This window comes from Pseudogymnoascus verrucosus (genome assembly GCF_001662655.1).
Source record: "Pseudogymnoascus verrucosus strain UAMH 10579 unplaced genomic scaffold scaffold_1, whole genome shotgun sequence".
Classification (NCBI taxonomy): domain Eukaryota; kingdom Fungi; phylum Ascomycota; class Leotiomycetes; order Thelebolales; family Thelebolaceae; genus Pseudogymnoascus; species Pseudogymnoascus verrucosus.
In genome coordinates this window covers 978,256-1,106,363 of record NW_017263652.1, presented here as the reverse complement: position 1 = coordinate 1,106,363, position 128,108 = coordinate 978,256, and the positions used below count along the sequence as shown (strand labels likewise).

At 50.6% G+C, this 128,108-nt stretch overlaps 36 protein-coding genes across 36 annotated transcripts in view; 18 read left to right on the top strand and 18 right to left on the bottom strand.

Annotated features, from left to right (window-relative positions):
• VE01_00379 (uncharacterized protein) overlaps nucleotides 1-1,043 on the bottom strand; it is a 3,461-nt gene extending 2,418 nt beyond the window's left edge. The window contains exon 1 of the mRNA XM_018269911.2: nucleotides 1-1,043. This exon is cut by the window's left edge and continues 1,383 nt beyond it. Coding sequence (XP_018135569.1) covers nucleotides 1-808 — 808 coding nt within the window. The 5' untranslated portion in view covers nucleotides 809-1,043.
• A 155-nt stretch (nucleotides 1,044-1,198) lies between these two features.
• Nucleotides 1,199-2,918, top strand: VE01_00378 (uncharacterized protein). The gene is made up of 4 exons (XM_018269910.2): nucleotides 1,199-1,555; nucleotides 1,610-2,018; nucleotides 2,071-2,474; nucleotides 2,531-2,918. Exons 1-4 carry the CDS (start codon nucleotides 1,395-1,397, stop codon nucleotides 2,814-2,816), a joined length of 1,260 nt encoding a protein of 419 aa, XP_018135570.2. The 5' UTR covers nucleotides 1,199-1,394; the 3' UTR covers nucleotides 2,817-2,918.
• A 729-nt stretch (nucleotides 2,919-3,647) lies between these two features.
• Nucleotides 3,648-5,575, top strand: VE01_00377 (uncharacterized protein). Its single transcript, XM_018269909.2, has 4 exons — nucleotides 3,648-3,991; nucleotides 4,050-4,767; nucleotides 4,824-5,035; nucleotides 5,104-5,575. The coding sequence occupies exons 1-4, from the start codon at nucleotides 3,805-3,807 to the stop codon at nucleotides 5,433-5,435; spliced, it is 1,449 nt and encodes a 482-aa protein (XP_018135575.1). The 5' UTR covers nucleotides 3,648-3,804; the 3' UTR covers nucleotides 5,436-5,575.
• Nucleotides 5,576-7,310: 1,735 nt separating this feature from the next.
• On the bottom strand, nucleotides 7,311-14,488 carry VE01_00376 (Type I Iterative Polyketide synthase (PKS)). The gene is made up of 6 exons (XM_059463266.1): nucleotides 14,033-14,488; nucleotides 12,457-13,836; nucleotides 11,805-12,311; nucleotides 8,869-11,663; nucleotides 8,002-8,810; nucleotides 7,311-7,953 (listed from the first exon to the last, which is right to left on the bottom strand). The coding sequence occupies exons 1-5, from the start codon at nucleotides 14,127-14,129 to the stop codon at nucleotides 8,805-8,807; spliced, it is 4,785 nt and encodes a 1,594-aa protein (XP_059320157.1). The 5' UTR covers nucleotides 14,130-14,488; the 3' UTR covers nucleotides 7,311-7,953; nucleotides 8,002-8,804.
• A 3,020-nt stretch (nucleotides 14,489-17,508) lies between these two features.
• On the top strand, nucleotides 17,509-18,466 carry VE01_00375 (uncharacterized protein; the record flags this gene model as incomplete). Its single annotated transcript, XM_018269907.1, has 2 exons — nucleotides 17,509-18,360; nucleotides 18,461-18,466. 2 exons carry the CDS (start codon nucleotides 17,509-17,511, stop codon nucleotides 18,464-18,466), a joined length of 858 nt encoding a protein of 285 aa, XP_018135577.1.
• A 149-nt stretch (nucleotides 18,467-18,615) lies between these two features.
• VE01_00374 (uncharacterized protein) lies at nucleotides 18,616-20,219 on the bottom strand. The gene has a single exon (XM_018269906.2). The coding sequence runs from the start codon at nucleotides 20,096-20,098 to the stop codon at nucleotides 18,704-18,706; it is 1,395 nt and encodes a 464-aa protein (XP_018135578.1). The 5' UTR covers nucleotides 20,099-20,219; the 3' UTR covers nucleotides 18,616-18,703.
• Nucleotides 20,220-20,228: 9 nt separating this feature from the next.
• On the top strand, nucleotides 20,229-22,165 carry VE01_00373 (uncharacterized protein). The gene is made up of 3 exons (XM_018269905.2): nucleotides 20,229-21,009; nucleotides 21,066-21,549; nucleotides 21,667-22,165. Exons 1-3 carry the CDS (start codon nucleotides 20,496-20,498, stop codon nucleotides 22,001-22,003), a joined length of 1,335 nt encoding a protein of 444 aa, XP_018135571.1. The 5' UTR covers nucleotides 20,229-20,495; the 3' UTR covers nucleotides 22,004-22,165.
• Nucleotides 22,166-22,960: 795 nt separating this feature from the next.
• On the top strand, nucleotides 22,961-23,748 carry VE01_00372 (uncharacterized protein). Its single transcript, XM_018269904.2, has 2 exons — nucleotides 22,961-23,221; nucleotides 23,278-23,748. The coding sequence occupies exon 2, from the start codon at nucleotides 23,330-23,332 to the stop codon at nucleotides 23,711-23,713; it is 384 nt and encodes a 127-aa protein (XP_018135572.1). The 5' UTR covers nucleotides 22,961-23,221; nucleotides 23,278-23,329; the 3' UTR covers nucleotides 23,714-23,748.
• A 540-nt stretch (nucleotides 23,749-24,288) lies between these two features.
• On the bottom strand, nucleotides 24,289-26,237 carry VE01_00371 (uncharacterized protein; the record flags this gene model as incomplete). The annotated part of the gene is made up of 7 exons (XM_018269903.1): nucleotides 24,289-24,384; nucleotides 24,438-24,527; nucleotides 24,597-24,721; nucleotides 24,844-25,169; nucleotides 25,219-25,445; nucleotides 25,509-25,871; nucleotides 25,926-26,237. 7 exons carry the CDS (start codon nucleotides 26,235-26,237, stop codon nucleotides 24,289-24,291), a joined length of 1,539 nt encoding a protein of 512 aa, XP_018135573.1.
• Nucleotides 26,238-26,858: 621 nt separating this feature from the next.
• On the top strand, nucleotides 26,859-28,496 carry VE01_00370 (uncharacterized protein). The gene has a single exon (XM_018269902.2). The coding sequence runs from the start codon at nucleotides 27,066-27,068 to the stop codon at nucleotides 28,443-28,445; it is 1,380 nt and encodes a 459-aa protein (XP_018135574.1). The 5' UTR covers nucleotides 26,859-27,065; the 3' UTR covers nucleotides 28,446-28,496.
• A 333-nt stretch (nucleotides 28,497-28,829) lies between these two features.
• Nucleotides 28,830-30,120, top strand: VE01_00369 (uncharacterized protein). Its single transcript, XM_018269901.2, has one exon. The coding sequence runs from the start codon at nucleotides 29,197-29,199 to the stop codon at nucleotides 29,950-29,952; it is 756 nt and encodes a 251-aa protein (XP_018135263.1). The 5' UTR covers nucleotides 28,830-29,196; the 3' UTR covers nucleotides 29,953-30,120.
• Nucleotides 30,121-31,040: 920 nt separating this feature from the next.
• VE01_00368 (Type I Iterative Polyketide synthase (PKS)) lies at nucleotides 31,041-39,970 on the top strand (the record flags this gene model as incomplete). Its single annotated transcript, XM_018269900.2, has 12 exons — nucleotides 31,041-31,220; nucleotides 31,281-31,367; nucleotides 31,427-31,484; nucleotides 31,540-31,873; nucleotides 31,923-32,448; nucleotides 32,584-32,654; nucleotides 32,729-33,366; nucleotides 33,434-34,657; nucleotides 34,762-36,582; nucleotides 36,641-38,406; nucleotides 38,495-38,812; nucleotides 38,862-39,970. The coding sequence occupies 12 exons, from the start codon at nucleotides 31,041-31,043 to the stop codon at nucleotides 39,681-39,683; spliced, it is 7,845 nt and encodes a 2,614-aa protein (XP_018135262.1). The 3' UTR covers nucleotides 39,684-39,970.
• Nucleotides 39,971-40,544: 574 nt separating this feature from the next.
• On the bottom strand, nucleotides 40,545-42,716 carry VE01_00367 (uncharacterized protein). The gene is made up of 5 exons (XM_018269899.2): nucleotides 42,362-42,716; nucleotides 42,060-42,294; nucleotides 41,479-42,004; nucleotides 40,934-41,425; nucleotides 40,545-40,822 (listed from the first exon to the last, which is right to left on the bottom strand). The coding sequence occupies exons 1-5, from the start codon at nucleotides 42,549-42,551 to the stop codon at nucleotides 40,592-40,594; spliced, it is 1,674 nt and encodes a 557-aa protein (XP_018135257.2). The 5' UTR covers nucleotides 42,552-42,716; the 3' UTR covers nucleotides 40,545-40,591.
• A 1,116-nt stretch (nucleotides 42,717-43,832) lies between these two features.
• Nucleotides 43,833-45,543, bottom strand: VE01_00366 (uncharacterized protein). Its single transcript, XM_059463265.1, has 6 exons — nucleotides 45,339-45,543; nucleotides 45,256-45,279; nucleotides 45,125-45,196; nucleotides 44,568-45,068; nucleotides 44,358-44,518; nucleotides 43,833-44,299 (listed from the first exon to the last, which is right to left on the bottom strand). The coding sequence occupies exons 1-6, from the start codon at nucleotides 45,439-45,441 to the stop codon at nucleotides 43,883-43,885; spliced, it is 1,278 nt and encodes a 425-aa protein (XP_059320131.1). The 5' UTR covers nucleotides 45,442-45,543; the 3' UTR covers nucleotides 43,833-43,882.
• An 836-nt stretch (nucleotides 45,544-46,379) lies between these two features.
• VE01_00365 (uncharacterized protein) lies at nucleotides 46,380-48,784 on the bottom strand. Its single transcript, XM_018269897.2, has 4 exons — nucleotides 48,461-48,784; nucleotides 47,454-48,386; nucleotides 47,124-47,407; nucleotides 46,380-47,073 (listed from the first exon to the last, which is right to left on the bottom strand). The coding sequence occupies exons 1-4, from the start codon at nucleotides 48,574-48,576 to the stop codon at nucleotides 46,517-46,519; spliced, it is 1,890 nt and encodes a 629-aa protein (XP_018135255.2). The 5' UTR covers nucleotides 48,577-48,784; the 3' UTR covers nucleotides 46,380-46,516.
• A 4,457-nt stretch (nucleotides 48,785-53,241) lies between these two features.
• Nucleotides 53,242-56,847, bottom strand: VE01_00364 (uncharacterized protein; the record flags this gene model as incomplete). The annotated part of the gene is made up of 2 exons (XM_018269896.2): nucleotides 56,243-56,847; nucleotides 53,242-56,181 (listed from the first exon to the last, which is right to left on the bottom strand). The coding sequence occupies exons 1-2, from the start codon at nucleotides 56,327-56,329 to the stop codon at nucleotides 53,242-53,244; spliced, it is 3,027 nt and encodes a 1,008-aa protein (XP_018135254.1). The 5' UTR covers nucleotides 56,330-56,847.
• A 2,061-nt stretch (nucleotides 56,848-58,908) lies between these two features.
• VE01_00363 (uncharacterized protein) lies at nucleotides 58,909-60,104 on the bottom strand (the record flags this gene model as incomplete). Its single annotated transcript, XM_018269895.1, has 2 exons — nucleotides 58,909-59,747; nucleotides 60,059-60,104. The coding sequence occupies 2 exons, from the start codon at nucleotides 60,102-60,104 to the stop codon at nucleotides 58,909-58,911; spliced, it is 885 nt and encodes a 294-aa protein (XP_018135261.1).
• Nucleotides 59,664-62,403, bottom strand: VE01_00362 (uncharacterized protein). The gene is made up of 2 exons (XM_059463264.1): nucleotides 60,059-62,403; nucleotides 59,664-59,747 (listed from the first exon to the last, which is right to left on the bottom strand). Exon 1 carries the CDS (start codon nucleotides 62,094-62,096, stop codon nucleotides 60,702-60,704), a length of 1,395 nt encoding a protein of 464 aa, XP_059320132.1. The 5' UTR covers nucleotides 62,097-62,403; the 3' UTR covers nucleotides 59,664-59,747; nucleotides 60,059-60,701.
• A 491-nt stretch (nucleotides 62,404-62,894) lies between these two features.
• VE01_00361 (uncharacterized protein) lies at nucleotides 62,895-66,988 on the top strand. Its single transcript, XM_018269893.2, has 3 exons — nucleotides 62,895-63,547; nucleotides 63,643-64,099; nucleotides 64,153-66,988. Exons 1-3 carry the CDS (start codon nucleotides 63,235-63,237, stop codon nucleotides 66,194-66,196), a joined length of 2,814 nt encoding a protein of 937 aa, XP_018135259.1. The 5' UTR covers nucleotides 62,895-63,234; the 3' UTR covers nucleotides 66,197-66,988.
• Nucleotides 66,989-68,284: 1,296 nt separating this feature from the next.
• VE01_00360 (uncharacterized protein) lies at nucleotides 68,285-69,639 on the top strand. The gene is made up of 3 exons (XM_018269892.2): nucleotides 68,285-68,519; nucleotides 68,619-69,000; nucleotides 69,093-69,639. The coding sequence occupies exons 1-3, from the start codon at nucleotides 68,366-68,368 to the stop codon at nucleotides 69,313-69,315; spliced, it is 759 nt and encodes a 252-aa protein (XP_018135258.1). The 5' UTR covers nucleotides 68,285-68,365; the 3' UTR covers nucleotides 69,316-69,639.
• Nucleotides 69,640-69,794: 155 nt separating this feature from the next.
• On the bottom strand, nucleotides 69,795-72,219 carry VE01_00359 (uncharacterized protein). The gene is made up of 2 exons (XM_018269891.2): nucleotides 72,087-72,219; nucleotides 69,795-71,910 (listed from the first exon to the last, which is right to left on the bottom strand). Exon 2 carries the CDS (start codon nucleotides 71,754-71,756, stop codon nucleotides 69,801-69,803), a length of 1,956 nt encoding a protein of 651 aa, XP_018135557.1. The 5' UTR covers nucleotides 71,757-71,910; nucleotides 72,087-72,219; the 3' UTR covers nucleotides 69,795-69,800.
• Nucleotides 72,220-72,393: 174 nt separating this feature from the next.
• On the top strand, nucleotides 72,394-73,709 carry VE01_00358 (uncharacterized protein). Its single transcript, XM_018269890.2, has 3 exons — nucleotides 72,394-72,665; nucleotides 72,736-72,965; nucleotides 73,028-73,709. The coding sequence occupies exons 1-3, from the start codon at nucleotides 72,479-72,481 to the stop codon at nucleotides 73,436-73,438; spliced, it is 828 nt and encodes a 275-aa protein (XP_018135362.1). The 5' UTR covers nucleotides 72,394-72,478; the 3' UTR covers nucleotides 73,439-73,709.
• A 1,799-nt stretch (nucleotides 73,710-75,508) lies between these two features.
• FBA1 (Fructose-bisphosphate aldolase 1) lies at nucleotides 75,509-77,159 on the top strand. The gene is made up of 5 exons (XM_018269889.2): nucleotides 75,509-75,772; nucleotides 75,828-75,938; nucleotides 75,996-76,298; nucleotides 76,351-76,828; nucleotides 76,887-77,159. The coding sequence occupies exons 1-5, from the start codon at nucleotides 75,665-75,667 to the stop codon at nucleotides 76,967-76,969; spliced, it is 1,083 nt and encodes a 360-aa protein (XP_018135556.1). The 5' UTR covers nucleotides 75,509-75,664; the 3' UTR covers nucleotides 76,970-77,159.
• Nucleotides 77,160-77,634: 475 nt separating this feature from the next.
• On the top strand, nucleotides 77,635-79,424 carry KES1 (Oxysterol binding protein). The gene is made up of 3 exons (XM_018269888.2): nucleotides 77,635-77,953; nucleotides 78,041-78,360; nucleotides 78,416-79,424. Exons 1-3 carry the CDS (start codon nucleotides 77,888-77,890, stop codon nucleotides 79,194-79,196), a joined length of 1,167 nt encoding a protein of 388 aa, XP_018135361.1. The 5' UTR covers nucleotides 77,635-77,887; the 3' UTR covers nucleotides 79,197-79,424.
• Nucleotides 79,425-79,641: 217 nt separating this feature from the next.
• On the top strand, nucleotides 79,642-82,774 carry VE01_00355 (uncharacterized protein; the record flags this gene model as incomplete). The annotated part of the gene is made up of 1 exon (XM_018269887.2): nucleotides 79,642-82,774. Exon 1 carries the CDS (start codon nucleotides 79,976-79,978, stop codon nucleotides 82,772-82,774), a length of 2,799 nt encoding a protein of 932 aa, XP_018135359.1. The 5' UTR covers nucleotides 79,642-79,975.
• Nucleotides 82,775-83,327: 553 nt separating this feature from the next.
• On the bottom strand, nucleotides 83,328-93,187 carry VE01_00354 (uncharacterized protein). Its single transcript, XM_018269886.2, has 13 exons — nucleotides 92,824-93,187; nucleotides 92,431-92,767; nucleotides 92,224-92,356; nucleotides 92,000-92,147; nucleotides 91,862-91,946; nucleotides 91,336-91,811; nucleotides 90,822-91,288; nucleotides 87,507-88,505; nucleotides 87,207-87,341; nucleotides 85,117-85,236; nucleotides 84,567-85,052; nucleotides 83,859-84,504; nucleotides 83,328-83,808 (listed from the first exon to the last, which is right to left on the bottom strand). The coding sequence occupies exons 2-13, from the start codon at nucleotides 92,538-92,540 to the stop codon at nucleotides 83,540-83,542; spliced, it is 4,074 nt and encodes a 1,357-aa protein (XP_018135360.1). The 5' UTR covers nucleotides 92,541-92,767; nucleotides 92,824-93,187; the 3' UTR covers nucleotides 83,328-83,539.
• A 972-nt stretch (nucleotides 93,188-94,159) lies between these two features.
• Nucleotides 94,160-97,159, bottom strand: YME2 (mitochondrial escape protein 2). Its single transcript, XM_018269885.2, has 2 exons — nucleotides 96,723-97,159; nucleotides 94,160-96,670 (listed from the first exon to the last, which is right to left on the bottom strand). Exons 1-2 carry the CDS (start codon nucleotides 96,946-96,948, stop codon nucleotides 94,332-94,334), a joined length of 2,565 nt encoding a protein of 854 aa, XP_018135129.1. The 5' UTR covers nucleotides 96,949-97,159; the 3' UTR covers nucleotides 94,160-94,331.
• Nucleotides 97,160-97,192: 33 nt separating this feature from the next.
• On the top strand, nucleotides 97,193-98,144 carry VE01_00352 (uncharacterized protein). Its single transcript, XM_018269884.2, has one exon. The coding sequence runs from the start codon at nucleotides 97,259-97,261 to the stop codon at nucleotides 97,928-97,930; it is 672 nt and encodes a 223-aa protein (XP_018135358.1). The 5' UTR covers nucleotides 97,193-97,258; the 3' UTR covers nucleotides 97,931-98,144.
• VE01_00351 (uncharacterized protein) lies at nucleotides 98,066-100,411 on the bottom strand. The gene is made up of 2 exons (XM_018269883.2): nucleotides 100,200-100,411; nucleotides 98,066-100,130 (listed from the first exon to the last, which is right to left on the bottom strand). The coding sequence occupies exons 1-2, from the start codon at nucleotides 100,258-100,260 to the stop codon at nucleotides 98,197-98,199; spliced, it is 1,995 nt and encodes a 664-aa protein (XP_018135357.1). The 5' UTR covers nucleotides 100,261-100,411; the 3' UTR covers nucleotides 98,066-98,196.
• A 1,207-nt stretch (nucleotides 100,412-101,618) lies between these two features.
• Nucleotides 101,619-104,012, bottom strand: HSP70_1 (Hsp70 chaperone). The gene is made up of 2 exons (XM_018269882.2): nucleotides 103,827-104,012; nucleotides 101,619-103,766 (listed from the first exon to the last, which is right to left on the bottom strand). Exons 1-2 carry the CDS (start codon nucleotides 103,832-103,834, stop codon nucleotides 101,825-101,827), a joined length of 1,950 nt encoding a protein of 649 aa, XP_018135128.1. The 5' UTR covers nucleotides 103,835-104,012; the 3' UTR covers nucleotides 101,619-101,824.
• A 1,082-nt stretch (nucleotides 104,013-105,094) lies between these two features.
• Nucleotides 105,095-106,099, top strand: VE01_00349 (uncharacterized protein; the record flags this gene model as incomplete). Its single annotated transcript, XM_018269881.2, has 3 exons — nucleotides 105,095-105,213; nucleotides 105,275-105,317; nucleotides 105,388-106,099. Exons 1-3 carry the CDS (start codon nucleotides 105,150-105,152, stop codon nucleotides 106,097-106,099), a joined length of 819 nt encoding a protein of 272 aa, XP_018135253.1. The 5' UTR covers nucleotides 105,095-105,149.
• Nucleotides 106,100-108,332: 2,233 nt separating this feature from the next.
• VE01_00348 (uncharacterized protein) lies at nucleotides 108,333-111,879 on the bottom strand. Its single transcript, XM_018269880.2, has one exon. It carries the CDS (start codon nucleotides 111,226-111,228, stop codon nucleotides 108,544-108,546), a length of 2,685 nt encoding a protein of 894 aa, XP_018135300.1. The 5' UTR covers nucleotides 111,229-111,879; the 3' UTR covers nucleotides 108,333-108,543.
• A 799-nt stretch (nucleotides 111,880-112,678) lies between these two features.
• Nucleotides 112,679-113,869, top strand: VE01_00347 (uncharacterized protein). Its single transcript, XM_018269879.2, has 2 exons — nucleotides 112,679-112,973; nucleotides 113,049-113,869. The coding sequence occupies exons 1-2, from the start codon at nucleotides 112,710-112,712 to the stop codon at nucleotides 113,862-113,864; spliced, it is 1,080 nt and encodes a 359-aa protein (XP_018135439.1). The 5' UTR covers nucleotides 112,679-112,709; the 3' UTR covers nucleotides 113,865-113,869.
• On the bottom strand, nucleotides 113,782-115,005 carry VE01_00346 (uncharacterized protein). The gene is made up of 3 exons (XM_018269878.2): nucleotides 114,611-115,005; nucleotides 114,392-114,519; nucleotides 113,782-114,274 (listed from the first exon to the last, which is right to left on the bottom strand). Exons 1-3 carry the CDS (start codon nucleotides 114,833-114,835, stop codon nucleotides 114,124-114,126), a joined length of 504 nt encoding a protein of 167 aa, XP_018135438.1. The 5' UTR covers nucleotides 114,836-115,005; the 3' UTR covers nucleotides 113,782-114,123.
• Nucleotides 115,006-116,254: 1,249 nt separating this feature from the next.
• VE01_00345 (uncharacterized protein) lies at nucleotides 116,255-117,304 on the top strand (the record flags this gene model as incomplete). Its single annotated transcript, XM_018269877.2, has 1 exon — nucleotides 116,255-117,304. The coding sequence occupies exon 1, from the start codon at nucleotides 116,924-116,926 to the stop codon at nucleotides 117,302-117,304; it is 381 nt and encodes a 126-aa protein (XP_018135299.1). The 5' UTR covers nucleotides 116,255-116,923.
• Nucleotides 117,305-126,474: 9,170 nt separating this feature from the next.
• The window catches only part of VE01_00344 (uncharacterized protein), a gene marked incomplete at its 5' end in the record, with an annotated part of 3,617 nt that continues 1,983 nt past the window's right edge, over nucleotides 126,475-128,108 (bottom strand). The window contains 2 exons of the mRNA XM_018269876.2: nucleotides 126,475-127,002; nucleotides 127,238-128,108. The exon at nucleotides 127,238-128,108 is cut by the window's right edge and continues 1,096 nt beyond it. Of these exons, the coding sequence (XP_018135298.1) occupies nucleotides 126,832-127,002; nucleotides 127,238-128,108 (1,042 nt within the window). The 3' untranslated portion in view covers nucleotides 126,475-126,831. The remainder of the gene's footprint in view (nucleotides 127,003-127,237) is intronic.

Here is a 128,108-nt window from a genome sequence, read left to right as displayed (position 1 = left end):
CTGAGGAGAAGGTCCGAATAGGGAGCCTGGCAGCGGCCGCAGCATCAATCAGTGTCCCATCGTTTTGTGTCAGATATAGAGGGCAGTCTAGTTGGAGCCTCCGCATAGCCGCTTTGAAGCTTGCAATCGTTCTTCGTGCAAATTTCAATATGGATGCGTTGAGGATAGACGCATTTTCTCGCTCCAAGAACCCCATGTTCGCGACTTCAGACGAGCAAACCACATCCGCACCGGGCAGTTGCTCAAGCACTATATTCCGAACTTGGTGTTCCTGACGAAAGTGTGTGTCGATTGGGGAAAACACCCCGCAGATGACGATCGTGTTAAGTCCCTTTTCTTTAATGATATTGCACTGCTGGATCACCTGGTCTTTGAGTACTGGACTTTCTTGAGAGCCATCGATATGAAGGCCACCATTCACATATCCATAGTAACCGTTCATAAGCTTGGCTAGGGCAGGCGGGAAGTCAGAGAAAGGTGGTATATCGCGCGTGTAGCTTTTCGAAAGGCGAATGACGGCGACCTTGGATAGCTGTTTCGCATCATGCTCAACGACAGCATTGATGAAATGCGTTGTTCCAATGCAGATAGAAGATATTTGTCCTAAACTAATCCCTGATTGCTCAATCACAGCTCTTACGGCGGACTCAATGCCGTTTGTGACATTGGGGCTGGTTGTCGAGGTCTTGTGGAATGCAACAACTCCTCGGTTTTCCCAAAGCGCACCATTGGGGTCGAGAATGACAGCGTCTGTGTTTGTTCCGCCAACATCAACGCCTATCCGGTACAAAGGAAGAATACTTCCCATTTCGATATTGCACAGCTATGTAAGGCTCTTCGTGGGAAAAGTGCGAGGTTTGTTGATCTGGCGCAAGAAAAACCAGAATGGTGCTTGACCTTTGTAGAAAAAAGTTGAGCAGCTCGACATTAGAAGCCATAATCACTACTGCTTTAGAAGACTTAAAGATGACTGCTTAGTTGACGGCCCAGATCCTTACCTAGGTACGTCGCACATGACGCTGTTTACTGAGGCCATCATCAACTTCGGCAGCTGATAACTTTGGTGGGTTTGGATTTCCCGCTTCCAGCGATAAGCATCTCCGATGTCCGTACTTCACAAGTCCGAGGGACATCCGAGCGACCGCGGTACGGATTTTGAAGGAGATTCATTCATCTCCCTAGTACCATGCAATCCTGACTCACTCCGCCTCCAGAGGATTGTGACGTCAATTGCCGCGAGATCGTGTTGAAAATATTTGAGCAATTGGATTGTGTCGTGTCTACTTATTGTCAAGAATCGCTTTCAACCGTCTATACATAATTATCCTACCCATTCAATTAACATCACTTCTGTGGAAGACCATGCCCTCAAAGATTCAATTGTAGAACAGTACATGAACGTTGATATGGAGCCAAAAGTCCTGATTATTGGCTGTGGAGTTGCTGGGCCGGTTATTGCTTTGTTGCTGAAAAAGAAAGGCTACACCCCAGTCGTATTGGAGAAAGTGAGAGAGTTGGGAGATGCTGGAGCATCGCTGATGATGATGCCCAATGGGTATGTTACCTCACCTGTCTTCAATTCACCCAACAGTGACTTACCATAACTCAGATTGAAAATTTTGGCGCTCGTGGGCCTCGCAGACGTGGTCACCCAGCAAGTGCCTCATCTTGGTGAACTTCGCGATCAAACTTATACCGGAAAGACCATTGGAGTATCATATATTCCTGCTAAGTGGCAGAGCAAATACAGCCAGCCGGCTTGCGGAATTAAGCGGACGACACTCAACTTGACTTTGAAGAACGCTTTAATCGACGCAGACATCGAAGTTCACGAAGGATGGAAACTAAAAACCATCTTGGAGAAGGAAGATAGCGTTGTAGCGATCTCAGAGGACGGCAAACGTATGGAAGGATCAATACTTATTGGGTGTGATGGTATCAAGGCTATGTCTAGAGCCTTACTACTGAAAGAGCACCAAATACAACCGGAGGAGGCTACTTACACAGGTCTGATGCAGGTAGGACCACCGTTACTGCGGTTTTTGTTGAGAGGGGCTAATATTAAGACAGACTGCCGGAATGTCCCCTACACCACTATCGTTGCAGAAGCGCCCTGGTCTTCTCAACCTGTACGGCCCTAGGGCACATCTCATCTGCTATCCAGTTACTGCTACCACAACATCGTGGGCTATTACAAAAAGAGACTTGACCGAAGCACAGGAAACATGGAAAATATGCTCCCCAGCTGAAATGATTCTGGAGCGAGATTCATTATTAGAGGACTTCAAGGATTGGAGCAGTCCAGCATTGGAACTGATTCGTGGAGCTGAAAGAATCATCAAATACGGGTTGTACGATCGACCTCATCTTGAACCAAAGCTGTGGTATAGCCCCAAACCAGGACGTTGTGTTCTGATTGGCGATGCTGCGCACCCAACTAGCCCACATCTCGGACAAGGTGCCAACCAAGCATTGTGAGTACCGTTTATAATCATCACTGAACTCGCTTACTGAAGATCCGTTCCTACAGGGAGGACTGCTACCACTTGAGCCAAATGCTCCCCACCTTCGATCATGAAAGCGATGCCGACATCTCTGTTGAGGATCTGCAGCGGGTCTTCAACCAATTCTCAACCTTGAGACAACCCCGGACTGCAGCACTGGTGAAAGGAGCAAGAGCTCAAGGCAGTATGCGAGTGATATCTGGCGGCATAGCCGCATGTGAGGAGAGGGATAAGGTCCTCAGCAAAGGTTGGGAGGATGAGGCTGCAGTGGAAGTGAAGTACGACTCGCTGTTTAAGGAGACATTTCAGTGAACGGAGTCCGTGGGTCAAGGAGTTGTGTATGTAGATTTAACATTCAGTGAGCATCTTCAAGAAGTAGTAAGTCGTAATAATTAGATCAAGTTTGGTTTGGATGCCCATTTCGCACAGATATTCTTTGTTAATGATTGCCTACAATGGTGACACGCCTCCAGAATACTATGCAGTAATAATCACGACCTTTATTTTAGTAGATCCACGATGAAATTTTACAAAGGTTCTCCATGATCAGCTTTTGCTCGCGATCTCACGCACCAGGGACTGTCGTCCTACCTGTCTATGTTGCTGGATTGACAGTCTCTGGGTAAAGTCCTTAGGTTGTGAACGCTCAAACAGACTGCGAGGTTGATACCTGGAACACTGTGAGCTGGCATTGTAACCGCAGAAGGTCACCTATTATTGCTGTGCCAACGAGCAATGTTAGTTTTCAAGAAACCTCGTCTCCGCTGCCTCATTCTATAAGGTTGCATGGAGATCCTGGTTGGCGTCTCGGAGTTGTGGCACAGATGCGGACTTTCGGAGATGCGGCTCGGACTTGCTGGGATGGCAATGGCGGGCGGGGCGTACTTTCCCCAGAATCGTGGATCATCTGTCAGTCGAACCAGTCAAAGCTCGCACAACACGACGAATCAAAAGATAAGATACTGACCTCTTCCAGTAAGAGTGTCTGCATGGCCTGCCCGTATACCCCTCAATCGGCTAGAATCAGGAGATATCGTTTCGGACACGTGCAGTTCATTTCCCGTATGAGAAATCCGGGGTAGTGGGTCTCGGGAAAGTCTTCAACTCCACAGATAAGCAACTCCCGCGTTCCGACTGAACAGGCCGATATCAAAATATTACCTTTGGCCCCATTCGCGTGGGATCTACTCACATAAAGTGTCCCTCTGCCCTGTGTCGTACTTCATAATCCCAGGTAAAGATTTAGAATAAAGTCTATTCCTTCAAGACATGCTTACAAATTGTATTCCTAAACACCAACATGGAGAAAGCTTCCTCTCGTACCGAGATATCTTCACAGGTTTCTAATATCAAGAATTCGGATGTCGATATTACCATCTTTGTGGATCCTGTCATCGAGAAGCGGGCCTTGGCCAAGTTTGACAAGTTCCTGCTCCCCCAGATTGCCATCCTTGTTATGATCGCATACCTTGATCGTTCCAACATTGGTAAGTGACTCCTTATACATGGTACAAGGTGCAGAGTGTAAGGCTCATTCATTCACAGGAAATGCAAAGGTCTTTGGATTCGAAGCTGGTGCTGGCCTGTCTGGAAACCAGTTCAACATCGTATCCACTGTATTCTACCCTACGTATATCGTCTTTGACGTATTCTGGGTTGTTGCCACCAAGCGGTTCGGCGCAGACAAAACCCTTGCTGTTGCTCTCACCGGATGGGGTGTCACTACCCTTGGTACCGGATTCATCCAAAGATACGCACAAGCAGTCGCAGTTCGGCTCCTCCTCGGAATCTTTGAAGCTGGTCTCCTCCCATCCTTGATTTTTGTCATCTCGACCATCTGGTCCCAAGAACATCAAGCAAAGCGAGTTGCCATTCTTTACATTGCAACCACCGTCTCCGGAGCATTTGGAGGCCTGATTGCTCATGGAATCCAGTCAATGGGCGCCCGCCTTGGTCTGTCTGCTTGGCGATGGCTCTTTATTATTGAGGGTATCGTTTCCATTGTGATCTGCACAGCCAGCTGGGCGAGCATGCCTAAAAACGCTGAGGAGGCATGGTTTCTCACAGCTGAAGAGAAGGAGGTCATGCGCGCAAGGAAACAGCGCGACTTCATGTATAAGGGCAGCGACACCTTTTCATGGAGCTATGTTACAATGGCTGTGACTGACCCATTAGTCTATTTGGCCGGTATTACCCTCTTCGCCAACTCAATCTGTCTACTCGGCTTTGGCACATTCTTGCCCACCATTATTAAGGGCCTCGGGTGATTACATTCTCGTTTACAGTGGTTGAGATATCCGCTAACATGGCGGCCCTCAGGTACACCTCTATTCAGGCCAACTACCTTACCATTCCGGTATATGCTGTGGCGACCATTGCCGTCGGTGTCTTGTCATTCCTCTCAGATCGTCTGAACACACGGGTGACCTTGTTGGCAGTCGTTCCAATTCCAGTCATAATAGGGTACGCTATAGTAATTGGAACTGCTAATATTGCTGCCGGCTACTTTGCCATGTTCCTTGTTGCTTCTGGTACGTTTGTCGATACTCTTGGACGCGATTTTCCATTATAATAGCTACTGACATAAACCATGTATAAGGTATCTACGTCTTCAATTGCCTTGTTTTGACTTGGATCTCTATCAATTTGGCCCCGGACTATAAGCGATCCGTCAGTATCCCAATCTTCGTGTCTGTTGCCAATGTCTCCGGTGTCCTATCATCAAACATTTATCCTGCTACGGATGCACCTAGATACATTATCGGAAACTCTATATCGCTGGCCTGTGAGTGTATTGCTCTGCTTGGAGTAGGAGCCATCTATTTAGTGCTGCGAAGCCGCAATATGAAGAAGGAGAAACTTATTGCAGATGGAGCGACGGAAAATGGCAAAGAAGGGGACAGAGGATTACATTTCAAGTATCTTCTCTGAAAGGGAGGCTGGATTCACACTATGCTAGCTAGAGCACAGCTTTAGACCTTAAATTTGGCCTTAGTCATGTATCCTTCCATGTGATATGTCCTGGCAAAGTTGAAGTTCTCAGAACAACACTTACGACTTTCATTTAGCGCCTTAGCCGCTCCGTCACTTGGTTAGGGCTTGGTGACCTGCTGCGAACGCCTTCCGCCTCACGACCCGCTGGACAAAAAGAAATATTCGAGGATCTCATATTGTCTCTGACGTGTCGGACTTATTTTCCCCGACGACTGTTTGGAACTCTCGAATCAGGGCCTGCTTTGTATTGCAGCAGAGTCGCAGAGGCAAAAGAAAAAGCGGGCTACACTTTCCGAACTAGCCCAGAGTCTTAGAGATAGTATGATGCATCTCCATAACTAAAGGCTGTTGAGTTTAGGAGTTTTGTTCTTGTGCCTTGCAGTATAATTTTTTATTTAGCTTTCTGTAGTCTTAATCTCTAGCGCTAGTATACCCGCTATCTTGAGATAACGAGGATAGCAGCGATCTGCTAGCTACCACCTGATGGTACTGGTGATAACGATGGTCCCACCTCAATTTTCTGCTACAAAGTGCCACCACGCGTGGGGAAGCCACCTACGGCTATGCAAATATAAAATGGCACTAACTTATGCTAGCAGGTGAAACGAGCAACTAGGAAAGGGCTAAGTGGCGAACTGAGTGGAGGGAGAAGTTGGCCAATCACATCCGTGGGTGTACTTGGAATATATTAAGCTCGTAACGTTATCTTGTTTAACAGACTCCTAACTTAGGCTTGCTATTCTCCTAACTAATGTCAAGCTCATAACAAAACCAGAGGACCTGTATTAATAGAGTATCTTAACAGCTAGAAAGGCGGCACTGTTTAATCAACAACCAAGCAAGCACTTAACTAAGGCCTATATCGACCTATGTAGTAGAGTAGGAGTATATTTTAAGGCTGTGCTAGTAGAAGGCGCCGTAAATTACAAATAGGAAATGCCACTTGTTATAACAAGCATAGCTTTTAACGCACTAGAGAAGAGTAGAGAACGTCCTTCTAGTAATATAATTGCCTTTTAACTTAGCTCTAAAGAGTAGTATAGGAGATTTAACGTAGAAGTGGCTATAAGAGAGGCTTAAGAGATTAAGATGATAGGAATTAAAGGAGAGAATATAGAACTGCTAACTAAGATAAAAGCCCTTTATGAAGAAGAAGTAAAGCGGATCTAGGAACTTAAAGAAGTATAGGAGATTCTACTAATGTTATTATACATACTTTAAGAACAAGTATTAAAGGCATCTAAGGACTTATAGAAGATTACACACGCTACAACTTCCCTAACGCTAGGAAGTAAGCTATGTATGTAGTCTTGTCTAAAATAGATTCCTTAATGCATTCTAATTAAGTAGCTTAAGTAGTAGGACCTAAATGATACTACTAGGGAAGTAAGATGTCTTTACTAGCTCTAAGGCCTATAGTTTGTTAGTAATGAAGTACTCTAAGACAGTTAGGTGCATCTATGTTTTCTATAACTAACTTCTAATCTATTTTAGTAGTAGGATCTGTCTATAATAGTAGGTTAACTTAGGGAGAGTGCTATTTATCTAAGAATTTTATAAATTATACTAAGGCCTAGCTATAGCTAAAGTGATCTATATAGAGATTAATAAAGTTAGTTCTTTACACTATATCTAATGTCTATTTATCTATAGAAAAGGACAACTTATAGGTAGTAAGGCTGTTATCTTTAAACTATAAGATTACTAGATAGGAAATTAGGTATATATATATAATGTAAGTTTAGGGAATTAACCTTATATATCTTACCTAAAGAAGTGAATATTAGGCTAATATGCAACTATATATCTTATCTTTATATTAACCTCTATTCCTATTATAGGCTTAGATTATAGAAATTTTATAAGGGCCTAGTAAGATAGAGGGTAGCTGACACCCGCACAGGCGGCTCAACTTCAGGGTGAAAAGGGGCTTCTTGATATTCTATCAGATTGAGAAGCGTCATGTTATTTCACATGTAATTGAAATTGGCTTTCCGTAAGATGACGTTCTTCTATTCAAACCTGATATCCCATTTCAATCATGCAAGAACCCTATCTCCTTCCAAGCCTGCACATACTTTGCTACTAGCTCTCTCCCTACTAGCGCTGAATTCCTAAGCGTCTCCGAATGCTGCCTGCTATGAGCTGTATCAAGAATCAAGTGACCACAAGACATGCGCACAAAATGTGCTTCGAGGAACTCAACCAATCTGGCAGCTGGATTTTCAGTATCTGCGGAGCTTGGAGGGAATTGCCGAACCCGGTCGAGCCATGCTTCGAATGTGATAATGTTGGCGCGTGGGATATTCAGAAGTTCAACTAGCACCTCAATCATCTCACTCCACGACTGGCGCTCTGGATTCTCAATGTGGTAGATTGGATAGGGTGTCACATCCCCGAGGAGAAGTTCTCCTAAGGTGGCTGCAACGTCGTTCACAGGATACCATGATAGATCCTATAGCCCTATTAGGATAGACCTCAAAAGCCCAGAAGAAATACAAACCCCACTCAAGTCAGGAATAGCTTTTAGAGTCTTACACGATTTAATGACGAAAGCAAGATGCTCTACTGGATTCCAGTGGCCGCTTGTCTTTGATCCAGCAATCTGCGCAATTCGTACAACCATAGGCCGAAATCTTGAAGGGCATTTGTGCAAAGTTTCATCCAGCAACCTCTCACAGATCAGTTTGGCGTCCCCATATCCTGTTGGCATCGCTGATTCCACTGTCATTCTCTCCTCTGGTACGAGTGTCTCCCCGCTGACGAAAGGATGGCAACCAACTGTCGCAATCGATGAGATGAACTGGAACCCAAACCTGTGTCCCTTAGGAAGATGCTTATCAGAGCATTCTTGGGCAAGATTGAGTAGGTTCCGCATGGCTTTGAACTGGGATTCAAATGCTTTGACCGGGCGCGTGATACTCATCGGCCATGCATTATGGACAATATTCGTCACTGAGTTCACCAGGTCCGTGTATTCGTCGTTGGCAAGGCCCAGTCTTGATTTGGATGTATCGCATTCAAGTACTTTGAGCTTTAATAATTCACTCGAGTTGAGGAAGAGGCCTCTTGACTCTAGAGCCAGCTGCTGCCGGGGTACACGCCCAATTCCCTTCGGCCGGTTCAGACAGATTACTGTTTTGATATTGGGCTGGCTGGCAAAATATGCAACAAGGTGGGAACCCAAACTTCCTGTCGCTCCAGTAACAAGTACACATGTATCAACCCTGTCGTTCCTGCCCTCGATTGTATTCAAAGCGCCTTGCGAGATGAACTCTTGGCTATACTTCTCGACGAATGAATCGACTACAACTTGACGGGCATCACAGTCAGTTGTATTGCTTGGAAGGAGTTTGGGGGGCGTAAGTACCCGTTCATATCTTGGCCCAGACGCAAGGGCAATGATGATACGCTGAATTGCGGTCTCAGGGAGATGCCCATCAGTCCAATCGACATAACCATACCCAACCGATTGCAAAGTCTCTTCCCAGATCTCTGGAGGCGCAAGAGCATGCTTACGGCCATCATCAAATAGCCACCATCCCTCGAGCAAGCCAAACACCAAGTCAATCCATGGCAGCGTCTTGGTCATCTCAAGCATCATGAGTAGACCATCCGGACGCAAAAGAGTATGGATGTTCTTTGTAGATGTCGCTAAGCTATGCGTGGCGTGAACACAGTTTGTAGCAATCACAAGATGCTGACTGTGTACAAAGTCTCCCGTTGGTTGCTGCTCAATGTCGAGTACCTTGAATTTCACGAATGGGTATTGCTTAAAGCGCTTTCGAGCAGCAGCAACAAGAGATGCAGATAAGTCGGTTATTGTATACTCGAAGGGCACGCCTAAACTGGCAAGGAGTGGAACGAGTCTTGCCGTGGTGCCTCCAGTGCCTGCCCCCATCTCTAATATCTTGATCGGGCCTTCTTGCTTCGGAACACGGAGCAGGAATCGAGTTAGGAAATCTTCCATTAGTTTGATCCATGTCACGTTGATAGGAGATTTGCCATACATTCCGGAGACCACCTCTTTTGTGTCTGGATCACCGAAAATGAGCTGCACCCCATCGACTTTCCCGGTCAAGGTTTCTGCAAGCTTTCTGCCAGCTATAGCGGTGAGCTTGTGGTCATAACCGTGAATGGGTGAGTCGCGGAGAAGCTCTTCCAACAATGTTTGTGCGGATTTCTTTGGGGTTGCAATAGCTGTTCGGACTATGTTGGGGCCATCCAAGTCAACGAGTCGTGCGGTTTCCAAAATATCGTAGAACGTATCGACGCATTGCTCATGAAACGGGAGATGCTGAATCCGGTCAACGATCTGGCCTGGCTGGGCAGTACGCAGAGAGCACCCTAATATTTCGAAGGCATCTAGAATGTAAACAACGCACATTTCAGTCGACTTGGGCAGTACGTGATGTACATAGCTAGAAAATCCATTTTCTTCAATGAAATCGTCCGTCGCTTGTTTCGTTTCTGAGAATATGTCCAGGACCACTGTTGCAGGAATTCGTGATTCCGAAGAAGGCGTGTCCCCGTTTGTGTAGGAATGAGCCCCATTAGCTGCTGGCCCCATTTTCGCACCGTTGACTTTTGGTGTTACTAAAGTGGCTTCGGATTTTGTCTCGGCCATCAGTATTTCCTCACAATTATCTGACACCCCGCCGACTGGCATGCCAAGGGTGGATTTGATGCAGTCAATCAGACTTTGAAAGTCGGTTAGGTCCAGGAGATCGGATATTTCCAAAGTGATTTTAAACATGCCCTCGACTTCTCGAGCCAGTTCCATGCCCATCAGAGAATCAATTCCAAGGTCCACGAGGTCTGAGTCGATCTTGACTGCCTCTGGCTCAAGGCCTGAAAGATTGCATAGCATGTTTCGTGTAGGACCCTCTATATCCTGGACTGGCGGGGTTGTTTGGGATAACTTGTACTCCGTTGGGGCGGGCTGAAAGGCAAGATCTGGCTGTTTCTGATGAAATCCATTTACTATGCCGTTTACTTTTGGAATCTCTACCTGCGCCGGTAAATATGGTGTATGGTTATCTTTCGATTCAAGAGATAATCTTGACAAGAGCTTTCCCATTCCGGCCTTGGAGACACGCACATAGTGAATTCCAAGAATCACTTCTACCAATTGACCATTGCTTGGATCGAAGGCAAAAACATCACTGATGTACTCTTTCTCCGAGGGGCGTTGATGACAGGCAAAAACTTCCCACATTTTTGGCTGTGAAAGAGTGGTCACTAGTGGAGATCGCGTCCAGTGATCGATCCTGTCCGAGATGTACATTTCGTTGTCTGAATGATCAGTCATGCTGTTCAAGAATATGCCAGCAACTTGACAAAACGAGTCGGCTAGGCCTAAGTCCAGCCATGTTTCTCCTAGGTGTTGCTTCCTAATACGGCCCGCCGACTCTGACTCTGTCCCAGAAATCTTCTCAAGCCCTTTGTAAACTTCATGATTGTATTGCACAATGTCTGAAAATGCCTTGTAGATGTTTCGGGGCCCTTGAATCACCCCATTTGCTTGATGGCCGTCCAAGAGGTCGAGACACCGCCTTCTGCCAATGAGGCGTTCATACCGGGCAAAATCGGCCTTAAAATCAGCATCGGCCACATTCCGGAAGGCGATTCTTCCAGAGACGTGAAGAGTTTCATCTGATGAGCCCACAGCTGAGTCGGAAGTGGCAATTTTCCAGTCCCAGATGAGAGGATCACTATGATGCCTTTCTGCATCAAGCCAGACGAATTTGCTGTCGTTTATGACCATAGGCGTATGGCTATCCATTCCGTGGAGTTCTGGCGACAATTTGGAAGTCTTCGCATCGTCTACCACCAAGCTCATCAGTGCATCTATGGCAATGACAAGCTGAAATGTGCTGGGGCATATCGGGGCAGTCTGTGCAATCACATGGGCGGAGACGTAGCGCTGATATTTGTCGTTGGTCGTGTTTATTCGAAACCGGACCCTATTTTGCGTTGAACCCTGATATCCCATGTATGTCCAGAGGGCAGGTGGCGCTTTGTTGGCTTCAGCAAGTCCTGGCAGCAATTCACTCATCACTTTCCTTGGTTTCTTCAATTCCATCCAGTGCCTCGACTTCTCAAATTGATAGGGTGGAAGGAAAATAGGTGGGTAATCTGGCATTTGGATAGAGTGATGTGCCCCTATCGGAGAAAAAAAATTGAAGTTAGTTCACTGATTTGAAGCATTCAAGGACTACATGTGGAATTTGACGTGCACGTCGGAGCAAGCAATCCAGGAGGACGCTAAAAGAGCAAGTATTCTTCCTAGAACATGAAACTTACAGAATGATATATCCAGCCCTTCTTTCCATAGTGCCAGGGTGGCATCTGATAGCAACTGAACCGCGCCGTCGGTGGTGATGTTGACGGGCTGAAAGTGGAATCCTTTCAAAGATGACAAAGCTCGATTTGCCATATTCGTGATGGTCGAGTTGGAACCAGCTTCAAGAAAAATCGCTGAAGGATACTTAGTCGATAGTCTTTGAATGGCATGATTGAAGTAGACGGGATCGCGCAGGTGCGATGCTACGAATGTAGAGCTCAAATTAGGAGGTGCATCATCTTTCGTCGCCCGCTCAAGTGGAATCTTGGGTTCATGAAAAACGATATGCTCCGCTAACTTCTGCAAATCTGATAGCAAAGGATCGACGAGTCGACAATGGAAGGCGTTAGTGACATTGAGCCGTTTCATCTTAATAACCGAGAATTTTTTCCCCTTCCCGATGTCTAGGACATTGCCAATCGACTTGGATGAACCTGCAAGTGTGAAGCTTCGAGGACTGTTGAAACCTGTTGATCAGACATTTAGAGTCAGTTTACTACTTTTCTGAGCATCTGAGCGATACCAAAGAGTACAGCTTTCCGAGGCAAATTGTCTTAGGCTCAGGGAAGAAAATAAAATTCCGAATGACTTTCCAGAAAAATCTGCACTTACATGCAATGGTTGCAACAGACTCTTCTGGGTATGCCTCTTTTGTATCAGATAGAAGCTTTTCCACTTCTTCAAGATTGGCCTCGACTGCCATCATTGCTCCTTTATCAGTGCCCCATTGGTCTTGGATGAGGCGTGCTCGACCAGCAATCATCTTCACCGTGTCTTTTAGGGTCAAAACACCTGAAACACACATGGCAGTAAGCTCGCCAAAGCTGTGTCCGACGACGGCTGCAACCTGCACTCCGCTGTCGATCCAAGCATTTGCGCAAGAATACTGAAGAGCGAATAGCATGGTTTGCAGTTTGACGATGTCCGTGATTGGAGCTTTCTGAAAAATATCTGGATAGATACTTTCCTGTCCTAATGAGATGCAGATTTCATTACAGTGATCGAGATGCTTTTGAAGGATCTTAACGTGACCATAAACCTCTTGGTCGAGGCCAACTGATCTGGATATTTGGCCCCCAAAGCAAAGGATGACAGGACTAGTTGATAATGGGCGCGACATTGTGGATACGCCTCTGTCTCCTGTCCCAATCTCCCTCAATTTGTCCTTTAAGTCCTGTATGGAGCGGCTGCTGAACAGCAAGGCTTGACCAAGGGATCGATTGGACTGTCGATACACCTGGAAAGACAGATTGGCAAGGCTGAGTTCATTGCCGCATATTGTTTTTGACTCGAGAAGCTCCAGAAATCTCGTAGCATATCGCCGTAGGCTTTGATCATCGAACCCGCAGAGCCAGAATGGATATTCGGCAGCGGAGGACTGTACAGCCACCCTAGAGAATTCCATAGAGGAAGGCGCCTGAGTTACTACCAGTGAGGCATTGGAACCCGATGCGCCATAGTTGTTGATTAGGGCTGCTCGAAACGGTGGTTCCCATGGTTTCAGCTCTGTTGCAATGTCAATTTTGTCTGTTAGGAGCGGGTTTACTGCGGGATTGATGTTGTGGAAACTGGCTTGCGGTGGGATGGCTCCTTTGGCGATGACCAAGAGCGTCTTGATCAATGCCACTACTCCAGAGGCGGACTCCGAGTGGCCCAAAAGACCCTTGACTGAGCCCAGTGAAAGGGTGTCGGTGCGACCTGTAGCTGCACCACCAAATACCTGGCGAACACTGTCATACTCGGCTGGGTCTCCCACTTGGGTTCCGGTGCCGTGGCATTCCACAAGGGAGATCTGCTGCGGCTGAAGCCCTGCCCGGCCCGTCACATTGCGAAACAGCTGTGAGAGAGAGATGGCGTTGGGTACTGTAATGGCCGTACAGTTTTGGTTCTGATAAACGCCCGTGGCGCCAATGACGCCCAGCACCTGGTTGCCGTCCGCGATAGCATCTGACAATTTCTTCAAGAAGACGGCACCAACAGCCTCACCGCGGCCTATGAAGCACAAGGTTAGCGATGTATCTCGTTCGACAGCTGGCTGCATTGTATCGATGGGTATTATGGCCATAATGTACTGTAGTCGTATAACATGATCGAAGGATTCCTGCGCCAGCACGCCGTACGAAATCACACTAGGATAGGAAAAACACACAGGAACATTAGACCTCCTCAAATCAGAATAGCAACTTACAATACCCATCAGCCTCGGCGTCGAACGGCTTGCATTGGCCCGTCGGGCTGAGAAATGAGGCTCCCGCGAGGTTCTGAAACCATTCCGGGCTTGTCATCACGTTGACCCCGCCAGCCAGGGCCGCAGAGCACTCGCCCGTCAAAATGGCTCTGCATGCTTGATGAATAGCCACGGCTGACGACGAGCATGCGGTGTCGATAGCTACGATGCGATGCGATTAGCAAGTTGATCGATAGTGAAGAGACAGGAGAAGAGACAGAGACAACGAGTCAAGACATGCGTTTGGGAGAATTGATAGACGACAGATGAGAGAAGAGGTAGAGAGGGGCAGGAGAAGAGGTAGAGAGGGGCAGGAGAAGAGGTAGAGAGGAGCAGGAGAAGAGGTAGGGCGTTAGAGACAATAACAGAGACAACGACGTGGGAGCTGGACTAGAGTGAGGCGAGAAAGAAGAGAAGAGAAGATGAGATGAGATGAGATGAGATGAGATGTGAGAAACAGGGAGGGGTCACGATGATTACCTAAGCAAGCGATCACATACCACGGCTTGCCAAGGGAACTCCTCTCCTCTCCTCTCCTCCTCCCTCCTAGAAATTTCCTACCACGGAGCATGGAATCGATGAGAATGAAATGAGTCGTAATGCAACGAAACGCAACGCAACAACGTCAAGAAAAGAGAAGATCTGCTTACTCAACCCTGGCCCCGTCCATCCGAAATAATGGCTGATCTTGCCCGCTGCAAAACTCTTCAGATTGCCTGTCGCCGCATACGCCGTTGGCGGATAACACGCAATGTTGTTCTCGTAGTCCACCAGGCCGACCCCGATATAGCACCCAACGTGCCTGTCTTGGTCCTTGGACCTCATATTGAAGTACCCGGACTGCTCGACCGCCTGATATGCCGCCTGGAGCATCAGCCGATGCTGGGGATCCGTGGACGACATTTCTCTCGGGCTCCTCTTGAAGAACTTGTGATCGAATGCATCGTGGTCGTCGATGAAGTTGCCGTACCACTTTCTCTTGGTGTCCAGATCTCGCCAGGTAGTCTGGAAATCAAATCGATCTGCTGGGACTTCCGTGTGTTGCGACTTTGCCGCACAAAGGGCAGCCCAGAATTCTTCCAGGTCTGCAGCCCCAGGCAACTGGCAAGACATCCCAACTACAGCAACTGCCTCGTCTGATCCCAGACTGTCCTTATCACTCAAAATCTTTCTCCAGTCGAATGAGGATGCAGACAGCTGGGCTGATTCATGATGCAAATCAAGGTCAGCGATGTGAATCAGACGAGGGCCAAGTTTTCGTGCTAGACCTGCCGGGACACAACGCTCACTTCCAAAACATACTACAAGGTTCTTATGCGTTAAAGTGTGAGACTGGAGCGATGCGAATGCTTGCTGCCAGTCGGATTGCTCCACGAGCATGGATCGGGTCAAAACTTGGTGCAGCTTTCCAGTGTTGATGTGACCTCCACCCGTGTTTGAAAAAGAAGGTAATACCATCTCCAGAGCGGCGGGAAGTGTAAATGCGGGACTCGAATCGAACATTCGACCAAGTGCTTCGGCATCTTCGCGATTTCCTTCGAAGTGAAAGCCGCCAGAGAGAGAAATTTCAGCTACAGCCAGGCCGGCATCTTTCAGATGCTCGAGGAGTGGAGCGACAGTGGTGCTTGGGGTTGATATGGTCGCTCTTTTGTCTTCCACAACTACTGAGATATATGCCTGGATCACATCAGTTGAGCCAGAACGCGGCCGAGCCAATTTAGTTTGTGTGCCGCCGTACCTCTGGAAAGTATTCTTTCAATATTCTCGACATCTGCTCGCCTGCCTCCATTGAGGCCCATCTAACGGAGAATGATTTCCATCTCCCTTTGGGACCTTCCTCGGCATCTTTCATATCCACAAATGCCCCGATTGCCATCGCCATCCGTATTGCCACCGCTCCATGCTTCTGGAGCTGCGCTTGATTTACAGAGCTTGAAACAGCTGCTGCACTCAGAAGGCCAGTGCATAATCCCAGAGTCTCAAATTTGTGATTCAGCAGCGCTGCCCAGTTTCCTCCATCTTCGCTTTGAGACAGAAGAGTCTCGATAAATGCCGAATACTGCGCAAGGTGGGTTATAACAACAAGAGGGGTGAGCAGAATATTGGGTAGAGGGAAGGATTCTCCGGGAAATCTCCCTTCCTTGAGCCAGTGGCCGAATCCCTCCAAGTACTTCAGGCCTGGGAATCCTTCTAGACCCGGAACCGCTTTTGCGATCGTTTTCCAATGCTCCGGTAACTCAAGAATGGTCTCCAGACACCAATGAAGTTTGGGAGTTTCTAAGATGCGAGATCTGAGCTGAATAGCCGACTCTCCATCGAAGTCGAGAATTTGAGATCCAAAAATCAGGATAGTGCCGGCTTCCCCAGGGAGTGACGAGTATGAGACCATTTTGCTCTATATTTTTGCGTATGTTGGAGTCGCCAAAAAGGATGGGAGCCTCGTCTGAAGACCTGTGTCAGTGACAAGGTATCTGTTACGTTGCGATTGGACAATATTCCGCAGTAGCGATGATCATTTATTTTGCACACAATAATTCCAGGGAGAGAAATAAAACTGAAGGCACTCGATGACCTGTAGAGAAGCGACAGATATCACCGGTTGACTGTACAGTATTCACAGCCGTATTCTCTCCCACGGAGTTTTAATTCATAGAGTCTTGCGTGCGTTTTGTTTCCAGCAAGCCCGTGTCTCTTTAGGAAATTTGCGGACAAATTGAAGTGCCCATCTGATTCATCCCTCTCCTACGATACTAGTCTGGCTGGAAGTAGCTTCCTCCAGAGCACCAGGATTCTCCCAAGCATGCATACCCCAGTAATGCTTACAACACCAATGGAGAATCCAGAGAAGAAAACGGCATGTAGATGTCTGCAGCTTCCTCAAATTCACTACTTTACATGCGAGATTCGGCGAAAAATGAAAAAAGTCCGGCCCCAAAACCCCCAAGAAACTCCTTTCGTACCAACGTGTCGCTAATACTCTACTCTCTTGTGTTGATTACTATGTCACCAATCGGACTTTTGATGTGGCTCGGATCGGTAGATGCTGACGGCTGTCTGTGTAATACTGTCCCGGACTATTTATAACTCCCATTCCTGTCAAATACCCCGAGATTAAGTTATTTTAACTCCAGCCTCTACAAGTGACGTCTCGCTCGATCGATTCTGCAGTATCTAGCTGAATATTCAGAGATCAATATTCTTACTAGACCGGCATGGGCGTGTACAGCACTGCGTTTACCGGCACCTGAGAACTCAGGCTTTGGGTCGCCGTGGTCGATTATTTTACTCTGTATGGACGATGAAGTGGGCTTAACAGCAAATTCAACTTGACTTCCTACTATGATCTGTTTATCGTTATTTCGTACAGACAATGTCAATTCCCACCGACGAAAAGATTCCTCTTTTTAACACTCCCGGAACATCGACTGTCATACAACATGCCACTTGCTTTCACCCAAGAAGCACAAGATAACCCGAGTCTTCACCTGCCTCGAATTCTATGTCTTCATGGCGGAGGTTCTAATGCCAAGATATTTCAAGCGCAATGTCGGAAACTCAATGCCCAGCTTAAGGCTCACTTCCGCCTCGTTTTCGCCGATGCCCCTTATTCTTCCCAGGCAGGGCCCGATGTTATGTCAGTCTACGCCGACTGGGCTCCATTCCGCCGCTGGCTCAGATGGACGCTGGATCACCCTGAGATCACCGCAGATGAGGCTGTGATGGATATTGAGGACTCGCTTCAGCGAGCTATCAATGAGGACGACCGGAAAGGGGGGACAGGGGAGTGGGTTGCATTGTTGGGTTTCAGTCAAGGGGCGAAGATGTGTGCCTCGCTGCTCTTCCACCAGCAAATTCTGGCGGATAAATTAGGGGCTCGACTCCCTTGGGGTGGCTACAAAAGAAAGTTGAACTTCCGCTTTGCTGTAATAATGGCGGGAAGAGGGCCGTTGGTGTCCATGGATCCAGAATTGGTCATGACGTCCGCCTTTCACGACGCAGCTACGCCATCTCTCAGCAGTTATGACGCTGGATCTTTGAACCGAAAATGTTTTGTTCACTACGTTCTTCGTATTCCTACCATTCATGTCCATGGGAAGTTTGATCCAGGACTGAAAATGCATCAGCGGTTCATGGAGGAGTTCTTCGAGAAGGAAAGCGTACGGCTAGTATCCTGGGATGGTGATCATCGCGTGCCGTTGAGGAGTGGCGATGTTTCTGCCGTTGTTGATCAGATTTTGGACCTCAGTGAACAGACGGGTGTCTTTGAGGACCTCAATGCGTTTAGCTGGGTATGCTAGTTTTTAGTTTTAGAGTGATACTGGAACATCAGGTTTTACTATGTCTCGAGAAAGATGTTATTTATTTAACTGGGGTTCAGCCTTGCGTGAGATGTAAACGCAGACCAGAGATGTTAGAGGTGATCAGAAAGTCGATCCCCAACGTAATAAAACTGCATTGAGACCGTATCCAGTCAGTCTTTACGATTACACAGAGCTTACTTGTAGTAAGAGAGTGAAGAAGGTACGTCAAAGTGTTAACTTTATTGCAGCTCTCTACATAAGGTAGGAAATAAAATGTGCTCGACATCCAAAAAAAAATACCTCAATCTCATACTACGAATCACTTTGCCATCTAGTCTTTATCAATGAGTTCAGTATGAGAGCTCCACACAGGATCAGCTTTTAATTGGTCCAGGTCATCCTCTGACAAGCACACCATCACATCTAAAGAACCATCCGGTGCCTTGGGGAAGATCATGGAAGTCGTGGTACGAGGGATGAAGTTTGGTCTTCTGAGTAAAGCAGGCTTTCCTAAGGCACCAAAGCTAACATTGTACAGGTCTGACTGAGCAAGAGATGTGAAGGCGACATCGGTGTCTGGTTGCATCTCGCCACCGTACATTATTGTGGTTTTGTCTGGGGTGCGATCGAGAAGTGTGACAAAGCTTCGCACGGCATACTCGTTCACATCCTCCTGGAGATTCTTCCGCATCAACGACACCAGCGTTGGGAAGGGCAGCTCGTCAACCTCGCGCATGGTGAGCGTCGTGAAAGTGTTGTAGACCATGTGGCCCATGTATTCATTCGGCACGCCCATTGTTGGTCGGACATCAACCGCCCTGACAAACTTGGAGGAGGCATTTGGGTCTACCATGCGACGAAGGCGGATGGCCGCAATGCGTTTCCAGATGAAGCTGGTGAGAGTGTCGTTGCTCGAGACAAAGGTGATACCTTCAACGAACTTTGATGTGTCACTGGCCATTTTCTTCAGGGCGTTGATACTGGCGGCTGAGAACCTGAACATGCACCATTTTCCATGAGGCGCGGGCACAGCGGGGATGGAAGCCTCGAGAAGTGATGGCCGACGGTAACGACCGAGATCAATGATAGGTTCGTCCGGCCCCAGCAGCTTCACCATGTTTCGGCGGTCTCGATTTCCCTGCTCAATCTCAAAGGTAGTGATCTCGCCTCCATTCATCACCTTCGATAGAAGTGACAAAAATTGGAGGATTCCTCCGCCGGGCATGATATTATGCTGTGCGGCAATGTCCAGCAGTAGACCTCCCTCAACAATGTTTGCCTGCAGCGCAAAAACACAAGCTGGATCATCATCTGTCTCTTGATAGCTCTGGGGAAATGCAACGGTGGGAGCAAGATCCTTTGGATTAAAGAATTTGATGGGCCCCTTTTCTCTCATAATCTCAGCGAAAGACGGGCAGATATGCGAACAATCTTTCACCCGCAGAATTGAGTTTGGAGGCTCCCATTGTGGACAGTGGGCTACTTTGAAGAGGCCTGAGCTCCCCTTCCCGCTGCCCTCGTTGATAACTTTGCCCGTGAGCCATGGGAATGTTGAAGTGACCTTGAGGGTTGCCGATCTGAGCCCTTCAACAATCGTGTCGTGCGATGTGCCTTCTGGAATGGGAAAACAGAGGAGGAAATGGGTGTAGCTCTTCAAGAGACGAAGCTGGCCAAAGATATCTTGGTATCGAGCAAAATTGTTGTAGTCTTCTGCAATGGATCCCATTTTCGCCGGTGTGTATTGAACAATTCCCGAAGAAGAAGAAAAAACAGAATCTGAAGTATTGCGTGGAATGAAGTTTTGGCTGTATTTGATTTCACTCCATGATTAGTTCATCTGCGGAGAGAGTAAGTATATAGATTGTTTGAGTCTCGGGTTTCTGTGACTGGAGTATACATACTCCGAGTATGTCTAACAACCCTGATACCTGAAGACTATTGCCATATTTAGTAACAATATGCATAGTATATTCTAGGTAAGGATCATCACTGAAAACTTTCCGAAATTTCTTATTGTTGACGTTAACTTTCAGATTTTAAGATGTCGCTGTAGAGGCAACCAGTTTGTTTAAGAAGGTATTCACCAAACAATTACAGAGCTACCTGGGCGGCTATCAGACAAGATGACAACGGCGGAGGAGAATGGATGCCATGATGACGATCATTTCGGAGTTGCAGTCGTTGGCGGAGGAATTGTGGGGTTAGCTCTCGTCACTGGACTACTTCATCGTGGGATAAGAGTGAAGCTCTACGAAAAAACATCTGCTTTCCGCCCTATTGGGGCAGGGATCGGTTTCACTCCAAACACTCAACAGGCCCTGCAGTTGCTGAACCCAGGTGCTTTTGCTGCCCAGCAGAAAGTAACGACCGCAAACGGTGACCCAAAAAATCCAAATGACTGGCTATTATATCTGGATGGGTACAGTAGTGATGTTGAGGAGCTCATATTTAAGTTACATGCTGGCTATCGAGGTTTTGAAGGCTGTGTGCGGGCGGACTTTCTCGATGAAATGCTCAAACTCATACCCCCGGAGATTATCCAGTTCAATAAGTCAATCGTAGACATTGTGGATCCAGGCGACGGTGCAAAGGTTCAGATGCACTTCAAAGATGGCAGCACGGCTCAAGCGGATGTTGGTAAGTTTGTGCCTGCTCTCGACTTGATCCGTACTCTAATTACTTCATGGTTTCAGTTATTGGCTGTGATGGTATCAAGAGCCGGGTACGAAAGTTGATTTTGGGTGAGAGCCATCCAGCAGCAGAGCCTTCCTACAATCACCAGTACGCCTTGCGTGATGTGGTTCCCATGGACCAAGCTATAGAGATTCTGGGAGACTTCAAAGCTCGCAATCGGCACATGCATCTCGGACCAGGTGGCCATGTTGTCACTGTCCCAATCGCTCACGGCAAGATGATCAATGTGGTCGCTTTGATCGAGGATCCAAGTGATTGGCCTGACCCAACACAGCTAACTAGGAAGGGAGGTGGGCAGAAAGCTATCGAGGCCTACAAAGATTTTGGCGCCCCCGTCCGGAACCTCATAAAGGCCATGATTGAGAGGAATCCTACACCCGATCTATGGGGAATTTTTGACAGCGTCGACAACCCCACACCAACCTTTGCAAAGGGCCGGGTGTGCATTGCTGGAGATGCAGCACATGCCACTTCTCCTCATCAGTACGTCGAATTGTTGCCTGCATTTCCCAAAGTCAGAAAAGCGTGCAGCTTCCAAGCCGTTGGGCAGCTGTTCACCAGTTCATTTATTATTTGATTCCCATACTAATTTGCGTATAGTGGAGCCGGCGCTGGTATGGGAATTGAGGACGGTTTAGTCTTGTCGACACTGCTGGCTAATGTTGCTTTGTTTTCGAAGCTCAACCGAGCTGCTGCTGTGAGAGCGGCTCTCAACGCATACTCCCATGTGCGGAAAGAGCGTTCACAATGGGTGGCGGAGAGTAGCCGGGTGATCGGACAGGTGCTAGAATGGAGGTATCCAGAGACAATGCGGGATTGGGAAAAATGTCAAGCTGAGCTTACTTGGCGATCTCACCGAATCTGGCATTGGGACCAGCAGGCCATGTTGCAGGAGGCACAGAGTGCGTTTCAGAAGCTTCTGGGGAGTGTGGAATAAGACTACTTATGCAGATGTATGTTTCTCTATTTGATTTTCGTTGTTTTTTTGCCAGTTCCTGTGCGTTTTTGTAGCTGTGCTTATTAAAAGAAAATATAGGTTAAGTCTATACGATTAGGGCTGATTTCAGGCTATATCAAGTGACGAAAACCAAAGTCCTCCTTTTGACTCTATGATTATTAACTAACAATCTATTATCTTATGATTTTACACTTATAAAGTAGCTAATTAAAGTAAGTGAGGCATATAAGCAAGTAAGCTACAAAAACATTAGAACATGTAAACTTAACTACAGTCAACTATGCCACTACTAACACAAGCCTAATACTCTAATAAAGAGGGTAGAATACTATCTAAGCAATTAAGCAGGGCTAGATTCAAAGTGTCTAGGGTGCTGCAGTATTATATAATATAGACCTAGAAACCCTCTGCTAACAAATTCACAGTATGCCTTTGTAATGCAACTATACCTCTAACTTATATAAGTTGACTCTGTACAAAGAGTTAGCTCTTGTTTAGTATATCCTTAACAAAGATTTATATAGATTTCTGCCCTAGCTGCAAGCTGTACAAGAAATAGCTAACCTTCTACTCTCTGAATAAGGCAAGAGCTCTGTTATAGGGTGGTGGTGTAGTAGTAGTAGTAATAGTCAGATTTTTGTGTTTTTGTGCCTCACTCGCTTGTGTGCCTCATTCGCTTGTGAAATATGTTATACTTTCCAGAGATTAACAAATCGGACTTTCTAATTGCCATAGTGGCGAACAATAAAGCTCTATTTCGTATTCATTCCCTATCCATTTCTACTCTGGTGCCAGCCGACTCTAGAGAGTCAGAGTCGGTAAAGTCTGCCGTGTCAGCTGTGGAATTGCGGGCTATGACCGCTGAACATCGGACGCTGTGCCCCCCCACCAAACAGTTGGCTTCTACGAAACATTAACTCCGCAATCGGCAATGTCGTCTCCAAAAAAACTCCATAATGTAATCGCATCGGAGAATTTCATGCCACGAAATACTCCATCTACAGACCCCCGCTTTATTTAGATTGTCAGCCCCTATGCGGAGTTATTACACGGCTCTGTCTCTGTCCAGCCTGGAATGGCACAATGGAGGCTGTTCCATGCTATTGAACTATAAGTGACATTACTGTGTGGACATATCGCTAATCGGGTTTGAACGAACAGTGGTACCAGAGCTCCCATACCCTTTAACTCTAAAAAGTAAGCAAGCCTTCATTCCAGAACTTGATATGGACCACGCTGAAAGATAGCAAAAGCATAAATTTCGCGTCCTAGCTCAGCCCATTCCGTTTAATAGCCCCCGCCACAATGCCGTACAGAGCACTCGTTGTCTTCACACGCAAACCCGATGAAAGTCCTGCCGTTTTCGAGAAACACTTCGAACAAGACATCATCAACATCATCAAAAACAATGCCGGTGATACATTTCCCACATCACACACCCGAATGTACGTCAAGCGCTCTGAAGAGCCTGGCTACCCTGCCGACATTATTGTGGGGGAACAGGAGGACTTCCCTTTTGACGGCATCTCTATAATTGAATTTGAAGATGAAGCTGCAGCAAAGAGATTCATGGCGAAGATTGAGGTTCCCGAGGCGAGAAAGACCATGGAAGGAAAGCTGGGAGTTCCAATCCACTCGAAGGGCAGGGCTGTTTTATTGAGTGGGACATATACTACCACAAAGGATTGAGCCGGGGAGAAATCGTGCTGGTGGATACTGTAGGGATCGTTTTGTAGACTCGTAATAAGAACAACGCCTTGACCTGCTCTCTTGATATCGCGGTGTTTCTTCATATATATATATATTTTTTTTTCAGTGTGTTCCCTTTTTGAGATATCAATGATTTGGCCTTCCTAAAGATTCATATTGTTGTCAGCCATAGGCGTGAAAAACTTCTAAGCCTCCAGTGTCCAGACAATTAGTAGTAATCTCACCATGATAGCCAAAGAACTAGATAAAGGCTTATAAAACTATCTTAGTGGCATCCATAGCAGATCAGCGACCTATTTGACTGTACTAGGAATGAATTATACTCAGAAAAGACTAATCTGTGGAGTTTAGAAAAACACACTCAAGAAGCTCATGAGTAGTAACAGGAAAGTCTAGCGGGCACTAGACTGGGCAATTCTATGTCCAGCTTCATATTATTTTCATTCATGCTCCTGAAATACTTGTAGCTAGATACATGGGTAATGAGTTGAAATAGGCTTAACTACCTCCCTTTGATTGCGGTCACTGTGTGGTCCCCGACGGTTTGCCTTGAACTAGAACACCTTCCTCTGGATCCGCACATCGATGCCTTCCTGTCTAAAGAAGTAAGAGCTCTCTACAAAATATGATTTTGGGTCAATAAGCTCGATCTGTGTGAAATTTAGAGTGGGTACAAATTCCGAGCTTGCAAGAGGGGACTTACGTCGTAATTCAAAAAAAGGGCAGGCAAAAGCTTCTTAATTTCCAAGAAAGCAATATATCTGCCGATGCATGTGCGTCTACCGGCACCAAACTAACAATGACAGTCAGCAAAGTCTTCTAGTACTCCTCGTAATTGAAACATGACCGAAACGAGACATACAGTCATAACACTCCCTTCGAGCTTCTTTCTCAAAGCCGGGTCATCTACAAGCCACCGCTCTGGTCTCCACGCATCAACATCCTCACCAAATGTCGGGCGATGTCTGTTGACAACATAGGGATTCACTTGAAAAGTTAGCGTAACTTCTCTGGGAATGAATGAAATCAGAATGGAATCAGAACGAAATCCTCTCCAAGGGCAAGGTTTAAGAAAATCGGATAATAAAGTAAGATTAAAATAGGCTTACTCCCAATGCATGTACCCTCTGGAAAATGATGTCCACTAATGGTCACTCCACCCCTTGGTGCAACACGCTCTAGAGGAAGTGCAAATGGAGGATGCAGACGAACAGCTTCATTCACGCAGGCATCCAAATACGGGAGATTTTTCACCTCATTCCATTTTGGAAATGGGCGAGTGAGACCAGACTTTGCATCTACTTCGCAGAACTCTCGAACCAATTTTGCAAGAGAGTCTTTATTGGCGAGAAGGTGGTATACAGCAGTACGCATGACTACAGTTGTGGAATCTGAGCCAGCAATAACATTTGAAAATGTCCATGTCTTCGATGCCCTTATTACTTGTTAGTCTTTCACCAGAAGGAGTGAGGAGCTTAACCTACCAAGCCGGAATGGAATTGTTGGTTTCCTGGATCCTGATGAAATGAGACAGGAAGTCGCCCTTCCCAGGAGTCTTCTTTTCATCGACGGAAAATTTCTGCGCATCTTTCTGCCGCGCTTCGACAGCTTCTGATGCAATTCTCAGAATTGGGACAGCAACTTGATTCTTCAATATATCGGCAATAAAACTTTTGTAGAGAATTCTGTCCAATTTCGGAAACTGCGTCATCTTAAATGATTTTAGACAGGTTTTTCACAGCTTAAAATGCGTTCCGTATGAGAAAAAACATACCGGGCCAATAGTCAACATGAAGTCCCATATAGCACGGAGAAGGCCGTTTGCATCATTTCCATTTTCCAGAAATCCGTATCGCTTCGAAAAGGTCATTGTACCCATGACATCAAAAGCAAAGTACTGGATCCAATCTCCGAGATCAAAGACCGCAAATGTTTCAACAAAACGGGCATCCAGCTGGTTAAACATAACCTCAAGCACTTCATCGATGAAGGGTTCGAAATTAATCACGTTAGTCAGAGAGTAAAGAGATGCCACTGGTGTTTTCAGAGTCTTGTGCATTTGTTCGTCTTGAGTAGTGAAAACTGCAGGGAAAGCACCGCCTTTTGCGTAAGGCATAATTCCTCGGTAGAACAAACTCTATGGTCTTATCAGCATTGGTGTCTGGGTGTGAAATAGATACTGGAAGTATACCTTGGGGAAGCCACTCCTCATGGGATAGAGGATAGGAATCATTGCTGGATCACACAGGGATACGGTGTTTGGTCCAAATCGGACGCAGTCTCCATACTTCTCATGTGCTTCTCGATGGATCTCCTGAGCACGCATCGTCTTGACCCAGAACATTCGTTGGAAATCAGTAAATTTCGCCCAGAATGGTCCCGGTACATCGCGGAGTCTCCAGTATGATATAAACACACTATAACATGTGTACAGAGACAGAGAGATCGCCAGTGCCACTAGGGCGCTGGGGGAAGCACCTGCAAGGTCCGATAGCACCGTCATTATGACTATGTCTGTCTGTAATGAAAGTAGATCGTTGGGTCTAATTGACTTCTAAAGTAACCACTGTCTGAGAATTATACGGCCAGGAATTAATTGGCTGATGGTATCTATCATATCACTTTTCTCAGAGTCATTCCACTTTGAACTATCAAATACGATGCTCATCTTTACTCCTCTCAATGATGTTCTTAGACCCAATCGCAGTATTAGGCTAGCTAATAATTTCCGGAGTTTCTAACGAAAAGATACTAGATGTTTGATTGGTTGATGCTATGGAAGGAGTAGTGTGAGTGTAAGTCGATGTAATTCGAGTCCAGAACGATACTAGAAGTAGGGCGGTGGATGAATAGAGGCACCCTCGGCTAAATTGGACTGTTCCACTGTGTCCTTGTTGGCCTGACCTTGTAACCCCGTGGAGTAATAAGAGTGTTTGGAAAGCCACAAACCCTTTTTTTTCCGGGGGCTGACTTGAGGCTGATTTGAATATCATGTCATGCAAGTTAAGCAACCTTCAAGGGGCCGGAAAGTCGGGCGAAAAGTCCGCCAGGATCCAGATCTTAATTGGGTAACCTAGTGATATGATGCTGAACGATGGCTAATTTTCGTGGACAACTCGATCAGCTTACCATAACATTCAGCTGATTGGTGGCAGATCTGACAGCTGGAGAGAGCTGAGTATCCCGTCCTTCCTCTCCTTCTGCTGCGGACACCCACGAGTCCTGGGTTCTTCAGACCTGTATACAATGCTCTGATCCCCGTATGCTCATCCGATCATCGCATCTTCATTCAATTTCATCTAGACATCTTTGCTAGTTCTTTCATCTCACTATGCATTTATTCAAAGTATCTCTGTTGGGCTTAAACGTTGTTTCAGCGGTCAATGGCTACACAACTGAGTTTGATGCCAGCACTTATGCAAAGGCAGATGTTGTCAATGTAGATGTGGCCATCATTGGAGGTGGTGCAACTGGAACGTATGCAGCGATTACGCTGCGTGACCTGGGAAAGAGCGTGATTGTCGTGGAGAAACAGGGAGAATTGGGAGGCCATACGGAAACGTACATCGACCCAGCAACAGGCACCGCAATTGATTATGGAGTCCAGCGGTATGAAAACACGTCTGTCGCAACAAAATACTTCGATCGCCTTGGTGTCACCTACAATGGGTCTCCAATGCCCTCGTACACCAATGCTACTGTCTATACGGACTTTACCACCGGAAAGCCTCTGACAAACTTCACTCCAAGCTTCAACTTTGGGCCGTATATTACCCAGCTCGAGCGATATCCTTTCCTGGAATGGACAAAAGATCTTGCCGCCCCAGTAGATCCCGACCTCTACTCTTCTTTTGGAGACTTTCTCGTCAAGTACTCGCTGCAAGATGTTGCTTACAGCATCTACATGTTCTCCAGCACAGCGATGCTCCAATTACCCACACTGAACGTGATCAGCAATGTTGGACTAAAGGAGTTAGGAGTACACACTACTGCCATCGGGGTTGTCAGTGAAAAGGGCAACCACATCATCTACATCAATGCCCTCAAAGTGCTTCAGAAAAGTGTTCTCCTGAGCTCTACCGTGACATCAGCACGGCGCAATAGTTATGGGAGTCAACTCGTCGTTTCGACCCCCACTGGGAAGAAACTAATCAACGCGAAACAACTTCTTATTACCATTCCACCCACTGCCAAGAACCTGGCTCCATTTGTACTCGATACTAAAGAAAACTCCATCCTTTCGCACTTCGTAGCTGAGGGTCTTTGGCCCGGTATTGTCAAAATCTCTGGTCTACCCGCAGGCGTGACATACAAGAATGCAGCACCAGAGACCCTCTACAACCTCCCCACAGCACCAGCAATCAACAGCCTAACTCCCACGGCCATAGAAGGCTTTTACAGATTCTATATGTTCAACGCCGAGCCTATGCCTTACGCACAGGCTAGGGCCAAAACTCTGGCATCAATAAAGGCATTTGCTGATGCAGTGACTGGGGTATCGACCGAACCGGAGTTGATCGAGTTTGCAAGCCATACTCCCTGGTATTCAAAATTCCCATCTGAGGCTATCAAGAACGGAACCTGGCATGAACTTTATAAGCTCCAGGGTTACCGAAATACCTGGTATGCGGGGATGGAAATTGTGTTGGGCTCTGTAGCGTTGTGGAACTATACCTCAACATTGATTCCGGAGATCGTTGCTAAGCTTTGAAGTTGAAGAGGATAATACACGGGATATCTTTATGCATTTGGAGGGCTAGATAGTGTCAAATCAATGCAATATTGTCTAGAAATTAGAGTCAAGCATCGATCACTAGACGTATTTTATTCCCTTGCTCTCACTCGTTTTCACTTGACCCTTGTTTGAACAATTTGGCGAGTAGAGTGAGGTGATGTTGTCTTCCGCCTGATATGAGCCTTCGGAACAAAAGTCATACCGATGGCCGTGTGGAGTTGGTGAGAAATACCGTCCACATATGACTGGGCCGCTTTGAGAAGAGAGGGGGTAAGCTCCCATGAGACACAGGGCCTTGGCGCCGACAATGTGCAGGTGGTGTAACTCGTAAGGCTTCCCTGCGGCGTGCACGTTTTGCGCCGCTAACCGACAGCTGAGCCACCCTGTGAGGGATAAAGACAAACTCCGTAAAGCCAGCTGTTGTGTTTTAACGATCGGCTTTCAACTGCGTAGGAATTCCGAATGCCGCCCGGATGTATTTGTTTTGCATGGCGAGGCTTGATTTAACCGTAACTGCCGTTCATCAAATCAACAACAACCTCACCATCGCCCTCACTCTCACTAAGAAATCAAATAATCACCAGAACCTCGCAAGCTTCTTACTCTATCTCCCAGTTTGGCAGCTAAATCCTCTTAGTTTGAGAGCATTCTGCGATAACAATCAACTCGTTGCACGATAACATCTAAATCATCTCATCCTGCATCCTGCATCTTAACTTCTTGCATCATGCCTTCAATCTCAGGCCAATCAATTCTCGTCCTTGGGGGCTCATCCGGTATTGGAGCAGCTGTTGCAAAGCTGGCATTAGAGCAAGGAGTGCACGTATTCATTGCCTCCTCAAACAGTACCAAGGTCGCCAAGGCTGTCGAGACCCTCCAAAATGCAGCTCCTATTGCCAAAGTCAGTGGCTTCACAATTAACCTCGACACACCCCGAATTGAGGAAGATTTGGTCAAGTTCCTCACCGAAATCACTTCCAATGGCACCAAGCTCGACCACATTGTGTACACAGCCAACTCACTCAATCTCAAGCCACTTGACCAAGTTACAGCCGATTACTTGAGCAATAGCGGCCAGTTCGGTCTGGTGGTTCCCATGCTCTTGGCCAAACTTGCGTCTCGCTTTCTGAACCCCAGCTACAAGTCCTCACTCATTTTCACCAGTGGTCGCGTTGCCGAGAAGCCAGTCAAGGGCTACACTATGGGAGCCGCCTTTGGAGCTTTGCTCTTTGGCATCACTCGCTCGCTGGCGCTGGATTTGGCTCCTATTCGCGTCAACTGTGTGTCTCCTGGTGCTACAGATACAGAGATGTGGGGCAATGATGAGCAGCGCGCTCAACGGCTACAAATGTACACCAAAATTGCTCTGCTGGGCAAGGCTGGTACTGCCGAGGAGGTTGGCGAGGCGTACATCTACTTGATGAGAGACTTTAACAACACTGGAAGCACAGTCAGCACCAGCGGAGGAGCTTTAATTCAATAGGATTCAAAAAGTGTTACTGGGCGGGCTCAGGAAAGACTTTGAAGTTCAGATGATTCGGCTAGGGTATATGGTCAATAGTTGCTGCGTACTTTTCATGAATACCGATGTTTTAGCTTTGAATCCAAAACTTCAAATTCATTGAAATGCCCAGAGAACTCTCGTGCGGGCCCTAAATTCCACTCTTTTTCAGTGATTTTCTCTTGTGTGATACAATGTCTAGGTCGGGCCTGTCAAAGTGAGAGCGCCGAGGAATTAATTCCAAGAAATTGATGTAAAGCTAGGGACATATCCATCTCACCCAACCGAAAATTACGACAGAAGTCCGAGAAAACGTTGATCTTCACAACTCACTTGAAATCACGGGTCTCAAGAGTCAAGGGTCTAGGTTTGAAGGCTGGGAGTGTAATATGAACACTCACAGGAGTGTTTACGCTTTAATTTTGTGTTTGGCCAGGAACACACTTACTGTGAGGAGGACAATATTGCAGCAAAATCGTACAGCTCCAGCGCCAGGAAACATGAGTACATGCCTGGGAAACTTCGGAATATTCATCCGACTTCATGCCAATACGAAGTGCTTTCAGAGGGCAACGCAGAATCTCTTTACTTGTGCTAGAAGCTCCGGAAAGAAAGTCCATTCAGGACTTGACCGTTGACAAGCATTGAAGTGATTTTACTGAACGAGTTTTGCTCAATGTCCGAGCGGACTTTCCCAGCGGAGTTTCCGGCGAGCCAAAGTAAGAACGAGATGCCACTTGCTTTTAGGCCATCCTGTTTTCATAGCCCAATTACTCCATCCAATCAAAGTCACTCCGGGACATAATTGCTAAATGAGGGTTGCTCAGGTATCAAGCTCTCGATCGTGACGTGGAAGCTACCGGCTGGAAATACTCCGCTGCATATATCGAGCCTCAAAAACGCTGCGGAAAGCCCATGCGAAATTCTTGTAGCGGTAGACCTACCTATATGATCATTCGGCATAAAGTGAATTGAAGTAATTGAGGGCTTGCCGTATCTACACCCGCTTGCGATATAAGGATATTCATACTTATCAGACACAACAGAGTTGTTGCGGAATGCGGCCCATCATGGATCCAAACGTGCCAATTGCCATTATTGGCATGAGCTGTAGATTCCCTGGAAATGTCAAGGTCCCAGAGGATCTTTGGAAGCTTTGCGCCGAGGGTAGGACAGGATGGAGTAAAATACCCGCCTCAAGGTTTAATTTAGATGGAGTATATCATCCCAACGCAGCAAAGACAAACACCGTATGTAGCATTTATTACCTATATGACAGAAAAATTTGGCGCTGACATGAGTTTCTTTAGACAAATGTTATTGGTGGTCATTTCTTGGAGGAAGATTTGGCTTTGTTCGATGCGGGATTTTTCAATCTCTCCTCTGAAGTTGCTTCAGTATGTTGATGTCCCGAAACTTGGCGAGGTGTTTAAGCCAATGTGCTGAAGTTTGGCAGTCTCTTGATCCTCAATACAGACTGCAGTTAGAATCTACTTATGAGGCCCTGGAAAGTGGTAAGATATGAAATGCAACGCATTTTTACGAACAATCAACTGATGAGCACCACAGCTGGTCTTACTATGGAGCACGTTGCTGGCTCGAACACATCTGTTTTTGCGGGCACATTCTTTCGAGATTATAGCGAAGCCCAGACGAGAGACGGAGAAACACTACCACGACTTTTCCTCCTAGGGGTAGGTTCTGCAATGGCGTCGAATCGGATATCTCATTTTTATGACTTGAGAGGGGCGAGTATGACAATCGATACCGGCTGCAGTACGACTTTGATAGCGCTACATCAAGGCTGTCAGAGTCTTCGTACTGGGGAATCCGACATGTCGATCGTGGGAGGTGCGAATGTGATGCTGAACCCCGACAATTTTGTGGTGATGTCAAACATCTCGTGAGTGGACTAGGGTACTGGAAATTGTCTCAGAACTAATTCCGTGCAGCCTTCTCGGGAAAACAGGAAAATCATATGCTTTCGACAATCGTGCTGAAGGATATGGTCGCGGAGAAGGATCTGCAACTGTCATTCTCAAGCGTTTAGACGACGCTCTGCGCGATGGCGACCCAATCCGATCAATTATTCGAACCAGTGGTACCAATCAAGACGGCAAAACTGAGACAGTAACCACTCCGAGCCAGAGAGCCCAAGAAGAGCTTATACGAGCCTGCTATGAGAAGGCTGGACTTGATCCGGCACAGACTGCATATTTCGAGGCCCATGGAACGGGTACTCGAACGGGTGATCCGATAGAGGCGAGAGCAATAGCTTCGGTTTTTCGCGAGCATAAATCACGAACTGAGCCTTTGCTAGTTGGATCTGTGAAGACGAACGTTGGCCACACTGAAACGACGAGCGGACTTGCAAGCATTATCAAAGTGGCATTGGCACTTGAAAAAGGCCAAATACCCCCCAGCGCCAATTTTGAGAAACCGAATGAGGAAATAGACTTGGATGATTGGCACATGAAGGTTCGTGATCCCTATCCCTTTCATCATTTAGATCCGTTCTTTTCACGGACATGTATCGTTTTCTGATGTCAACTGGGCATCCCCTTCCTTTCTGTCTACGCGGTCCGGACTTGGTGACCAATATTTTGCATGTAGATTCCCACGAAGCTTGAAGAGTGGCCGAAGGGAACCATTCGACGTGCTTCTGTTAATAACTTCGGATACGGGTAAGTGATCTAAACCCCTAGGCTTTAAATTTTTTGAGAATCTTCGAAATGCAGTGTTAACTTTGTGCACGCAGAGGAGCCAATTGCCATGTTGTAATGCAAGATTGTCAATCATTCATCGACCCAAAGAGTGCTGAAGCGAAGCATATTGCACATAAGACAAATGGAACCCATGCAAATGGAACCGATGCAAATGGAAGCAACAACAAAAGTGCTGTCAGTAGGATTAATAACACGGATGGAATTAATGGCACGAATGGAATCAAGGGTGTCAACAGTACCAACGGCATCAATGGCCACCATACGTCACATACTCCCCGTATCATCATACTGAGCGGAAAGGATGAGACTGCGTGTGAGGCTGTAGCATCAAATTTGAGAGACTATCTCTTGAAATCAGAACAGGCAAATGATGAAAGCTTCTTCGCCAGTCTTGCATACACCCTCAGCCAACGTCGATCGATCTTCCCATGGGTGAGTGCACAACCGGCCCAAAATGTATCGGAATTAATAGGCTTGATTGACTCTGGCAAGATGAAGCCAGGCCGGAGGATGGATCGTCCCCCACGGCTCGGCTTCGTCTTCACCGGACAAGGCGCACAGTGGTTTGCGATGGGAAGAGAATTGTTCGACGCCTATCCAGTTTTCAAGGGGTGCCTGTTGGAGGCCGAGGGGTACTTGAAGGCGCTAGGCGCAACATGGTCTTTGACAGGTAAACTACCAATTCTCTAGCGTAGGAGTAAAAGATGTGCCCGGGGCATAGACTGACTTCAGAACAGAAGAACTCAAGCGAGACGAGAAATCGAGCCGGGTTAGTGATGTGGCCTTGAGCACCCCGCTCAGTGTAGCGCTCCAGATTGCCTTGGCTCGACTCCTCCAGTCGTGGGGCATCACGCCCAGCGCTGTGACTAGCCATTCTAGTGGTGAAATGGCCGCTGCATGCGCCGTCGGTGCCCTGAGTCTCGACTCCACCATGGCGAGTGTGTTGTCTCGGGGGGAGCTCGTCGGGGAAGTCACCCAGTTTGCTGAGCGCAAGGGAGGCATGATTGCGGTCGGGCTGAGTCCTGAAGATACAGAGCCATATCTCGAACGTGTTTCCTCTGGTCAGCTCGTCGCCGCCTGTATGAATTCGCCCACCTCGACCACCGTATCCGGCGATGCCTCCGCGATCGAGGAGCTGGAGCGGATGCTCCACGACGAGCACATCTTTGCACGGCGACTGAAGGTCGACGCCGCATGGCACTCCCACCACGTCCAGCCCATCGCGAAGCCGTACCGTGCCTATCTGGAGAAGTACGTGCCACCTGTGAACGGAGAGCTCACCGATATTGTGTATTCGTCGCCCACCACCGGCACCCGCATCGGGTCGTTGGCCACCATCAATCGTCCCCAGCATTGGGTAGACAGCTTGACCAGCCCTGTTCAGTTCGTTCAAGCATTCCGCAATATGTGTTTTGGGGACGAGAGTGACGACGCTGCCTGCGAGGTCGATGCCGTGATTGAGGTCGGTCCGCACGCTGCGCTCTCAGGGCCGATCCACGAGATCAAATCGACGCTGCCACAGTTCCGCAATAGAAGCGAGATCTCCTATCACACGTGTCTCGTCCGCAAGAGCAATGCCGTCGCTACCATGCAGGCGTTGGCGTGTGAGCTGGTGCGGAAAGGGTATCCTGTTAATATGGAGGCCGTGAACTTTCCGCATGGGAGAATTGGAGGTGGGAGAGGGAGAGGGAGTGGGGGTAGGAGTAGGAGTGGCAATAAGAATGCGGATGTACATGAAAATGGGAATGGAGGCAAGTTTAAGACTGAGGGGGAGGGGGAGGGGGAGGGGACGTTGAAGGTGAAGGTCGAGGTGCTGCACTCGCTACCGAGCTACCCCTGGACCCACTCGACCCGGCACTGGAGCGAACCGCGATTGAACCGGGCCTGGCGAGAGAGGGGTGGAAAACCTCACGACCTCCTCGGCAGTCTGGCTTTGGGCTGCAATATTCTGACGCCGTCATGTAAGTGCTATGTTCGTATTGATATTGATATTCATCTGCGTTTATATCTTCACCTACCCTTCTCCTTTCTCCCTTCTCCACACAGCATACTGACCCATCCAAAGGGCGCCATGTTATTCGGGCCACAGACGTACCGTGGGTGAATGATCATCTCGTCCAGGGCAATGTCATCTACCCCGGCGCGGGCTATCTGTGCATGGCAATCGAGGGAGCCAGCGCCCAAGCCCGTGTCCAGCAACCCCAGACAGCTATCCAAGGCTATCAGCTTCGTGATGTTGATATCCTCCAGGCCTTGGTTATTCCCGAATCTGCAGAAGGCGTGGAGGTCCAACTCACCCTGCGGCCATGCAATGTCAAAGACCTATACGCCACGGGCTGGCAAGAATTCTCCGTCTCTTCGGTGTCGTCGGCCAGCCACTGGCTGGAGCACTGCAAAGGACTGATCAAAGTAGATATCCAGCAAAAGGCGCAGGTCCAGCACGGAGCTCTGATCACCAAGGATCATTACAGGCGCCGTATTGATCCGATGGATGTCTATGCTAGTTTACGTTCTGCCGGAATCTACCACGGTCCCATCTTCCAAAACTTAAGGGGCATCAGAGGCCGTGATAAGCAGTCACTTTCTGTCTTTGTCGTAGCTGATACAGCGTCGACGATGCCCTATCAGCACCAGAGCCCACACATTATCCATCCAACCACGCTGGATACCGTGTTTCAGGCAGCCTATACAGCTCTTCCTGGGGCTGGCTCCAAATCGCAGAGCTCGCAAATCCCTAAATCCATCAAACACCTCTGGATCGCCCATAGTATTTCGAGCGCCCCTGGACACACGTTCAATGCATATACCAATGTGAACCGCGCTACTCCACAGACATTCGAAGCTGATATGTCTGTGGTCAACGATGGCGAACTTGGAGCACCCTTGATTACAGTAAACGGCTTTGTCTGCCAGTCAATTGGCAACGCACCCATTCAAGCTGATTCCCTAGAAGACCAACTCTTCATCGCGGAGAAATGGGTCCCAGATATCTCATTTCTTAAACCAGCTTTCTTCAAGCAACAACTCAGCTGTCACATTTCCTCCATCGAGGCCGAAAACCTACTTGATTTGAGGCAACTTTGCATTCATTTCATCAGCGATGCTTTGGAAAGACTGACTGCAGAGGATGTCAAGCGACTGGATTCTCATCTTAAAAAGTTTTATGTTTGGATGAAGCTACAAGTCGAGCTAGCCGGTCGTGACGAACTAGCACCAGGGAGTACGTACTGGCACAAAGCTGCGCCCGACCAAATCACCGTTCTCAAAGACAAGGTCTATGCTGCAAGTGTGAATGGGGAGTTGCTCTGCAAGCTTGGGTCAGAGCTGGTCTCAATTCTGAGACAAGAGAGGACCCCTCAAGACTTGCTAGTTGAAGATGGGATGCTCAACAAGTTCTACGAAAACAGTCTCAAGCTGGACAGGTCCTTGCACCAAGTGTGCGGAGTTCTCAAGCACATTGTCCACAAAAATCCGCGTGCGAAAATACTCGAGATCGGTGCAGGAAGTGGAAGTTTTACAGCCCCCATCCTGGCGACTCTGGGGGAGGATAACTCTGACGATGGCCCGCTTGCTCTGTCTTACGACTTCACCGATATTTCCTCTGGCGTTTTTGAATCAGCCAAGGAGAAGTTCAAGAATTGGAAGAATTTAGTCCGATATAAGAAACTCGATGTCGAACAGGATCCGTTGAAGCAAGGATTCGATGAGGGCTCGTACGATGTCATCATCGCATGTCGAGTCCTGAGTGCAACAAAGTCTATGCAAAATACCATGTCCAACGTGCGGAAGCTACTAAAGCCTAGCGGAAAACTCCTCATGGTGGAGACAACACAGGATCAGCTAGACACCCAATTCTCGTTCTCGTTGCTTCCAAGCTGGTGGCTCAGTAAGTCTCTGACTCTTTAATCTATCCAGCGCTATTCATTTACTGACCCCGCGAACAGGCGAAGAGGAAGAACGGAAATTTAGCCCATCTCTCACTGTTGGAATGTGGGATCGTTGTCTTCGCGAAACGGGCTTCAGTGGTGTAGATATTGAAGTTCCCGACTGCGATGAACCAGATCTCTACTCGTACAGTGTCATCATGTCCACTGCAAACTCCCAGTCGACCAAATTGAACTCTGATATTGTGCTTGTCACCCGAAACCTGACCCCGATCTCGTGGATGGATGCGCTGTCAACATCGATTGCAGAAGCCACAGGTGTTGCGCCCTCCATAGAGCCTCTTGAGGGCGTCAGGGGGAACAGTAAATCCATCTATGTCTTCTTGGGGGATACTGAAGGCCCTTTTCTCAAAAATCTCGATTCAGCACAGTTTGAAGCCATCAAAGCACTTTGTTCCACATCAAAAGGCGTGCTTTGGGTGAGTCGCGGTGGTACAGTCGGTTGTGAGCAAGTTGATTCCAGCATGCATGTTGGGTTCTTTCGCTGTCTCAGGTGGGAATATAGTGGCAAACGCCTGGCTTCTGTTGATTTGGACCCAAATCAATCTCCATGGAGCTTTGAATCCATTCCTACCATCACGGATGTGTTTAGCAAAGTCTTCTGCGAATGGTCTACGGCTGAAGATATTGACTTCGAGTTTGCTGACCGTGACGGTCTCATTTCTGTCCTACGGTATCACAAAGACATTTCTACTGATTCAGCCGCATTTCCAAATGCAGCAGAACTCACCATGGCAAAAATGGAACCATTTGCTCAACTCGGACGCCCCTTACGCTTGTTCATTGGTTCTCCTGGTCTCTTAGATAGTCTGGCATGGGGCGATGATCCTGATGCTGGAAAGGAGCTCGAGCCCGACATCGTTGAGGTCCAAGCAAAGGCATTTGGTCTGAACTTCCGCGATGTTATGGTAGCAATGGGCCAGCTGAATCGGGACATTATGGGATTTGAATGCTCCGGGTATATCAGCAGAGTCGGCTCAAATGCGAAACTGCAAGGCTACAAACCTGGTGATCGAGTGGCAATGCTTCTCCGGGGTCACTGGGGCACCTTCGCTCGAGTTCATCACAGCAGCGTCGTCAAAATCCCAGATGACATGACCTTCGAGGTTGCTGCGAGCCTGCCGGTCTCCTTCTGCACAGCTTATATCTCGGTCTTTGACATAGCAAGACTCCGGAGGGGAGAGAAAATCCTGATTCATGCAGCTACTGGAGCTTTTGCTCAGGCGGCCATTGTATTGGCAAAACATGTCGGTGCTGAGATTTTCGTCACCGTTGGAACGGAGGCGAAACGGCAATTTGTAATAAAGACCTACGGCATCCAACCTGACCACATATTTTCCAGCAGAGATACCTCATTTGCTCCTGGTATTCTAGCGATGACAGAAGGAAAAGGCGTTGATGTTGTGCTAAATTCGCTTTCAGGTATATTGCTTCAGGAAAGTGTGAACTGCCTTGCTCCATTTGGCCGTTTTGTGGAGGTTGGCAAACGTGATTTTGAGGCAAACAGTCTCCTGGATATGGGTGCGTTTACACGCTCGATATCCTTCTCGTCTTTTGATCTGCTGGCATTCTCGGACACGAGGTATCCCGAGATACAGGACGTATTGAAGGACGTTATCCGCCTTTTCGAACAAAAGGTCATTGTTCCTGTTGATCCGATTACGGTTTATCCTGTTTCCGAGCTTGAGAGAACATACCGTCTGATGCAGGTTGGAAAACATATGGGAAAGATTGTAATTGCAATGAACCCCGAGGACATCGTTCCTGTAAGTAGTCTTTCGTACATTCCCAGATTTGAGATTCTCCCAGACTACACCTCCTCGCGTCTATATCTTACGATGCTAACTGAATTAGGTACTTCCAAAGACTCCATCGGTAAAATTGCGACCTGACAGCTCGTATTTGGTTGTGGGTGGTCTTGGCGGCATCGGCCGTTCTGTGTGTCATTGGATGGTAAGCCATGGAGCAAAGAACATTGTTGTCATCTCGAGAAGTGCAAGCTCGCAGGAAAAGGCTGCGCCTTTCTTAGCTGAGATTGGAAAGAATGGCTGCAAAGTCAAAGTTACAGCATGTGATATCACAGACGAGTATCAGCTCGCAGAAGTGTTGAAAGCATGTTCATTTGAAATGCCTCCAATATGTGGTGTAATACAAGCTGCTATGGTTCTCGAGGTAAGCACACCAACTGCGATCTATAATCTTAATTGCTAAAAGTTGATAGGACTCCATTCTTGAACGCATGAGTCTCGGAAACTTCAATGCTGGGATTCGACCAAAGGTCCAGGGAACCTGGAATCTCCATAACCAAATGTCTGGACTAGAAATCGATTTTTTCATAATGCTTTCTTCTATTGTGGGTGTCACCGGTAATGCAAGCCAGAGTGCCTACGCTGCAGGTGGAACCTTCCAAGACGCTCTCGCAAAATATCGTACATCTAAAGGTCTACCATGTGTGGCGATCGATCTGGGACAGACAAAATCGGTAGGAGTTGTTGCAGAATCAGTTGGCATGGCTCAACAACTTTCGAGAAAAGGCTTGACCATGCTGAGCGAAGATGTTGTTCTCAGCACTATCGAATATGCCATACTTCACCCCTTTTCAACACAGTTGAGCATCGGCTTCAATACCGGGTCTGGGCCTCACTGGGAAGACAGCGTATACACCCGAGACTTGAGATTCTCTCTCCTCCGTTACCGTAAGCAAACCTCGTCGAATGTCAACAAATCCGCAGCGGGCGACTTGGGAAGCAGAATCGCAGCTGCCTCGACACTCGACGAGGCAGTTGAAGCTGTCGTTGGTGGACTGACGAAGAAGCTGATGGACAGCTTCATGATCTTGGAGTCTGACGTGGACCCCTCAAAATCTCTTGCAAGTTATGGAGTTGATTCCCTTGTTGCCGTCGAATTGCGAAACATGTTGGCGTTGCGCGCGGGTGCTGAAGTTTCGATCTTCGACATCATGCAGAGCAGCTCGATCACTGCTCTTGCAGCCACAGTTGCATTGAAGAGTAGCCACACTGACCCCTTGCTTGTCTTAAGTTAGCTGCCGTATGTTTCTCTTTTTGGGAGTGTCGAGGCCAGGTATAGGATTATATATTAGAATATACTCCAATGAAGTCACATACACCGGTGCATGAAAGCCAGTAACTTTTTTCTGTCTTTTTTCGTCGAGATTTGGACCTTGCACTTCTGTTTCTAACACATTTCACCTTTAGGATTTCATTTTCTAAACGCAATTATGCTATCACTAAATCAGTCGTAATGGCAAAGTACGTACCAACACTTCCCTAGTTGACTAGTCATATGTTCTGTAGTAAGAGATTATGAAGGCATATTGTTTCTATGTTTCTGATGATAGTTTAAGCAAGCTCTGTTACGTTAATTTCGCCGACATTCTGAATGCTCTATAAAAGGTTGCCTGTGCGTCAGGGGCAAGCCGAGGATAAAGTTGTGTCCACTGCAACCCAAGCTTTTCACAGCCATGTAGGTAATATTGAGTTCTTTCGAGTAAAATGTAAGAAGCCCGAAATCTACGGTATCATAGAATCTCGCATGGCAAAAACAATATACAATCCACAATTAGCTCCAGCTAATTGTGGTGCCATTTTTGGTTGTGCCATACAACACAATAGGTATGTGAGAAGGGGCTGCTATTTCTCAGCTAAAACTCACTCTTTTGCATTTCTTTAAGCACCAAAATCGCCTAAGTTTTAAGTCACGTCATTGTTTAGGGTGTCATACGCTGTCGTTACAGCGCTTAATACCCTGTGGCTCCACTCAGTAGGTGATCTTGACGGCCCCCCCGTACCCTACTTTGTAGGTCTTACTCGTTATGCTTCCGAGTGGTGACTTACCTACCCCTCCTTGGGCATACATAGCACAACACTTCGAAGGCAGTCTGGGGGGCAAAGAAACTCGTAATTCAAACTATCTATATATAGTCGTGTCTGTCTAAGGCTGTAAAGGTCGACTATCTCCCAACTGCCCCGAGTCTAGCAAGTTCAAGTAGTACTTGGCAAGGTTGTTCACGCTCTGGATTTTCCGCAAAATCTCGAGGCATCCGTCTAGTCCTTCTCCAATTGATGATTCTTCTAGAAATTGCATGTCTAACATGTGAGCGTCGCGTTGAATCATTAGGCGTTCAATACCTAGATATATCGCCGCGGGTATGAAAACGTGGCCCTGTAGGAGCTTGTCAGAATGTTTTTGGAAATGGAAGCGGTCCACGGCGTAGTGTGTTACATGTGCATAGCTCACAACGAAACTCATTTACGCGGAACGGGGCCAACTGACATTGAAGTATCCAATACGGGCATGTTCCTTCGTCAGATTTGCGATTTTCTTCGCAGCTGTGATTGCCTGGATTTGATATTCAAGCACCTTCTCACCACAGCTATCATCGACAGACATCGACTCCATGATCTTGTAAAGATATAGCGTCGTTGCTTGTAGTATCATGAAACTCATCAGCAACATTGGTTCCGCAAATATCGTCGTGGTGGGGTATTTCAAAGCGAAAGTGTCGGCCTTCTCCCGTAGTTTAAAGTCAATCCACTCGTGTCGGAACCAGAAGTCCTGTGTCGTGTTACCGTAGTACTGCTCAACGGTAGAGACGTGAGAATGTGAGAGTGCGCGGCCGTAAAGAGTCACGAGGATTGCACATTCTGCCAAAGGCGAGAGTGGGGTCTGGACATTGCAGGCAGCGATGGCTTCCGAGAGAGATGACACTCTCATGATCTTGCCAGTTTCAAACTCTGATTCCAGACAAGGGAGACGGGTGCAAATCTTTCCTGGTCAGTAAAGGGACACGGTTTAAGGGCCGGCGTACATATACTTACCACTTCTTCATTCAGGGTCAAGGGAAGTCCATTTTGCACGCTGATAAACCGGTCGAGGCAGTATGCTACCCAGAACGCTCTTCGCCTCTCCTCTCTTCCAATTTCCTCCTCCTGGCTACTACTGGCAGAAAGCATCTGCAGTAATTCTGAATGGTTGTCAAGCTCATGGAGTCTCAGCAGTTGAACAAGACGGAACACTCGGCCAGCACTGAACCAAGCTCGCTGGTAGCTAGACCGAAGAAACTCGTAAGATGTTATCAAAATCCAAGCTTGTACTTGCTCGATTTGGACCACATTCATGTTGTTCTCGCTCAAGTCGTTCTCTTCCAACTTTTGGCGGGTCTCATTGTATATGGCTTCTCTCACGTTCTCGAATTGTGACGAGTGTGACATGGCTAAAATCCACATGGCATTTCGTAAACATACCTGCGAATGTTTGAGGCCTGGGTTTCTCGACCACACGTAGTAATGATACTTATGAATGATTGGTACAGTGGCATGGACGCGATCAAAATACAGTTGATCTCTAGGGGGTCGTCAGCCAAGCGATCAAGTCAATCAGAGTTCAGCCTGGTACTAACAGGTCTGCCTGCATCAAGTCACTCAACAGCTCTTCTCCTCGGACCGCCGCCAATGTTTTGACTCCTCTGGGGGAGGTTTGATCGCATTCTTCCTCGGAATTATTGCTATCAGAGTATTGGCTCTGTTCCCCGTCTCGCATCGCTCTTTTGCCTTGTGTATCATGGTTCAGGCCAGCAAATTGGTCTCTTTGCGGTGCTCTCCTATCAACCTCATGGAGCTGTTCCTCAAGTGACACTGACGCAACAAAAATCATTCAGTCATGTTCATTCAGGTACACCACATCTGGGATATTCTCGCTTACTGATCCGATTTCTCATAGCTTTGAGACTCCCTTTCTTAGGGCCCCTGGGCAGACGGTCTGTATTGACTTCACATACAAGCCCCGAGTTGGAACATGCCCCACATTTTGGCCTCTGTCTGTCACATCTGAGTTTTCTCTTGCGGCAGTCCTCACACGCAACCCCAGGCTGCTGTCTTCGCCAATGAGACATGGTATGTTCACTGGAAAATTTCCGAAGATTGAATGATGAGGGAATGGTATCCTGATACTGTGGCACGACACGGCTAATATTTATCTACGGTGGGAGAGAGAAACGAGAGGAGCGGTAGGGTAGCGTCTCTTAGCTGATTGGACTCTTCGACCGGGCTCAAAGATGTCCAACACAACGTCCAACACAACGCTGAGACTTCGCCCTCCACCTGCAGCCAACTTTGATTGTAGTTTAGCAGAGATTAGTTTTGTACTATTCCTGGAATGTAATTGGTTGCTGTGCCATGATTAGTACTGCACTCTACCATTGTGCCTCACATAAATCAAATTGAGGCAGTCGTGTTGAAGGATGAGAAGGATGCGACCCCCGGAAACTGATAACGCAATCTTGCGGCACAGACGCAGGATAGAACGAAAACCCTCGGTCGCATTCCTGAGACTAAAGCCCGAAGTTCAGTGAAGAACGTCAGATCGGGTTTAGAGATTCCGATTGCCGTCTTGAGCTGTCGATAACTCGTGTTACGTTACTCAATATCCGCCGGATGAATGTAGCCCCATCTTACTGTGGAAACCTATTAAGTCTAGCTATTCAGACGGAAATAGCTCTTGTTGAAAGGCCAAGGAGGAAGCGAGCTAGGGCAGACACAGCTGAAAATATAGTAGTAGACTAATATACTACTATTCATATTATCCGTAGCTAGCTATTCTTACTACGTATTAAATGTATTATCCATAGGTGGGCTGGTCTGTTCATGCATGGGCCGGCCCGTCCATGGATTGGCCAGCCCAGTTGTGGATGTTAATATCCATGGGTGGGCCGGCCCGTCTATGGATAGGCCTAGTTCTGGATGTTAGGCTTCAAATTAGAGGCCAGCTTACTGGCGAACGGGCTTATAAGCTTCAGGCTGCTAAAGCTAAGCTTTTAGCTCAGAAAGCCCAGGCGAAGGAAGCCCGAGTAGCCTAGTAGGCTGATAATTAGGCCCGTAAGCAGCTTCGGAGGGTAGGGGTTAAAGCTCGGAAACAGGAACGCCTCCGGAAGAAGAGGGTAAGAGCTCTTATTCGAGCTGGCAACCCAGTTCCTCTAGAGGATCAGGACCCAATACTCGACCCAGAAGCTGGTTCTAAGCCAGGCTTTGAGCTTGAGTATAAGGGTGAGAATGGGAGGGAGAGCAAGAGTGGTGAAAGTGATAGTTTCGTAGGATAAATTCTCTATGTACCTTTCCATATAATTTACTATACAAAGGTACCTACAAATTTTGGCGGTCGCGAACGCAACCGCTTCCACCCACGATTACCTATTTAGCGATACTCTCACAGAGTCCTGTTCCTCTACTACAGTCTTACAACATTGCCTTCGACACCACCCTCTGCCGCCTTTTCCACTACTTCTTCCGCTTTCTTCTTTCTGACATCCTTCAACCCCATACCCCACCCTGTAATGAAGCAAATTATACTAGCGGCAATCCCTAGATAGAATGTATGACTGATGCTCTTGCTGTATGCTGCTAAGACGCCTGGAAGATCATCTGCTGAAACAATTGCTCGGAATCCTGTGGCACCTGCGTTGATGATATTTTGCGCATTTACAGATGGTGCGTATTTTGGAATACTGGTTTTCAAGGCGCTTGTGAGAAGGGCTTGGCAAATGGCAATGAAGACAGCGCCACCGTAATTCTGGGCGATTACGAGAATTGACATGGCGACAGAGATTTGAGCAAGCGGAAGTGTGTTTTGAATGGCTATGATTGGCTGGCACGTAAGTTTTCAGTGTGACTTCCAAAGAGAATCCGCGAGTTGCAAAGCTTACCATTGCTGTTCCCGTCCCACGGGCAATGCCGTTCAAGATTAGATACCCAATCCACCTGCCAGTTGAAGTTTGTGCATTTAACGTAGAGAGAAGACCAAATCCAACTGATCCAATTGTTGCTGCTGCCAAGAACCAAGGCAAGTAGTAGCCCAATCTCTGAACTAGACAAAAGTTAGCGTGCGATTCTTTGAAAACAGTTGCTCGAATTACCCAAAATCCCCGACATCACTGCAAACAAGATCTGAGACAAGATACTTGGCAGGAGATTTACACCACTTGCAGTTGGAGATGCACCTCTCACTGCTTGAAAATAAACTGGCAGATAAAATGACGCAATATAAACCAACCCCATAAAGAAGAAATTAGAGACAGCGGCAGCCCATACGGTTCTGATCTGAAGCATGGGGAAGGGTATCATTGCTTCATTACCTTGTCTCCATTCCCAGAGGAAGAAAACAATAAACGTCACTCCTGCACCACAGAAAAGTCCAATGATAGTACTGCTATTCCAAGCGAATTGTTCTCCGCCAAATTGGAGAGCCAGAAAGAACATCACTGAAGCTGGGGCAAATATGGCGAATCCGACAAGATCCATCTTACTCAATACGGTACGTAGCTTGGCGCCTGTCGGCTTGGCTACTTGTTCTGGGATGCTGACCATGAAAAGAAGACCTGCAACAACACCACCAACAGGGAGGTTGATGTAGAAGCCTGGGAAAGAGTTAATTGGAAAAGCAGGAGAAAGAAGCAGAGGGGCCTCGACTTACACCATCTCCACGATACATGCTGAGTTAGAGCTCCTCCGATCAATGGTCCCGAAGCTACTCCAAGCTGTCCAACTAGAAACAACGAGTATTTAGTGAGGTTTCACTGAAACAGATATAAATTTAATACGTACTCCCCATCATGATACCCATCAGACCTGTGGAAAATCGGTGAGTACATAGTCCATGGCAATTGTCGAGATAAGCAGTGGCTCACCAGGTTGTCTCTCTTTTGGCACGCAACTCGAGAGAATTGTCAGCGCACCTGTCATCAACCCAGAAGCTGCAAGTCCAGCAATTGTTCTTCCGATTATCAACATGGCTGATGTGACCGCTGCACCGCAGATCGCCGAGCCGATCTCAAATATGACGAAAAATGTGAAGAAGGTCCACTGTCAAATGTCAGACCTAGATAAAAGATTCCCAACAACTTGTGTACCTTGGAGCTGTAATATGTGTATATCTTGCCGGTCAATGGCTGAAGTGCCGCACTGGAATTAGGCATCAGCGTCGTAGTCATAGTGAAATAGAGCTGGTACACACCTTGCGAGAGGATACACGCTTCCATACCACCCAAGATCCTCAAGCGAATGGAAATAATTTGTGATAGCTGGTATAGCCTTTCAATGGTTAGTCGAGATGTAGTATCTTGGAGTGCAGTGGGACATACATTTGTGACAATGGACATGTCTAGCATCAATAGGAAAAAGACCAAGGTAACGACAGCCAAGATAATGAAGAGCTCTATGCCGGTAACGTATTCGTGAGCATCTTCCTCCTGTAGTATACCTTCTTTGTTACCGCCATCTGATATTTGCTCCTCGTCTTTGTTCTTTTCGAGTATCGTGTTGTCTGCGCTTTGGTTCTCCTGCTCTGGAGAAGACATGTCGAATGCAGCACGGCTTAAAATCGGTGTATGTGTGCAAGTGTCGAGAAATAATGATTGGAACTTAAATAAAGAATTCGAGCGGATCTTGGCATGAAATCAAATTGTCGTGCTTCATGAGATACGGAGTTCTGGTATTGATATTAAGAACGGGATTCATATTTCCGAAATCCGGTCTCATTTCCCTGCATTCTAAATCCCGGCTGATGGGATGAGAACTAATGGCTATGTCGCTTTTTTGGACAAGTGGTAAGAGTTCATTTTCTTTTATGATTTTCTCTGCTGTGAAATCTGAGATAGTTCGTTGGCATCAATTGAGTCCTTGGTCGGTTTTCGATGTTGGCCTAGACGGAAACCCAGCTTCACAAACTCTCCACATGAGGAACGGTGTGACGTGAGATTTTATCTTCAAGATATCAAAAACATGCACAGAGTCTTTGATATTATTATTATCATGGTGTACTTCGATTTACGCTTGATTTCAAGTTTGATTGCAAAGATGGTAATATTCAATAGTCCCACGAGCCCAGCATATCTCCTAACCATGCATCACCTGAGACATCCATGAACGAGCTATCTTCCATCATACCACCAAAACGATATTCTCCGGCATTAGACAAGCTTGTGATATCACCCAGCTTTAAACCACAACGTATACGGATTGATTCGAATATCTTGATCGTTCGGGTAAACATATCTCCCTTATGATGCTCGTCATCCATATCCCTCACCCTCTGTATGTTATGTATTATTCGATCCAATATCTCAAGAAGATCTGCAGTCTGTCTAAGCAGCTCTTTGTCTAATGCTGGATCTTCCAATGTTGACAGTCTATATAAAGCTACAACACAATGTCCAAGCTGTGCGAAGAAGGGAAAGGAAATACCGATGTATGCCATTAATGGTAGCTCAAAGAAAATATCAAACCAAGACTTAATTGAGTTGAGACATGCATATAATGGTTCCAGTCGCTGAAAGTCTGTACTGCTGGATGAGGTAGGGGTCTTTGAAATCCCCATCTCATTGATACTGAGCTCAGTGTTGAATATGTGCGCGAGCAAAAGATCTATCACGACATTAGTCCTAGAGAGGAAAATTTCAGACCAGGCGACAAACCGTTTTGTTGAAGGTTAGGAGGAATACTACGTTTGATTGTGGCCAAATCAGAGTGCAAGGCTTTGAGATAAAGAGATGGGGTTCCACTTCGCTGGCTAGACTGGCCACCATAGCTGACGCCCTCGGCAGCCCGAGTGACGATGTCTGTGAGAAGCTGTAGTCGAACTTGTGTCACCAGCATCTCGTCTCCGGGATAATCTTGACTGCCAGTCAATACTTGCAGACATTCATCCATGTATGTAGTCCATCGGAGGGCATCTATCTTCCCAAAGTATAAGGACACACTAGAATGATCAGCTTGCAACTCAGTAACCGATCATGGGGACTTACTTGGAGCTCAGTAGAAAACAAGCCAATACTGCTCGTCTCTCATCTAAACTTCGTGTTGGTTGGAGCCGTGGAGATGGATCAGAGGCCCCAGTATCGATAGCTGATATCATATATAGATCAATCGGAAGTGGTTTATTAAGACGCAGATCGAAGACAAGTGACATGGCTAATTGAGTAAAACGAGATAAATTGAGCGGGACCATGAATTGGTCATGGCCCCACGTGACGAAAGCAAGTAGTCCAAGTAAGACATCTACGCTATCTTCATTCTCAACTATAATGCGTCTAGCCAGTGCGTCTCTAATTTCTGTACCGAGGGCCAGTTTCTGAGAAGTCGAGGGCGAGCCAATGGCCATAATGACCTTGAACAGGAAGGGCTTTTCTTGCTGGAATTCTTGAGCGGATGTGCATTGTGCAATATGGATAAATGGCAAATAGGGCAGTGACTGTGTACGGAATAACTGAAAGTACTCTTCTGCTTCGCTAGGAGATGGCTGGAAGCCCGAAAAACAAGGCGAATTAGAGATAGCGGCATCAACGGGACTGAGTTCCAGAGCAGGCGAGAGGAATGTTCTCGACCAAAGGGACGGGTGAGAGCTCGCACGAGCACTGGATCCCGAGGGAAGGGCAAGAGGAGATGAGCTCGACAGCTCTCGAGATGGGTATGCATGCTGCAACGGGGGGGATCGGGAGTTCCCTGCGGATATTTGGTTCGTCACGGCTTCAACCAAGGTGTCCAGGTTGGAGAGCCTGTTTGAATTGGGTAGTGCCGCTGCAGGTGAGGATTCGGGGACAAAGGTCAGCAGTGACACCAAGCTATCGATTTTCGACACGAGCTGATTTTCTTGCGCGGCTCTCAACGACCCCATCGTTTTCCCATTGCGGGTTCTGACTCGTTCTCGGGGGACACAGGCCTTGTCGAGACGACGGCACCTGTTCAAGCATATGCTATCAGAACTAAATACCAGGCAAAGTGACATACAATTGAAGCGCCCGGAAGCTCCTACCTATCACAAGGTTCATTTCGTGCACGAGATATACACTTGCACTTTGCTCTCGAGCAATCTCGACAGGCCTGACCGTAAGGGGCGGACTGTGCTTGAGATGGCTGGATGGTGTCCATCACAACTTACTCACCACCAAGGTTGTGTCTCGGCGGATTTGAGAGTAAGTGAATCCCGTAGATTATTACACGGTAGGATGCATTTAAGGTGCAACAAGAGTCGTGGAAATTTATAAGCTGCCGTCGGTGGTTGTGACACGCGGTCTTTTGTGCATCCAACTGCCAGTAAGGATTTGACATGCATGCGAAGTTGACATGCAGTGTAACCTGTCCTCTTCCTCGGAAAATCTCACATCCTGTAATCAAAGTTGCATTAATGATGACCTGCCTGTCAGCCACCGGGTTTCGGGGTGTAAGATCCCGCGCCATAATATCTACGTCGGAGTTCGTTATTACCCGCTCACCGAATTTCGTAAATTTAGACTCCAACTATCGAGTATCGAGTATACGAAGTACGAGGGATGGATTCGACACCAAATCTGCTTGAGCAGTTCACACTATTTAGGTCTTATTTTATGGCTGTACTGAGGTTTCATGCAGCTGAGTCACGTGGTATTGAGTTACAGGGCTTCTGTTGGGGGAAACGGACATTCTTGTGGGATATGGTCGGTTTTTACGCCTAAAATGACAGGTTATCCCCGTGGGACCGTCCAGCTCCCAGTTGGTTTGCCAGTGAGACAGTAGCGGCGCCATACTATTAGAAGCCACTAATCTAAAGCCTAGCTGAGCCTAGAAAGCCTAGCTTATTAGGGTTTTAGGGGTTTCCCCTAGGGTTACAAATAGCGTACGTAGGCCCGTAGACTAGGTAGTAATTCAATTGATCTATATACTCTATATACCGTGTTTACTGTTTGAAGCCTTCTGTTCTGTTGTGCTAAAAGTGAAGAGTTCCGGCTACTAGAGACATTCGTGTATAGTCCCCGTATTCTAGTCCTTCCTCTAACAGGTTATGAGCCTAGCAACGTTTAGGAAGCTTTGTGTTTTAAAACTAAAGAATTAATTCTAAAGTCTTACATTAATAAAGTAAGAGTGTAACGCTAAGGTCCTAGGGCTAGGATATTATAGAGGTTTCATTATGTAGTTTACTTAATAGGGGAGGTAGGGGATTAGACATAAAGGCTTTTATAAAACACATTACTAGTATATAATATATACAATATTAAATTAAGCATAAAGCTCCTATCTAAGAACTAACTATCTACTTATATAGTAGCGTTATGCTAAATGGACCCTATCTACTACTTAGACGATCCCTAGGTGATACTTATACGATCCTAGATCCTCTTAGGATCAGGTCACGTAGTTCTGCTTCTCCTAACTAATAATCGTAGACCTTCTTCCTACAGTTTCCTAGCCAATCACTTGTCTAGCGCTAATAGTAGGGTGAGCTGTAACACTATAGCTTTTATGGAGGTATTCATGGTCGTGCGAGCACTAGAGATGTGTCTCAATCTCGTTAGGTCTTTAAAAGTCACCAAGTCTTTGTCCCATTTCTTAGTGCTTAAATTATATTCCAGCTGTAAGGGCCTAGTGATAAACTGCAGCGAATAATAATTGAAGTTACATCAATGTGCATCCAGAACTCCCGCGCTGTCAAGCATGCTAAAGACGATATCGAACGCCTTCAACGGGCTGCCAATAGCGTTACCGATTTGCTTCGATCAGTAAAGAGGCTGCTCCAAAGGCCAGACAACACCTAGCCCTCGACTTCCCATAGACTACATGTTGCGCTTAAGGATTGCTTCACGCAGCTAGTACAAATAAACACGACACTAGATATTAGGAAGAGACGGAAGACGGAAGACGGAAGACGGAATTGAACTTCAAGCTTTGAAGCAGCCATTTGATAGGTCTAGCTAGATGCACCGGGTTTGCAGCGGTTAGAATATGAAAGTTGACTTTCAACGACAATGGAGGAGGCTTGTAAGGACTGTAGAGCATAATAAAGTCAATGTTATTGAAAACGTACTATACGTTCTATAGCACAATGCTTACGGCCAGTCTACAAATAATACATAGACCCATTAGACAGTTGAATAGTAGAATTTATATGATCTATATACCGTATCTATATACTGTGCCGTTGGTTATACCCGCATCCAGAATCACCTAGTGCTCTACGTGATAATTCCGTTCGCCTCTAGGATCGCCAGCTAATTTGAGTGGCAATCCCCGAACTGAGTAAATCGCGGCCAGCTTGCGTCTGAGCCCACCTAAATCCTCCAACAAGATCCCGATGGTTTATCCTCCACGTGTGCCCTGACTAAATTTTAGTTAAGCCAGATCCGGACGTAATGAAATGTACTAAAATTAACACATCCTACTGTTTTTGTACTAACATGAAAGTCTGTATGTTCTTCACTTCCCTTACCTAGTGAAGTCCACGGCCAATATGAGTGCAAGAAGACCTCACAATAGTCTGTCAAATTATTGAGTGGGGTCCCACTAACATTAGTGCTGAGGTCAAGTTGTTCTCTTCCGCGAAGAGGGAGATTGATTTTAAATCTGAAATAGGGTTTACGGGAGTAGTTGATACTCGATGTCCCGGACTACATTTCACGCCCCATAAGCCACGTTGCGACTAGGTCTCCATATATCATGACCAGTAGGAGTAACTCGGAGTTAAGCCGGCATCGTAATTCTGTGAGATTTGGTTGCGATAAACTGCATTCCCCCCCCCCCTTCTATCCTAACTCCAATAATATCCCAATAAATATTTCTAAAAATCCCCCCCCCCCCCAAAAAAAAAAGAAAGAAACCCCGAGGATAGACAAGGCCACTCAGGCGTTGCTGATCCCCTCACTCTATATCCTTCGCCTTCCTTCTCCCATGTCTCAATACCCTAGGACCCAACAGTGGATCTTCAACAGTGGTAGGAAAACAGAGCCATCCAGCAGCCCCTTCCCCTCATCCATCTCTCTCCCGCCATCTCTCAACTCAAAGCTTCCTCCCCCTCCCCCCTCTCCTATTCATTCCCCTCCTCCTCCTCACCGGCCTCACCTCCGGCGTCACCGACCTCGATCTCCTCGCCGTCTGCGCCGCTCTCCCAGCCTCAGCCGCCTCCCCAGCTGCCCTCTCAGCAGCCGCCGCCGCCGCCCTAGCCACCCTCTCAGCCTCCCTCGCAGCCCTCTCCTCCGCCCTCTCCCTCCCCATACAACTCGTACACCTCTGCGTAATCAGATGCCTCGGGTTCCCAGGGCATATCATGGAGACTATCTGGTGTGTAGCGCATATTTTGCCGCTGCGGATGGTGGGGTGGGAGGTGATGTCGCAGCTGCCGCCGCCGTTGTGGCGATTTGGGCCGGAGCAGAGGGGTTGGGCGTTTGAGCGGGTGGGGAGGAGGTTGGGGGTTTGGGGATGGGGGGGTGGTGGGGGAGGGGGAGGAGGAATGGGGGGAGGAGGAGGTGGTGGTGGTGGTGGTGGTGGAGGCATGGTTGTTGTTGTTGTGGTGGTGGTGGTGGTTGTGGTTGGAAGTGTATGTGTTTGCTCATGTGTGTAGAGGGTGCTTTTGATTGTGCTGTTGTGGTAACTGGTATTGCAGGATCTCGAGGCTTGAGATTTCTGGAGAAGAAAAGAAAACAGAATCCGGGGATTGAGAGATATTTATACTCCCGTCCTGAACAGTCCTAAGGACCGCTCAGGGGCTCTGGTCCATGAGGTGGTCGCTGTGCGGGAGACATTCGTGAATAGCTTTCTTTGATCAACTCGAGTCTGCGACATGAACAGCACCCGTGTTCTCAAAAACCCATTGTCCATGGCCCATCGAGTGTCGCACTACGAGTCCCCCTGCTGTTGACGGTTGCCAGGAAAACTGGTGTCGGGGGGATGTGAGACGCCTTTATTGTGCGAGACATCTTTGTTCTCCTAACACCCCCATGGTGAACTCGGTCGGGGTGACAAATATACCTCTTTAAACAGAGGGATTGATTGTAGTCATTCATTTCAAAGCCAAGGGGTGCTATCTGCACGGCTTTCGTTTCTCAGTCTAGCCGTGCTGTCGGCGTTGTGGTCGTTACAGGTGTCTTGCGCTTCCACACCATCGCCGCTCATAGCAGTCTGGTCCTAACACATTTCCCAGTCTAAGACTCGGTATAGACGCCAAAAGAATCCAAAAGTGCCATGAGAGCCATTGAGTCGGGGCTGTTGAGTCGAGGATTGAACCGGGTCCCCATAGAAGACAAAGGCACTGTAGCTGGGCGTCGTTTGAGACTCGATTCCGATTCTAGAATACTCCACAAGGCTGGTTGTTAAACCCCTCACTACCTTGAGGCGAACCTGAGTCCATCGACAAAGGCAAGACTCCATCGAATCCCAAAGAACCACAGCACAATATAACACCCTCTCACCCTCTCACCCTCTCACCCTCTAACCCTCTCTCCCAGCCACCATAACAACCCCCCTCCTTGTCGAAACACCCCATAACCCACAAAAGAAGTCCATAGAAAACACCAATACACAAACACACACACACGAAGTAGAAAGGTTTAAATCATAAGGTCGAAACATATACACCCGCACGTTTATCTATCACTGCTAGTCATCTCATTACAAAAAATCTGTATCCTGTTCTTCCTATCTCTCATCCAGCCAGCCTGCCAGCCAGTCAGTCTATCCCCAAAACTCCATTGAAAAAATTCCTATCCCAACAACGCTTGCTATCTATATACAGCCATTAAATCACCCCTTCCCCCCTCTCACCTCACCACTACCTCAAAAACCCCCAAATCACCGCGCACCCCTCCTCCCCCGATAATAATCATAATCCCCCCTCCCATCCGCCACATCCGCATCCTCCTGCGGCAACCCTCCATACCCCTGCGGCCCACCCCCCAAGAACCCAGGGGGAACAGCAACACTCACAGGCGCACTATCCGGCATCCCCGCCGCCGCTCTAACGAGACTCTCCCGCGTCTGACTCCCGCTCCCCCGTCTGCGGTCATCATTGCGGAAAGCAGGGTGGATGGGTGCACTATACGGACTCTCGCGTCCCACCCCCCCAGCTGAGAAGGGAGGGGGAGGGGAGGAGGTGTTGTAGCGGCTTGAGAACGGCGGCGGCGGACTGGAGGTGTTATACCGCGAATCCCCACCACCGAGGGGGGTGCGAGAATACTGACTCGGCACCCCCGGCATCGGCGGGGCGGGGCTACCTGCGCGGGAGCTACCTGGGGAGGAAGCGGTGTAGCGATACGTATCCGCGGTCCCGGGGCGGTCATACGGATTGGGTGTCCTGGTGAAGATATCCCCTGCGCCGTGATCGTCTCCGAACTCAGCGCGGTTCTTGTAGAACGAGAAGTCGAGCTGGGATTCGGGCACGACTTCGAAGCCTGGGATGATGTTTTGTTGGAGTTTACCGGGAGCACCGCCGTGGGGGGACTTCATGGTGGATAGCGTGAAGGTGTCGCTGTAGCCGCTGACGGAGGCGATGTCGTGTGCGTCGGGGTTGTTGGGGTTGGAAAGGCGGCCGCTGTATATGGATGCCAATATGCTCTGTGCGCGCGCGTGCACCATAGGTGTGGTGAGTGGTTTATACAACGCCGGGTGACCGAAGCGGGAAGCGAGGCGGTCAGCCTTGCGCGAGTTCTTGAGCGGTGCGGCGGCGGTGTCGTCGCCGTGGCGGCCGACGGCGCGGAGGGAGTAGTAGTGTGTTTTCTTGTCGAAGGCTCGCCTGCAGTAGATCTTGAAGGCGACCATGAGGAAGGGGAGGGGGACCACGGCGAAGGCTTGGATGTGAGTGTGGTCGCCCTGCACCCAGACGGCGAGGAAGACGACGAGGTTGGCGAGGATGGAGGCGAAGACCATGCGGTTGAAGAGGACGCGCCAGAACATGCCGCCGGATTCGGTTTTGGTTACGAAGATGTAGAGGAGGAGGTATTTCTTCAAGTAGACGTCGATGGTAAAGTAGAGGGCGGCGGCTGGGAGGACAAGGGGCTGAATCGTCGCAAAGGTGAGTGTGACGGTTGAGTAGAAGAGGAAGTAGTTGTAGTAGGCGGCGTAGTCAAATGCTGGTGGTGCAGTAAGCTCGATCAGCTCGCGGGGCGTCGGGCTCGAGAACTTGCGCACGCAAGAGCTCCAGAACAGCGTCCACAGCTGGGCGAGATCAATGGCGGCACCGAGGTTACGCTGCAGCAACCAGGTCACCCAGAAGGGCGAGATGTTGCATAGCGAAGTGAACAGCACACGCGCAATGTCCTCCTCCTGGATGACCTTCCATGCGTCCTGGCCTTTACCCGTCTTCTCAACCACAGCGCTGACGAATGTCCACACCGTGCTGAACGCCGAGAAGATGATCAGATTGTTGAACACGAAGAACGTGTACAGCTTGCCCGTGACGTTGCGCTCGCGGGCGGACTTGGTGCGGTCACCCGCACGCATCGATAGTCGGCGGAAAATGATGGGTAGGACGAGGTAAATGAGCGACGTTACAGCTGGGGAAGCTACACCCTGTACGATGGACCAGATGGTCGTGTTTGCATCCAGGGAGGCCTGGAAATTCTTCCACACGCGGCCCAGGTTCGCCAAATTGACGAGGAAGATGGATATCATGGCGTTGGGCCCGATCCACAGGAGAGTCAAGAGGATAACCCACAAGTTGTTGACAATGCGTCTCCAACGTCTCGTCTTCTGGTCTAGGTGCATGTTCTGCCAAATAATGTCATTAGGGCGGGGCGCAAGCACAATCGTGGTGCCATGAGGATGCTTCTTGCGAGCTGCATACGCAATGGTGTGGGCCTCTCCGATATCCTCGTAACTGGCAAAACCATAAGGCATAGCGTTCCTCTTATCAACACCTAGCCTCACGTCCTTGATCTCCATCTCTAGATCGCGGATGCGGCCCGTGAGGTACTCAATCGCATCGACCTTCTGGCCCTTAGCATAAGAGCCATACGAGGGGTCCTTCTTCGAGGGATCGCAGGTTGGTCGCGCAGGAGGAAGCTGATCCGGGTTCTTCAGGTACTTGGCGAGGTGCTTCTCGAGCTTTCGGACGGTGCCCTCGTGCTGTGCGATCAGATCGGGCAGGTCCTTGACGTTACGGGCAATAGCCGTGCGCGAGAACGACGACGTCGGCACCACCTCGTCAATAAGACGGCCAATACCCTCATCTGTGCAATACGCCTTCGGAATATCGTTGATCATCAGCGTCCGCGCGTGCAGACTTGCCAGGTACTCCGGGCTATCATAGTACTGCCTGCGCAGCTGCACGATCTTTCGGTAGTTGAACCACAGGAAGCCTGACACAACGACGTTGAAGAGGTAGGCGCACACGACTTGTGCCCAGGTGGGCGAACCGGACGTACTGAGCGGGGTCAGCTTCTCGACGAAGGATGAGCCAGTGCCTTTGCGCAGGTTGATCGGGATGAGGATCGCACAGCCGATGACGGATATACTGAGGAAGATGTTGCGGCACATGCGGGTGAAGCGCAGGAAGACCGCAGCGTCCAGGCCCATGTGTCTGATCAGATCCTGCTCCTGCGTCTTTATCACCGGCCCCAGCCATGCCAGAATGCCCTTCCCCATCGGCGGGGGTGCATGTGCTTCGTCCGCATGTTTAAGCTTCGGGGCGTAGACGACGGAGTTGTAGGGTCGCAGGAGGGAGAAGGCGACTGCGATGAGGACTGTGAAGCCGATGGAGGTGCCGAAGGACGCCCATATCGAGTTTTGTTGGAACTGTGCCCGCGGTTAGCACCTGGGCTATAAATTTTTGGGGTAAGGTCTCGGGATTCCTTACATTAGAGCTGAATGGTTTTTTTAAGAGCTCGAGCAGTTCGTCTGAGCCCTCCGTCCGCCGGAGAAGCTCCTCAAACGCCGCGCGCATGGTAACGAGTGTATGTGTGGCCAGAGGCCTTGCCAGGAGGTCGTGGTTCGAGTCCTAGATATATCGGTGGTTGCTGACTCTGCCTGAAAGCAAAAGTTGTAAGCTGACGCTTCCTTCGTCTCTTTCTATCTCTCTTCCTTCCTTCCTTCAGCAGGCAAAGTCGAGATGTGTGTGTATGTTCGTGAATAATGGCAATGGCAATGGCAGGCCAAATGACGCAGCGTTTCAAGGGAACAAAGAAATGTCGTTTCGATCGTATCGTACAGTACAATTTTCGTAGACGTCGGGTGATGCGGGTGGTGGCAGCAGGAGCTCGTATCTGAAACCTCACTACTGCTGAGTCGATTCATGCACTATCGAGGGGGATGATGGGTATATCAAGATGCTGGAGGAAGCGACAGTGAGGGTGAGGAGGAGAAATATATGTAGAGATCGGAGTGGTATAAAATACAAATGAACGAGAGGACAGGATTTCCCTGAAGAAGATGGGGGGGGGGGATGGGGATGTTGAGGGAGGATATGGACAAGCAATAAAGCAGGAAAGTGTGTTAAGGTTACATACATGGACAAGAGTTGCAGTATTGACCATCCACCAGCATCTCGTGAGCGAAAACCCACACGGGTACCACAACACAAAGGTACCACACCAGCCTCCCATAGCAGGAAAGGTACATTCGTATCCATATCCCCATCCCCATGCACCCACCTTACTTTCACCCACTCCTCACCCATAAAAATTCCCATTCCCATATAAACTTTTTCTACCCAGCAGAGAGTTTTAGGTGGTGGGATAGAGGCATGATAGGGTGGTCCAGTGGTCCCAGTGCAAGGTTCAAGTCCCCGATCGCCATTGGCCGGAATCTATTGTTAGAAAAAAGGAACGGCAGGCACACCCACGGCCAGTTACAGTCTTCTAGAATCGGGGCCGCCGTCGTTGGTTGGTTGGTTGGTTGGTGGTTCAGTCAGTGGTGGTCCACTATAGCCAGGAGTAGTGGACACGAGAGAAGTACCGTTTATACGGTATTCACCGCGGGGAGGTACAGCGATCGGCGAGGGGATTTACTGTTTACTGTGGCTGGAGGGGAGGGAGCTGGAGGGATACGAGATGGTTATTTCGGAGGGACTGGATGGATGGAGGAAGGTTGATGGGTTTACTGCTTACTGTGTTTTACAGTATTGTAGATGATGGAACGTGTTGTGTCAATCAGGGAGTATACACAGAACAAACAAGCAAGCAAAAGAAAGACAAAGTTTTGCTAACATCATCCCAGGGCATCTATCTCCTATTATGGATAAGACTGGCTGAGTATTTCCTCACCCGCGGCTGGCTCAACCCAGTGGAGGAGGGGAAGGGAGGAGACGAGTAACTCCCTCAGCATCCACAGCCCGGTCTCGTCCCCCTCCACCAAAAACCCACAATATCACCCACAAACCACTCCATAGCACACCCACAACCCCACATTCTTGCATGGACGAGGAGGAGAGGGAACAAGCCAGAACCAGCAACGAGGACGCTTCTAGGACGCCTTCAGCGAGCAAGTTATACATACTCTGCCTCCACGGACGCCTCCACGGACGCCTCTACGGACGCCTCCACGGGCGACTCCACGGACACTTCCAGTACGTCTTCCCGTCTTCCACGCCAAAACAATACTACCACCACCCGCACGATATATCAGAAAAAAAAACCCCCCGCCAATAGTCTCAACGCGGCCAGGCCCTGTGATCCCAGCGTGGCGGTGCGTGGCGCTGAAGCTGAAGTGGCGTTGGAGGTGGAACAGTACAGTAGTACACCAGTAAGTGCGTTTAAGTGCAAGCTGGGCGGCTGGGCACGGGCGGCTCCGGGCCGGTAGTTCGACTCCAAGCAAGTTTACAGAGCTGGAGGGGAGATAGCTCTTTTGCAGACAGCTCTTCTGCAGACAGCGTTTAGAGACGGAGATGGAGGCGGAGGTGGAATAGAGAGATGAGGTGGTTTGAGAGAGTTGTATTTATTGTACGGTACGGTACTGATGGATATGGGTTTGACTGAGAAGTTTGGTTCGGTGACGAGTAGCTGAGGTGTGTTTCAGTTGTGAGTGTAGTACGCGTCACGAGGGTTGGATACTGACTTTGCTTTGGTATTATACAGGAAGGTAAGTTTGTAGAAGCTCGCAGGCCTAACTACTAGATAATAGACTGTGTTGTATGCGCCTACATATACAAACCGACCACAGTCACATCTACGGAATCACTCAGCATGGCAATCGTACAATACAGCAACCATACAGACATCTATCATACAGTACATCAATCACAGACAACTGTCACAACCACCCCTCAATCAGAAAACAGAGACCGTACCAAACAAAACCAACCCTCAATCAGAAAACAGAGACCAGACCAGACCAGACCAAACCACTCCAAAAAAAAGTCGTACAATTTACAATACACAGTGTATGCCTGCATCTATATATACAAACACCACCAGCCAACTAAACCAACCAACCAACCAACCATCCATCCAATATTACCAACCAAAAAAAAAGGCACAAACAGACTTTTTATTTCACCCCCCGATCCCACCCTCCAACTCCCCCAACCTACTCACTCCTCCCCTTAGCCCTCGTACTCCTCCTCGTCCCCTCCACCGGCTCCTTCCCCTTCCCCGCATTCCCCTCCCCCTTCGCCGGCCTCCCCCTCCCCCTCTTCTCTCCCTCCCCATGCCCCCCCTCCGCCTTCCTCTTCCTATCCTCCCCACCACCGGCCTCCTCCACCTCCCCCCCAGAAGCACCAGAGGGGAGACTAGTCGACGTCACCTCCGCCTCCTTCTCCCTTGCCGCGCGCACCGGCGCCTCGCCCGCCGCCTCAGCAGCTACTGTCGCAGCTGGACCGGTTTCCGCTTTCTTCTCGGCTTTCTTATCGGTTTCGTCGGCAACTGCAGCTGCAGCTGGTCCGCCCTCGGCTTTTTTGGTGGAGGTAGTAGCGCCTTGGTCCGGTGTCCCGGCCTTAGAAGGCTCAGGCTCCTTCGTTCCCTCCCCCTCATCCTCCTTCCCTATAATACCAGCAGCAGCAGCAGTAAGATCCTCCTCCCCCACCACACCGCCCGCATCCCCATTAACAGCACCAATCTCCTTCTCCCCCCCCTCATCCTCCTCTTCCTCCCCCTCCTCCTCAATACCATCACCCCCCTTCCCCTCCGGCTCCAACAACCCAATCTCCCTCTCCTCTTCGACCTCCTCCACGACCCCCCCGCTGGGGACCCCCAGGTGTCCCTCCCGCTTCTCGACGTAGCCCTCTTCCTCGCCCAGGGGGCCGGCGAGGACCTCGTGCCGCTCGACGAAGCGGTCACCGTCCGTGGCGTAGGTGGTGGTTTCGGAGCGGACTTGGGTTACGACGCCCGGGGCGGGGGCGACGTGGGTGGCGGCCCATTGGACGTTGTCTTGGGAGGGGGATGTTAGTTGGAGGTTCGGAGTTTGATAAGGTGGAGGGGGTATGCTGGATGGGGTGTGTAGCTGGGAGAGGAGGAAGGGGGGGGGGATGAGCAAGAAGGTGAGAATGCAGCGGGAAATGGCAATCGCATAATGCCCATCAAGCACCACTCCTCTCCACCTCCGCGCTCACACGATCACCCTCCCAATTGAGCCCAGAGAAAAGGGTCAATTGGACCTCCCAACACCCAATCCACGCGCTTCAAACGCCAAGACCGAGTATAAAACGGAGAATAACACTCATAAAGAAAGGAAAACTCACTCTCAGTCCCATTGCTGACCTGCTGCTGCTGATTCGATTCCGACATCTTGGATTGATATGACGTAATTACAGTCCCTTATAAACCTCCAGCGATTCGCAATGGAAGCAATTGAATAACGGTATAAAAGCTGCGGTGGTAGCTGAGCTTTCTTGAGAACTGATGTTGATTTTTGAACGATGATCGTAGGTTGGAGATATGCAAGGTTGTTCAATTGACCGTGTGTGTGTGGTTCGTTTTTAATATATTATGTAGAGAGAAAGAGATGGGCTGGGGATGGGATGGGTGTGTGTGCGATTGTGAGAACAGAGAGGGTGCGAGTCCGGGGTGTGACGTCAGGGTCTGACGCGCTCGTTGTGGTCGCCCATAGCCAGTAGATGGGCGTATGATCCGATTGCCGTGCCAGGCACGATCACAGCGATTCCTGATGCGGAAGGGGATCAGCCTCCCCCATTCCGAATCTTGAAAGTTGGTCTAAAGCATGCATAGTAAGTAGGTACAGTAGTACTTGGAATTTGTGGGGTTGTATTGGCTAAGTTATGGTATGGGGTATCTCTAGAGGAAATGGTAGGTAGGTAGGTATGGAGCGCAATTGGGAACAGGACATAAGCGTGACTTTCGTAAATCTGAAGAGGACGCTCGCTCTCATGAGCTCGACAGGCCCAAGTCCAATCTATCCAGCTCTTCCACGCTCGCGATATCATCCTCCTCCTGCACAGACGTGGTCTTCCCAACCTTCTTCATCTTCACCGGCGGCACCTTGAGCTCCGCGTACCTCTGCTTCACGAAACCCAGTAACTCCATTGCCTTCGCGCTCTGGCTGGGTTTGGTTTCAGGCTGGGAATCGCCTTGGTTGAGCTCTGGGTATGTCTTCTGGACAAAACCCAGCACCCAACGAGCGTCGTCGAATTGTTCGGTTACTATTAGTTGCTTGGCTGTGTCGAGAGCTAGTGAGGCTAACGAGTTTGAAAGCACTTTCGTCGCTTGGAGGAGGTGCTCGGATGAGGCCTCGTTGAGGCTCTCGAGGTAGCGGAGGGCGGGCTTTGCGTCGGGGTTTGTTGGATGGCGTAGGTAGAGTTGTGGTATGAATAGATTTGACTTTGAGACTGTGCTTCGGCTAGGTAATGTCTGGACGGCGCCTATGAATGCATCGAAAAGTGCTGGTGATTGTTGAACATTCTCTGACGTGGTGTTCTTGACATAGTTGACCAAGAGAGAAATAGCGGGGTTCAATATTCTTAAGCGGTCTGCCAATGGTGTTTCTGCTTTGATAAGAATCTCGTTGGCTCTGACCACGCTTTCAAGCCCGGCATCCACGGATATATTCTGGGCCATGCTCCTGCTTAGTTGGAACAAGAAATTCTGCCCGTCGCGAGCATTTAGAGCCGCATAACGCCCGAAAAGCTCCCAGAGGGCCTCATGCTTGCCCTCGAGAACAAGGAAGTCAATGATGATATCCTTCTTCCATGCAGATCCTCCACTATTTGGCTGTAGCCATGCGGCATCACTCTCTGCCCCGGTCGACAATAGCCACTGTAAAACCTTCGACCCCGCACCTGAGGTCTTCATCCCTGCCCGCTGCTCTTCTAGCGATTCTCCAAATGAAGTCCTTTTACCCTGTAGACAGGCTCTTGCCCGGGCAATATTCATATAGCCTCTCGCGCACGCTTCCTCAAACACGTCCATAGGGTCTCTCTGACCCGTCCGCGTCGGGGGTGGCTGGAACGAGAGGAGAGGGTTGCTGAGCACATCATGTAAATGGCGGTCGGTGGGAGTCACATTTGGCCGTGCCGGGCGCTTCTTCGGAGAACTCGAGCTCAGAGTAGTAGTGGCTGTTGATGCCGAGACGGTGTGTACAGGATTCGGTGTTCTGGTATCGTGCTCTTCGGCGAGTTGTCTCCGAAAGGAAGTCGTCAGGGCCTTGAGCAGTTGCCTCGATTCATTCGGGGTCAACGGGACCTTGGGATGTGCGAAGATGTTGAAGTTTGCCGCCAGTGTTGCTGCTGGGCGTAGCAGGAGATGGGGTGAGGGTTGAACCATTGTGGTTTACGCTGGTGGTGTATGCTGGATTGCGGTGTATAGTGGGTTGAGTGTGTTCAAGTTGGGCGATGCCCGCGGAGGGTAGATGGAGCCAGCAACCCAGTTGAGGCTGCCACGTCTTTCTATTGCCTCGCTTCCAAAGTGTCGAGGTTGTTGGGAATGTGTCCGTATATAAACGCTTCGAGAGAGGAGGAATTGGCTGGCTGTTGTTGGAGTATTCGAGTATTGTCCAGGCAGAAGAGGGTGATTATGAAGCGTGTGAAGCGTATGAAGCGGAGTAACACAGTAGTAGTGTGGTGGTATCCGGATTATCCTTTCGCCCCACCCACCCACCACCACTACCACCACCATATAAGCATATGAAGAATGAAGCTGAGGTGTAACAATCCGATAACCTTAGGTTCTTACATTTTTTGACAACTGAGACCCAGCAAGGCACAGTAATAGATGATAATATTCCGATAGGTCGATTATACCTAACACCAGATATATTGCACCCCTGAGAAAGCAGCTGCATCCGTACATTCTATGCCCATTATCCCCATTATCCCCATTACCTCACTGGACCACAACAGCCACTCACCTCGGCCAGTCACGTGCTACATCCGCATTTAGTGCGTCAGGAGGCTTAGAGCAGAAATATTTCTGAGTCTTTGTTCTTTTTAGGCTTAGCGTCAACTTTGGGCTGTACAGTGATGTAGAGTACAACAGTGCACAGTAACAGAAATTCGCCCTCGGTGGAATGAAGAGGTACTCTCCATGGCTTCATTTTTCACTTCTTTTACTATGTAGTATACTGTAATATAGATATAAACTCTGCCTTCAAAACTGGCTATTCTTTAATTCCCGAATCCCCTCTCCCTTTCGCGTTTTTTCGCGTTCTTTCCACATGCGATCTATCACGTTTGCTGGCTGCTGGGGGCTGTTTCTGAGGCTCAGGCGAGACGGGATCCTTAGCTCTTCCCTCTCTCTACCTAACTTTACACAGTACTTACCTGATTCTTTCATCAACCCCTACGCGAACATCTTCGTAACCTCTTTATTCCACAACCAACATCCTTCTCCCGAAATACAACAACCTTCCTGACAGTGTAAACCAAAAACCCACTTTGCCTGTCAATACACACAACCTCATACCATGTCTGAGGTACAATCAAGACCATCTGCGCCGCGAGGCAGAGGCGCTTCGCGCGGTGGCAGGGCCGGTTTTGGCTCGAGAGGCGGCGCCGGTCGTGGTGGAAGAAGTCACGCAACCAACGGCGACAGGCTAGACAGCGCATCAGCGCCATCAATTGAAGGTGATGCAGGCGTCGGTCTGTTGAAGAAGCAGTACGGTACCAAGGTCGCCACCATCAAGGAGATGTACCCAGACTGGACAGATGAGGATGTCGTGTTTGCTCTGCAAGAGACCGGAGGCGATCTAGAGCTTGCAGTAGAGAGGATTACTGATGGTAAGTGACTTCGTGTCCATCGACTTCACCCGGCGATGATATTTTCGTGCTGCGGTTGAGGGTGTTGAGAATGGAGATGCTGACGTGTTGGTTAGGCACGATCACACAGTGGGGAGAGGTATCGAAGGCCAAGAAGGACCGATCGAAGTCCAAGGTCAAGGAGACTGCCGCGAACATCCACACCGACTCCGGTAATGCGCCACGCGCTGCACGAAGCGGCGCGGATAGTGGACGCGGTGGCCGTGGACGTGGCAGCAGCGAGCGTGCTCGTGGTGGTAGAGGTCGCGGTGCGGCAACCGTCCAGACAAATGGCACACACACAAAGCCAGCCGCTCCTCTTTCGGTTCCAACTGACCAGTCGGTTGTCTGGAACGCTTCGGCCAAGGAGGCTCCATCGGACGATACTAAGCCTGAGGAGTCGTGGGGAGGTGCAGCTGACATCGCGAAGGCCGTTGTATCGACCGTAGTCCCAGATGGAAAGAGGACCTGGGCGAGCATGTTCAAGGCTGAGCCCGCGCCAAAGCCAGTGGAGAAGAAGGCTCCAGTAGAGAAGTAGGCTACATTCTCACAGCTATACATTGAATACTGCTAACTTAATTGCACAGGGTTCCAGAGAAGGTTGCACCCGAAGCACCAGTTGAGCCTGAAGCTACCGAAGAAACACCCAAGGCTGAAGTTGCCGAACCAGTGGTTGCGGCCAAAGAGCCCGTTCAAGAGGAGGCACCAGCAGCTGAGGCTCCACCGGTCGAGGCGGATGCTGCACTTCCACCATCTAAGGACGAACTTACGGAGACAAACTTGGAGCAAGTCTTGGACGAGTCGGGACCTCCACCATCTGCAACGGTTGCGAGTACCGCTGCGAGCTCATGGGATCCTCGCAGCGGAGCCACAAGCGGAACACCATACTCGGGTCTCCAGGGACAACCCGCTGCTGCACGCCCGACAACCAGTGGCTTTGCGGCTTCGGCTATGAAGGCTACCGGCCCAGCACCACGCGTTGCAAGCTACCAGCGTCGCGTTCTCGACCAGGAAGAAGCCGTCCGTATGCCAGGCAACCGCGAGGTTGACCGTGCTGCGGTTCAATTCGGCGCTTTCAGCTTGGGAGGTGCAGGCGAGGAAGATGTTGATGGCGACCGTGAGGAGCCAGAGACACGTGCCCAGCCTCCCCAGCACTCCCCAATTGCCCACCCAAGGGCTTCTCTGCCACCGGCACCCGCACAGGCGGCCGCCGAGGGCCTTCCTACCGCAAAGGAACCCCAAGGCCTCCCTTCTGCACCACACCCAGTTGCCGCCCCTGGTCTCCCTACGCCCCTCCCGGGCGCACAGTCCATGTCTCAGCAGGGCTCCCAAGGTGGCCAATACTCGCAGTATGGCCGTTACGGGCAACCTGCCGGACAGGAGCAATCCGCCTTTGGCCAGAAGCCATACGACCCATTCAGCCAGCAAGCCCCAGCCACTGCAAGCCAGTACGAAGGCTACCCCAACCAGCCAAACCAGGCACAAACCCAGGCCCAGGCTGGTGCCTTCTCATCTGCCCCTAGCGAATACTCGCAATATTACACCGCAGACCAGCAACGCCATGCGTATCAAAACTACTACGGCCAGCAGTACGGCCAGCAGCAGAGTGCCCAGACCCAGGAAGGTCCATCCACTCAGCAGCGCGCTTTCAGCGGATACAACGCCCCGCCAACCGACACCGCCTCTCCTTTCCCCCAATCTTCTGCCCAGCAGACACAGTCCAGATACGCCACGGCTGGTGAGGCCCAGACCAGCGGACACACTACCCCCAACCCAGTCGCGCAGGCCCAGCAGGCTGCTCAGACTACTCAAGCTCAGCAAGCTCATCCTTCCCAGCCGCAGGGACAGCCAGGTGCTCAGTACCCATATGGAAACCCATACTACTCCAGCCCCTATTACGCTGCGTACATGACCAACTACCAGCAAGGCTACGGTCAGGGTAGCTACGGTGCTGGCCCATACGGCGGAAAGGGTGGCATGTACAACCAGCCCCACCAGTATGGCATGTCTCCTCAGGCCCCGTACGACCACGCGTCGTCTCCTGCCGCTGCCGGAGCCTTCTCCCAGTCATCGCTTCACGGCCGTGAGAGCGCTGTCGGAGGTGGACTTAACGAATATGGCCGTGGTGGCTCCCAGCAGTCCCAGGCAGCCCAGCCCCTCGGGGCCAGCGGCGGCTTTGATGCCTTCGGAAGAAACTCCTCTTACCAGGGCCAGGGTCAGCAATACGGACAGGGCAGCCAGCAGGGCGCCGGTGACGACCTGAAGTCGTTCGGAGATGCGAAGTCGGCCAATGGTCCCGCTCCTTCGACCGCGCAGGCCGCTCGCCCCGGATCAGCAGCAAACACTGCACCGGGCCAGTCCACTCTGCCACCCCCGCAGTCCTCGCAGCAGAGCTACGGTGGATACCCTAGCCACTTGCAGCAGCAGCAGCACACCGCTCACGGCGCCCAGACCGGCAGCCAGTACGGTGCTCTTGGTGGGCTCGGCGCTCACCAGGCTGCAGGCCAGGGCCACCAGAGCAGCCAGTACGGCGGCGCCGGCGGCTACGGCCAGGGCCAAGGCTTCACCGGTAGCTACTACGGCAACAACCAGCAGCAGCGCGGCGGCTGGGGCAACAACTACCAACATTAGGTGACCATCACCTACCTTCGATCTAGGAAGCCATTGAATATTTCAGGCGCGGCTTCCAACGCAACACATTTGCGTTGGAACCCGTGTTCCTGATTTCAACGGCCCACTCCAGATCTGTGTGTATTACCATCAATGTTATCTGTTTTCCGCCTTTTTTCCAAAGAAGTTATTTTGTTCCCCAATCGTTCCGGGTTTTTATCGCAATAAAGGGGACGTACCCCAAACCACCTCCGCTTTTTGTTTTCCAACGTCGCGCGCGCGCACGCGCAAGAAAGGACGCACAGCCTACGAAGCAAACCATCCAAAAATCTGTAATTTTGTCACTACTAGTACCAACGTCCATCACAAAATTGCCAGCTCCCAGAAGGAACTTCCCCTCCATCAGGAGAATTTGTTTTCTTTGAAGATAATTTGCGCTGGAACCTCTTCTGCTTCGCTCCAGTCCCGCCCGGTTCGGCTCCCGCCTGAAAAGGAATCTTTCGCGCTCGCTCTTCCTCCCGCCCTCCCTCCTCTAGGGACCTCGATTTTTTGCTCCTCCCCGCACGGGTTTTGCGGTTTTTTTCGACTTCTTCTTCGGATGTTATTTTGCTCTCGCGCACTTTGTCCTTCAGACAACGAAATTTGTGTCTCGCGCACACCGGTAATTTTGTTTCGCTGGATGCTGGATGGGAATTCCGGGAAAGGGAAGGGAAGGGGGGGGGAGGCGGTTAAAATCTGCGTTTTGCTTTTGGGGAAAGGGCAGGGGCAATGGCGGGAGGAGAGACCATAGTTTTTTTCTGTGGTTTTTGGGGGGAGTTGAAATTGTCTTTTTTTCGGGGAGGGAGTGAGGGGGGGCTTGAGATATTTAGTTGGGGGGTTATGAGCAATGGACTGAGTGATCTGATGGATTTTGACTTTTGGCTTTTTTACTACGTGACTGTGACTGAGTATGTGACTGTAAAGGACTGCAGAGTTTCTATGGTTTGTTGTAATTGAATGCTATCGGTAATGTTGCACAATGCAATGAAGCTGAAGAGGTATACGGTCCTTTGTAACGTCGTACTGGAAGTCAACTAACTAAGCTGTGTTCCTCACTTGCATCACACACACAAATCAGGCCTGTCGGCATCACATGAATGAGCCATTAACTAATCAAGCTTTGCAATGTCAGTGGGAAGACTACATATAAAGCACTGCCAACTCCATCAACATAACCCAACAACCTTCCCGACGCTTCAACAACAACCCCTCAGTCAAGCGCCCAGGCATAACATTTCCAAACCCTCCGCTTATCGCCGTACGAACGCTCGCCCTGCAGTAGCGCCAGAAAAACACGTGCAGTAGCGTCCTAAACCATGCGCCTAAGAGGATCATCCTTAGCGACGAAGATCTAGCGGGCCACTCACTCCAGCGCTTCTCATTACCACCGTGGAGCAAGGCAGGGGGGAGGGCAATGGAGAATCCAGAACATTCGCCAGATTCAAGGCAGTAGCGATGTCTGCCGCTGCGAGCTGCTGTGGTGTTTCATGTAAGATTGTATGTCAGGGAAGAATAGTAGGGATCCTGAGGGGATGAGCGTGCTTTGAGAAGGTCGTCGATGGGTCTTGTAGATGTGGTGAGGTGTGGTGATGAGGTATCCTGGAGGGATAGCGGGTTATTGTCCGAGGTATATTCTCCGAGCATGGATTGTGTTGGGGGCTGAGAAACTAGGGAATATGTCGGCGAACCGAGCATACACATATAGATTTAGGACTCACTGGGATCAGTGTCGAGCAGGACAACCTTCACTCAGTCCTTCTTACCTATCGGTAGGCTCAGGTGCTAATATTGAATCGAGTGGAGCAAAATCCCTTGCTTGAGCTTGAGTTGAGCCTGAGAATCTCGGTGAGGATCTTGGCTCTGTACTATGGATGATTGTGCGGGATATAGCTGGTGAGGCACGTTTACATATGGGACCAATGATAGTACCCTCAAATGAGGATGCGTAATGGTTCAGGGATTACTTGCTGCTGCAGCTTATCATCCGGGAGCCCCGAGCGGGCTTCAGTTGCTTCTGATGTTGGTTGATTTCGCTCTCGGGTGGGTGGCATTCGTTTTCTCTTCTTTCCTCCATTTCTCTTGTCTATCATTGCCTCTTCTTCGTGATTCGTTTTTGTGAATATTTCTTAGCATTGCACTCAAGACTGAGCTATGGCTACCACCGACGTCGAAGCTCCTCCTGCTGCTGCCCCCGAGTTGCCAGACTATCTCTTGGATCCAAATGCGGTTCTAAACGACACTGGCGCCAACTGGCGATATGGTCAACCTCCCGATTACTCTGGTACCAGGAAGGTATATGGCGAGAGTAAGTCTAGAAACCGCTTTCTCGAATATATCATTTACTCCCAATCATAACTCTCCACCCAGACCAACATAAAGCTATGCACAACTAACACCTCTCTAGCCAAAACCAAAACCCACGAACCAGGCAGCCTCCCCTTCCTCGTCGAGAACCTCGTAAAAAACTGGGAAATCGAAGCCAGCTTCAAGACCTCCATCTCCGACTGGCGCACCATCGACCAATCCAACTACACCTTCTCCGTCAACGGCGGCCCGCCCCAGTCCGCCGAGCACATGCTAAGCGTCGGCACCTACAACGCCATCATCGCACCGAACGAGTTCTACAGCCCGGAACACGCCGACTTCTCGTCTTCGCATAAGACGTTCAAGCGCATGATGCCGGCGTTTGCGTGGGAGGTTTTGGAGGTTTATAGTGGACCGCCGCTGGTGGCGTTTAAGTGGCGCCATTGGGGGGAGATGAAGAGGGATTATGTTTCGTTGAATGAGTATGAACTCCGATTTCCCCTGGGGGTTGTTTCTTACCCATTGATATCTCCTATCCCTGTTTGAGACATCTTCTGACATGCGAATATTATAGCAAGGGCGAAAAAGTAACGGTCCCGGCACATGGAGCAACTATCGATATCCAGGGTGTCACCATAGCCCGTGTCAACGCATCGATGCAAATCCAGAGTATAGAAACTTTCTTTGATCCGCTCGAGATGTTTCGACAGATTGCACCGAACGGCATACCAGGCAAGACGAATGTGGCTCCTGAAGGAGGCGCAGAGTCTTGCCCGTTCTTAGCGACCAAGGAATGATGTGGAATGTCAACTCGCCGACTCACTTATGAGCTTTCTTCCTATGTCGCCTTCTCTTCTCATAGTCGGTGCTGCTACGTAAATAAGTTTATTACAACATATTTTGTTAGTGAAGGCTCTGCACCCCCTTCTCGGTGCGCTCTACGCAAACGGCCACTGCTGCATCAGGCTGTCCAGTGGAACATGGGAAACACAATTGTTGCCTTCAGCTTTTTGATGATATTAGACTTGGATGTTATAAGGGGCTATAGTAGTATATAAATGTCGTTTAAGCGAGCGGTTCGGAATAGAATAAACGCCAACCGCCATCTTCTAGCTCCCTATACCTCCGTGTGCCGCCCTGCGTGCGCCGTCTGAAGATGCATCTATCCTTCGTTCAACCTCCCCATCTGCCCATCTAACTTCTAACTCTCCGACTCAAACCCCTGTCATATATACAATCCCCCCATCCCCCCCCCCCCAACTCCACAACCCCCACACCCACCTCACCTAATCAACTCATAAAACAACAAATACACCTCCTTCTGCATCCCCAACACCTCAGACGTCTTACTCTCCTTAACCCTCTCATCACTAATCCTCCACCACCTCTCCGCCGCCTTCCTCTGCCTCCTCGCCTGCACCCTCCCCACCTTCTCATTCTCCTTCCCCCCCGCCGGCGTCCCATCCCTCGTCCCCGGCCTCGACATCGACGACGAGATGTTCTTAGACAACTTACTCAGCGACGCCCTCGTCGCAGACCTCAACGACGACCCCTCACCATCCTTCTCCCTCCCCCTCGGCGACGGCGCCGACGACGACGAACTCGGCTCGCTGCTCGCTACCGTCTCCGCCGACGCAGTCGTGAGATGGTCAGTCGTGGGCTGCGAATTCGAGTCCGTAAGGGAGCTTGAGCTAGCTGCTGGGTGCGGCGAGGGGACGTCGGGCGTGAGTGGTCGAATCGGGGTAGCGCGGAGTTGGGGCGTGGACGCCGCGGGCGTGGCAGTGCGACTGTATACATCGGAGCGACCAAATGGCCCTTGGTTGGCAAAAGGTGGAGCGACGGTCTGGCGACGGAAAGTCTCGTAGTGTCCGCTACTGTGGCTGCCCTTGTGAGTCACGAGGGCGAGGAGCTTATAGCGCCTCTGATCGATGATAGAGCCTAAGGGGAGGGTCTCGGGGAAGGAGACCTTTGCGGCGTTTTTGGTGGAGGCGCGCGCCTCGAAGATGGAGCGCGAGAGGTGGAGGGCGAGGACTTTGGGGAAGGAGGTGATGCGGATGTGGCGCTTGATTTTGCGCTTTGGGGCGTGTCGGGGGTCGGGGAGGGTGAGGTCCGTGGCGGGGTTTTCGGGGTCGGTGGCGATGGCTTCGTTGATGCGGGCGATCATGTTGGTGGTTTCGGTGGCGAGGGTTTCGTCTTTGCATTTTTGGAGGTCTTTTTGGAGGGTCTCGACGGCGTGGATTAGGCGGCACTTTTCGCACTTGAAGTCGTCGATGTATTCGACTTTGAAGATCCCGTCGAAGCAGGATGAGAGGGTTGTGGAGGGTAGTTCGGGGACATTCAGGGTGAGGGTGCAGAAGGTCGAGATGTTGGGTTTCGGCTTGAAGCCGCATGTGAGGCATTCGATTTGTGACTCGTATCCGCCTTCAAGGGGGAAGGATTCCTCCTCCGGCTCTCCTTCACCAGCTGACGGTGCCACTTCCGCTTTTGTTGTTGGAGACTCCGTCTTTGTTGGAGATTCCACACTTTCCGAATTTGTAATTTCCGGCTTCTCCATTTCTGGCTGTTTGCCGGAATCCAATATCTCCACTGTCGATGCCTCCTCGTCTGCAGCTTCAAGTGTAAGGGTAGTCAACCGTTTTTGGAGTGTTTCGTCGTCCACAATAATTGTGCCCAGTTCTGCTGCCCGCTTTCTCGCCCGTCTCCCAGCATGATACTCATCACAGAGTCTCTCTGCAACAATCTGCAAGAACTCCTGTGCATCCTGCTGCTGCCTGCTTATCCGCTGCCTGAAAGCGCCCTCAAGGCACTTCACAAACCCCGACGCACTGGCCGTCTTCTTGTATATAGGCCGCTCATTCAACGTATCCAGCAGCTCCTTCAATCCCTGCGTAATCAGCCCCTCTTGCAGCCCCTCTATCTTCCACGGCGCCAGATTCTTCCTCGTCGGATCCTCAACGAGATTCCTATACACCGCCGGCCCGTCAAGCGCCCGCCGGTGCGTCTCGCGGATCAGGTATAACCTCAGGTCTCCCAGACCCGCGAGCGCCTGCACCGTCGAGTTGATAAAGCAGTCGTTGGCCTGGTTATGCAGACCCACAACGCCGCGCTTCCGCGAGCTGGACGACGACTCCGCCTCGCCGTCGATGAAGAAGGTAGGGGCGAAGACGTAGACCAGCGTTATAGCCGCGAGCGAGGCGCCCGCGGCGTACGTCGCCATCTGCAGCTGCTTGTCGGGCATGGCGCCGGTTGAGAGACGGGGTGCTTAGGGGCGGGGGCTGTGGTGCTGTTGAGCTGCTTCCATCGCAGTCCGAGGCGGCCCTGGTCTGGCTCCGGAGGCGCGGCGCTTGGGTGAGTTCGTGCTGGAGGGCTCGTAGGGCTCGGTTTATGGGGTACTTTGTGCAAATGCGGGTCAGCCGGGTTTTGTGGATTTAGTTACGAGGCTCCGGTAGAAGTCGCGGTAGAAGTTGTTCGTGTAATTGGGGGTAGTTGGGGGTGCGTTTGCATGGATGGATTACTTTATGAAAGGAAGGGATAAAGAGAAGTAATTGACCAGTGAGGAACGGCTTACTTTAGTATAAAAAGTATACGGGAACGGCCACCACGATGAATGCTACTGTATTATGAGGTTTAATAACCGTTTCGGAATCAGAAGTATGTTAAATACTCATTCATATTCACAAACAAACAGTTGAAAATATATGAATATATGAATTTCTCGGGGTCCTAATTTTATGCCGATAATGGAGAGAAAGGGTCTGTCTTGTCATGGACGCGGAGATCTCCGCAACGTACCTGTAGAGGTACATGGGTACATACTCTCGAGATACCTTGGGACGATCACAAAAATCGTAGATTTGAAGCTCAAACAGGACCGCCAGCTACCATCCAAACGCGCATCTCACTCCGCGCCCGCAACCCCACCAGACAGCCAATTACCCGCCTGTCGACTCGGGAAGTGCAATGTCTTCCCTCGTGGGCTCCTTACGGGCTCCCCAATGCATGTCCTGCATGCGCCGCGTTACGACGAGCGTCGGCGATGCGTGGCTCGCGTCGACGAAGCAGCAGGTCAGGGGGAAGAAGCGGTTGGCGAAGGTGTCGACTGTCAATGTCCGCCTGCTGAAGGATGTTACCCGCTATGGAAAGGAGGGTGAGTCGCGCTCCAATTCTGCTGCAATGGATGGCAATTACAGGGCGAGTGCTAACGGACTTGTCCTCAGGATCCGTCATTCCCCTACCGCCGGGACGTATGCGGAACCAGTTTTTCCCGAGGAAGATGGCAGAGTATATGACGCAAGCTCAGATTAAGGAAGCTGGATTAGAGAACGTGATATTGGAGAGGGATTTCACCTTTGGCATCGTAGACGCCGAGAGTCTGAAGGCCGCTGAGCCAGAGGTCAAGGCTGCGCCAGCAAAAAAGGTGGTAGCAGTTGATCTCGACCTCTTGAGTGTAAGTTCCCTCTAACTTTCCAATCCATGCCCGAGCGAGTGCAGTGGACTAACAGCACCCAGGGCGAGCAAGCCGCAGCTACGATCGCGAAGCTCATCCCGAAGAACATCGACTTCTACCGCTCCGCCATCGTGCCCGCTGCCCCAGCCCCGAAACGCTCCCCATCGCTACCAGCAAGCTCAGTGCTATCCGAAGAGGCCATAGGAGTCAAACCAGAGCCAGCGCCGCTGGATCCAAACGCGAGTATCTTCGGATCCGTCTCGACATCCGACATTGCGTCCAGCATCCGCGCCATCCTGGCTGAAGATAAGGAGGGCTCCCGCCTTGTGTTGGGCCCGGAGGATATCACGTTCGCGGTTGAGACGGAGGAGAAGGGTCGCGTCAAGAACTTGGGGACGTATGAGGTGCATATCAAGATCAAGGGCGGGGAACAGGCGGTGCGCAGGACGGTCACGGTTAAGCCGCAGGAGTAGATTTGGGAGAGGGGTTGAGATGTTTTTATACTTGTATAGATATGAGAGCACGGTGTACAGATACGGATACAGATACGTGGCATAGCGCGGGGCCTGGGAATGCAGTATGACTACAGACAGCGATTGGGGGCGTTGGGCGGGACCCCTTTCTTGTGTGACAGGCGTGGCGATGTCCCCAAGCATGCTTTTGGATTATGTTGTAACTCTATCTTCGCAGGTGTTATTTGTGCAACCGTTGTAAGTAGGTTTAGCGTTCCAATAGATTCGTGGCACTGCACTTCGCCTTGTAGTGCCCTATTCTGTGCCTTTCTATTAGGAGTGGGCAGGAAGGCCCAACTATAGCACCTATTTTTGAGTGAGAATGAGCCTGGCCTGCCTTGCTGCAGCCAGCACCAGCTAGAATGGCTCATACAAGGCCTGGTTATGGATCTCTATACCTTCCTAGCGAAGTATGCAATGCCACCCTAGGTCATTTGCAAGATAATTAAAGTCTTCTGGTCGCTAGAGCCTCGAGAGCAGCGGCCAGCCTCGAGAGCGGCCAAGTATCATAACCAGCGTCTTTCAAACCGAGGTTAACAACCTCATTTTTTCAACCTCGTTCTACTAGAGAAAGCATGATGTAGCTACTGAGTGTCTGGCTTGCTTATGAGGTGAGTGGTGACTCCAACACGCTCGTTCAGCTGCTAGGGAGACACTAAGGTGTGTCAAGCATGGCATCTCTGAGGACGTCGTGATTCACAACACAGTTAGGTTTTTGGTAAGTGAGAAGTGCTAGCTTGAGCTTAATTATAGTATCTAGTGCTTTCTAGAGATATGGGTCGATGAGATCTTCAAGCTTATAATAATAGCAACAAACTTTTGTTCGGTATAGAGGTAGTTTTTATGGGGCATCGGGCTACATTTTGTATCGTTTGTAGCCCATCCCGCCTCTTATATAGAAATCTAGGTTCAACCCGGCTCTAGGAAGCACAGTTAAATAGTTGCTTGGAGAATGGGATAAGTAGGACGGTTCTATGAGAGATGGATTGGATATTCGTTAGTCGCGTAGTAGTTAGAAAGTGCTAACGCCAATATGCGCCTGTCGTGTTTGTCTGTGTTGTCGACTTTGGTGTCCTACGTGATATGCCACATCTCTTATTTGCTGTAGGTCAAGCGCTGCAGTACATCTGTAGCACTATGATCGACACAAGCAGTTGAGGTATTTATATTCTGCAGTTTATATCTGGTATCAAAGACATTGATTGATATTCCTTAGTCTTATCCGCCAATGACCGCGGGTATGTCATAGAATTGTCAGCGTATAAAATGTTTGCTCTCAACGGCTTGGCATTAGGCCTGAAATTGGCTGAGGCCATCTTGGCCCAGTGATTCCATAGGCAACGAGACCAGTCCATGCCGTCGTGCCAGTCATCAAGCCATATTATGTGTCTACCAATACGGCGGTCCGGTTTCGGCCGTCGATGCGCCGCCCGGCTTGAAGGGTATCAGAGCAGAGATCGAAAGGGCCGAAAGCAAGACGATGATAGAGGGCAGATCACAACAGCTATCAAATGGTCAAAGATACCCCGTAAAAATAGTTGTAAATAGTTGTAAATGCCTCATGAACCCCTTGATTCTATGTCTGACACCCACAGCAGGTACGGATTACACACTTACGGGACTGTATGTCCCGAATTATGCCTTTCCCCGCCGTCGTTCCTAGCTAAGCCGCGGATATTGGTCGTTGTGACGGAATGACACGGAAACGAAGCATCATAGACGGTTATGGTACTGGCTGGTACACCCCAATACTGCCCAAGTAGTTTCACTAACCCCGCCATTACCTCATGCAGTGCCTCCCCTCCCATATTCTGCGCTCTAGAAATATAATCCTTAATAGTTTAACAAAAAACCTCAATTATCGTTCAAAAATATCGTCCTATACAGCTGTAAAAGTGAGTCTTGTCCCCTATCTATCTTTCGCGCTCTTTCGGTTTCGGTGACTATGGCCAATGACCAGAACTGTCGCCCGCTCTGCGCGATAGGGTCGTCATAACCCCCACCATTAGCGGGGCAATAATCAACAAGTTGTCTGCACACAACCTCCTCCTCCCCCTCCCTTGCTCCATCATACAAAACAAAAGTTTCCTGCAGCTCAACACTTTCTCAAGAAGCTGACTTTTTTCTGTCTCCTACAAAGATTTTATAGTCGTAAAGCCTCAATTTACAACAAACAATTTCGCAAACATGGGTTGCCAAGACGTCCTCACCCGCAAGACCGGTGTCATCGTTGGCGATGATGTCCTGAAGCTTTTCAACTACGCTCAGGAGCACAACTTTGCCATCCCCGCCATCGTGAGTATTCACTGCTATTCCCGTTATCTGGAGACAAACATGCTGACACAGACAGAACGTCACCTCCTCCTCCACCGTCGTCGCCGCCCTCGAGGCTGCCCGCGACCAGAAGGCCCCGATCATCCTCCAGATGTCCCAGGGCGGTGCCGCATACTTCGCCGGAAAGGTAAAAATACCCCAGAATCAGATCTCGCATGAACCATTCTGACTGATACTCCAACAGGGCGTTGCCAATGGCAAGCAGGAGGCCTCCATCGCCGGTGGCATTGCTGGTGCCCACTACATCCGCGCCGTTGCCCCAGCATACGGTATCCCAGTCATCCTGCACACCGATCACTGCGCCAAGAAGCTCCTGCCGTGGTTGGATGGTCTTCTCGATGCTGATGAGGCCTACTTCAAGGAGAAGGGCGAGCCGCTTTTCTCTTCTCACATGATCGATCTTTCCGAGGAGGAGGTTGATTACAACATCAAGACCACCGCCGAGTACCTGAAGCGCGCTGCCCCAATGAAGCAGTGGCTCGAGATGGTGAGTTATCCCGAGCCCGCTTTCTTCATCAGAGATTCTAACGTCACTTCAGGAAATCGGTATCACCGGTGGTGAGGAGGACGGAGTCAACAACGAGGATGTTGACAACAACTCCCTGTACACCCAGCCCGAGGACATCCTTGCCATCTACCAGGCCCTCTCCCCCATCTCCCCATTCTTCTCCATCGCCGCCGGCTTCGGTAACGTCCACGGTGTCTACAAGCCCGGCAACGTCAAGCTCCACCCAGAGCTCCTCGGCAAGCACCAGAAGTACGTCAAGGACGCCATCGGAGCCAAGGAGGACAAGCCCGTCTTCCTCGTCTTCCACGGTGGATCCGGATCCGCCAAGAAGGAGTTCACCGACGCTATCAGCTACGGTGTCGTCAAGGTCAACCTCGACACTGACCTCCAGTACGCTTACCTCACCGGTATCAGAGACTACGTCCTCGCCAAGAAGGACTACATCATGCAGCAGGTCGGCAACCCAGACGGAGAGGATAAGCCAAACAAGAAGTACTTCGACCCAAGAGGTATGATTTCCCCTTCCCAGAAACACGTTGCAGGTTGCAGGTCACTAACACAATGTAGTCTGGGTTCGCGAGGGCGAGAAGACCATGTCCGCGCGCCTGACTGAGGGCCTCAAGGACTTCAACACCAGCAACCAGTTGTAAGCGTCTAGTCGCAATGTCGATTTACAAGGTTTTTGGGTATGTGTTTAAGTGGCTGTGGGGGAGTGATTATGGAGCATGATGGCGTGGCAGATTTAAAAGATTGAAACAGGCCAGTGGGCGCAATGTATCAATGCTTCTCAGACTCTTTTACGTTTATACCCGTGATGTGAGAGTGAATAAATGTCCAGGCTTTGCTTACTGTAGCTACTGGGTCTAGAACTATGCTGTGCTACTGACATTCCAATATCCGATAGCCCAGCTTCCTTTTTCGTATTCGTAAAATTTCCAGAAATGGTCACTGGGGTGCAGTGGCAAAGGGGAGATGCATTAAACCACAAGCCACGTACGCCACGCAAGCCCAATCGCCCCTTCTTTCCCCATGGATTCACTAACAAATCAAACCTTAGCCTCACCAAAAGAATTGTTCTACGCGGCGTCATGCTACTACGGACCGAATTTACGTAGTCAGCCCGGTGCCGCGATGGCGGGCGGCGGAAAAACGGTAGCGGGGTACCGGCGCACGACTCACTGGATTGTTAGACCACGAAATGACGTCTTGAGTGGTGGGAGGTGGGAAAGTGGGCTATTACCGGAAATGGCACACGACAGACCCGACGACTACAACGACAGCCACTCCGTTACTCCTAAACTTGGACAACACCCTTTTTTTGTACTCTTACAGCTCATCACTATTCATTGCAAGCAAAACACCGTCGGTTCAGGATATTTTGCATCTTTGTTACGAGTTGCTGCTGTGACAGAAGAAAGGGGGCTTTTTATTTTTTTGTGATTCTGAGAGAGATTGTCGGTTGTGCGACGAACTGCGACTTGCATTAGCTGATCCGATCGCACCCCACGACGAGTCTTTGGGAATAGAACAGAACGCAGAGCAGCGAAGCAGTTCACCAGCGCATCGCCATGGCCGAATCTGAAGGAGGAGGAGTCCCGCAGGGCCAAAAGCAAGGATGGTCCTCTTTTATCAAGGTATGCTCTCACCAACCCCCGGTCCCCCTCATTTCACCCCGCACACTCAATCCCCATGGTCGCGTGCTGACTTGGCGGGTTGCATAGTCGATTGCGAACTTCTCGGGCGACCTGTCCTCGCTGACAGCACCGCCGTTCATCCTCTCCTCGACCTCGCTCACGGAGTTCTCGTCCTACTGGGCTGAGCACCCTTCCATCTTCGTTGCACCGGCCGCGGAGAAGGACCCCCAGAAGCGCGCGCTGCTTGTGCTCAAGTGGTTCCTCAGCACCCTCAAGCAGCAATACGCCAGCCGCAGCGACAAGTACGGCAATGAGAAGAAGCCGCTCAACCCGTTCCTCGGAGAGCTGTTTCTGGGGAAGTGGGTCGATGCCGCTGGCACGACGGAGCTCGTGTCGGAGCAAGTCAGGTATACTGTGGTCCGCTTTCTGGAATGGGGGTTGCAAGACTAACTCTGCTGGCAGCCATCACCCGCCAGTTACGGCCTACTCGATCTATAACAAGGAAAAGGGCGTCCAACTCCAAGGTTACAATGCGCAAAAGGCCTCATTCGCACGCACCATCAACGTCAAGCAGATCGGGCACGCCGTCTACTCCATCCCCGCCTTCGACGAGACCTACCTAATCACGCTACCCAACCTACACATCGAGGGCCTCGTCTTCGGCGCCCCCTTCGTCGAGCTCAACGACAAGACCTACATCACCAGCTCCTCAGGTTTCACCGCCAAGATCGACTACTCCGGCCGCGGCTGGGTCTCAGGCAAGAAGAACAGCTTCACCGCCACGCTCTACCCGACCGGCAAGGAGAGCTCCATCCTCTACACCATCACGGGGCAGTGGAACAAGACCTTTGAAGTCCGCGAGGGCAAGAAGGGCGCCGTGATCGACGACTACGACGCCGAGGCCTCCGCGCCCACCCCGCTCACCATCGCCCCCCTCGAGCAGCAAGACCCGATGGAGTCGCGGCGCGCGTGGTCCAAGGTTGCGGCTGGCATTGCAGCGGGCGACATGGACGCTACGGGTGTGGAGAAGAGCAAGATTGAGAATGAGCAGCGCGCGCTGAGGGCGAAGGAGAAGGAGGATGGGTCGGAGTGGACGCGGAGGTACTTCACGCGTGTTGAGAGCGATAAGTTGCTCGAGGCGCTGGCGCCGAAGATTGGGCTGCTGGTGGAGGATGATAAGACGGGAGGGATTTGGAGGTTTGATGAGAAGAAGGCGACGGCGGAGGCGGGGAAGAAGAATTAGATGCGTGGAAGGGAGGGCCATCTTGAGGGGGATATATTGATAGTCATAGTAATTTGTTGCTTTCGTTGGCATTTTATAGGGAGCATTTTGGCCTTTCCGACTCGGCGATGTGCTGGTGGGCGAGGCACCCATTTGCTTGGGGTAGTAACAAAACAATAGACGAAGCAAAGCTCGCGATCGCAAATATGGAGGGAGATATATTTTGGTTCTTTTTAGCTTTAAAGACGCAATAGATCATTTACATACACTATACTCTACCGCTTCACCGCCAAACCTGGATATTAGGATGAGTTCTGCATATTTTTTTTATTGAGAGATGAGACCGCCATAAGAAAGACTCTATTATTATTATTACATACCTAGTCCAACAAGCACCCTTATATCCAGATTTAAGTATATCATTGCTACAGTATGAAAATCATCGCGCACGTCCTTCACCGATGCGCCGTTCTCGTGTGGGCCGCGACGTGGTGACCGCATCGCCAGCACGGGAGCTTGGACACCCTCGATCTCCAATCCAAACAAACATCCCCACCGCTTCACCCACGCGCCTATCCCACCACAACGCCTCACCACACACCGCATTTCGCTCCCGCCGCATCTTGCTTACTCCACGACCTCCGAATACCTCAACCAATCTACCTCACCCTATTCTTAAACCCCATCCTCGACCCACCAGCACCCCGCGCGCGTCTCGCCCAACACCCCCAGGCATAGCAACCGCGCCCGACAAAGCATGCGCCCCCCGTAATCCCACCACCAGAGGCGCGAGATAGATAATGACGACGCGGCCCGATGCCCCGCTGCGGCGCGCAGACCAACCTCTTTTTGCGGCGAGGAAGCGCGAGCCGAAATACTTTGCTCTCGGCACTGCTGGTGCTTCCACGGCGGCTGGCGCGCCCGGTGCGCCCACGACTACGACTACAGCTACGAATCCAAACACGAATACACACGCGCGCGCCCAGAGCTATGCCGAGCCCGCGACGACGCTACGAGGCGCATGGGAGCGCGCTGCCCTCGAAGATGGTGTGGGGGAGGGGAGTCCGAGTCCTGCTGCGAGGCGGCGGAGTGGTCCAACTGCCATACCCAGAGCCACAGCGGAGAGTCGACGCGATAGGGATAATGACGGGCGGGGTCTGGATCTCTGGCGGCGGAGCGCGGGGAGTCCGGCTGTGGGAGGGGGGAGCACGACGGGGAGCGAGAGCGGGAGTCTGACGGGGACGGATGAGGGAGATGAGTTTGATAGGAAGATGGGGAGGTTTGCGAGGGATGAGGAGAGGGCGAGACGGTTGGTTGGGGGGGGGGGGATTTTTGCGAGGAGGGGTAATAGTGTGGGCGGGGGGGTGAAGGGGGTGGTGGAGGAGAAGGAGCCGGGGGTGAGGATACCGGCGCAGTGGGGGAGGAGGGCGAGGAAATCGGATAAGTGGATGCAGAGGATTGTGTCGCCGGAGTCGTCGGGGGAGGTTGATGAGCCGCTGAAGAAGGAGGGGGGGGGTACGATTAACTGGGCAGAGGCGGCCGCGGATACACCACTGCCGACTGTGGAGGGGGAGGCTGGACAGCAACAGTTGACGCCGCCGCGGTCCAGGCCTGCGTCAGCACAGCCTGAGAAATCAGCGGTGTGGGATGCGGACTTGGATTTCACGGCTACGTCTTTGATGGGGGGCGAGAGCCCGCAGTTGAGGATACGGAATACGAAGCTTGATGAGGTGAGGGCGAGGGAGAGGGAGGGGATGAGTAGGCATGCGGTTGCGACGGCGCGGTTGGAAGAGATAAGGGAGAGGCTTTCGGAGGAGAGGTCGATGTCGCCGCAGGTGGAGAAAGCTGCTGTGAGGGAGCCTACGAGGATCCCGTCGCCGGTTGTGAGGAATCCAGCATATAGGAGGACGTCGACTGAGTCGTTTGAAATTGTGGAAAGCGGGAAGTCATTGGAGGCCGGCCCGGCAACAGAGCGCTTGTTTGGAGAGATCAAAGGCACGAAGACGGAGCCGAAAGAAATCCAACGGGGCAGGAGATCGCGGTCTCGGGAACGACCTGGGGTATCCAGAGCATCGCCGTCAAGGACCACCCAGGATGACCCCGACCAGTTCCACGAGAAGACAATCCTCGAGGAAGAAGGCGAACAAATCCCCGGGACCCCCATCACCATATTCCGGAACACGGAGAGGCCACAAGATGGCCACAAACGCGAAGACTCCTACGACACCCTCCGCCGTCTCGCCGCAATTAGCAGCCCCAACCCAAGCCCCATACCCTTAAAATCCGAAGAAAAAGAAAACCAACCGCCAGAGGACACGCGACGACGGCGACCCATTTCCCAAGCACCAGAGGAGAAGCGACATAGCCGCTCAAGCAGTCTGCCGAAATCCGATATTGACCCCGAGGAGCGCATCGCGGCGGAGAAAGACCTCTTTGAGATCCCGGATAACAAGTCGGAGAGGAACTCTATGCGCGAACCGTCGCCTGCGGATGAGGATGAGCTACCAGAACAGGAGACGCCGCGGCCGAGGCAGAAACAGAACCCCCTTACTATGGCTACACCCGTCGTAACGGGAGCCTTCATCGAGACGCCTGCCCCCACAGTCCGGCACTCCAGGATCCGACCCCCTTCCCCCGCGCCAGAGACAGCAAATCCAAAACCCGACACCAAACCCTCACAACCCATACAACCCGCCAAACCCCAATCCAAAGCACCCTCACCCCCTCGCCGCTCCTCATCCACCTCCTCTCGCTCCACCTCCCGCTCACGAAACCCTCCCGCCTCCGAACCCTCCGCTCCAAACCCACAAATCGAGCGCCTCAAACCCGCCCCTCGCGCTCCCCGCCCACGCCTCACTAACTCCGCCCCTCCACCGTCCGCAGCCGCAGACCTCCTCCGCATCCAGCACGAGGCCGCCATAGAAGATAGCACTCTCGACGACCTCACGGATCTGCTCTCCTCCTCTCCTCTCCCCACTGAACCACCTGTCCCGGTCCCAGACCGCGATGAAAAGGGTCGGCCTCTCAGCGCTGGTGCGCGAGAGAGGAGGCTTAGCGAGCAGCAGCTTGTTAAGATGGAGAGGGGGCTTAGTCATGGGCTTGAGAGTATTAGGGACGCGAAGCGGGGGATCGAGAAGCTGGAGCAAGTTGTCTCGTCTGCGCCGCTTGCGGTGGCTAAAGAGGTTGTCGCTGTGCCAGGGGGGACAGCGGTATGCGCACACTGCGCGTCGCAGAGTAGCGTGTACCACCTCACGATCCCGCTTCCGCGGCTGTGGTTCCGGGACCGGTCGCGGATGTCAGGGGTAAGGCTGACGTGGTTTGGGTTGCTGGTGCTGGTGGGAATGATGGTGTATATAGCGGAGTGCGTGGCGTATGCTTGGATTGGAAAGCCGGAGTTTGCGTCGGGGTGGGATTATGATATTAATGGCCCGGCGTTTGGGTGGTCGCTTTTGAGGCTGGGAGAGAGGGCTGGGGGGTGGGTGTGGGGGATTTGGACGGAGGGGATGGGTGAGGAGGTGAGAGGGGGGAGGGGAGGAGGAGGAGGGAAGGTTAGGGGGGTGTGGGAGGATGGGAGTATGCTTGAAGATGAGATGCTGTGAGTGAGTGTGTATAGTTTGTATATCTTATAAGCGGGTCGAGGTAGTTGCTGTACAAAGCACTGCAGTTTATAAATGTTGGTCAATCCAGGTATTGAAGTTCTATATACCAGAACCATGTGATAAATGTTCCCATTGATCTCTAGGAGCGCCCTTGACTCCTTTATCCTGCTGTATGCAAAAAGATGACCCTAATGAACAGAGAGATGACTTACTTATCCCTACATAGGCATCAGTAACAACTGATGAATATACAAGTCTCTGCTTATCATCTCACATCTCCGAGAGGAAAGTCAAATCTACTCTTAATGCAAGCGCGACTTAGGTTGGGCATATCATTAGATATCTACTTTTCGACTTGGGAAAGCAGTCGTCAGTATTGGCGATATCTCTGAATAGTAGGACTTATAGGGTAGCTCTATTTCTGCTTGAATAGAATCATATATCTCTTGAGCAGAATCAACTTCGCAGCGCCAGCACCGGCTGATTATCTCTCCACACATTATTCCTGTCACATCAGGAAACTCGTGGGCCTTATAACGTTCTATGACCTCGTCGCTTGAGACCTCTTGAAACGGGTATTGGCTAGTGATTATCGTATAAATTGTAGAGCCAAAACTAAATAGATCACCCTTCACAGTGGGTGGGCAACGCCAATTAAAGTTTGGTGGTTCAAACCTAGTCCCAGCACACGCCGAAGCTTGTGATCCATATAGCAAAACCATAACTGCTCTATGTATTCTATCGTCTTGTATATTCATGTATTATTTAACGAAGCTTAAAGTACCCCGGCTGCAGCTTTGTGAATACGTTCGTTGGGTCATATTTTTTTTGAATGGCGTTCAGTCGCGCCTTGTTGGTTGGACCATAACCAGGGAAAACGTCCTGTTGTGCAGCAGCGTAGTTCTGATAGATATATCTGTGATCCAGCTTTCGGCTTTTTGCGAGCGCGACGCCGCTGTCGATAAAATTGGCTGCGAATTTCATGATGCGGTTATCATCCTTAATATCTGCCCATGCGATGGAGATGTTGATTACTGAAAGAGCTGTTGTTAGATTGCCGTCAAATGGAGATAGGAGAACATACGGATAAGAGGACCATCCTTGTCAGTTATTCCGAGAGCGTTACCACCGTTTGCGGTGAAATGTGATGTTATGGCCGTGGAGATAGGTTGGAAGACTAAAGCTGGTAGGAGGCCACTTGCGTTTGCAATAACGGGAACTTGAGATGCAAACAGGGCTTGGATATCCGTCATGATTTGAATATCATTACGAACCGTGAACGTCCAAAATGTCTCTCTTAAGCCAGATGGTTGTGTTGCGTTTAATTCAATCGTAAGATCTGTCAGGTTGGTGATACGGGCCGAACTCTGGATGCTGGGGATTTTCGTGAAGTTTGCCAGGATTGCCGCATCAGCAATGGGCTTGCCATACTCGAGATCAAGGCTACTAATGAAAAAATCTTGGGCTGGAATATAAACGTAGGCGAGGATAACAGCACCGTACGGGTCCTTGTAGTGGTTGATATTGAAATTATAGAGTGCTGTATTCAGTGCGAGCATGTTGTCGGGTGTATAAGCAAGCTGGCCACCCCACATCTTGCCCTGCTCAAAGGAAGCGAGATCAAATCGAGTGACAATGCCAAAGTTATTGCCACCTCCTCGAAGGGCAAAAAAGAGATCTGGGTGGGACTTCTTATTAACGTCGTTGATAGATCCATCAGCGAAAACAACCTGTACGACAGTTGTTAGACGCACAGCCAAAACTCCTAAGAGGGATATTTAATGTATCTTACTTGGTAATTGTTGACATTATCACAAGCAAATCCATATCGACCAGAGAAGAATGAAATCCCACCTCCAAGGGTCAATCCCCCTACACCAATTCCGCCTGATCTTCCTCCGACTGTACTTAGATTATGAGCATCTAACTCCATGTAAACGGAAGACCAGACCATTCCTGCGCCCACGGACGTTTGCTTCCTATCGGGTGAGACAATCAACTTGTTAAGATCTCTCAGGTCGATAGCCACACCGCTGCCGTCGATATTAGATGCACCGGCGAATGAAGCATGTCCACCGCTCTTGACTGCAAAGTTGCACTTGTTACCCTTGAGTGTTTTCAAGGTTATAGAGACGTCTAGTGCAGATTTGGGGGTTACACGACAGGCTGGTCGTTGGCTGGACTGCTGGGCGGACCAGTGTTGGAAATCTTCGAGCAGGTATGTTGAGCTCTGAGGTAGCGCGACTCGGCCCCTTAGGAGCAGATCTAACTCTCGGCACTATTTAATTTGATCTGTTAATACTCTGGGGCTATAATGTACGAAATGAAGCGGATTTACATACCGCTATTGTACATCTGCTAAATGAAGCAGCATCGAGCTGGTAAGATACAACAGTCTGGCTGAAGGCTGCCAGGAGCAGCGACGCTGTGATAGTCCACTTCATAACTTCGATGGCGCAAATCTAACACAAGAAAAGCAATTGACACAATTAACAAACACGAATGTCAAAAATGTGGGTATGTATAGCTCTTAAGAATAAGCAATAACCCACTAGCAAGGTATTCCAGAGAGGTACTCTAAATAATCAACAGCGACGGAATGCGTATGGAGATGTCGTAAGGTCTTATTTAGGTTAAGGTGGTCGCAAGTGGTCTAGTTCACGGCCGCGGAGACCACATAGTAGACACAGCAGTCAAACAGTGCAAGGCAACGTACGCGAAGGAATTGGCTTGCATACAGGCTAATATATATATATATATTAGCCCTGTTGGTTGGAGCTATGCGAACCAAAAAATGCCTCGTTTAGGAGGAGATAAATTATCGGCACTTCCGTGAAGTTCATTGAAATCCACATCCAGCTCCCAACTTATGTGAAATGTTATAAATAAGATGACATAGCTAGCATTAACTTATAGTTAAAATAGTCGATAAGTATATAATCATCACAGGGGCTGGGGTAATAGTACATACAAGGTGTTTCATCCCCACACAGCACGGCCTCCCCTACTCCATGAAATTGGTCATACAAATACACCTTGTTTTCAAAATGACTACGAGACGTAGCGTAGCGTAGCAGGGGGCTATTGATGTGGCAAGGTCGAGTATAGGTCAAGCAAAGTGCCTGTCTCTCACGACTACATTTGAATTAATTTGATCTTTCGATTCAGCCACGCTCTTTACCCAGCCAGTTAGAATCTGACAATGCTGCGTAATTCCGACAGATATAAAAAAAGCTTACCATACCGGGGTTATTGCGGCGCAATCCGGAGCTTTGAAGGAAATCTAGCAATTAAAAGACCATGTGGCCATTCGACACTATATAGTACATCTGCTGTTAGAAATTTCCAATGCTTGCGTTATACAACAGTAGGCTCGGACTGCTCTTGCGTTGATCGCTGGTAGTTAATAGTGTAACCACCCACCTGACATTATACATGTAATGCGTCTATTGAAGGTCTTGTTGGTACGTCAAATCATTCATTGGATTTCTAGTATCCGTTGCAATCACTTGCCTAATCATCGCTATGCAGCCATTATTGTGAATTGCCTCCCGGCGTTCGCGTTTATTCATTCGGAAGCAGATCCTGTCTATCCGCACTACTGGAAACAACAGCAATGGACCGTACACGCAGAATACCCTGCCATCGCAGCAGAAGATCACATACGAGCAGAGCGCATGCTGCTAGATGATATGGGCCCTGTGGAAGTTAGCAGAAGGAGTGTAAGTAGTTATGAATAAAGGGCATGCCTCAAAGCTATTCCTATAAGTTATCTAGAAAAAAAATCAATCGTGCATTACAGCTGGGTTCCAAACACCACTGCGAAAGCCAATCGACTGCAACTCGTTGGTCTTACTGAAAGTTTCAATATTCCTGGCGATGATTCCAGTATAAATAGTAGGAAGAGACTCGAATTTTTGCTCAAGACTCCGTGATAGACGTTACGGCGGCAAGGGGCTCAGATTATACGCTATGCCCATTGGCACAATTGAGACCATTGTCTAGGTGCTACGCAAGCTTGTGTATGGCAGAGCGGACGGGGTTCCCTTCTCTCTTGAGTCTATGGTCGTATGTGTTTGTTACTATCACACTGTAGAATAAATACTAATCCTAACCAATATAAAAACGCCATACTATTATGACTACAGGGCAAAAGGGGATTATCGTAGCTGGTAGAGGCCAACATAAGTAAGGCAAATCTAGGCAGATTCATAGCGATTGAAGGGCAGTATTAACTAGAGTAGTGGTGCTATTTGACAAAGCGTACCTAGACCTCCATCCTTTTCCTTCTCCGAAGCTTCACATCTATCCCAGTCTGCTTCGTAAACCAAGAGTACAGAATGTGCCATTCTTTGCTGGGATCCACAAGACTCATCTAATAAACATTAATTCAATCCTTAAAACTAGAGTATTCAAGTAATTTACGACTCACCTCATACGTCAAAAACAAGGTAGTCATAACCTTATATGTCTCCAGAATACTCACGCTTCTGCCCATACAGACCCGCTTGCCAGCTCCAAACGTCAAATCATGACTCTTCATCATGCTAAGCCGAGCCTGATACCCCTGGTTAAGTAATTAGCATAATTTTCTCACAAAATTCTAAAGATCTGAGAGAATGTCGGGAGTGCATTGAGTGTACAGCTGTAAGGATGTCTTCAATAGATGCACTCTTAATGCATTCTCAGCTCTCAAGAGATAGCAGGAAACCAATGACGAAAATTCACAAACCTCCTCTGTCTCTGCCTCACCACGCAGCCAGCGTTCAGGGTTAAAAGACGCCGCGTCGTCGCCAAAGATTTCCTTGTTTTGATGGATCACCCATGCATTCATACCGACGACAGTCCCTGGAGAAAGAACCCTGCCATCTGAGAGCGTGAGGCCCTCGGCAGGGACAACCCGCTCAAGTATCAAGCCGACACCGGGATGCATACGAGCAGCTTCCTTAACCACAGCATCAAAGTAAGGCAACTTTTCAGTAGACGCATAGCTGACAGGGCATGTCAAATTCGCCGCATCGAGCTCTTCCATCAATTTCCTGTACACAACTTGGTCCTTGAGTACGTAATAGATGATAGCACAGAGTAGGATACCAGTTGTATCTCCTCCGGCAAGAACATTCACAATGAGTGCTCCTACAACAGCGTTGTCATCCATTATGCTGGGGTCCTCTCTGTTGATCCTCATGAAATCCTCAAGCATGTCTTGATGATCGGCCTTTCCTTCAATTTCAAACTCTTTCTGTCTTTCAGCAACTCGCTGTGCACACAATATCGCCGGCCCATTGAAAGCGGGTGGCCCAATGCGACACACAGGGTTCTTCGCCAGGAAGTAGTCCAGCTCAGGGATCTGTCCAACACATGCGAAATAGAAGAAAGTTTCTGTTCCAGATCGTTGAGAGCCATCGAAATCCCAACCGTTATCCAGGTAGCCCATGGGCGCGCCAAATGTCAAACGGCCAATGACATCCCAGGCGAAAAATGGAAGCCAGTCGTCCATCTTGCACGTCTTCCCGGAATTTTCGCCAAGAACGAAGTTGGAGTCAAGTTTGGAGAGGAGCGTTTGAATGGTTGTGTCAATAAGTGGTTCTGTTTTTAGAAGGGAGGAGAGATTGAAGAGCTTCCGAACAGGTCTGATGGCGTGAGCATGTGCTTTATTGCTCCTTGTTGAAAAGACGTTGTATATGATTTCGTGGCCAACTTTGGAGGAGTTGACATCATAGAATTTGCTCTAATTTGTAAGACACCGAATTTGAAATTTGGTTAGCAAGGGTTCTCACCTTGAGATAATCGCCCCGGGTATTGTAAAGGGTTCGAAGGAGCTTAGGGTCGCTCAGACTTACAAGGTTCGGACCCAATTGCACTGCGGAACCGTATTTATCGTGGAGGGAGAGTTGGGTTTGTACCGAGTGATTGTTATATATGCTAAAAAATCGCCACCAGTTTGTGCATTTTGCAAGGAAAGGTCCAGGTATGTTTTTGACTCGATGAAAGTTAGTGAATTTTTTTTAAACGCAATGCTCTGGGGGAGCCTCGGAAGGCACTGACGACAACCAAAGATAACCAAGTCACTCTAAGAGAGTAGGTAGTGTATTGACGGAATAACATAGCAAATTGAAGCTTACTTGGGGAGGTTAGATATGTCCAAATAAAATAAGAGACGAAGGTCACAGCTAGGGACGCAGCGACTTGGAGGTAAACACCTAAAGAGAACATTGTTAGTAGCCTCGGCTTCGTGTTGTAATAGGGAGCAATAAAGCAAAATCAAAAGAAGCGGACGAGGAGTTAGAAGAGGCTGGTATCAGTATAGCTTTATGTATCACCTCCTCTTCGTCACTTGTACTGATAGTGTGGGTAACTATCGAGCATCAAATGACCTCCACAAATAGCGCCTCCAAACATGTGTGTCGCACCATTTTCCATCTGATTTGCCCGCCTCTTAGTGAGGTTCCTTGAAGGCCGATCTGTACTGCACACCATTTCTGTCTGATTTGCCTGTCTCCCTGGCGATATATGGTCTGACCCAGCCACCAAGGAGCCTACTTGGTGGTTGGGCCGTAACACATACTTTAAAAGCTAATCTGGTCTGCTTGCAGCGGCAGCAAGTACAAAATGGACACAGATTAGAAAAATAATGCAATACATACTAGAATCGCTGGAAAAGCTGTCCACCTAGTTGGCCTTTCCGTTTTCATTGGTGAGAATGAGTGGAGAGATCTGCGGAATCTAATTGATAGATTGGGTTGTGTGCATGTGTGATTATTTAACGTTCGAGGTACAGTCCTAAGGACATTCCCTCACAAGGGGCATAAAGCTCCATCGTTGGTTTGCAAATTCTGGTTTAATTTATAGCAAGATAAGTTGTCTTTGTCTTATTTCACCTCCTCGCCCGTCGTTATACCTTCCTGTGCATCTAGCACTGCTCGGCTTGCGGCAGCGAGGTTTTGATTACCCCGCAGTTGATAAGTTACTAAAATTTGAAGCCCCACGGATGTTAGATCTCGACTAATCGCAAACGTTGTTGCTTTTGTAATGCGGGAGTTCTGGTTGGGTTCTCATTCTGCATATGTTTCACAACCTTTCCTGTGTAATTCAGTCCTGCCGTAGCTTATCGTCAGGAATGCGTCCAATCATGAACGGGACTTTCCCTGGAGAATACCGTGGTGTTTCACACCAAAAATTCCGGATTTCTCTAACGGACTGTCCAGATCCCCCCGGTTGGCTCGGGTTGGCTGGTGGCTTTCCCTATTGGCAGCCACCATACTCAGTCACAGCTGAGCTCTAGGAAGCTCAGCTCGTAACTTGTTTGTGGCGTTGTCTTACCTTTCCTTATTCTTTCCTTCCCCTCTTATTTTCTCCATTTCATTCCTTGTCCTCTTCCTCCCTTCCTTCGTTCACCTCTTCCTTCTTTGACCTAATCGATGGTTAGTGAGAGTACTTCACACGATGACATGACTAGACTGAAGTTGGGGGCTAAGACATTAAGAACACTAAGACATTAAGGACACTTTAAGACCTAGACGGACGGAGACTATAAAAGCTTGCTTAGCTTGTCACGAGCGCCATATAACTTGTGGTATGCATCATTTACCTTGTATTTTGACATTATTTCAGTTCAGCGAGTTAATGGGTAGGCAGCTACAATGATATGAAACTAATTCCTGGCAGCAGGCGCAAACCGAGCACTCAAACCCTCGACCATTGATTTTACCCTTAAACCTCTTCTTCAGCTCCGCTTCCGGACGGCCCGCTCCTGTCCCGCACCTGCATGACTCGCGACCTGCGCCACTCCCACCTCTCCCTAACAACATCCGCTGGTCCCTCCACACTTCCAGCGACCCATGGAAGAGCCCCAACAGCAGCAGCAGGCGCATGTCATTAAATGAGGACCTAGCCTGCAATATAATAGGAACGTTAAGCTAGTGAGGCATCGTGGTACGCATTATCTAAATGTTTGAGAACTCACCAGGAGTTGGGCCGCTAAAAGAATACGAAGGGCATATCAATAAGATCAAGGACAACAAGCTCACATAGACACACTACCCACAGATCCCTTTCCCGCAACAACTTTAGTCCTCAACGCACTGCGAATATCCGTCTCGCTCCTCTCCCTCCACTCCTGATACCTGCTCGCGCTCAAAGGCCATAGCGGCTGGTTGAGATGCTTGTTGAGATCGACGTGGTCAGTGAACTTCGGACATGGCGTGCTCATCAGGGTATCTAGCTCCCGGCCCAACTCGGCACAGTACTGGTCGAGTGGGAGGTCATTGACGTCATTGCCGAAGGGATTCTCCAGCTCGTCGCCAATCGTCGCGATGCCGAGGATGATGTAGGCGGCCGCAATGGTGCCGGGGATTGTGATCCATTTAAGCTTGTCGTACAGCTGGAATGGGAGCAGAAAAATGTAGAGGAGAACGATTTGGGAGATCAGGATGTTGTATCCGACAGGGAGGGGGGTTGTAAGGACACGTTCCGCGTTGCCGGCGGTGTCTGTCATGCCAGCAAGGGCGGTCACTGTGGGGGTGAGTATTCGATGGCGAGTAAAGAAGATTGCTACTTACGGAATTGACCCCCCATCACGGCTGACTTCATTTGACCATTCGTGGAAACTTCCTCGAAGTATGCGCTCAAGTAGGCTAAAATTTCAAGAGGAAGATTACCCAAAGGCCGATCCGATCGCTTCATTTCCTTTCTGGGGTTTGAGAGCGCGAATGGTAAGCCGAGCTTCTCACCCAACGCTTTCCAAGTACTCGTTCTCTTCTTCTCCAAGTGCTCTTCTTTGAACGCAGCCTTGGCATAGGTATCGAGGTGGGAAACGAGCCCTGCGATATCATCATAATGAGCGTACGGTTCGAATCGAAGACGATGCTTGACTGCGACGGCGAAACCAAGGACCAGGTTCATCGCAGTGATTTTTTGGAGGAGATCTTCCTTGCTCTGGTCGCCTTCACGCTCTTCGACGTGAACCCAGACATAGCGGGCGATGTTTCGGCATTGGATCATGAGTGTACACCATGTTTTGCGGCCTTCCGAATAACTAGGCGACTATCAGCTTTGTTTGGATTGTAAGTATAGTGAGTAGTATACCGTTCGTAAGCTGTCGAACTTCGGAAAGAGAGAGAAAGTCCGACAACGAAACCGAGAACAGTGAGAAGGACAGTGTCAACGCCGACTGCAAAGGTTTAAAGGTTAGCTTGACCTGGAAGTATCGTTTGGGGGTCGTACGCTTTGTGACAAATTCACAGATGCAGGTAATGAAGGTGGCCCATGCTCCAATGCAGAAAAGAGGTATAATCATTCGCGGCAAAACACTGCCATGCATACGCATGAAATATGGAAGCTTCGAATGTCCATCGAGATCGCGTGGGCCAACCTACGTGTGGTATTAGTAGGTGCGCTGTCTCATGTCCAAGATATCCTTGACTGTATCTCGAGAGAAGGTAACTCACAAAGTAATCATCTAAATCCAAACTGTGGTGGGAAAGTGGGCGACTCATGGGGGTGGCAATGCCACTGACATGAGCGTCAAGGGCATCCTTGGTTATAGTGCGCGTGTGTGTGCTCTCCTTCATCTGTCGGACGCTCTCGTGCAGATGGGCATGTGAGTTAATTTGGGCTCCTCCTCCTCCTCCTCCTCCTTGAGCTGGTGCTCCTACTCCTCCTTCTCCTCCTCCCTGAGTTGGTGCTCCTCCTCCGCCTCCGCCTCCGCCTCCTCCTCCTCCTTCCCCTTGAGCTGGTGCTCCTCCTGGTGGGGCTGGCGCGTCATCGGCCATTTTGATTTAGGTGAATGTCCTAGTTTGTCTAAAGTATGATTGGAAAAAAGGATGACACCAGACTAGAATTAGTAGTTATTACGTTACCATCGCAAGGAATAAGAAACACAGGAAACACAAGACAGAGGAGATTGAAATTAAGAGAAAGAAGAGAAGGAGAGAAGGAGAGAAGGAGAGAAGAGTAAAATAGTCAAAAATTTGGCGTTTTACTATGTATAGACTATGAAACCGTCAGCAAGGGATCCAGGACGGCAGAACCATGATCCGCAAACAAACCCCCAGGTCTAGATCAACCCATAGAAGTCCCTCGGGAAGGTGCCAAGGGTACTAAGGCGTTTCCACAGTGACAAGTTCATCTAAACAAGGGAATGATGATCCAAGATCTATTTGTGGCCGCGTGTTGCCATGTGTTGCCATGTGTTGATAGGATGAGACAAAGGACGCAGTGTGGATTAGGAGAGGAAATTGCCGAGTTATCAGTCTGTGCGGAGGTAACTCCTGTGCGGGCTAATATAACGGCGGGCGGGTAGTCCTAACCTAACCAGATCTAGACGATAAGCGGAGTAGTCAATGCTGGCAACAGGCGATATGTTGTCGGTGCCAGCGAGGTTGTTTGAGGATATTGCCGAATACGGGAAGCCCACGTAGGGGTCTGCCCAAACCGTCGAATAATTGAAAGATTTAGGCCCAACGCCTAATGTGCTGGCGCCCCGAGTTAATCAACTCATGCCAAACCCCAATTAGGAGACATAACGATGATACTGGTTGTGGTTGGGGCCCCCTTCCCTTTCAAGTTGGTTCAGCTCAAACCATATATAATTTTATGCAAGCGGAGATGAAAAGTACTTCGTAAGTTATGTCATTCATGTCTTTGCTCGCGAAGACTACGGACTGCTTTCCTAGGTACTAAATCTGAGATATCAAACGATACAACTCAATCCTAAGTCTCGCTCACAGTGAGAACGGATCTGATTCCTTGCTCTGTGATATGATAAGTGGAAGCTTCAATATTAGTTAGTGGTGCTAATATCTATCTGGGGTATTATTGGTGCATCCCCTGAACGGCAGAACTGAAAAAGTCTACGATCAACGATAGTAGCAGGAGTACGATGTTCACGGGGGAGACTCTGAGAGTGGCCGAGCTTACGGAATAAATTCTCGCGCTGGTGGTCCCACAGAGTTGATATTCAAGTTCAACAGCACAGCCGCACTCGGGATATTCGCAGAACTAACTTTGGGTGACCTCCAACAAGTTCGCCAGTGCAGAATTCTCGCCCACGTAGTTTTCTCTCCTGTGACTTCTCACCTCCGTCTTCTTCTCACCTCTGTCTTCTACTCACCTCTGACTTCTCCTCACCTCTGTCTTCTCCTCACCTCTGCCTTCTCACCTCTGCCTTCTCACATCTGCCTTCTCACATCTGCCCTCTCACCGCCAAATAGCTATTCACCAGTCTAGTGTTTCCCGGCCATCGTATCGGAGACATTCGATGGGGTCATCCATTTTCTCTATCGCAATCTGGACAATGTCTAGAAAATATACACTTTCGTCGAAAATAAGCACAGAGTAGTCTGGGTTGGGTTCCCTCCTTGATGGGCGTTCCTATTATGGCTTCCTCATTTTGCCCGGTTCACTTCGTAAACCCACTTTCTAGGGGTATAATCACAATGTTAAATTTGTCCCCAAATACATATCTCCTGTACTATACTGTACATATATACAAATACTTATCTCAAAGAACCGAGTGGGGATTATCATTCCCCTCATCCCACGACCCAACTCCACTCTAGTATTCCCGCATAAGCACCCTCTTCAACCCCCCCATCTCCCTATCCCACTGCTCCACCTTCCTCTGGCTCGCTTCCACCTTCCCAAGCAGATATTCCACCCTCGGCGCCACCTGCGGCGGTACCCTCGGCATCCCCGCAATCAGCGCCAGCTCCGCCTCACACTTATCAATACTCTTCCCCTCAATCTTCGACAGCTCCGTCAATACCGCCAGGTTCATCCGCGCCTTTAGCACCTTGTCCTCGGTCAGTATCTTAAATGCAGCTTGGTACACTGGTTTCCCCGGCCTGATGCTCTCAGGGCGTCCCTTGGCAGTCTTGATAGAGATGAGCTCCGCCTGGGCCAGCGCGTTTAGGACAGCCTCCCCATTGCTCGCCGACGGCGTCAGCGATGACGCGAATGTATTCGAGAGGAGCACCTCGTTGTAGCGCAGCGCCTCGGCCTTGGCCAGCTGCTCGATCAGGAACCAGGCCTGCTCGGGACTCCAGGTGCGGTCTTCGCGGTCGTTGGTACGCGCGGCCAGTAGGAAGATCTTCATGATTTCGCTAGCGGACTGCTCGATGATCTCCTCCACGGCTTTCTGTGGCGATTGTCCTGTCTTAAGTCTGCGGGCAAGGAATTCGAGGTCTGTTAGTCGGCCGCCGAGGACGTCTATGCAGGCATCCAGCTCGGAAAGGTCTCGGCGACGTTGGCCCTCGGAGAGCTTGGAGTCCGTGCCGGTGGGATCTTCTTCGCTGTCGAGGTGAGTGATAACGAAGCGCTTTGCAGCAGCTGGGGTGATGTCTCCCAGGGCGATTTGGCGGAAGACACGGTCTGGGAGGGCACGGCCGAGGGACTTGGAGTATGAGATGTTGTTGGTAAGGAAGATAACATGCGCAATGTTTGCCGTGGTTAGACCTGCTGCCCACTCAGCGATTTTGTCGTAGACGACCGATGAATCTTCGTTCTTGTGCAGGAAGTTGTCGATGACAATTGTTGGTCTACGTTCTGGGTGGGATTCGAGGTAATCGTCATCGGTCATTGAGGCATCCTTGTCGTGCTTATCCCGGTCTTCGAGGCCGATTTGCTTCAGTGCCGTAGCAGTGTTTGATAAGATCTTGCCCAGCTGTGTATCCAGCGTCTCCGAGAAGCCAGACTTCACACCGATTGTGCCTTGTGCAGCCAAATCGATCAAGCTGCTGAAGCTGTTCATCCAAGAAAACACGGGTCGATAGCCAACTTGTTGTGCAATAGAGTTGATCGTCGCAGAATCGCCACGAGCTTCCTGGATAGGCTTGCAGTCGATGAGTAGGACGTTCCTGCGGTCCTTCAATGCCTGATCGAGCACCAATTCCCTCTTTCCGGAACCACGCGGGCCCTGCACAATAATGAATGTATCCGTGGTCTCCATCATCCAAGTCTGGAGCTGGTCAATGAGTTTCCTGCGGTCATCCCAGATAGCGCCCAGCCCTGCCTCTTCAACATTGCGCTTCTTAAACGTGAACATGTCCTTTGCTTGGCTGCTGAACCACTTGTATATCCTCGAATCCCTGATCTTTAGAGAATGCGTGACACGAGCTTTGATGAAGAAGGTGCGGATCGGATCAAATACGGCAACAGCGAGCGTACCCAGGAGCGCCGCCATAAGGGGAATGAAAATCCTGGGGTGTCCCACAACCCAGTCGCGTATCATATGTGCCTTAATCTTCTGCTCATACGACAACCGCAGCTGTGTCCCGCCGACCCCTCCTCCAGCCTCTTCCAAGACTTTAAACCCATGCATGCAGTTCCTCGCCATGACCGCATTGCGCAGACGCGCAAAGTCCAAGGTCGCAAACCTAGGCAGGACCTTCGAGTCTGCAGGCTGCGAGGAGATCTCGGCAAGCATCCCGTAGCGACGGAATAGACTGTACAGGGTCTCCTGCGATAGCTCTGCCGCCTCACCTCCCGGCTTCGTGGGTGCGAACTCAACTTTGATTCTTGAGCTCGGGAAGCGGTGGAGATCTTCCAGCCAGGGTACACCGCGGACGAGATTCGCCTTCATAGGCCGCATCGGGTTGAACCACGGCCGGACGTACTTCTCCTTCAAGTACCCGATGATGAGACTCTCGACTTCTTGCGACGAGACGCCATCCGGGTGTGAGAACTTGACGAACGCGCCGCCGTCTTTGATACGGGGCAGGATCTCCGTCACTGTTATGGGTACATTGGCTGGTATAGCACGCTTAACCATAACCATAGGATCCAATGCCTGGAGCGACGCGGAGTTGAAGCGCTCGAGGAGCTCTGGTAAGTTTCGATGCCTAAAAAATGGCAGTCTCATGTGCATCCCAAAGTTAAATCGCAGCGGAAATATACCTAGAGGCTGTTAGTCTGTTATCATAGGCGCAGGGATGGGTTTGGGGCTTACTATCGAAGAAGAGAATGCCCTCGTTGGTATGCGCCTCAATGTGCCCCGAGTGATTCTCCCCCACCTCCGTACTCTCCTTCCTCACAACCCTCCATGACCAATTCTTCGGCCTCCCTGCAGGCGGTCGTCCTGGTATCGTCCTCGCCGGCTGGATATAGGCTCGTCGCGGTCTCAATTCCGGGATGCTGGTGGGATTGAACACCGCGCGCCTGGCGGGGACGCTCATCTTGCTGACAGCCGCGATCTGATGTGCCTTTACAGCTCAGATCGCATGGCGCGAAAGAACAGGTAGCCACAGAAAGAATATGTTTCTCTTTTGATATGAGATTCGTGGGATTCAGGGTCTACAGCAAGCCAGCACAGGTTTACCCAAGGTACTATTTACCACATGAGGTCATATCTCCACCGCAAGGCTGAAGCTCATACTCGTGGATCACGTGATATCTCATAAAACCCAAGAATTTCCGAGATAGCTTCAGCCTCATCCCAATATCAACCGCAATAACCTCTCACCAATCCATCCTATAACCGCAACAATGGGCTGGTTATGGAGTTCCGCGGCCACGCCAGCTGATGCTGCAGCGCCGACTTCCCAACCTCAAACCACCTCAACAAAACAAGCGCCGCCTCCCGCAACCACCCCCTCTCAACCACTCACACCCGCCCAGCTCGCCGAGCAAGACCTACAAGCCGCACTGGCCGAGTTCGATGCCGAGAATAAGGCCTCCGCGCCCAAAAAACCCATATTCAGACGCACCCCCCGAGCCCCCACGGAGGGCACTCCCGCCACAGCTCCCGACGGTGAGCTCAACGTCGAAGACTCGCTATACCCAACGACCATGTCCTGCCGCGACGCCTTCGACGCAGCATTCTACTGCCAATCGCTAGGCGGCCAATTCAACGCCGTGTACCGGTACGGCGGGATGCAGTCATGCAGCGACCACTGGAAGAGTTTCTGGTTCTGCATGAGGTCGAAGAGCTATGCGGGGCAGCGGGAGGATATGATTAAGGAGCATTATCGGAAGAAAGCGTTGAAGTATAAGGTTGGGCCGAGTAGCGAGGATGTGTGGGAGGGGAGGGAGAAGAAGATGGAGTGGGGGGAGGCGTTTTCGGAGGGGGTGGAGGAGTTGTTGCCGGGCGAGAGTGATGAGGAGTGGAATGTTAGGGAGAGGAAGAGGAGGGAGGGAAGGAATGGGGGGACGGTATAGGGGTGAGATACGGGTTGTATGATAAGTATGTGGTGTTCGGAGTGTATATTTTGGATTGTCCAGATGGCATAACATTGGGTGTCGTCACTTTTGGGGAGAGCATGGGAAATCACCACTGCCGAATACAGAGTATATGTCGTGTACGGTTTATGTATATTGAAGCGTATCTGCTCACCTAGAAATCAAGCGTTGTGTATAATGCCGCCAGTTTCCAAAAAATCATCGTGTGCAAACGCCACGTCCCCTATATCACAACCATGTTACCCTTATCTCCTATTGCGCCTGGGATCGGTGGCCTCCTGCCTCCTGAAATCCCTCATTTCCTTCGTTCCCAAACTCCCTGAGCCGCCCTCGGCCCTTCTCTCCCACCCCCCAAGACGCACAACAAGGCACGTCGCATTATCGCCGTCCTTGGTCGTCTCGGTTGCGAATGTCACGACATCCTGCGCGCCCTGCTCCGGCGTCTTCGCCTCTTTCACTATATCCACAATCTCCTGGTCCGTCAGTGTCCCAGACACCCCATCCGACACCAGCACGACGAAGCTGTACTGCGCCGGCGCGAGCGCAACGCGCACGATCTCTGGCTCGGCGCTGACGCCGATGCGTTTCGACTTCATGTCGCCAAAGGCGCGCGTGTTAGCCAGCCCAGACATGCGCTCCTCGCCGAAGGAGTCGGTCACAAATGTCGCAGCGTAGCGGTGCAGGCGCGTACTCTCGATAGGTGAGCTAGGGTGGTGGTTAGTTGTCGTGGGGATGGCAAGACCTGTCGCCGTGTCGCAGAGGAGAATGCGCGTGTCCCCGACGTGGGCGACGAGGAGAGTGGAGGGCGAGCTCGGGTGCCAGAAGGGTGTTGGGCTTGGGGTTGAGACCATGGCAATAGAGGCAGTTGAGCCGCCTTTGAAGCGGGTTGGGCCACCGATGTTGTGGGCGGCTTGGGAGGGGCGGCCGAGGATCTCGTCATGATTGAGGGGGAGGTCGGAGATTGATTCTTTGTCAGGCTTGGAGGCCTGCGCAATGACGAAGTCAAGGTCGCAGCGGAGGAATGCATACATGAGCACTGTCTCGATAGAGGGTGGTGTTTCCGGGCTGGCGGGCTCGTTGGTTGTCTTATGGTTCCGGTGCTGGTACTTGACCTTAACATCGAAGTAGTCCGGTTTGAATCGCCGGAAATATCCCCCAACTGTGCTCTTCCACTGATCAAGCAGAGATGCCTCTAGCTCGAGAGCTTTCGGCTTATCCATCCGCTGCTTCAGCGGGTCCTCAGACTTGAGGCGCTCAGCATCCGGCGGACGCTGCGCTACCTGTTCCTTGGGGCTCCTCGTATCAGCTGGCTTCGTCTCCTCCTTCGTCTTCATAGCCACGGCATTCAAGCTCTTCCTCCCCTCCTTCGACAGCTCCCCCTCAGTCGCAACTTTCACCTCGGGCACCGCGATCCCCATCGCCGGATCCTCCATGGAATCCGGGCTCCTCTTCAAGCTCGACTGCAGCCCAAACTGCTTCGCCGCATCCTCCACATAATGATGCAAATCCTGCTTCAAAAACTCCGAGCACTCCGACCCGCCATGCCCATCAAACACCCCAAAGTAAAACACCTGCGGGTCCCCGCTCGCGCTGTCCGCCGATGTCGCCTCGGGTCCTTGCCCAGACCCGGTATCGCTGCGGGTCAAACTGATCGGTGCGCGGTTCGCGAAGGCCGGAATCTCAATCGTGCCAGCCTCGAAGCGGTCCTCATTATAGGGGCGCGTGCCACGAGATGTCTTCGCACCGAAGTGGTGCTTCGCGCTCTGGATTGGGATGCGTACAACCGTGAGGTCGCGTGACGAGCTAGCTAAGGGCGGGACGGCTGTTGGGGGTGGGCTAGCACCCGTGTGTGGGATTGAGGCCGCGCGGGGGAGTTTGTGGTGGGGAGAGCGGGAGTCCGGGTGCAGAGAACTGGAGGGAAGGTGTGTGACGAAGTAGTTGTGGAAGTGACGGCGCTGGGAGCGAGGGAGAAGGCAGTCGCGCTGGCTTATCTGCAGAGAGCGGCCTGGTATGCCATCTCGCAGTTTCGCCTGGGGAGAGTTGTCGAGTAATTGATTCGCAAGTATGGGTATATATGATGCATTCCTGTAAGATCGTGAAAAAGTTGGCAATCGGCTACGAAGTAATCGTGACGGGTGCCCATGTCCGGGCGAAATCGAGAGATATGTCGCTATAAATCCTACATAATTTCTCGTCAGCTATATCCCATAGCACAATGAGTCCGTTCAAAGGGGATGTCAGCCCTCACCATATGTATCTGTGATTGTCCAGGGTCGCGCTGCCCGCGAAGTATTGTTGAGACGCGGCATCCCTCGTCACTCAACTCGCAATCAACGCTCGAGATCTAGGATGTGGTCATCTTGAGCGAGTTGCTAGTTGAAGAGACGATGTTAAATCAGTGGCAGATTAATGCAGAAGTCGTGATTCGGGAGGATGCGTATGAACAGTGAAGAAATGCTGTGCGAGGCTGAAGATTTGGTGAGAGGGTCGGGAAAGGCTCGCGGCAGTGCCACCAAACGGGAACCCCTCAACAGGTATCGGCGCTACGGTACGGGAGATGAGGATCAACGATGCAACACTGATAGGTGCCTTAACTCGCTCTACAAATGCTTTTTTGGTAAAACCAAATACATGCTATATTTTCTATTGATGATATATGCATCTATTATAGCATAGGCTGATATTAATTAAATCTAAACGCCGTTTATTAGTAGCCTCGGCGGGACGTTAACCTTATAGCTTGAAATTCACTTGCCCGTTGTTTTCACTTGGGAAATCTCTGCCCGGAATGATGGTGATTATTACAGCGAAAGCCAACTCCACAGAGTCCTTGTTCTCGATTGTGGTAGTGCCATCAAGCTGTTTAGACCAGTGGAGGGAGACTGGAGTTTGATAGATTTTTTGTGCCAGCATGTCCTCCTCCAACAATCCGTTGTAACATAGCAAGCCACAACGGTAGCAGCGAGGAGCAGCGACAGCAACATCAACGGCGACGACAACAGTAAGCAGCAACAGCACGTAGTGACGCTAACAAGGTACAGTAAGTAGCGACAGCAAGCAGCGATAGTGACAGCAAGTAGTGGCGACAGCAGGCAGCGACAGTGACAGCAAGCACCGACAGTAACAGCTAGTGCCACTCGATAGAAAAAACGTATATCACCATCATTATGGTATCAATGTTCTGACAGAAATGAATTGAGCGAATGCAAATACGTCCATACACGTGTTATCTATGGGACTACCTGTGAACGACGTTAGGTACGGACAGCGTATTACAATGAGAGCCCCTTTATATATTTTCTAGTTCAAGAAAATCCCATGGTTATTTCAATGTCGTGTATATAATGAATACTGTGTAGGTAGTATGTTTTGGGGCATGAAACGGCTATGAGAGGGAGGTTAGCTTTTTGAAATGTTTTAAATATTCATAATATTTTATTTACAGCTCCTATAAAAGCCTCAACTAGCTAGTCTATAAATTCCCCCACGCCGTTTGGGAACCGTGCCTTAAAACCCCCTTGCACTGAGAAAATAAACAAGAATCATACGGGGTGGTGGCTGTTGTTGATCGAGTGTTGTTAGTTACTAGCATTTATAGAATAAAGAGTTCGAACATTTCAATAACCATTCACATCACAAGTGCACAAGGAACAGCATATATAAATTTAACGACTTTCATTATGGAAACCGCCCTATCGGCAGCCCAAAGATACACAAGTACAAAAAAATCTCTTGTCTTTGCACCAGCTTTTTATCGTATCGTCATAGTGTAAAGGAAACGCAAAAACCCGCAGATAAAAAGTCTACAATTCATGATGACCCCAGTGAACACCGAAAGCTTTATAATTGAACCATTCCGAAGAAACCTGGCGCTTAGTCGACCTCCTCGACAGTTGGGCCGTCGTCGTGGGTGGCACCTGGGCCGCCGGCGCCTCCTGGGAAGCCACCGGGTCCACCAGCACCGGGCATGCCGCCTGGGGCACCGCCTTCCGATCCGTAGAATTTCATCATAATAGGGTTGGCGACGGCCTCGAGCTCCTTCTGGTGCTCCTCGTACTCCTCCTTGGTGGCCTGCTGGGACTCGTCCAACCAGGAGACGGTCTTGTCGATCTCGGCCTTGAGGTTGGCCTTGTCCTCGGCGTCGAGCTTCTCGTCGACCTTGGCGTCGGAGAGGGTGTTCTTGAGGGAGTAGGCGTACGACTCAAGAGCGTTCTTGGCGCCGATGCGTCCAGCCTCGGCCTCATCCTCAGCCTTGTACTTCTCGGCCTCGGCCAACATGCGCTCGATCTCCTCCTGGGAAAGACGGCCCTTGTCGTTGGTGATGACGATCTTGTTGCTCTTTCCGGTGCCCTTCTCGAGCGCGGAGACGTTCATGATTCCGTTGGCATCGAGATCGAAGGTGACCTCGATTTGGGGAACACCACGGGGTGCGGGTGGGATACCGGTGAGCTCGAACTTGCCCATCAGGTTGTTGTCCTTGGTGCGCTTGCGCTCACCCTCGAAGACCTGGATCAGGACACCAGGCTGGTTGTCGGAGAAGGTGGAGAAGACCTCGGACTTCTTGGTTGGGATGGTGGTGTTGCGGTTGATGAGAGGGGTCATGATACCACCGGCAGTCTCAATACCGAGAGACAGAGGAGCGACATCCAAAAGGAGGATCTCGTTGGTGGACTTCGACGAGGTGTCACCAGAGAGAATTGCTGCCTGCACGGCAGCACCATAGGCGACAGCCTCATCAGGGTTGATGGACTTGTTGGGCTCCTTGCCGTTGAAGTAGTCGGTGATGAGCTTCTGGATTCTTGGGATACGGGTGGAACCTCCGACGAGGACGATCTCGTGAACCTTGGTCTTGTCGAGCTTGGCGTCTGAGAGGACACGGTCGACGGGCTGGAGAGTGGAGCGGAAGAGATCCTGGCACAGCTCCTCAAAGCGGGCACGGGTGATTGAGGTGTAGAAGTCAACACCCTCGAAGAGAGAGTCGATCTCGATGGAGGTCTGGGCAGAGGACGAAAGAGTGCGCTTGGCACGCTCGCATGCTGTGCGGAGACGACGGAGGGCACGAGCATTGGAAGAGAGGTCCTTCTTGTGCTTGCGTTTGAACTCGTTGACGAAGTGGTTAACGAGACGGTTGTCGAAATCCTCACCACCCAAGTGAGTGTCACCGGCAGTGGACTTGACCTCGAAGATACCCTCCTCGATGGTGAGGAGAGAGACATCGAAAGTTCCACCACCAAGATCGAAGATCAGGACGTTGCGCTCACCCTCGACCTTCTTGTCGAGACCGTAAGCAATGGCAGCGGCTGTAGGCTCGTTGATGATACGGAGGACGTTGAGTCCGGCAATGAGACCGGCATCCTTGGTAGCCTGACGCTGGGAGTCGTTGAAGTAAGCTGGGACGGTGACAACAGCGTTGTTGACGGTTCCGCCGAGGTAGGCCTCAGCAGTCTCGCGCATCTTGACGAGGATCATGGAGGAGATCTCCTCGGGTGTGAAGTCCTTGGTCTCGCCCTTGAACTCGACCTGGCAAACTGGCTTGCCGCCCTTGTCGATGATCTTGAAGGGGAAGTGCTTCATGTCGGCCTGGACCTCAGCGTCGGCGAACTTGCGACCGATCAGACGCTTGGCGTCGAAGACGGTGTTGGTTGGGTTCATGGCGACTTGGTTCTTGGCGGCATCACCGATCAGACGCTCGGTGTCAGTGAAGGCAACGAACGAGGGGGTTGTGCGGTTGCCCTGGTCGTTGGCAATGATCTCAATGCGGTCATCTCTGAAGATACCCACGCACGAGTAGGTGGTACCCAAATCGATACCGATGCTGGGGCCAGTTAGTATATTGTCATGGGGGTGGGAGTGAGGTTTGGCGGGGTCAACGTACGCAGACATCGTTGCTCTGTGTGTGTAGATGTATTAAGTGGTGTTGGTATAAGAATCTTCAACCTTGATGTTGAAGTAGAAGAGCAATTGTGATCGTGGTGAGAGAAGAGGGAGGTTTGTTATGGTATGAAGTAGAAGGAAGAAAAGAATTTGTGTGCGAGGAAGATTCGAGGTTTTGTATGCACTGCTTGCAGCAGGCGGTGGTTTCCAGGCAGTTCCAGCAACTTCTAAGCCAATGGCGCTAGTGGCTGGAACCACCACGCACATTCTAGGATCATCGCAAAAATTCGCGGGAGGCCCAGCAACAACGTCATAGCCGGGAGGGGAAATAAAGAATTCAATGATTTAATAATAGTAATTATGGTAATTGTACGGATTTAATTGTGGTTTAAACTGGATGATCCCTGAAAGCTGGAGAATGTTCTATAATTTTTAGGATTTTGCGACAGGGCCCTGTCAGTTCGATTTTTGATGGATGATCGGTGAGTGTTTGTTATGCCGATAAAGCTCTATGAGGGGTTAAAGGTACTTGTTTAGTGCATACGTAACGGCATACAAACACATGTACCACACCGCTTGACCCGCAAGGCTACCTTTTCCTAGCATTTTGGTAGTATTCCTACTATTTCTTAGCATTTCTTAGCATATCTTCCAGCTTCGAGGACTCACCATATCTCCACTACGCACTCCACTATACGAATTACGACGAACAAACGACGTGGAGCTGGCCAAGTACGTAACCGTGGAAACCGTCAGAATAAAGCGCAGAATAAGTAGCTATTGGCAGTTCAAGAGGTGAATAGTTACTATAGCTACTGGTTACATGAAGCCGGCCACTTCTTGATTGCTATATTTGCCTATGTAGGTAACCACCGTAGTACAGAATACCACCAGAATACAGGACTCGCTCATAATAACCTCACTTCTTCCATTGGGATATTAGGAATACACCCGGCCCTCCTTGGCGATAAAAAAATATTCCCCAGTTGCAGCCTGATGCACCCAAGTACTGCCCAAGTATCGTATACTGCAGCACAGAAATATGACGTTGAGTTGGCAGAAGTGTGTTGTCACTTGCCCTGCCAACCACTGCCAACCCAAAAATACCCCACCAACGCTGTTCACAGCTCTTCATCGTCATGTGTATGTTCACTCGTTTATATCACGTGATATGTTATTCATCGTCTTGCATATACTCACGTGATATTATATTTATCCACCCCACCTGCCCCGCCCCCACTATCAACCCCTCCACGATTGAAGCTGTCAGAGCTCCATATTCTCAACATCAACAATCTCTTCAATTCACTTTCCAACTGCCAAAATGCTTATCGTAGAGTCCCATATAGATGTGCCGACCAAGGCAGACGGCGTGGAGGGATCAATGAGTACCTCACCCCTCCATCACCCCACCCCACCAGCTCTAAACACATACTAACATCCATCAAGGGATCTTCCTCTTCCACCCTTCCATCCCCGGCTACCCCAACGCGTACGCCCTTTTACCCCTATCCCTTCACATCCCCGATCCAACCACCCCCAAACTAACCCCCCCTCCCCAGCAAATTCCCCGGCGTAGCCCTCTTCTCCGAAATCTACCAAGTAACCGGCCCCGTCGCCCGCTTCGCCCGCTCCATCGCCTCCGCGGGCTACATCGTCGCCGCCCCCTCCTCCTACCACGACTTCGTCCCCTCGGACCCCCTCGCCTACGACGTCCCCGGCACCGACCTCGGCAACGCCCTCAAAGCCAAGAAGACCCTCGCCTCCTACGACGCCGACAGCTCCGCCACCATTGACGCCCTTCTCGCCCTGCCGACGTGCACCGGGCGGCTGGGGGCTACGGGTATGTGTCTCGGTGGCCACCTGGCGATCCGGTGTGCGTTGGATCCTAGGATTAGTGCGGCGGTTGCGTATTTTGCTACGGATTTGCATAGTGCGACTCTGGGTGCGAATAATCCGGATGATACGCTGGCGAGGTGTAAGGAGATTAAGGGGGAACTGGTGTGTATTCATGGCACGCTGGATACGCATGTGCCGCCGGCAGGACGGGATAAGATTCGGTTGAAGTTGAGGGAGGCGGGGGTGGTGTTTAGTTGGTTTGAGGTGGCGGGGGCGCAGCATGCGTTTATTAGGGATGAGATGAGTAAGGGGCGGTTTGATGGGGCGGTGACGAGGGTTTGTTGGGGGATGTTGGAGGAAGTTTTTGGGAGGGTTTTGAGGACGGAGTTGGGGGAGAGGGTGGGGGGTGGGGGGGAGGTGGAACATGTTTGTTAGATAACTCGAGCTGAGGTGATGGTGGTGGATTTCAGTAGCTATAATTGGAAATAAAAACTCTCAGTGACTAAAGGCTATAATTGTTATGTTGGAAACTTATGTTGGATACTCGGGAATAGGGCCAAGAAGATAAAATCCACCAGCCGCATCAGCTGAGCTCAACTAGGGATAATAAATAGGTTATCTCGATTGACCTCCTAAGTTCCAACAATGAGAAAGGAGGATGAGGCGCGGGGAGAGGGGACAGGGGCGAGTAGGAACAAGATGAACTTGCAGTTACGTTACTACTTGCTGTTGCCGCTCACTGCTGCTGTCACTGTCGCTGTTGCTGTCGCTGTCACTGCTGCCGCTGCCGCTGCTGTCACTGTTGCTGCTGCTATTACTACCCGTCGTTGTCATCGCCGCTTGCTGTCCTCAACTCTCACTTACTATTACTACATGCTATGGCCATTGTAAGCGCGCCTGAGGCCTGGCGGTTTTTTCACTGCCTCGGGAAGAGCTGGAATCGCAACAGGTTGATGAAGGGCACGTTTTTACTGTGGACAACCGCATCATTGCAGAAGATTAAAACCTAACCTCTTGGCATGACTTCTGCTTCTTGCGTGCTTCTGAATCAAATGTGTGCAATTTACACAGGACGGCACCAGTGCGAGCGAGTTTGTGTGAGATGATCTCTGTCCCGTCGTTGATGTGTGTTTCGACCAAGTCTAACCCATACTACATATTTTCTATGTCAACAACCTTCAGGTCGCGAAAGGGAAGAACGCTAAGCACGCAAGAGAAGAAACAGACCTGTCTAATGCTGAAGTAAGTGTTTCTCGAAACTTAACAAAAAAGACTATATATAAGAAGATTGAGGTAAGCAGAATTAGACGCTGTCTAACTTAATTAACATAATAATCGTTTATAGTCGAATTGTACGCTTAATTTCACTTTTATTTCCTAGACTTTACCTTCTTGAACTGCTATACCTTCTACCTCTCACCTCTACTCTCCTACCTTCCCACCTTCTACCTTCCCACCTTCTCTGTATATCTTCTATCTCTTTCGTCTGTTTAGACTTTCTGAATTTACTTGTGTTCCGAACGAGATTGGACAGTATCTAGTAATCCAAGCACACGGGGGTTCACAATGCCTTCAGAGGATGAGATCCAAAGGACCTTGAGACTACTGGAAGAAAGGATCGATGTGCCTGAGCGCTATAGTGCCCACCTCCGAGTGGAAGCATAAACTTTTACTTCGCTTGCTTCTTGCCGTCGCATGCTTCTTGCCGTCGCCGGTTACTGTCGCTATCGCTGTTGCTGTTGCTGTCACTGCTGCCTTCTCGTAACTGTGAAGCTTCAGATGCTGTCGAACACAATTGAACCCCCTACATCTCATACTGACAAGCTCTTGCCTCCTCGCCGTGCTAATCCCTGTCTGTTCTGAGACCTCGATGTCCTTGATTACCGCGATCGTTTAAGCGACGATAAAAGAGTGGTCCTAGTACGAGATGGTTGGCGTTGGGAACTAGAATATAACCTCCCACTTCGACAAGGGGAATTTCTTGGAGAGGCCGCGGAGTTCACGAAAATCCCTCCACATGCATGAGACAACAATGTGAAAGGACGGTGGTCATCTCCAAGATAAGCCCAAACCCATTCCCAAGTTCATCATCAGCAGTAGCAGCAGAAAATCCCACGTCGCATGCCATCAAATGCACTCACTATGCAACATGCGACTAATCGGGACTGATTCCATATTTCACTTTGATGAGATTCCGGGTGGAACTGGACCCGAAGAAAGGAGCGATATTGCTGTTACCTCTTGTCGTTGCCACCTCCTGTTACCATTCTAGCTGCTGCTGTCGTTGCCGCCTGTTGTCATGGGATGGGATTCCGGGTGGAACTGGACCCAAAGAAAGGAGCGATATTGCTGTTACCATTCTAGCTGCTGCTGTCGTTGCCGCCTGCTGTCACCGTTCTTTCTTGCTTACCGTTGCCACTTGCTGTTGCCGCTGCTATCCGCTTTACGATACCTAAACTCCGTGCTGCAAAAGAGTAGTGATCCCCGTGTGCGTTTTGATCAAACGTTTCGACGACAGTATGGCTCCATTGCCAACAATATCGACCTTCGATGGGCTTACACAGGTGGACAATCTGACCTCTGCCTTCCACTATATCCTTGACGAGGGCGCACCCCTTCCCCTGATGTTTGGATCTCATTATAAATAGTAAAAAGAATTGAATTCTGTATCCTATTCGTTCATCTATAACCCCCCCCCTTCATCTCCCTTCTATTCTTTTTACAAATATCCATCCACATATGCAATCAATGCGCGGTGGTATCCTATGCCAACCACGCTCTAATAAAAACAAAAAAAAACGCCACATTCAGCCGTCAAGGCATATATTCCAATCCCCCCCCCTTCTCACCCAACCTCCCCGTCATTACTCCTCTCCCCCTTAAAACCTCCCATCCTTCCTCGGCGGCGCCGGCTGCTGTCCCAACTGCTGCCCGCCCGCCGCCCCAGCCGGAAACTGCGCATAACTCCCCCCCGGCCCCTGCTGCTGCGTCGGATACGTCTGTCCCTGCTGCTGCTGCGCCTGCACCGGATACCCCGGCGACGCAGGATACCCTCCGTACCCGCCCACCTTCGCCTCCTCGTCCTCATCTGCGCGGTCGCGGAGCGGGCTGCTGGGGGTTAACCCGATGCTGGCGCCGCTGGTGCCGACTTGGAGAGGGGAGGCGGTCATGTCGGCGCGGCGGCGGCCGCGGGTGCTGGCGCGGTGGAGGAGGTCGTTGCGGATATCTTCAATGTCGCTGCTACGTGCGCGATCGAGGGTGTCGCCTCTACCCCTCTGCTGGGTGTCTAGCCCGGTATCCGTGGGGCGACGCGCATTCATCGCTGCCGCAGCAGCAGTTTCGTGGGTACCTGCGAGGACGCCGGATTCTGGAGCAGTAGCACCAGGTTCCGTCGATTTACCTGCATCCGGCTTGGGTGTTGGGACGAGGCGCTTGGCTTCCTTCTTCTCAGCAGCTTGGGCGCGAGCTTCGGCGGCGACGTCATCGGTGACGGCGACCGAGTAAGATGGGTTTCCTGGCTCGCCGAGGGCGGTTCCGCCGCCGCCGGGGCCGTAGATGGGCACCTTGCGAACGGCAAGGACGAGGGCGCACATGAACTTGGAGCGGCGCGAGGCGCGGATGGATTCGTTTGCCCAGTTGGACTTGTGGCGGATCTCGGCCTTGAGGACGAGCTTGTCCATGGTGCCGACGCCGGTGCATTCGAGGATGACGTCCTCCTGGAAGTCGCGGCTGTTGTCGGGGTGGCGGACGAAGGCTTCGAGTTCGGTGCGGAGGAGCTCGATGTCTTCGAGGCTGGTGTCGAAGGAGATGGAGAGCTCGATTTGCTCTTTCATGGCCTTGGAGCGCGTGACGTTCTCGATCCACATGGTGTTTAGCACGATGTTGGGGGCTTGGACCATCTTCATGTAGTCGATGCGCTTGAAGACTGTGTAGAGGAGAGAGATGCGCTCGACGATGAGGGGTTCGTTGTTAATGTCTACGCGGTCTCCGACGTCGTAGGGGTGCTTGATGAAGAGGAAGATGCAGGAACCGAGGAATTCCTGGCAAGTAACCGCGAAGACGAAGGAGAGCGAGAGGAGCGTTGTTCCGGCGGTCGCGAGCGTAGTCACGAAGCTGGCGTTCAGGAAGGCGACGAAGATGAAGGTTATGATAACAAAGGCGACAGAGACGAGGACGGAGTCGAGCACGGAAATAGCATCCCCGATATCGTGCATGCTGTTGGCGATGGCCTTGCGCTCGCGGCTCATCGCCACCACCTTGACAATCATCTCGTCCAAACTGATGTCTCCATTGTTATCAGCGTCAATGTACGCAAAAGCCTCATCAGCCTCATCCTTGTGTGCAGGGCCGAGGACTTCTCGGATGTCCTCGATGCCCAGTGCCTCCTTTCCTTCGATGACAAAAGACATCCACAGACGCTTGGCCAGTGCCTCGGAGGACTTCTTCTTCTCCAGGGCTTCCAGCACGATGGAATGGGCAGAGTTGGGATTGAAGACTTTCTTTCCTGTGATCTCAGACGCAACATTCCCAAATGCCGAGGTGATCTTGTCTCCGATGCGGTTCACATTGCCCATGAGCCTCATGGGAGTCGCAGCGCCGGATGCCCTTTTACCAGCGCGCAAGGTGTCGACATTGCCAGTGATGCGGTAGTCTTCCTCAGCAAACTCGGGGCAGTAGAGGGGAAACAGGGCTCGGGATGCATCGTAGAGAAGGCCGAGAAGATGTGTTTGGTGCTTCGACTCCTGGATACGGAGATCAAAGGAGCGCGAATGATAGCTGATGCTGATGAGCTGGATAATCAGCTTCTCAACGAGGTAGATACCGGATGCGATGAGGGCCGCGGCCAGAATCTTCTTCATGACATCTGTCCAGTGTTGGGGAGCGTTATCAGGGCGTTTGATGAGCGCCTCAAACGTGGCGATGGATGCGACGGCCCAGCCGACGAGGGAGAGGGGAATCTCGAGTCTCTTCAGGATCAGGGCATATTTGCGTGTGCCGGGGCTGATGACGCCGCAGAGGAAGACGAAGATATATGGGAGGGTCTTGGCGAAGAGCTTAGCGATCCAGATGCTGAGCCAGACGCACTCGATCCAGACAAAGAACCAGAGGAGGCGGACTCCACCGATCTTCGCATCCGGGGCGACAGTAGCGCCAGCGACTATTGGGATTGCGATTAGGGCAGCGATGGGGAGGACGTAGACGAGGTAGCGGGTAACGATGGAGAAGTTGACGATCTTGTCGTAGAACTTTCCCATGCCCGTCAGCACCGACTGCTGGTTTGTGGCATTCGATTGTCTCGAGTTCATCTTCTTCAGCTTTCGACGGCCGTGGTGACCATGGCCGGGCGGTTCAAGTCGTGCGCCAGATGGATCGCCGTCGTTGCCATAGATGCTCTGGCCATCACGCTGCTTCCAAGCCGAACTGGCATTGGATTTGACCTTGGTCATGGGGATATCTTCGAAGTTCATGGCGTCGTTGTTGCGTAGCGTCTCTTTCGACGCAGTATTCGAGAGTGGTATAAATCCGCCCTGTCTAGCCGATGAAACTCCAGCTTGGTAGGACATCGAATGGCGAGACCAGCTCACAGAGGGATGAAGGAAGCCGTGTTGGTCGCGTGTGTAGAGCCGAACAGTGGTGTTCGGTGTTGGTACAGCCGGCTATAGACCGGAGTATGTATTATGCAGGTGTTGTCACTATAGGAAGCAGCTCTTCCCTCGAGGCTGCTGATCCTTGCCGTGGGCTGCGTAGTTGGGATGCAGGCCGTGAGGGGTTGCTCGTATCCTGGTCTGAAAAGGAAAGCACTGGAAGTGCAACGGTTGAAACGATTGTAGCCGTCTGACGTAGCAGATGGAGCTGGGGATAGAAGTAGGAAGTGGCAAGCAGAGTCGGAAGAGAATGTTGATCCTGGGGTAGTGTCGATGATATTTCTTGGGAGTCGATTTTCCCCGGAATGGTTCAGCGAGTGAATATCAAATGCTAGTGGGTTTCAAAGTATGCGGATTTGGTGGAGTGTTGACGTAGGTGGTGGGAGATGTGGAGAGAACGCGGCAAAGCAGAATGAAGCTATAGAGAAAGTCGTAGCAATAAGGGAGAGGATGAAGAAGGCGAAGTGAAAGAGCAAAGAAAATAGAAAATCGCCTCCTGAGCTGAAGCTGGTAGTTTGGCTTTGTTGGACAAAGACGACGGCATCCAAGCCTTTTTCGCAATTGTAGGAGGGGCGCATGAAGGCAAGGTACTGGACGATGGGCGGTAGTAGGGGATGGTACTTCGTATTTAGCGGAGCGGCCCACAGCGAACCAAGTACTTTTCCCAGTCCTGCCGTTGTAGCGTCTGAAACATTTTCGGGTCAGGGATACCCGATGCCATCCGACCAATGGATAAGCTTGAATACCCCTGACTTCCCTGAGCGATAAGTAAATAGTGGGCCCGGCTACTCCTAGATTTTCTCCAGGGAACACCGTTAACCACTGAGGCTGGTACGTACTCTCCACAAGTCACGTTTTCTTTCAATAGGGAGGACTAGAGAGCTGGAAGGAGTATTTGTTATATTATCAGGTCTGCTGCATGCATTGGCGTATTCCCATATTTCTAGGGCAATGCTATTTGACTTCGATCTTATTCTCAAGTGAACAGAGCAATAGAGCTTCAAGAGCATGTGCTTGGTATTAGTCGTGTATTTACAGTACAGCGGACGCAAATCACATATAAATACAGTGAATATCGACAGTATAAGCACAGTATAAATTCAAAAATGGCTTAAAATCTTCAAATACCATCATTGTCTCTCCCCCTCCCCATTTCCCCCTTCTAGACTCCTTCCCCTTCCAAAGATCGCTTCTATTTTAATCCCCTATGCCAAGCCAAGCCGAGCTTAAAAGCAGCAGCCTTAAAAAAACGCCTTAAAAGCGGCCTTCCCGTCCCTAACCTCCCGGAACTCGGCCATACTATCCTCCGCTCCAACATCCCATCCCTGTCAGAAAGTCAATCGATCGCATAGCTATCTCCGGTCAGCACCACCAACGCAAACCACTCCACAACGCCGAGCATGAGACCCCTCGCCCTCCGCCCCCTCCTCCGGTGCCGCCGGCCGGCCATCTCCTCCTCCCTCCCCTGTACCCGAATCTCCTCCCCATTCACACCACGCACACGCACCTACGCCATTCAAGCCCCCGGCGCACCAACCCTCCAAGTCTTCAACTCGCACGTCAAGCACCTCCAGAAAGAGCGCGCAGCTTCCAAGCCAGAACAGAGCCGCGAAGTCGACTACCTCCGCGACGAGATCGCTACCCGTCTCGCTGACCGCCTGCTCGTTCGTCCCCTTCCCCCTCTCCCCAGCCAAGAATAAACTAGAAGAACACGCCCAAGCTAACACTCCCCGCAACAGGACATCAACCGCGACTTCCCCCACATCCTCGACCTCGGCGCCAACGCATGCAACCTCTCCCGCGCCCTCACCACGCCCCTCTCCCCCACCGAAGCCCCCGCCAGCGAGCGCATCGGGCACTTAACCTGCGCCGAGACCTCGCCCACGCTTCTCCACCGCGACGACGCACTCCCCCTCCCCTCGCCATTAGCCATAACCCGCACCGTCCTCCCCACCCTCGAGTCCCTACCATACGAAGCGGATACTTTCGATGCCGTCCTCTCTTCTCTGGCGCTGCACTGGGTTAATGACCTCCCCGCGCTACTGGCACATGTGAATCGCGCGTTGAAACCAGATGCGCCGATTATAGCTGCTATGTTTGGGGGGGACACGTTGTTCGAGATGCGCACTGCGTTACAGCTCGCATCGCAAGAACGGCGCGGGGGTGTAGCGCCCCATACTTCGCCATTGGCGGATGTGCGGGACATCGGCGGGCTGTTGACGAAAGCGGGGTTCAAACTCCTGACAGTGGATGTGGAAGATATCGTCGTCGAGTTCCCCGATATCTTCGCGCTGATGAGAGACCTGCAGGCGATGGGGGAGAGTAACGCGGTGCTAGGTAGGGAAATGGGTGGGATCGGACGGGAGGTGTTGGCGGCGGCGAGTGGGATTTATAAGGAGTTGTATGGGGAGCCCGGGAAGGAGGGGATACCGGCAACTTTTAGGGTGATCTTTTTTATTGGGTGGAAGGAGAGTCCGGATCAGATGAAGCCGTTGGAGAGGGGGACAGGAGAGGTGAATATGAAGGATATTTTGGGAGGGGGGAGTATAAATTGAGGGGGGCTGTAGGATATTTTGTATGAACAATGTTTTTGTAGTTGGATTTTGGGCATCCTGTCTGTCTGTTTTGTCTACGCTTCTCCGATGCCTGCTCCATAGACGCCCAGCTTGAATCTCTCCCTAGTACCTTCTCTTCAGGCACCCCCCCCGTCTTCAGCACCCAGCATGTACAGTGCCCTTAGAACCCACCCACCAAGTCCCGTCTCGTCCCAATCTTAGAGCACATATCTCGCCCAGCCCAAGCAGCGCGTCCCATCTAGGTAGTCCTCCGATCCGTCATCACCCTCCCCACACACCCCAATCCCGCAACCTCAACGACCTTCTCATGCCAGCTAAGAAGCACGCTCATCGCCGCGCCGCTGCTCTCGCCCTGTCGCTGCTGCGTTGGTGCTGCCATTCCTGCGTACCTATTTCGCATTGCATCAGCTTGTGTCCCTACCAGTGTCCCTCTGCCATTTCCACAAAACGGACCTGCAGACAGCACAACAACAGAGGTAATTGGGAGGAAGTGGGGAGGAACTTACAAGTACTTCATCAGCGAATCAAGCACATCCGATCCACCCTCAGAGGCATACACGCTGCGCAGAAGCGGCGTCATATCCGCAGCCTTGATAGACTGGAGGACCTCAATGACGATCTGGAGTTGCGCATCCTATTCACCATTAGCCGATGTCCTTCCTTTCCCCCGTCTAACCCCCTCCAATTCCCACTCCCCCATCCCCCAAAAAGCAAAGCAAACGCACCTTATCAACCCCACTCCCCACCGCCCCCCTCAGCGCCCCCTCCGCATCCCCTCCCCTCAAAAGTCCCCTCACGCTCTGTGCATCAAGCGCTCTCGGTCCACTCGGCGGCGCGGCGAGGGTGGCGATGGGGAAGTTGCGCGAGGATTCGGGGTCGAGGGCGTCGATGTCGATTGTGCGCCAGTGGTCGGTGAGGGAGGCGGAGGTGTGGGATTGGATTATCGACATGGTGGTGTCGTGGCGGTGGATTCGAGGTTGGGTGGATTTGTGTGTAAGTGTGGTTGGTGGTGGTTCAGGTAAGGTCCTGAGAGTTGTGTTGGTGAGGTGAGGTGAGGTGAATGGATGGCGAGTTGTGTTGACGTTGCTGTAGCTGCTCCTGCTATTCCGTCCTGTCACAGTCCCGCCTGCCTACGTCGTCGTACCCCACCATCACCACTCACAATAGCAGCATTACCTAATCACATCACGTGCAATGTCTCTTATATTATCACGTGGTATCTTACTAGTCCATACTAGGACGCCGAATAGCTCCACCCCGGATCCCAATTTCCCCGATCTGACAGGGCGGCGAGACCCGCTTAAGATCTTGGCACCGCTGCTCTGGCAAATAAATAACGCTGTGCATCTCGAGATTTGCTGATTCTTCTCCTTCTTTTCTTTTGAATACTGGCTGTGTGTGTATCTCTTGAGGCTTGAGCTCGAGGCGAAATTTCAACACAGAAAAGGGTTCAAACGGATAAATATTGATTAGTGTAAGTACTCGCCTTTCATTATCACCCTGAAGAAGAGCAGGAGAGGAGGAGAGGAGGAGATTCCACAGTGATGAGACACCATTCACTCGCCGTAAGCTGTCGGGGGACATGCTTAAGATTCCCCGACGATAGCATGAATGAAGAATGTCTGAGTGGCCAAAAACACCTTCTCCCATTTTCACAATTTACCTTCCATCACATCTATCACATCCATCACTTCCAACCTTATTTATACACCCCATCAACAACCTCAGCTAACAACAACAACATTCCCACCTCAGACCCTATCCAACCCTTCACTCCACTTCGCCACTCCGCGTTCCATCTCACCTCTCCCCCGACACACGGCGTACACCTCCCATCCAGCCCACATCCCGAACCGAAACACACACACACATAGGAAAAAATATGATAAAGATCAGATGAGAATGAGACATCGCCTCCCAACCACATCTGCGGCCCCATCCGCGCTGAGCCTATCGACCGAGACACCTCTCTTGCCGTCTCAGCGCCACATCACATCATAACAAAAATATGACAGAAATGTAATGCAAATGAATGTGATCGATTACCGCCCTGTTGCCCATGAAACTATCCCATTCATCCTCCCACCCGTCCCGTCGCATCGCGATTCCGTGTCTCAGCCTCCAAATCCAAATCCCGATTTTCCCCCTTCCCATCTCCATCTTCTCATAATCCCCCAACCCCCGGCACAGCGTAAAAAACCGGCCTGACTCACGCCGTGCATCATCCCACCCCCCCGGTCCAGCTCGCCGACTCCGCTTTCGTACAGGCGCGGTGGGTCCGCCGCTGGGTGTCTCCCGCGTGAAGCGAGTTATCGCGATTTCCACCCGCTCAGGAACAGGTATGGTGCAGTTACAGTAGTAACAGAATAGAGGTGGGTGTGGGTGAGATGGATGGGGGATGGATTCTTTGTATCCACAAAATGCGCGATGAGATGAGATGAGATGTTCGTGATCCAGAGTCAGAGTCAGAGTCCCAAAATCTGCAGACCTGCACTATTGCGAGACAATATCCACAGAACGTCGCTATCCATCTGACGACACGACACGTAAATGATGGCCGCCCAGGCATGATAAGCAATCTACGGTTTTGGAAATAACTTACACCGCCACCTATCCATCTATCCATCCAGCATCTAGAGTCTAGACTCTACAGTCGGTTGCCATCATCTCCCCAACTGTAGAAAAAACGACGGCTTGTACATGAACTGCGCAATCCAGAATCTACATCTGCAATCTGCATTTCCGCAAATAGTTAACATGCACCTTTCCCTTCGCAATCCCAAATCTGCAATCCAGACATCTCCATCCTGCATGTAGTTCTGCCATTTAACACACACACATCACCACCGCTGGCCACAGCAAATATGACGAAGCCAACGGACGGGTATGAACATTGCCGTGTCTACATACCGCGCGCAAATACGACAACATACCACGTCATACACCTGCGCTCCTACAGTATGCACCGTAATGCACTACGATGCACTGCGATGCGCTGCACTGCACTACTGCTGTCATAAAATCCCCCCCCCCCCAAAATGTCTCCAATCCCATCCGCAGCCAACGCATACAGCCAATACAGATGCCCAACGGGGTCGAGTAACCAATCCGGTCATGGCGCCCAGCGCACAAACGATTCACAAAATCTTGTAAAACTCATGAGAATTGTCGAAAATTATGTGAACGGTGAGAAGAAGAAGTTCATGCACTGCCAAAGCAGGAATCCGCATCAAGACATTTGCGGAAGCAGGGGGAGTTGCGTCGAGTCACGATGGGAGCATGACGGGGTGTATATCAAGTATATCAAAATAATTATCCATATCCTTTCTCTAAAAATTATCCATATATCCCCCCTCTCCTTCTCCTCTGCCCATTCCCTTGCGGCTTGCGGTCTCGGTGCTGTCGATGCCCAGTTCTAATAAACGTCTCTTTCAAAAACCAAAACCAAAAAAAGACCAAAGATAAAAACTCGTACAAAAAAGGGCTCTGTCTAGAAAGCGCGGACGGGTATCTATCCAAAAATGAGTTAAAAGTAGTAGTAAAATGATAAAAACGGAGTCTTTAAAAAACGATTTGCCTCCTGCCAACACCCCATATCCTATCCTCCCAGTTTATTTTGCCTATCCAAGCCCCCACCGACCGACCCGACCGCCCCGATGATAACATTTTGGTAAAGCAGATAACCCCCTCCCTTCCCCATCCCCCCCCCCCCCCCACCCGAGTGACCCCAAGGTGACGTTGGTGACCGAACAAGAAATATAAAAAACGAACCCCGAAGACCAAGAAGCGAAAAAAAAAACCAAAGCTGCTAAAATCCCGCGAGAGAAGTAAACCAAAACGATGTAAAAAAGGATGCATGCTAAAATAGAGAAAAACGCAACCGCTATATTGAACCCCCGCAAAAAATTCCCTGCCCTGTTCCCAGTATTGTAACCCCAGTCTATAATTTAAAAACGCCTGTGAAATTTCCCCGACTTTTGATGTTGATTGTGCATTTTGAGTGCCTCTCCCCCTCTCTCTCGTGTAATTCGCGCTTCTTTGAAAACTGACAAGAAAATGAAATAAAGATGTGTAAAACGATTGGTGCGCCGCCATGTGGTGTGTCGGTGTGGTAGAAACGATGGTGATGATGATGTGTAGTATAGATGTATGACTTTTTGGCTGGCTGCGTGCGCGCCTGTGTAGGTGTAGGTGTAGTGTCGTTGCAGTCGTGGTGTTGGTGGTACAGATATAATGTGACAGTATTATTAAGTCTCCTCCGCTGGGGTTGTAATTATTAAGAGTATAAAAGCGGACGGTATATTCGATCTTCGAGCCCATGCCACCGGCACGGCTCATCGGTGTGGTTCAGCCACCCGGCGGGATCGTCAGGAACAGAAGAGAAGGGTTCCATGCCCCTCCTCGTCCTCCTTGTGACCCGCGCGGGCGTCCTCGAGAGGGGGTTGTGGTGGGTGTCGAGAGGGTGAAGTATTTATTTTGGCTTTGGCTTCGGGGGCTTCTCAACGCCGGTTGTGTCGTAGGCGCCGCGGCCCATGTTGAAGTCGGGGAACTCTGAGGTGATCATGTTGAGTTTTGTGCGTGTAGTCTGTGTAAGAGACAAAAAAGTAAGTTATTTGGTCTTTTGAAGCTTGTGATCGCGTGTGTATCTTTCTGCGTCTCTTTTTCCTTCGCATTTCTCGTGTGAAGCTGTATTTCTTTTGTGTGCTTTTTCCGTGCAGGAAGGAACGAGAGGGGTAGGGCATGAGATTATTAATAAAAATCCAGGAACTACTCACAAGGAAGAGAGGGCGGCTTGGACGAAAGGAGAGCTCCCGGGGGAGGGGGGATCAGGACGCGGGGAGTGCTGGCACTTCAGCAGCAGCAGCGCGGTTCGTTGGGCTCTGATGTTGTTTCAAGCGGGCCTCTGTGGAGCGTCCGGGGTGGTGGTGAGGTAGGGGTGGTAATGGTGGCTAACTTGGGAGCGGTGACGCTGGCGGGTTGGTGTTCGTGGGAAGCTTGGTGCCGGACGGCGCGGGTTATATGTGGATTGTTGGCTCTTTCTGATGTGCGAGGCGGATGTATGTGGTGACAAGGGCTGTTTGTGTATCGAGAATGCCTAGTTTGCCCAGCGGGAGAGGGTGGTGCGTTGGAGGAGGTGTTTGGGTGCGGTGTGTTGGGTTTAGAGGTGGAAATAATTGTTGCTGGGATGTTGACGTGTGTGTATATGCACCGTGGCTTGCAGTTTTTGTCTTTCTTGTAGTTTTGAGGATGAGAGATAGAGAGAGAGCGAAAGATAGATAGATAGATGGATGGATGTAGAGGAAAGAGCACACGGGGAGGAATGCAAAATAAAATAAAATAAAAAAACGAGATTAGTGTGCGTAGGGGTGGCAGTGTGTTATATATGAAAGGGGAGAGTAGGTAGTAGGTAGAGGAGAGATGAGTTGGGATGAGTGTGAGAGTTTGATTTTGTTGCCAGGGGTTGGGAATGGGGGATGGGGTTGGTATGGGACAAGGTACAGTTTTGGTTTAGTTTGTAGAGTGTGGTACTTTATAATTTAGTAGTATGGGATGTGATGGAGTATGGGAGAGTGGATATGAGTACGGGTATGGGTGACGGGGGTTAGGGGGGGGGAGGGGGGGGTGGGAAGGGAAGGGGCAGGGGGGCAGGGGGTAGGGGAGGATGGACAGGGGGACAGGGGGTTAGGGGATGGGTAAGATGGGTAAGGGAAGAAGAAGGAGAAGAAGGAGAAGGAGAAGGGGAAGGGGAATAATACAGTAGGGAAGAAGGGACAAGGAGAGTTAGAGAGGTATGGGTATGGGTACGGGTACGGGATTAGATGGGGGATGGGTCCAAGCATGTATGTAGTTTAGTGGTGGTAGTAGTAGTAGAAGTAGTAGTAGTAGGAGTGTACATATTTACGGTAGTAATGTACATACGACAGGACGAAGAAAAAGGTAGGTGAGATATGTATGTGCGCGTTAGAGGTACATGCAACCACTATACATACATATTTATACTCTACATATTATACTCTACATATTATACTCATCATAGTATGTGCATGTGTGTGTGTATGCTCAGTATGTACGCTCAGTATGCATCCTCATACTATGCACGCATACCGCACACAGAACATCAGTATGCAACTTCGTATGCAATGTACACAGACACACACTCATACTATGCGGGCGTTACACATCGCACAGCAGCGGCACCATCGCCCTCTCCTCCCCTGTGTGCACCCATTGCACAAAGATGGCGCCTCCCCCCCTGTCCCCCATCGATAGCCTCTCACTTTTTTTGGTTTGTTCCGAGCACCACCGCGGCGTTCGTGTTTTGGTGGTGCTGTTCCTGTGTGGTGCCTGGTTTGTGGCTGCCGTGGTAATGTTTCACAGTTAGCTTGATTGCATCACAGTTTCTGGATTTTGTTTTCTGTCGGTTTTTTGTTTATTTTTGTGTCATATTTTTGCTGTTTTCCATTTTCCCGCGTTCCCGATCTCCCCGGGAAGCCCCTTGGTGAGTAGTGTGGTTCTTGTTTCTATAGTTAGGTTGGTTTGGTTGGTTCAGTGTGAGATGGTTGAGGTATATGATGATGAAGCATAAATGGATGAGGTATATGACAGAGCGCGGTGCAGGTAGAGTGAGTGAGTCGTGTGAGTCAGTTACTTTGCAGCGCTGTACAGCCCGTTTAGCCAGGTAGAGTAGAACAGAACAGAACGGAGCAGAGTAGAGTAAATGAATATGTGCACTCAATCTATCTGTGTGTACTATACTATACTGTATAACCAGCAGTATGCTATGAAATGAAAAGAATACATCGTGTCTCTACAGATATACGAGATACGGTGTGTACTTTACTATGTTTGCGGATGTACCAGCCTACACACTCTTTGTATCGTGCAGCAATGTTAAATGCCAAATGAAATGGGATCGGTCGGTTCCGGGGATGCGGTATGGTAAAGAAGGGGTGCAGGAGGGTTGGTGGGAGTGGGTGTAGGTGTGGGTGTGTGGTAAGTGGGTGTGGGAGTGGGAGTGGGTGGAGTGGGTGGGTGTGGATGTGGTGGATGTGGTGGATGTGGGCATGGTGGGTGTGGATAGGTGTGGGAGTGTGAGGAGTGGTAGGCTGGTGTGGGTGTGGGTGTTAGGTGTGGGTGTGGGTTGGTTACAGCTTCTTGGTAAAAGGGGGGTGTGCCTAGAACTCTGGCTATAGTTGGCAGGAGTGACCGTGAGCGTTTCTTCTTTCTTCTATATGATTTGTTCTCTCGGTGTCTGTGTGTCTGGCTTGTCTGGTCTGGTCTAGATCTGTCTGCCTTGGGCTTCTATGGGCGTTACGGGCTGTTTGTGCAGTACAATACGAGAAAAGTTGCCTCTGTGAGCTGGCAGTCTGGCAGTCAGTCAGTCAGTCAGTCAGTCTGTTTGCAATGCAATCTGATTGCGAGTTAATCCCACGCCCTGCTTTTTTCTTTCGCCCTGCTCGTCGCCTGTTCTTCTTCTCTATCCCCGTCCCATCCCCTACCTCTTCATCACAGCACAGACAGAACAGCTGCATCCTCCCCTAGTACTTCCGCTACAAACAGACCCCGTCCCTTCCCTCTCATCACCTTTTTCTCCCTCCGAAATCCCAAAAGGGGCAGTCACTAGAGTGACTAGTCTGAACTCCGACGAATCGGGTATCATAAGCGGCGTCCAAGGGTTCTGTTCGTCGGGGCTAACCGTGTTTGTCACTAAACCACTAAACCACTAAATCTCATCACCTTTACTGTACTTTACTGCTGTACTGTACTTTACTGTACAGGGTAAAGTACCCATCGATCCTCTTGCACCCTCATCTCTCTCTCTCTCTCTCTCACTTCTCAACACACTGACTGACTGCTCACTTTATTCCCTAACTCAAATAAATCACAACTAAATCACACATAATCACACATAATCACATATTCATTGGCCTATTATTATTAAAGTGGCGAAAGAAGCAAACAGAAACTCCTTATTCCCTATATCATGAATTATTATTAGCTTCCTAACCCAGCCATCCAATTCAAACCCTCAATTCAAATCAAATCCAGTCAAATCAAATCCCTGCTCTATCCATCCTGCCTTCCTTCCAATGTCCCCCAGGCAACCGCGCGCCCTGAGAGTCACTCCAGCGCGTTGAGTGGAGAGCGAGCACGTTTCACCAACTTCCAAGCACCTGCCTTCTTGTCGCTCTCTATCGCTCATCCTGACCGAATATGATCGACCGATGATGGTATGATGATGGTATGAGTCGCATGATTGCCTTCCTCATGGGTCGAAGGGTCAAACTTGCAAACACAGGCATAGGCAGCCGGCACAAACATCAAGGGACCAAACAAGGCACTGCACTGCACTGCACTGACTGAGCACTTTGCGGGTACTCTTCGGCGATTGTTGGCTATATTGGAAGAGCTGGCTGTACTGGACACGCGCACCCTCTGACACGCGAACAGACACCCTCAACGCAATCTCAACACACGACAAAACCGACAAAATTTCATCTCGGTCGCTGAAATTAGCTACAGTTCGTCCACTATGTACCTTGCCGACGCAAGGTTAGTGTGAGGAAGGTACCTTACCTTACCAGAGTACTGTGCCTACCCACGGTTGTAAAGTGGTACTCTGCACCCTACGACGACAGCGACTACGACTACGACTACGACTACAACCTACTAGAGTTAGGATGGGATGTACCCTACATACACTACAAAAGTACAGATAGTACACTTTTCTCCGTTGGGAGGGTTCGGAGGTAGGAGGGTCTCTTTCGAAGGGTCTCTCATGCATGGAAGCAACGCGACATGGGTGATGAAGACGCATGGAAGCCTGCTAATCTCACGACGGACAGGGGAAGGGGGGGGGAGACGGGGGGGAGGGGGCCCGGTAGAACACTCAAACCCCTGCCGCAGAACTTTCGCTGCCATCCATTACGGAGTACAGTACAGTACGGAACAGCCAGCACAGTACAGAACTTACCCACCACGCAAGCATCCGCAGCCGATGATGCAGATGTGCCGCAAACACAGGTGGAACCGTAATCTTCACGAGACAAGCAAGCCATGGATGCGCTTCGTCCACCACACATACGCACACACAGACACACACAACCCTCTGACCTTCTTTATCCAGCCGTGGTGGACTACCACTTCGAACGGCAAAAGGCAACGTGGTCTGCCAGGACACAGTATGCAAGAACTGGCCATTCCCGGATTCAACAGGGGGTTGAGCAGGAACAGGCAAGCTCTCCCCATCCATTGCCAAGCTAGCCAGTCGGACTCTCCACTTTATAATATGAGGATTTGCGCAAGCTTTTCCGCATGCCTGTTTCTCCCCCAAGTCGCCCAGAAGCGTTGGCCTGAGGCGCTATACAAGGTACGAAGGGTACTCGTACGCTCTTGTCTGTAACAGCAGGCACTGTGGATGAGGCAGTGGAGCCGCGATTGTGAGGCTGTCGGGCTGGTGGGTCGTGCCCTGATCGCTGGAGCAGACACTAACACCACGGATGTCTCTCGCGGAGCCGGGTTTGCAGAACGAGAGAAAGGAGACCCGAGACAGGGCGGGGCACGTGGACAAACTGGATAAACTGTAGGCCCAACGGCAGTTCATTTCCATGGCCAGTGAGCTGGTTGAGCAGCAGTATCGGTTCACATTCCACGTGTTGGGAGCGGGCGCGGAAGCAGAAACAGGAGGCATCTCCGTAGCACATTACTCGTATCACGGGAAGGGAACTCAGAATGCCAAACCGGATTCATGGCCTCGTCCAGCCCGCCCTCTCTTCAAACGGGCCGCCGTGCGCCTAAGCCAAGCAGCCACCATGATCTGACACTAAGACAAAGCGCATCCACGAGTTCGGTCTGGTAACACTATACTATACACACCACGCAACTCGTCCAAACATCCAAGCGCAGGCGACCTCCGCAGCGACCACAGCGAGGAAGTTACAAAAGTACAGTATACCAAATAATGCAACCCGCCCCTCTCGTACCTTTTTTCCCTAAAATGACCCTAAACCCCTTTCAGCAAACGCTGCGATCTCACCCACCCCACCCAGCCTTCCGCCGGGATGGCGCTACGGAAGCTCTCCTGCAGCTTCCCCGGCGCCACGAGGCAACCGGGCTGCACATGTGCGGAGCGCCGCCCGCGGGAGCTGTACCGTAGCTGCTTCTTCTCCTGCGCCGTACCTGCAGCATCGTCCGCACTTCCGCAATCTTTCGGCAAGCCTTCATCTTGGATGCGCCGCCGCCGCGCGCGCAGCACGGGAAGTGGAAAGGCCAATCCATGCAAATGCAAAGCCCGCTTTTTGTCTGAGTGAGTCCGCGTCTGCCTATCTCCCCGATTCGTGGTTTCGGATTCATTACCGACGCGGTGGGAGGGATGGGTGCGAGTCGTTGACGGGCGATTGACACGGCACCCGGGCTACGAGTCACATATCCCATTTCCCATCCACCATCGCGATATTTACGTGTCTCATTATCTTTTTTTACGGCGATATGTGGCGTTTGTTAAGATGTGACTGCCCGACTGACTGGCGGCACTTAACTTTAAGGCTCCGCTCGGGAGGCTGGGCCAGGCTTCTGTGTGTGTGTGTCCACCCACCCGCAGGAGTGAGTTCTGTGGAATGGAACGCAGTTCATCTGATATTCACGGCTACGTGCAGCGAAGGCGTTCGGGATGGGCCTTGCGATTCACGGATCGCGTTTGTCGCCTGCATTCCACTTCTACTTCCCAACTCACTTTCCTACTTTCCCACTTTCCCCTTCATCGAAACCCAATATCAGACCAACGAAACCAAACCACTCGGCACGCACCCGAAACCCCACCCCCCTAACCACCCTTCCTTCCTTCCGTTCCCTTCCCTCCCTCGCGCCCTTTCGCTCGTCCCCCACCCAAAGTCGATCCCTCCTCCATTCCAATCCCATCCATCATCACCAACCACCAAAAACCACCATCATCTCGCCAACTCTCCGAACCACCACCCACCGCACATCTCCCCCATACAACCCCGGAGAAATCTCTGCCCCCCATCCTGAAACACCGCCCGTCACCCACCCACCCACCCACCACCACGGAGCCGCTCCCCCCCATCCCGCGCACGGGATCCGACCGCGCGGAGATGAGCGTGCCCGTTCGGGCTAGAGCCGACGGCCGTTGATGGGTTGGTACCTGTATACCTGTACCGTATGTGTGTATCCCCTTTTGCGGGGCGCATGCATGCGCGGTCGGTCGGTCGATCGCCGCCGGCGCGTCGGTCGTTCTTTGTTCTTTGGGATGGAGCTAGATCATCTGGTTTTCTTGGTTTTCGGTCTTTCGATGAATGGAAGGGAGGGCGGTGTTGTTGGGGCCGGGGAGAACGGGAGGAGGGGGGGAGCGGCGGTAGGTGCCGTTAGGGAGGGTACTGTACGAATCTACTTTACTGTACCGTGTCCGTGTGTGTGTGTGTGCAATAGTGCAGCCGCGCGTGAGGGTTATTTGGAAGCCTATTGTATGCACGCATGGATACCGCAAACAGGGAGTAGAGTAGGGAAGCGGCTGGTCTTCCAGGATGCTCGCCCGTTTCAAATTTCTCCGAAATGCAACCTGCGAGACCGCCGAACCGACCGTTGTGGTGCCGCAAATTCAAATATCCCTAACCCTGGCCCTGCCGCGATGCCCCTACCTGGCTGAGTGAGCTATGGGCATCGCTCGCTGGCGGGCTGGCTGCAGCTATGGCTGGCTGCAGCATCTCAACGGGTTTTTGTTGTGCGATCTTTCCCGGCCGGTTTGTTCCACGACATTCCTTCCCGATGGGAAACGGGATCGGAATGGGATGGAAACGGTCAGCTTGCATGCTTGCTACAGGTAAGTTCCCGGAACACAGCAGCAGCAGCAGCGACATCCTCCTGCCGAGGCTCGCATAACCCTCCAACATCTCCCGCGACATTCCGCCCTCACCACCTCACCTCACCACCGAGGCAAATCCCCAACACCCAACCCCAGCGATGATCAAACCACCACCACCACCACAACCACCTCCTACCACCTCCTTCTGCTACTGCTACTGCTACGATCCAGGGGGGGAGAGAGGCAATGCAATGCAATGCAGCGCACTGCAATCTACCGCTGCCACGTGTGCGCAACGTGGTGTTTTGTCGTAGCAAGTCCCAGGGAGGGGGTCGGACCGAGCGGACGCTTGGGGTGGGTGGGTGAATAGGCGGGTATTTTGGGGGTGGGAGATAGGTGGATGTGGTGGATGTGGTGGTGGTGTGGTGGAGGAGGGTCATGATGTGAGTGAGTGTGGGTGGTGGTGGCGGGGGGTGGGTTCAGAAAGGTAAGTTGGGAGGTAGAAGGGAGGGTGCTGCGTGTGGCATGTGTTCGTACTGCTTGTAAGCATTGGACTCTACGATTCCAGCGTGGGGTGGGGGGGCAACAACGACATTGCAAAAGGTAAGTACACAACTCCCTCATTCCAACTTCACGACGACATTCACCGCAGCCGCTCACATCGCGCCGGTGACACTTCACTTCAACACACCCAAACAAAGACATACCAGATTCAGAATCAAAATCGTAGCGTGTACATACATCCCTATGTACGTATATAACCCCCCACCCCCATCCATCCACACCTTTCATCACGCCTTATCAACAAACTACCCCCACTCCTACCCGCGCGCAGATCCCCCACGCCCCTCACCCACCACCCCCCATCTTGCTTGCAACTTTGATCATAGATCCCGATGCGGTGCAGGCACTATATCGTATCGTATCGTATCGTGAGTTTCTTCTAGCCCCTCCCACACCGTCCCATACCAATACCCCACCATGCCGCACCCTGTCCACTCACCCGGAGCCGGGACTGCGTCTCTAGCCTTCCCGGATGGCATACCCCCACCAGTTCATCCACCTGGATTAGGGACCAGCGACCAGGGACTTAGGTGTGGGCCGCATGATGTAGGCTGCAAGAAGGGATTACCCCTCAACCATCACATTCGCAAACGCGTCATTCATCTCGCTCCGCGATGTCTCGGCGCGGTGTATGGTGGCGGGCTGGGCGGTCCCGGAGGAGAGGCGCTCGGTCATTAGGGCGAGGAGGAGGGAGGGGACGGAGGCATCGGTGGCGCGGATGGTTAGGCGGAGCATCTGGGGGTGTTAGTCGTCGGGTTCTGGATTGTCTCGGGAGTTGGGTAGGGAGGGAGCACGCCATTGTCGGAGTGCAAGTGCGATGACAACAAAATAAAAAGGAAGCAGAGGGAGAAATGAGGGATGAGGTAAGAGGCAGGAGTAGGTGCAGGAGTAGGAGTAAGAGTAGGTAGGAAGGAAACGGAAAAAAGGTAAGAGAGTGCAATGACATGCAAAACTCGGAAAACAAACATACCTGCGTCTCATAATTCGGCTCCAACCTCAGCAAACATCCAACCTTCCCCACCTCACTAGTATGCAACACGCTCGCCCCAACAATATTCCTCGCATTCGGATCAACCCCATCCAACACCCCCCACCTAAATCCCTCCACACACCTCCTCACCCCTGCCGCATCAAACCTACCCACCCCCTTAACCCCAAACACCAGCTGCGCCTCCCGCGGCGCACCGCCAATCTGCTTCCACCGCCTGAAGAAATCCTCAGACGACAGCGCTGCTGATTCCATGAACTTGTGCACGGTGAGGGGGAGCGCGAGGGTGAGTGCTTGCAGCGCGCCGGCCAGGTAGGAGATGCGCATTGTGGGGGGCTTGGAGAAGGGCGCGCGCGCTTCGAACATTATCATTTGTTGGGCCTGCGCGCCTTCGTTGAGGGTCGCGTCCGGTAGGCCCTTGACGTCGTATGTCAGTTTCGCCTTGTCCTCCGCGGGGACATCTAGGGTGGTGGTGAAGGAACTGATGGCACTCGAAGCTTTGTTGGAGAAGTAGAGGATCACGCATGCTGCCTGGCCGCGGAACTCGGCGCGGAAGCCAACTTGGATCTGGCGATCTTCGTAGAGCACGCCTTCGTTCTTGAGGAGCAGGCGCTGGTACCCGACTTCCCAGTCTGGAGATAAGTGAGCAGCGCTGGCGAGGTTGGGTGCCTTGAGGGTCTTGGGTTCCGCGGGGCCGAGGTTACGCATGTCGAGCCCGGCGAGGTCGTGTACGCCGGTTGGGCTGGCGAGGGAGCCGTCTGGGCCGGGGATCGAGGGGCTAGTCTTATCGGCGAGCGGAGCGGTCTGGTTGCTGAACGCGCGCTTGAGGCCTGGGTTCTTCGCCAGATTGAGC

Excerpts from the sequence above, each read along its gene's own strand:
- VE01_00378 (XM_018269910.2), top strand. The coding sequence starts at position 1,395 with ATGAACGTTGATATGGAGCCAAAAGTCCTGATTATTGGCTGTGGAGTT. Across the intron at positions 1,556-1,609 it reads CTGATGATGATGCCCAATGG|ATTGAAAATTTTGGCGCTCG; the intron begins GTATGTTACCTC and ends ACCATAACTCAG. Across the intron at positions 2,475-2,530 it reads CAAGGTGCCAACCAAGCATT|GGAGGACTGCTACCACTTGA; the intron begins GTGAGTACCGTT and ends CCGTTCCTACAG.
- VE01_00377 (XM_018269909.2), top strand. The coding sequence starts at position 3,805 with ATGGAGAAAGCTTCCTCTCGTACCGAGATATCTTCACAGGTTTCTAAT. Across the intron at positions 3,992-4,049 it reads CCTTGATCGTTCCAACATTG|GAAATGCAAAGGTCTTTGGA; the intron begins GTAAGTGACTCC and ends ATTCATTCACAG. Across the intron at positions 5,036-5,103 it reads CATGTTCCTTGTTGCTTCTG|GTATCTACGTCTTCAATTGC; the intron begins GTACGTTTGTCG and ends ACCATGTATAAG.
- VE01_00376 (XM_059463266.1), bottom strand. The coding sequence starts at position 14,129 with ATGACAAGCCCGGAATGGTTTCAGAACCTCGCGGGAGCCTCATTTCTC. Across the intron at positions 13,837-14,032 it reads CGCCGAGGCTGATGGGTATT|GCCGCGGTGAGGCTGTTGGT; the intron begins GTAAGTTGCTAT and ends TGTGCTTCATAG. Across the intron at positions 11,664-11,804 it reads AGGGCTGGATATATCATTCT|GGGCACATCACTCTATCCAA; the intron begins GTAAGTTTCATG and ends TTTCTCCGATAG.
- VE01_00374 (XM_018269906.2), bottom strand. The coding sequence starts at position 20,098 with ATGGGATCCATTGCAGAAGACTACAACAATTTTGCTCGATACCAAGAT.
- VE01_00373 (XM_018269905.2), top strand. The coding sequence starts at position 20,496 with ATGACAACGGCGGAGGAGAATGGATGCCATGATGACGATCATTTCGGA. Across the intron at positions 21,010-21,065 it reads CACGGCTCAAGCGGATGTTG|TTATTGGCTGTGATGGTATC; the intron begins GTAAGTTTGTGC and ends TCATGGTTTCAG. Across the intron at positions 21,550-21,666 it reads CATGCCACTTCTCCTCATCA|TGGAGCCGGCGCTGGTATGG; the intron begins GTACGTCGAATT and ends ATTTGCGTATAG.
- VE01_00372 (XM_018269904.2), top strand. The coding sequence starts at position 23,330 with ATGCCGTACAGAGCACTCGTTGTCTTCACACGCAAACCCGATGAAAGT.
- VE01_00370 (XM_018269902.2), top strand. The coding sequence starts at position 27,066 with ATGCATTTATTCAAAGTATCTCTGTTGGGCTTAAACGTTGTTTCAGCG.
- VE01_00369 (XM_018269901.2), top strand. The coding sequence starts at position 29,197 with ATGCCTTCAATCTCAGGCCAATCAATTCTCGTCCTTGGGGGCTCATCC.
- VE01_00367 (XM_018269899.2), bottom strand. The coding sequence starts at position 42,551 with ATGTCTCATTGGCGAAGACAGCAGCCTGGGGTTGCGTGTGAGGACTGC. Across the intron at positions 42,005-42,059 it reads GACTTGATGCAGGCAGACCT|AGATCAACTGTATTTTGATC; the intron begins GTTAGTACCAGG and ends ACGACCCCCTAG. Across the intron at positions 40,823-40,933 it reads CCCGTATTGGATACTTCAAT|GGCCACGTTTTCATACCCGC; the intron begins GTCAGTTGGCCC and ends AAGCTCCTACAG.
- VE01_00366 (XM_059463265.1), bottom strand. The coding sequence starts at position 45,441 with ATGTTGATAATCGGAAGAACAATTGCTGGACTTGCAGCTTCTGGGTTG. Across the intron at positions 45,197-45,255 it reads GATGGGTATCATGATGGGGA|TTGGACAGCTTGGAGTAGCT; the intron begins GTACGTATTAAA and ends CGTTGTTTCTAG. Across the intron at positions 44,300-44,357 it reads GTGGGACGGGAACAGCAATG|CCAATCATAGCCATTCAAAA; the intron begins GTAAGCTTTGCA and ends CTTACGTGCCAG.
- VE01_00365 (XM_018269897.2), bottom strand. The coding sequence starts at position 48,576 with ATGGACACCATCCAGCCATCTCAAGCACAGTCCGCCCCTTACGGTCAG. Across the intron at positions 48,387-48,460 it reads CGAAATGAACCTTGTGATAG|GTGCCGTCGTCTCGACAAGG; the intron begins GTAGGAGCTTCC and ends ATGCTTGAACAG. Across the intron at positions 47,074-47,123 it reads TCCTAACCTTCAACAAAACG|ATCTTTTGCTCGCGCACATA; the intron begins GTTTGTCGCCTG and ends ATGTCGTGATAG.
- VE01_00362 (XM_059463264.1), bottom strand. The coding sequence starts at position 62,096 with ATGGTTCAACCCTCACCCCATCTCCTGCTACGCCCAGCAGCAACACTG.
- VE01_00361 (XM_018269893.2), top strand. The coding sequence starts at position 63,235 with ATGTCTGAGGTACAATCAAGACCATCTGCGCCGCGAGGCAGAGGCGCT. Across the intron at positions 63,548-63,642 it reads AGTAGAGAGGATTACTGATG|GCACGATCACACAGTGGGGA; the intron begins GTAAGTGACTTC and ends CGTGTTGGTTAG. Across the intron at positions 64,100-64,152 it reads AAGAAGGCTCCAGTAGAGAA|GGTTCCAGAGAAGGTTGCAC; the intron begins GTAGGCTACATT and ends TTAATTGCACAG.
- VE01_00360 (XM_018269892.2), top strand. The coding sequence starts at position 68,366 with ATGGCTACCACCGACGTCGAAGCTCCTCCTGCTGCTGCCCCCGAGTTG. Across the intron at positions 68,520-68,618 it reads CAGGAAGGTATATGGCGAGA|CCAAAACCAAAACCCACGAA; the intron begins GTAAGTCTAGAA and ends ACACCTCTCTAG. Across the intron at positions 69,001-69,092 it reads GATTATGTTTCGTTGAATGA|CAAGGGCGAAAAAGTAACGG; the intron begins GTATGAACTCCG and ends CGAATATTATAG.
- VE01_00359 (XM_018269891.2), bottom strand. The coding sequence starts at position 71,756 with ATGCCCGACAAGCAGCTGCAGATGGCGACGTACGCCGCGGGCGCCTCG.
- VE01_00358 (XM_018269890.2), top strand. The coding sequence starts at position 72,479 with ATGTCTTCCCTCGTGGGCTCCTTACGGGCTCCCCAATGCATGTCCTGC. Across the intron at positions 72,666-72,735 it reads TACCCGCTATGGAAAGGAGG|GATCCGTCATTCCCCTACCG; the intron begins GTGAGTCGCGCT and ends ACTTGTCCTCAG. Across the intron at positions 72,966-73,027 it reads TTGATCTCGACCTCTTGAGT|GGCGAGCAAGCCGCAGCTAC; the intron begins GTAAGTTCCCTC and ends AACAGCACCCAG.
- FBA1 (XM_018269889.2), top strand. The coding sequence starts at position 75,665 with ATGGGTTGCCAAGACGTCCTCACCCGCAAGACCGGTGTCATCGTTGGC. Across the intron at positions 75,773-75,827 it reads ACTTTGCCATCCCCGCCATC|AACGTCACCTCCTCCTCCAC; the intron begins GTGAGTATTCAC and ends TGACACAGACAG. Across the intron at positions 75,939-75,995 it reads CCGCATACTTCGCCGGAAAG|GGCGTTGCCAATGGCAAGCA; the intron begins GTAAAAATACCC and ends ATACTCCAACAG.
- KES1 (XM_018269888.2), top strand. The coding sequence starts at position 77,888 with ATGGCCGAATCTGAAGGAGGAGGAGTCCCGCAGGGCCAAAAGCAAGGA. Across the intron at positions 77,954-78,040 it reads GATGGTCCTCTTTTATCAAG|TCGATTGCGAACTTCTCGGG; the intron begins GTATGCTCTCAC and ends CGGGTTGCATAG. Across the intron at positions 78,361-78,415 it reads CTCGTGTCGGAGCAAGTCAG|CCATCACCCGCCAGTTACGG; the intron begins GTATACTGTGGT and ends CTCTGCTGGCAG.
- VE01_00354 (XM_018269886.2), bottom strand. The coding sequence starts at position 92,540 with ATGACGCGCCAGCCCCACCAGGAGGAGCACCAGCTCAAGGGGAAGGAG. Across the intron at positions 88,506-90,821 it reads TTGTTGCGGGAAAGGGATCT|AGCAAATTCTATGATGTCAA; the intron begins GTGGGTAGTGTG and ends CTTACAAATTAG. Across the intron at positions 87,342-87,506 it reads GTGAGGCAGAGACAGAGGAG|GGGTATCAGGCTCGGCTTAG; the intron begins GTTTGTGAATTT and ends TTACTTAACCAG.
- YME2 (XM_018269885.2), bottom strand. The coding sequence starts at position 96,948 with ATGAGCGTCCCCGCCAGGCGCGCGGTGTTCAATCCCACCAGCATCCCG. Across the intron at positions 96,671-96,722 it reads GGGCATTCTCTTCTTCGATA|GTATATTTCCGCTGCGATTT; the intron begins GTAAGCCCCAAA and ends AACAGCCTCTAG.
- VE01_00352 (XM_018269884.2), top strand. The coding sequence starts at position 97,259 with ATGGGCTGGTTATGGAGTTCCGCGGCCACGCCAGCTGATGCTGCAGCG.
- VE01_00351 (XM_018269883.2), bottom strand. The coding sequence starts at position 100,260 with ATGCCGCGTCTCAACAATACTTCGCGGGCAGCGCGACCCTGGACAATC. Across the intron at positions 100,131-100,199 it reads GACAATCACAGATACATATG|GATTTATAGCGACATATCTC; the intron begins GTGAGGGCTGAC and ends GAAATTATGTAG.
- VE01_00348 (XM_018269880.2), bottom strand. The coding sequence starts at position 111,228 with ATGTCCTACCAAGCTGGAGTTTCATCGGCTAGACAGGGCGGATTTATA.
- VE01_00347 (XM_018269879.2), top strand. The coding sequence starts at position 112,710 with ATGAGACCCCTCGCCCTCCGCCCCCTCCTCCGGTGCCGCCGGCCGGCC. Across the intron at positions 112,974-113,048 it reads GTCTCGCTGACCGCCTGCTC|GACATCAACCGCGACTTCCC; the intron begins GTTCGTCCCCTT and ends TCCCCGCAACAG.
- VE01_00346 (XM_018269878.2), bottom strand. The coding sequence starts at position 114,835 with ATGTCGATAATCCAATCCCACACCTCCGCCTCCCTCACCGACCACTGG. Across the intron at positions 114,520-114,610 it reads TGGGGAGTGGGGTTGATAAG|GATGCGCAACTCCAGATCGT; the intron begins GTGCGTTTGCTT and ends AATGGTGAATAG. Across the intron at positions 114,275-114,391 it reads GATTCGCTGATGAAGTACTT|GTACGCAGGAATGGCAGCAC; the intron begins GTAAGTTCCTCC and ends AATGCGAAATAG.